The following is a 144,179-nucleotide window of genomic DNA, read 5'->3' as shown; positions in this document are numbered from 1 at the left end:
TCTTCAGGTGTGGCCATAAAAAGAAGAAGAAGAAAAAAAAAGAGATTGGGAAAAGTATTCTGGGTCAAAGAGAAACTTCTTTAGTAGTTTAGAGTATTCTAGAATGACTAGAGCATAAAGTGTGAGGTAGGAAGTGGCAAGAGATGAAGCTAAACAAGCAGAGGAAGGCAACAATCTACAAGGTATTTGCTGGCCATGCCCATGGCATGAGGAAGATCCCAGGCTAAGGATCCAACCCATGCCACAGCAGTGACAATGTCAAGTCCTTAACTGCTAGGCCACCAGGTTGCTCCTATGAGGTATTTTTGATCTATGAAAAATGTATTATTGAGACCCCAAAATGTTTTTTTTTTTATTTTTATGGCTGCACTCACAGCATATGGAATTTCCTGGGCCAGGAACTGAATCTGAGCTACAGCTGTGAACTGAGCTGCTGCAATTGGATTATTAACCCACTGCAGGTGGATTATTAGTCCACTAAGCCACAGCAAGAACTCCTTGAGATCTAAAAATTTTTAAGATAATAATGTAAAACATTTAAAACAATGACTTCTCTTTCCTGTTCTCTCTAGTTCAAAAAAGGTCCCACCGAAACGTCCTTTCCTCCCAGGACACATTCCTGCCCTCCTTCACCATTTTGTATCTATTCGAATAAACCTGTTAGTTTCTCCTGTATATTATACACATTTGAGTAATGTCTTCTCCTCTCTTTCCTTTCCTAGACCTTAAAACCATCGTTCAAATTAGGATTTTCACACAGTACCCAACATCACGGCTTTTCAATGGAGCGAACGTTTAGTACTTTGCACTTTTCTAAGCATCTTCATGGACAAGTTTTCTGGAATTAACCCTCTCAAATAACAACTTACTTTTCCCACTAGAGGGAGCGCCAGGAACTTTCACTTTACCTTTAAGGACTATTTTTTTCACATGTGGGTCAAGGACAAAAGGGAATCTTCATAGACATACAACAAGATCATGAACCACAGGACATAAGTTTTAAGAGACCAGGTGTACACTGTAAACCAGCTATAATGGAAAAAAATTAAAATCATTTTAGAAAAGAGAGAGACTAGGTGTAGCCTTTAGGGGTAGTATAAGTAGGTTTGATTTGGAGAAAAGATTCGACTTACTTAGAACTCTTTTCCACATGGGACCAGTCTTCAAAAGTCCTCATCCTATCATGCTAATGGTATGAAGAGACTTCACCAAGGATTACCTACCTTTGGAAGCCCAGAAGCAATGAAGGTGGGCTTAAAAAAAAAAAAAAAAAAAAAAAGCAGCTCCTGTTGTGGTGCAGCAGGTTAAGAAATCTGACTAGGACCCATGAGGATGCGGTTTGATCCCTGGTCTCGCTCCGTGGGTTAAGGATTCAGCGTTGCTGTAAGCTGTTGCTGCAGACTCAACTTGGAGTTGCTGTGGCTGTGGTGTAGGCTGGCGGCTGTAGCTTCAATTTGACCCCTAGCCTGAGAACCTCCATATGTCGCAGGTGTGGCCCTATGAAGACAAAAAAATAATTTAAAAAGACACAAAAGGCATACAGCAGGGTACACCCAGGCCACCTGCTAGTCTAGGTAAAAAGGTTTATGCTGTTAGTTTCACCAGCTTAAGAACCACATGGTGGACTTGGCACTGATGTCTGGCTAGTATTAAGGATGTTTTTGCCCTGAGAGCTCTCCGTTCATTTAGTTCTTGGGACCCCTGCAGGTCTGAATGTAATGACACCAGCATTTGGATACTGATCACATACCATCTAATAATAAAAAGTTGAAATGTGTAATGATCCTCTTTTTCTGAAATAATGAAAACAGGCACCAGAAGGATAAACTCTTTTGCTTAAGGTCACAGATCTAATTAGTTTTGAGCAAATATCAGCATCAGAGTTATTTATAATAGTTTAATAATTATATTATTTCAACAGGAACTCTAATTTTCAATGAACTTTTATGTAATAAAAATAAGTTACTAGAGACAAATTAGCATATTAAGCTAAAAGGAACATTATTTTAGTAAAGATTATGGAAGACATTTTTGTTATGTTGCCTTTTTGTTTTTTTCTAAGGCAATAACAAGACTCTGAGTTCATCACCCAATTTGAGGGGTTTTTTGGGTTTTGTTTTTAAGGGCCACAAGTGCAGCATATGGAAGTTCCCAGGTTAGGGGTCGAATCAGAGCTACAGCTACAGCCACACAAGATCTGAGCTGTGTCTGCGACCTGCACCACAGCTCATGGCAACACCGGATCCTTAACCTACTGAGCAAGGCCAGGGATCAAACCTATGTCTTCATGGATACTAGCTGGGTTCTTAACTCACTGAGCCACATGGGAACGCCTCACCACTCAATTTAAATGAAAGAATTTCCTTTGGAAGTTTGGCTGGCAAGTAAGTGCCCAAGAAATCAAGAGATCGGATCTTTGAAGAAGACTACTTTTATTATTATTATTATTATTATTAACAGCTATTTCCCCAATACACTTTACCTCTGTACAGCATGGTGACCCTGTTACACATACATGTTCACATTCTATTTTTGCACATTATCATGCTCCATCATAAGTGACTAGACATAGTCCCCAGTGCTATACAGCAGGATCTCACTGCTAATCCATTCCAAAGGCAATAGTTTGTATCTATTAACCCCAAGCTCCCCAACCACCCGACTCCCTCCCGCTGCCCCTTGGCAACCACAAGTCTATTCTCCAAGTCCACGATTTTCTTTTCTGTGGAAAGGTTCATTTGTGCCTTATATTAGATTCCAGATATAAGTGATAGCACATGGTATTTGTCTTTCTCTTTCTGACATACTTCACTATAAGAGTCTTGAAGAAGACTGCTTTTAATTGTCCTAATGCCACAAAGCGTCCGTCTCTGAAAAAGTCTAAGAAATTACTTTTAATGCAAATTATGTAATAGTTATATGAATTATTCTTACAAAATAGACCTACTTTTCATTTAGAACTAAGACTGAAAATGTATTTAATTTTATCCTAAATATGCCTGTTCAGACTTCGAACATAAACACACACACACAGACACGTGTCCATGTGGACATGCCCATATGTGCATGTTTCTACACAGAACATAAATCCTACTTTTTTCCTGATTTATTTTAGTCTTCTCTCCCTCTTTTCCTTCTTTCTCCTCTTCTCCTTTCAAAGTTGGATGCAACATCCAACTTTTGGGATAAGGCCAAAGTTTGGTGGAGGTAAAAAAGGTAATTACTGAGGGGTACAAGAGGGTTTGTCGGAAGCTGGACAAAAAAGACAAAAGATGCAAAGGGTTTTGTTATCTAATAGCACTGACATTCTTTACTACCCACCAGGACATAATGTTAAGTGACTATGAGTCTATGAAAATTTCCTCACTGCCAAACACGGTCTATCAGAAAGCCATCGGTAGCATACTCAAGGTCCCCCCACGTTGAATTCTAACACAAATGATAGTGGAAATTGGGGTTTTGTTCTATATTTGATGCCACTATTTTAAATGTGATCTGTAACTGATACCGACAGGTCTGGATTAATAACTCATAGAATCAGAGGATGTCTGCTCCTGAGAAGGATGGAGCCCAATGCTCCCACAGTAGCAACCAGAAAAACTAGTAGATAAATTAAAGAGCATACTTTAAGAAAAGCAGAGTGGTGGGATGCAATGGGAACTGGATAAACAGGAATTTCAGATCAGGGCAAGTCTTTCCAGGGGGAGGGGCTTTCTTAAAAGGGGGAAGAGAGTGGGATCTTGGCTGATTCTGGGCAAAGACAGGAAAATGAAGTCAGCAAGGGTTTGGGCAGTCAGGCAGACTGAATAGAAACAGGCAATAGCCCCAATGAGGCCAGGTGGCCCCCCCAAAGGACTCATGCTGAAGGCAGGCAACATAGGGAGGAGGCTGGGGAACCAGGGGCTTTGCAAGGCAGAGTGAAATTCCCCATCATCATATGATGCTTAGGAGGCAAAGTCTCTTTAGAAGGATGAGGTCTGTCTCAAATATACAAAGCAACTGGAAATCGCATGTATTACTAGGAAGAGGATAAATTAGCACTGCCACATGGGAAGCCTCTTTGAGCATATCTAGTAAATACATATACACTAGGACCCAGTATTTCTACTCCTGGGCATCCACCCAAAGGAGATGGCATGTACTTACCCAAGGATAAGTACCAGGGTATTTACAGAAGCTTTAGCTGCAGTAGCCAAAGGAAACCCTAGTAGAATTCATAAACAAATAGTGGTGTGCTTATACAACAGAATACACAGCAAATTAAAAATAACCAACTACCACTTTTTGCACCAACCCCAGCGAATCTCACAGACAATTTTTTTTTCTTTTTATGTGCACACCCACAGCATATGGAAGTTCCTGGGCTGGGGTCAAATTGGAGCTGCCAACCTATGCTACAGCTCACAGCAACGCCAGATCCTTAACCCACGGAGCAAGGCCAGGGATCAAACCTGTGTGCTCATGAATACTAGTTGGGTTCGTTACCCCTGAGGCACAATGGGAACTCCTCACAGACAAAATGTTGAGGGGAAAAAAAAAAAGGCTAAAAAGAAAGCACATGATTCCATCTATATGAAGCTGTAAACTTCAGTTGTACAGGTCAGAAGAGTGCTTAGCTCCATGGAGGTATTAACCAGCATGCAGGTATTAACCCAAGGAAATGTACTTGGGTTCTGAAAACACTGTCTACCACTCTGGTGGCAGTTACTTAGCTACATATACACAAAAAAATGCATCAAGCTGGACACATACATGAAACCTCAAAAACAAAAGCAAACCAAAACACCCTACCTAGAATCATTTACTTTTAGAACCAGTCCTTAATGATCATCCTAGCCATCTTTTCTTTTACAGATGAGGAAACCCAATCTCACAAAAATTAAAAAGCTTATTAATATTGAAGTAAGAGTTTTAGCTAAGGGACAACACTCCCCACCCCCACCCCCCCACCCCCCACTGAAAGGACAGCTGCCAGCCTTTTCACCATCCTTCTTGTAATTATGTAGCAACTATGTACCCTATGTCCAAGCCAGCACCCCTGCTAATGGTGCTCCAAGCATCACCTATCAGTTTCGCTTCCTTAACCTTGCTTGCTTGGTTTCTTAGGCAGGAACACTGCCTGCTCCTGGAAGGGAAAGGTCCAGGGCTGCTTGGGAAAAACAAGACCCAGTATTGTATAAAAGTTGCTGAGAACAAAGACCTCCTGCTCAGACTCTGGAGGTGACTCCTCTGAACCTGCACCAGTGCTGAATAAACCTTGCTTTGCTGCATCTCCAAGTGTGTTTGTCTCCTTCCACTGCCACGGTTCCTGCAGTTCCTGCAACAGTATCACATAGTAACTTTGTCCAGCAAGTCATTACTGGAAGTTTACTCTTTGCTGACACCATATTAAGATACAGGTTAATCAAGACAGGCACTACCTGCTTTCATGAAGCTTGCAGTTTCCGTGTAGAAACAGAAATTAAGCAAATGACCTAAAAATAAGTACCTAATCACAGACTGGTAAGTGTTGTGATGAACCAGCACAGGGGGTTTTTAGTGATCACACCTGGAGCAGGTGAGCCCTGCTCACCTGGCCTACAGAGAAATGTTCTATTGATTCCAACCACACTGCCTTTCGCCGGTAAACTTTGATTGTCTTAAAACTAGGATAAATTCTAAATCGACATAAATTTATTTCTCCAGACCTCAAAGGGCAACCTTTAATTATTAAGCATGAGCAAAACAATCCATAAATGTAAAGGGATGACTCTCAAGACTTGCCAAAAAGGACTCGATTTCAGCAGGAAAGGCACTCCTCAAATTATTGGACTTGAAATTGGCTTCTTGTTTGTTAAACCTCAGTTCTTCAGATTCACAAGCTGGATGGCCTGGCAACAGTCTCTCAACCACTTTTCCTGAACAGAGAGCCTCCCGCGCCTGTTTATTTGACATTTATGTGGATTCAATGGTTATAAATTAGCCAGCTTAGAAAACAGAGCCAAGATAAATCAATCGCAAGACAACCAAGCTCTCTGTAATAAAATTAAAATACACCACACGTCTGATTTCTAAAGCAACTCACGGTCTGTTACTTTGGGGATTTGTTTTGAAAGACGCCAGCTTCTGCCCCATATCTGTCTGGGGCAGATTAATCTCTCCGGAACGGCTGCTCTGAATTGCCTAACACAAAAGCACGAGTCATTAGGAAGCTCAAATTTTCTTTGAGAGGAAACGCTCATAATACCACTAGCTTAGGTTTGGGTCCCTGAGAAAAGCACACTCTGAGACGAGGGTTTGAGTGAAAGCACCGGGGAACTCACCGTACAAGCGGAGATGCTGACACCACAGAGACAGGGGAAGCGATGTTCACACCTGAGCTGCATCAGGCAACCGAGGCGGGGAACTGGCACAAAGTGCCTCTGGGTTGGCCTCCCTGAGGGGCGGGTCTGGGGTATTTATACACCAGCTCCCACCCATCAGCCTTTGAGGGCTACACCTGGGGACTTAGTGCCCTGGTGCTTCCAGTGACCCCCCTCACGTGGGCTGAGCACATGGGCAGAAAGGGACAGTTCTTGGCAGTAAGATGCCATTTGTGCATAGAAAAATGGCAAATGCTGAGGGCCTCTGAAAGCCCACCAACCTCACTGTCCACACACATAACTCAATTAGTAGAGCATTAGTGCAAAAGCATGTGAGAGGGTAGATCCTTAGACACCAGTGTCAGGCAGATAGAGAAAGCACTGGTTAAAAGTTTAAGTAGAAACTAGTTAAAAGGGCATCGAAGACACAAGAGCAACTTAAAAAATCGAAAAGCACTATGTGAATTCAGATGGCCAATAGGCACATGGAAAATACTCAATATCACTAATTATTAGAGAAAAGCAAATCAAAACTACAATGAAGTATCACCTCACTGCAGTCAGAATGGCCATCATCAAAATGTCTACAATAACATTCAGATGACTGCAGAACTTGGAAAAGCTGTTGCTGATATTGATGCATAACATACTGCTATTGGTCTTTTCATATAAATAAATCAATCTATATATATATACACACATATATATAATTTGAATTTTTGGAAACTTTAGCTGTGCTGTCAACTTTGGAAAAAGTATCTCAGTTGTACCGTGTTGGGTTGGAATTGTACAAAAATTAACAGCCATATTGGTCTAGAAACATTAAACAATCTTTTCCATTTGTACAGGGGTAATGCACTGTATTAAATATGTAAGGTCTTATCTACATGGGTTTGATTACAGAAACTAATAAAGTATTCTCTAAATAATGAAAAAAAAATGTCTACAATAACAAACGCTGGAGAGGGTGTGGAGAAAAGGGAACCCTCCTGCCCTGCTGGTGAGAATGTAAACTGGTGTAGCCACTATGGAGAAATGTATGGAGGTTTCTTTAAAAACTAAAAATAGCGAGTCCCAATTGTGGCGCAGCAGAAATGAATTTGATTAGCAACCATGAGGATGTAGGTTCAATCCCTGGCCTTGCTCAGTGGGTTAGGGATCCAGTGTTGTCATGAACTGTGATGTAGGTCGCAGGCCTAACTCAGATCCTGCGTTGCTGTGGCTGTAGTATGGGCTGGCAGCTGAAGCTCCAATTCAACCCCTAGCCTGGGAATTTCCATATGCTGTGGGGCACGACCCTAAAAGACAAAAAACAAACAAACAAACAAAAAACCCTAAAAATAGAACTACCATATAATCCAGCAATCCCACTCCTGGGCATATATCCAAACAAAACTATAATTCAAAAATATAAATGCACCCTGGTATTTATTTACAATAGCCTAGATGTGGAAGAAATCTGAGTGCCCTTCAACAGAGGAATGGATAAAGACGATGTGGTATACACACACACACACACACACACACACACACACACACAATGGAATATTACTCAGCCATAACAAAGAATGAAATAATGCATTTTCAGCAACATGGATGGACATAGAGATGATCATACCAAGTTAAGTAAGCTAGACAGAAAAAGACAAATCTCATATGACATGGCCTATATGTGGAATCTAAAAAAAAAAAAAAGATACAAATGAACTTTTTAACAAAACTGAAATAGACTCACAGACACAGAAAACAAACTTACTGTTATCAAAAGGAATAGGGGTGTGGGGAGGGATAAATTAGGAGGTTGGGGTTAACATGTATACACGACTATATATAAAATAGATAACCAACATGTACCTGCTCTCAAGCACAGAGAATTTTATTATTTTGTAATAACCTATAAGGGAAAAGAATCTGAAATTTATACATCAGAATCACTGTGATATATACTTCATAACCCAATATTGTAAATCAACTATATACTTCAATTAAAAGAAAAAATGGAAAAAAAAAGGAAAAGCAGTGAATAAAGCTGTTCTTTCCTTCTGTTATTACTTAGACCATAGACCATCTGTAACCGAAGTGTAATGGTCAACAGAATTATTTTTCCCTATGAGAAGATCACCCTCAACCTTCATAGCAACAAGAACCTTGTGGTCAGTTAGCAGAAGAATGGATGAATAATGGTCGTGCGTGGCATCCCGTGACTGTATGTATAACTTAATTCATGTTTAATTTAGTGAAAGAAAAAGAAACTAAATGGAGCCCAAAGGAATTTCTACACTTCAGATAAATCTTTATCATAAGATATTATTTTCTAATACATTCCTCGAGGATTAAGGAGAGGAATGACGAAAATCAATTAAGAACTTGGTATCCCTAGGTTTTTTAGCTAGACTTAAGATCAGATAGATTCTCTCTTTTCTCTAACAGATGAAGTCACTAGCACAATGGCATTTCCCTTGTCCCATCTCCTGATTTCTGAAAGCTATATTTTTATACAGCCCAGATATAACAATTCACTTTCTTGGAGTTCCCGTCATGGCTCAGTGGTTAACGAATCCAACTAGGAACCATGAGGTTGTGGGTTCGATCCCTAGCCTCGCTCAGTGGGTTAAGGATCTGGCGTTGCCGTGAGCTGTGGTGTAGGTTGCAGACGCGGCTTCAACCCTGAGTTGCTGTGGCTGTGGTGTAGGCTGGCGGCTACAGCTCCAATTTGACCCCTAGCCTGGGAACCTCCATATGCCACGGGAGCGGCCCTAGAAAAGACAAAAAAAAAAAAAAAAAAAAGACAAAAAAAAACCAATTCACTTTCTTTAGTCCAATTTTCGCAATGAGGTAATATTCACTCAATATTTAAATGAAAGCACTGCTACTCATTAGTCCTTTAACTGCAACTTCCCTGCACCCAGACTCTTTATTTTGATTCACCTTTTTAGTTGGCTGAAGGTCCTGGCCAAATAGTTTTTCCAAGAATTGCCCTTGAGCACAATTTTGTTTTAATGCTGGCCTTTGCTCTTGTGTGACAGCTTGGCTACAAATAATACCCTTCCTTCACACTTTCCTTCCTGCAGAGACACTCTGTAGTCTTGGTCCCTTATGTTAGGATTTTAATGTTGCTATAAAGTAATCACACGCCAGCATGAAGTTTTACATTTGTAAAGGATGGCCTCTCAGCCTAGAATTTTTCTTTTCTGGAAATATTGCTGTTGAGACCTTGTATTCATTTTTTTGTTTTTGTTTTTTGGCTCTTTCTGGCTGTGGCGATGCTGGATCCTCAACCCACTGTGCCAAGCCAGGGATGGAACCTGCACCAGGGGCTGCAGAGAAGCCATTGATCCCATCATGCCACATGGGGAACACCAAGGGGATTTTTTTTTTTTTTGTCTTTTCTAGGGCCGCTCCCGTGGCATATGGAGGTTCCCAAGCTAGGGGTCTAATCGGAGCTGTAGCCGCCTACACCAGAGCCACAGCAACGCAGGATCCAAGCCACGTCTTCGACCTACACCACAGCTCACGGCAACGCCGGATCCTTAATCCACTGAGCAAGGCCAGGGATCGAACCTGCAACCTCATGGTTCCTGGTTGGATTCCTTTCTGCTGAGCCATGATGGGAACTCCCCAAGGAGATTTTTTTTTTTTTTTTGCCACTTCTTGGGCTACTCCCACAGCATATGGAGGTTCCCAGGCGAGGGGTCTAATTGGAGCTGTAGCCACTGGCCTACACCAGAGCCACAGCAACTGGGGATCCAAGCCACATCTGCAACCTACACCACAGCTCACAGCAATGCCAGATCCTTAACCCACTGAGCAAAGCCAGGGAGCGAACCCGCAACCTCGTGGTTCCTAGTCGGATTCGTTAACCACTGAGCCACAACGGGAACTCCCCCAAGGAGATTTTTAAAATACGCTTTCCTTCCTGTCTCCCTGTCTGTCTTTCCACTTCTGTAAGACCAGGTTGTCACTTCTGTCTGAAAGGAGTCTCTCCCCCTTTTTCATCTGTTTCTTCCCATTGGTCACTTCCCCCAAGCTGCACCCTGAAGACAAACTGTAAATTCACCCCTCATTCATGCCTGTCCATGCCTGGATCAGGATCTGTGGCTTCTGCGTAGGAAAAGGAGGAACTTTCCACCCTCTGTGGTGATTTTCTCTTTGGGTCCCTCCGGAGTTTTCTATCTTTTGTTTGCTGCCACTTTTCAGGGGTGATGGCATGGAGCTTTTTCTCCTGATGATGGCTTTTCCCAGTCCTTTATTATTTGTTATTTCTTATTCTGTAAGGTGGTTTCATTGTTCCATCTTAACATAGAAATCCCTGCAACTTTTATTTTATGGCTGCACTCCTGGCATGTAGAAGTTCCCGGGCCAGAGACTGAATCTGAGCTGTAGTGCTGGATCTTTTAACCCACTGTGCAAGGCTGGGGATCAAATCTGCACCTCCGCAGAGACCAGAGCCCTGGATTCAGATTCTTAACCCACTGGGCCACAGCAGGAACTCCTGAAATTTACATTCTTAAGCCCCCTAGCTAATGCAAATGCCCACAGCGATCAGTGATGTGTATATTCTTATGTCCAATAGTACTCACTTTTCATACTTACCCTTTCTGAGACTGTGACTTTCTCTGCCAAAGGAAAATAAAATCTTCCTGGCTACACTTTAACTGTGACATTGTGACAATGAGATACGTGAGTTAATGTGTAGTAATATATTTCAGAAAACTCTCTCACACTCAAGAGAGCTGGTATTATTCTTATATTTTCCACATTGTCTTTACATAAACTGAATTGCTTAAACTGGAGGATTTCATTTTTTACACTTGTTTGGGTACTAGAGTTGCGAAACTAGTTACCAGATTTTTTCAGAGATTTCACCTTCTACTTAGAATAGTTGTTATTGGATTTTACTTAGAATAGTTGTTATTGGAGTTCCCTGGTGGCTGGCATTGTCACTGTTGCAGCTTAGATCACTGTGTGGGTTCTGTCCCTGGCCAGGGGAACTTCTATATGCCATGGACACAGTGCCCACACCCCCCCAGCCAAAAAAAGTTGTTACTATGGATAAATGTAAAATTCCCTCCTTTTTGTGATTTTTTAAAGAGAGATCTTAAAACCTTGAAAATAGCCTGAACGGCATAAACTCAACGGTTATTTTTAAGTGGTTGACTCATTTCTTTGTAACCTGCAATGACACCATAGAGGAAGACTAGCAGCTAAAGAGAAAAGAAACAAGGATGAGGCTCAGGAAGCAGTAATGTGTTTTGTGTTATTTTCAGTACTGTTCTTTGGGCAGGTGATTACAAACAAGCAAAGCAGCACAAAGGATCTTCTCTCCAGTTCCACCCCAGGGACCGGCAAAGCCCAAGACAGACAGCTGATCACGCAGAGCCGGAGGCCCCACGTGCATTTGACTATTAAGCCTGGAAGGTTAAGTGTGATACCACTAATTCCTAAAACCAAAAGCTCTGTGCTGATTTGTATTATAACCAAAGGGAAGCCCATCTTGGTCCTAGGCCAAATGAAGTCCTGCCAGCCCCTTTGAAACCTTACAACTTGGAGTTCCCATTGTGGCTCAGTGGGTTAAGCCTAGTATCCATGAGGATGCGGGTTTGATCCTTGACCTCACACAGTGGGTTAAGGATCTGAAGTTGCTATGAGTTGTGGCATAGGCCAGCGCCTACAGTTCCAATTCAACCCCTAGCCTGGAAACGTCCAAATGCCACAGATGTGGCCCTAAAAAAGAAAATAAATAAATAAATAAACCCTCACACCTTTATATTGAAACAGATTTAAGGAGGGGTTTAGCAGATGCATTTATTTTTACGGCTGAATTTTCTTAGGATTCTGCCAATGTGGTACCTACCTGTCAAGTGCGGGGATCAATTAACTTTCTTTACTCTTTCCAAGAACTGAGCAATATCTCTGGTCCTTGCTGTAGACTTTCCATCCCAGAAAGATCATGAAAGACGCTCGGCTTTCCAAATGGACTTACCTTTACTTCCTTAGAGCAAAAGGCCACTTCTTCGCACACACCCTTTTCTGTTCAAACCTCAGGAGCCTCCATCCCACAGCCTTCCTCAGACAGCGAGTGTGAAGCCCATTAAACCACATTTAAATGTTTAAAGGAGCACGTTTGGAGTCACGATATCTAGAGGTTTAGAAAACAGTCTTGGGACGCCTCGTGGTCCCATATAAAGTGAGTCAAGCCGCACGGCAAAGGAAACTGATTAAAATGACAATGTATTTCAAAGCTGGATATGTTTTATTTATAAACAACATTTAGATACAGAGGTTAATCAGATATTCTCAAAGATCCCCAAGGTATTAACACAGACACACCAGAGAGGAAAGAGAGTGTGTTTATGTGTTTCTGCCATATGACAACCAAGTCCAAGGCTGATTCTACTCAGATATCCTAGCAGACAGAGTGTCAGATTATTTGCAAACTACAAGCAGTGGGTTTATTTGTGTGTGTGTGTGTGTGTCTGTGTGCGTATACTCTTGAATAATTTCCCCTAATATTTTATTCCTATTAACTATGCAGTATAGTTCTACTCAGTTATATGACTTCAGGTCACCTTGAACTCATTCTTCAATTGTCATGAGAACTATTCAGAGAAAATTATGAATAAACCACATTTAAATGTATACCCCTCTGCTCCCTCCCATAGACATCCTCCCTGTGCATGGTGTGAGATGGTCTAAGAGAACTGATAAGAGACTGTGTTCATCCATTTCTCAATAATATCCCTTCTGGAAAGTGCAACATGTTGGAATTTTAGAAGCAGATCTTCATATCTGTCACCCTTTAGATGCTGATACTTTGCTTTTTTAAAAAAACTATCAAATGTAGACACTGACACCCCGAAGCCAAAAGATCTCTAACAAAGGCCAAATTCTCCCTCTGTTCCCAATAGCTCCAACTCAATAACTGCTGCAAAGCCCAGGAAATGGGACGCTAAGGACATAGAAAACTATGTGTTACCCCCATGGGGGTGAAGCAGAAGTCATTCTGCTGCGGAGATGGCTTTATTCACTCACACACACGCTTCCATAACTGCATTCACAACACGGTTACTCGACTGTTCCCACTGTCTTTTGCTGTTCCAGAAAGTTGAGAGGATGATTTTCCCATTTTAAGCATCATTCATTCCCAATACATATGATTTTCATAATCTCAAGAAAAATGTAATTCGTGGGTGGGACAAGGAAATTTCCTATTAGCAAGGTACTAGTGCAGATGCATAGCCTGAAGGCCCCACAGCATTTATAAGATCCAAGAGCTCCTCCCAAAGGCACCGTATACCATCATCAGGCACTACTGTATCTCCAGGATGCAACCTACAATTCTTGCTGCTCTTCAAGGGGTTGCTAACATTGACAACTCATGCATATAGATGTACCTGTCTTATTTTCATCTTGAGATGGAAAAAGTAATCCGTAATATTTCCAAAGGATTTCTGCACAGAGAGTAAATACCGAGTATCAAACAACTGAGAGATTTCAGACTGAATACAGGAAAAGCAAAATTCCTCCTTTTTAAAAAAGTAATATAAATACACACCTTGGTAAGATCCTGAGGGACTTGGTCTTAGGATTTGTTTTTGCTTAATTTGATCTTGGACCTGAACCCACTTTATTAAAACCTTCAATTCTGTATTTGAGGGGCACTCAAACAACATTCCTTCACCCTTCCAGCATGTCTTTATAAAATATTATAAAGATCTCAGTACTGCACTCAATGTTTCAGCAAAAAAGGACTGCTGGTTAAATTCACAGAAAAAATGCACAAAAGGCAAAATTAAATAAACAAGACAGAATCATTTAAAAAAAAAAAAAAGACTTTAAAAAGGAATTGTACTGCAAAACTACTTTTGCAATTAGTGTCGTGTTTGGCCCGACTATGTTTCCGAGGCACTGTGTTTAAACAGAATCGTCTAATGCACTTTTGTCATAACAGTGCATCCCAACCAGGGGCTCGTGCAAGTTCATCCTACTGCTAGGTGCCTATGACACTTTGGTTTGCTTTACTGGCAACATTTTGGCGACACATCCTATACTAAGAGGAAGGCTGGAGACCAAGCAGTGTGACAAGGGCCGAATCCACGGTGTTATTTCTTTTCATGCTTCTTGGTTAACTCCCCCACGCCCCGCTGGGGGCTGCCCTGGGCGTCGCTGGCTCTGGCTTCCTTCCGCCGACTCTCCTGGGAGACCTGCTGCACGGCGCGCAGGATGGCATTCTGCACGATCTGTTTGCTGGCGTTCTGCAGCTTCGCCTCTTCAGGCTCGTTTCCAGGTTTCTCACCTGGCCAAGAACACGGAAGGGAGGCGGAAAGAACAAAATCAGTTTCGGGAACTGTGCCAGGCAAGGGCAGATAAGAAAGGAGAGGCTAAATATGCATAAGGCCTCTAGAGCTGCCCATGTCAACTGCGGGGAGCCCCCGCAGCACATACAGCTATTATCCCCCATCTCCCTTTCCAAGGAAATCTTCATTCTTTGGCCCCAGTGATATGCCAAGGCATGTTCTCACATCCCAGAATCCTCTGCTGCCAGCGGTGGTCATGAGACACAATCCTGGCCAATGAGGACCTTGGGAAAGTCCTCGGAAAAGGAGGGACGCACGCCCCCTTTGGCAGCTTCCCTTTCTCGCGATGCTGAAAGGTGCCACTGCCATATTACAACCAAGCATGGAGATGAAAGCCAACATTTGGGCACGGTTGGGGAGAAGAAAAGAGCACATTTGGAAAGCAGCATCTAGCATCGGTACCAGCCTGGACCACATGCTTCCGGACTTCTTTATATATGACATAAATAAACTTGTGAATCTGCCATTGGTCAACTTTTACCTTACCTGCAGGCAAGCATATGCCTAACAGCTACAACTTCAGCGGGCCTGGAGAAGAACAGCATATCACCAAATTCCTATTAAGCTCAATGCTGCTCCTGTCATAGCACCCCAAGCAATGAAACCATTCATTCCTCAGAATCCATCCTCCCTGGTCTAGAACAGAGGGTGGCATGCTTTTTCTAAGGAGGACCAGATAAGAAGCATTTTAGATCTGTGGGCTGTACAATCTCTGTGACAACTACTCAACTCCACTGTCAGCAGGAAATGAGCTGTAGATAATGCATAAATAAATGCTAGGGCTTTGCTCTGATAACTTTCTACACACACACACACACACACACACACACACACAACACACACACAAAAGCTTCAGGCCAGATGTGGCTTAAGGGCCATTGTTTGCCAACCCCTGATCTAGAATTGTGGGGAATTTCTGGTCAGAAGGCCAACATTGATTTTTCTCCTTCTTCCTTAGTTAAAAACAGGGCAAAGCCTTGATTTTATGTGGGCAGCTGTGTAACTCAGTAAAGCTAGGTTCTGATCAGTGAAGTGGAGGTTCATTTAGTGAAAATTCTGGAAGAATTCTGGAAGAGGTCTTGAAGAGGGAATAGGCAGGTAATGGCCCTCTGCCCTCTCCCCAGTCTACTGCCTGCAACTCTGACCCAATGCTCTTCTCTACAGGGGCTCTCTCCAACCATGAGGGAAACTTTAGAATGGAAACCATTTCCAGGGATTTGGGAGGAAAAAGTTAGAAGGAGCTTAACCATCCAATGACCAAGAAGCCACCACATCAGACCTGAGCTTCCTACCTTCAGGCCTTTTTCATGTTAGAAAAAAATAATCTACTTTATTTGAGGCACTATTATTTTGAACTTTCTTTTATTATGCAGCAAACTTCTTACCAATGTATACATGGCAGAATGATCATGAATCTAACACCTGGCTAAAGTGCAAGTGTGAACATTTTAAATTCCAATTGTTTATATTTAGAGTGATAAACAGAACAGGCATCAGTCCTTATTCAAAATCATCCCTTCAGATATTTCCTCTATGCAAATATTCTCCCATAAAATTGTATTTAAAATGAGGGGTGGTTTTTCACTAGCATTAATTCATTAACAACATAATGTATATACCCATGAGAAAAACATCACACAAGAGAAAATGGCATCATTCTGGAAAATCAGATATATCTTTTCTTTTTTGACACGTAATTTGTCACTTATTCAGCATTTGTGTCACTAGCACTATCCCCTGAGGGATTTGCAATCTAAGAAGGAAGATAAATCTATTCAAAACTACAAGACAATCCTCGCCCCCATTCCCCCAGAAAAGCAGTATCAAATGATCCATCTCCACCAAACCAAGCAGAGGAGGAGTCCAATTGAGAACCTCGACGCATAACAGACTGAAAGTTTAAACTGGCAGAGAACGATACTTCGAAAATTCTCTGTAGAAAAAGAGTGAACAGTAATATCAAGGGATACTAGGGTACAGCAATTAAGAATATGTGTTTTCTGTATGGAGGTTCCTCAGAAAACTAAGCATAGAGTTACCATATGATCCAGCAATCCCACTCCTGGGCATATATCCAGACAAACATATAATTGAAAAAGATACACGTGCTGCTATGCTCATAGCAGTGCTATTCGCAATAGCCAAGACCTGGAAACAACCTAAATGTCCATCAATGGATGAACAGATACAAAAGATGTTGTACACACACACACACACACACACACGTACACCACTGGAACATTACTCAGCCATTAAAAAGAACAACATAATGCCACTCACAGCAACATGGATGGACCTAGAGATTATCATATTAAGTGAAGTCAATAAGACAGAGAAAGACAAATACCATATGATATCACTTATATGTGGAACCCAAAATATGACACAAATGAACCTATCTACAAAAGAGAAACAGACTCAAGGACAAGGACAACAGACTTGAAGTTTCCAAGGGGGAAGGGGTTGGGGGCGAGATGGGGTGGGAGGTTGGGGTTGGCAGACATAAGCTATTACACATGGAGGGAATAAACAACAAGGTCCTACTATATATGACAGAGAACTATACTCACTGTCCTTATGATAAACCATAATGGAAAAGAATATTTTTGTAAAAGAATGTGTATACATATATATTATATATGTATATAATATATATGTAGGTATAACTGAATCACTCTGCTATACAGGAGAAATTAATACAACATTGTAAATCAACTATGTTTTGATAAAAAATTTTCTTTAATTTAAAACAAAATAGAGAGTATGTGCTCTGAAGCACTTCAGAGCTAGATCCAAACTCTTTCTACCACTTACAACCATGTGATCTTGGGCAGGTCACTTCACCTCTCTAAGCCTGTCTGCACATCTTTAACATGAGCGAGTAGCACCTATTTGAGGAGGGGTGCTAGAAGATCCAGTAACATAGCACCTATTCAGCACTCAGTGTGGTTCCTGAGCACTTAGTGTCCACCACTCTGTATTGGTTGGTGTGTAGACTAGATGGTTGTAACAGAGAAACTGAAAAACAGAGCCACTCACACGGGAGAAGAGGTGTTGCTTGCTCTGTCCTGGAACAGCCTGGGGGTCCCCAGTGTGCAGGTGGTCTGCTCCCCCGGGTCCTCTCAACAGTCTACCTCCTGCCATCTCACTGCTGCCATTTCCTACTGCATTGTCCTCAACTGCATGAGTGGAGCTTATTAACCAATATCCTACCTGGGGCTGGAAGGGAGCCAAGGAAAAAGTGGAGGGCAGGCCATTGCCTTTTAAGGAACTGTCACAGATCCTGTAAACATCACCCTGCTCACTTTTTACTGGAGAAAACAGAGTCACATGATCACACCGGCCACACAGGAGACTATGAGATAGGGTTGCCAACCAGGAAACCATACACCTGGTGACAGCTCAGGGAGGTTCTACTGCTAAAAGGAAGAAGCAATTACTTCCATGCACGGGCACGGCTAAACTGAAAAGGCAGAATGTATACCTGCAGCAGGTCACACTTAATCTTCAGGGAGCCCCAGCTCCAACCACCAGACAGAACAAGTGTGGACCGTGTTCAAAAGGTGCCTGTGTTCTCCAGGAAAGAGTATCTTAGCCAAACCAGCTCTGCAGTGATGCTGAAAGAAATGTCCCTACTCTGAAGTTACTTTTCAGTCTTTGGTGGAGGAAGGGAGAACCTTAGGATAAGAGTAAGCTGATTCCTTAATAACAGAGAGAGAGAAAAAGAAAAGCCTACTCTAAATTTAGCTGCAACCTAAAATCCTAGCTAAATCACCTTCCTGTCATCCATCTGTTATGCAGATAAACGGATTAAAAAGTCAAAGGCAGTCTGGGCAATGCTGTGTGTGGAGGATCCTTTAGGCGACCTGCAAGGTCGGTTTAACCCTAACTGCCCTCTGTACCTGTTTGCTCTGGGTTGTGAATATCTGTCTACACTGAATGATGTGGGACAGAAAGAGCTGAAAGCTGGCTGGGGCAGAGAAAGAGAAGAGTGAAGATGAGGGTAAAAGCCACTCAGAGCTTCTAAAGAAGAAAACAAAGCACCAAAGTAGTCCTGAGAAAGGAGAATAAAGCAGTAAGCAACCACACTTCCTGATTTCAAGCTAGTTTAAAAAAAAATTTTTTTTTTGGCTGCACCCACAGCATGTGGAAACTCCCAGGCGTGGGGTCAAACCTGCACCAGAGCAGTGACATGGCCAGATCCTTAACTGCTAGTCCACCAGGGAACTCCTTTTTTTTCTAAGCTATTTTATGACACTGTAGTAATCAAAGTCACATGGTACCAGCATAAAAACAGACACACAGACCAACAGAACAGCATAGAGAGTCCAGAAATAAAGCCATGCATATTTGGTCAACTCATATTTAACAAGGGAGCCAAGAAAACTCAATGGAGAAAAGCCAGTCTCTTCAATAAACAGTGCTCGAAAAACTGGATATTCACATGTAAAAGAATAAAACTCGATCTCTATCTTACACTAGTCACAAAAATTAACTCAAAATGGATTAAAGACTTAAACATAAGACCTGAAACCATACAGCTCCTAAGAGGAAACATGGGGAAAAAGCTCCTTGACAAAGGACTTGGCAACAAGTTTTTGGATAAAAGCACAAGCAACAAAAGAAAAAAATTAAAAAGTAGGACTACATTAAACTAAAAAGCTTCTCCACAGCAAAAGGGTTGGAGGATCTGGCATTGGTGCAAGCTGCAGTATAGGTTGCAGATGTGGCTCAGATCCTGCATTGCTATGGCTAACGCACAGATCTGCAGTTGCAGCTCTAATTTGACCCCGAGCCTGGAAACTTCCATATGCTGCAGGTGCAGGTCTAAAATGAAAAAAAAAAAATGAAAAGGGTTAATATTTAAGATATATAAAGAACTTATACAACTCAGTAACAGAAAAACAAGTAATCCAATTGAAACATGGGCAAAGGACCTAAATAGACATTTTTCCAAAGAAGATATTCAAATGGTCAACAGCTACATGAAAAGATACTCAGCATCGCTAGTCCTTTGGGAAGCGCAAATCAAAACCAGAATGAGATGTCACCTCATGTCTGTTGAGAATCCTATCGGCAAAAAGATGAGAGAGAAATGCTGGCAAGGATATAGAGAAAAGGGGGCCCTGGTGCACTATTGGTGGGGTTATAAATTAGGTAAACCACTATGGAAAACACTATGGAGTTTCCTCCAAAAATACAAAATGGGACTACCACATCATCCAGCAATTCTGGACGCATGTCTGGAGAAAATGATAGGAGTATTTTGAAAAGATATCTGCACTGCTACACTCACTGCAGCATCATTTACAACAGCCAAGTCGTGGAAACAATCTAAGTGTCCATCAAGAGATGAATGGGTAAAGAAGTTGTGAGATATGTGTACATAGACAAAAGACAGATACACATGCACACCCAGTACTATACTATTGAATGATGGAATACCATACAGCTATTAAAAGGAAGGAAATCCAGCCATTTTGACAATATGGGTGGATCTTGGGGGGCATTATGCTGAGTGAAATAAGTCATACAGAGAAAGAGAAATACTGTATAATCTCACTTATACGTAGACTCTAAGACAAAAAACAAAACAAAAACAAAAAACCCAGGGATTTTCCGTGGGTTAAGGATCTGGCATTGTCACTGCTGTGGTGAGGGTTCAATCCCTTACCCGGGAACTTCCACATGCCATAAGTGCAGTCAAACAACAACAACAACAAAACCAAACACTTAGAAGAAGAGATCAGACTTGTGATTACCAGAGGTGGAGGATGGGAGTGAGGGAATTGGATGAAAGTGGCCAAAAGGTACAAACTTCCAGCTACAAAGTAAATAAGTACTGAGGATTTAATGCACAACATATGATGACAATAGTTAACACTGCTCTATGGTACATTTGAAAGTTGCTCAGAGAGTAGATTAGAAAATTCTCATCCCAAGGAAAAAAATTTTCTTTTTTTTCTTTAACTCCCCTCTTTTTTTTCTCATATCTTTGTAAGATGATGGATGTTAACTAAACTTACTGTGGTCATCATTTCACAATTTATGTAGGTCAAGTCATTATGCCATATACTTTAACTTTTTATGCAGATGTCTGTCAATTACATCTCAATAAAACTGAAAGGAAAAAGTTACATAAACCTCAGATACATGTTGTATGTTAGGCTCTTAAGCCTGCAAGGAGATATACTCTCTTCTGCTGCCTTAAGATTTTTTTTTGAGGGGGAGGGGTTATTACCATGAGGATACATGTGTCAAAGCCAAACATCATGGAAATATCTGGCTGAGTCTCCCATTACAATTCGGAAAATGTAATGATCCAATATAGCTCCAGTGATTGGATTATCTAGATTATTCTCTGCCAGTGGAGAGTTTCAACTCTCCATCAGCTACCAACTAACAAGGCTCCCTTTTCTTCCAGTGCGGCTCCCTGATTTCATGCTACAAGTTTACCCTCGTTTCTGCTTATCCCTGACGTGTGAGTTTACACACTGCCTTCTCTCTGAGAGCACTGCAGCTAAATATCTGCTTGCAAATGCCTGCTTCTGGCCACCTTCAGCTGAAATTCCTGAGTGAGAACCTAAAAGACTCAACTACCATCACCCCCTGAAATCACGACTTCTCTTCTCACCAGGCCAGGCATTGACTGAGCATCAGCCCGCAGCTCATTCTGGCCCAGTCGGGCTGGATCAGTAGGTGAGAACACAGCTTCTTAGGAGGAAGGGACCCCCTAGGCTCCCTGGGGGGGGGGGGCAGAGCACGGGATGAGGTTGGGGTTTTGGGGGGAGACAGGCGTTCGTCCAGTGAAACAACCAACAAGGGCTCCTCTGGTGTCACGTGAAATGCTGGGGTATTTGAGAACATCCCCATGAAGACCCCTATTATAAGTAAGAGTGAAAAAAACTTTAAAACCCAGCAGAAGGCAGAGTCCCATTAAACCTCAGAGTCTTGCCGTCTACTCACAGGCATTAAATTTACCTGAATTTAATGACTCACCTACACGTTGTAGGTGGCCAACTGCCTAGTCTTAAATGATGCAAATGTCCTCTAGCCTAATTAGCATGTACGAAAGCACTTTGGTATTTCACCAAAGATGATGAATCGATTTAATTAGCTTTAAACTCAAAATGCTCAAAATAAATACACTGCAGTCAAGAACGTGATCAGCATCTTTCTACCTCCAACAGCACCCCCTCCCCCGCACACCCAGGCATCCCTGTGGTCAAGTGTCCCTGAGAGATCCCGCCCACCGCTGGGGTCAGCCTCCGGCAGGCTGCCCCCACCACCTGGCCACCAGCTTTCCCGCTGGCCTCTCTCCCCTAGATCCTGCTGTTCCACCAGTCCCCGGGAGAGGTGTCTGAGGACCTCCTGTGGACTATGGTTAATAACTGGTCTTAATTCCTTATTTAAATCCATTAAAACCATGCTTCTAAGGACCACCGGAAGAGCCTCCTGATAAAAATGTACACTGTTGTTTTCCTCTAAGAACCGAAGTGTCCTTACCTTTACGACATTAACCCTATCATAGTCCAGACATTAACCCTGTCATAATCCAGTGTGGTGGATTTTTAAGAAACGTCAGTGTTCCCACTTTGAGGCAGAATCCGTTCAGTGATTTTTTTTCCTCGATGGCACAGAATATGGCAGAGGTTGTATCAGAAGCAGCATCTCTACCTGTCACCTGTCCCCACTGGGTCACTAAATATGCAGATTATGGACATCCGGACCAGAGCAGCGCAGGGCTCTGCCACCACTGCCAGCCCACGCTCTGCAGAGCTCGGTGCTGCGGATGGTGACCAGGGAGCGTATTTTTCATCTTCCCCTCCGACTGCTTGAGACTATTAAGGCGGTATTATTATTCATCAGTGACTCGTATTCCAAGCACAGAGAACAAGGACTTATTCTAGTTCCTTTATTCACGGAATGATAGGCTATTTTCCAGCTCTGTAACTAACGGAATTTTCCTCATGTCAGTTTTCACTCAGCTGTGCCGTCAGCCAAGCAAGCCAAGCTCTCCTGGCTGCCCAGCTTTGCCAGGCTGCACTGACGGGACCCTGGGGTGGGGGGGGAGAGGGAGTGCTTCCAAAGGGAAGGCTGGAGATAGGAGGCAATGAAGGTGTGTCGGGTGGAAGACACTTCCCATCACGTTTGGGCAACACCGACTATCACCACTGCTGCCCCAATCCAATCAGGGACCACCTGAAGAATCACCCCCATTCTGCCTGCAACAGCCAGGCCCGTCATTTCAGAATGTGGCAAACTACTCTTGCAAACTATTTAAGTCCTCCTTAAAATGCCCTACAGAAGAGGTGATAAATCAGAAAGGTATTGATTGAGCATCTGTATGCAGGATGCTGCGAAGAAGACCACAGGCCACGAGACCGAGGTGTTTCATTCATGCATCATTTCTTCATAAAAAAATCACAAAGCACTTCCTATAGGGCAACTACCAGGTGAGGTGTTAGAGATGAAAAGGCTGAGCCAAACAGTCCTGGATCCTGCCTACGTGAGTTTAGAATCTAGTGGAAGAGTCATGTGTTGATTAAATCCTCCAATGGGTTTCCAGTTTTCAGCTGTGACATGTGCCATGGAGAGGAAAGCAAATTTCCGATCCAGTCTAGGGACCAAGGAAGAGGACATGAAGGGTTCACAGGGCATGAACCAACAGAGCAAGGCAGTGGGGGCAGGAAGGGAAGAAACGAACAGGCAAAAAGATTAATCCCCAAGTGGAAAGTCCCCAGCATGTGTGGACCTGAGGGCCCCCCAGGGGAGGGGGAGATGGGAGATGCTGCAGAAAGTGGGCCAGCTCGGGTGGCACAGGTCCTGGGAGGCCTTGGGTCTTCTCCAGAGACTAACAGTGCAGGCATCGTCAAGTCTGCACCTGCAGGGAGGCTGGAGAAGCCTGAGGATAGTAATGGAATCGAAGTGGGAACGTGTGGAGCAGCTCTTGAAAGACTGGTGAGATCTGGAATGGCTGACAGGAGAAAAGGGAATTCTCTCTCTGCCTCAGCAGGTAGGAGGACAGGGGACTCACTGGCTCACCATGTCCTGGAAAGTCTTTACCTTGTAGAGTGACCTCGGTATTTTAGAACACAATTTAATTTAGATTACATGACTGGCCTTCCACGTGTTATTTTTAGGAAAGCCATAAGGAACTGTGCCAATAAAACTTGAAGAGCAGAGTTCCTGCTGTAGCTCAGTGGGTTAAGAATCTGACTAGGATCCATGAGGATGCAGGTTCCATCCCCAGCCTCGCTCAGTGGGTTAAGGATCCGGTGTTGTGGGGACCTGTGGTGTAGGCTGCAGATACGGCTCAGGTCTGGCGTTGCTGTGGATGTGGTGTAGGCCGGCAGCTGCAGCTTAGCTTCAACCTCTAGCCTGGGAATTTCCATATGCTGTGGGTGCAGCCCTAAGAAAGAAACAAAACAAAACAAAACTTGAAGAGGAAAAGATGATTTTTAAACTAGATATCAAATGTGAGTATTTTGGCCAAGAAGAACAAAGGTAATTTTGAAAAAAAGAACAACAAATGGGAAAGACTCAATTTACCAGCTGTCAATACCAGTCAGAAAGCTGCAGTAATGAAGGAAGTGTGATACTGAGATAGGGAACTGAAAAACTAGCCGACAGAATGAGGCCAGAAACAGCCCTACACATCTGTGGTCATCTGATTTACGAAAAACGTGACACTAAGGGAGGGAGGAAAGGACAGTATTTCCAAGCCATGGGTTTGGGCCTAGTAGTTACTCAAAAGGAAAAATAAAGAATCTTGACCTCACACTATACCTAAAATCAGTGCCAGGTGGATTTCATGTCTGTATTTGAAAAGTCAAACAATCTGGAGCACAGAGGATGTTTAGGGCAGTGGACACACGCTGTGTGACGCTTGAAGAACTTGTGGCAGGAAAAAAATGCTTGTGAAGATGCCATCCTGGAAAGGCTTTAAGAATTCCATTTTTTGAATACTTGGGTAGCAGATAACTCAATCAAGCCTGGGTTAGGAGTTCAGAGAGACCCAAAAGGCTGCTGTGACCCCCCCCACAACACGGTTTTCTACAAGATTCAGCCACAAGTGTCTCTCCTTTCACCCCAAGGCCTGAGGAAATCCAGCTCCTCTGATTCGGAGTTTCTTGTAGTCAGTTAGGCTGCAGCTCTAGAATTTCTGTGCAGGAGGGACCCAGGAATGACAGGAGGAAAAGGGAGACCAAGAGTCTGTCCCCAAACTAGGGTGTGCAGGACACTTCACACAAGCATGGTAAGATGGCCAGTCTCCACATCAGACCACGGGGCAGGAAGGGGACAGAGAGCGACCACCCTGGGCTGCCTTCTCATCTCTTCCAATCAGCTCATTTCTCCGGAGTGGCCATGCCACCTACTGCCGGTTCTCCCCTCCCAGAGCCACCAACAACCCCAGCCGGCCCAAACCGTGGGCTCCTGGATCCCCCCTGCCCAGAGATGTGCCAGGAAAGGAGAAAAATAGGGGGACGCACAGCCCAGGAGGCCACTCTGAAAATATATGAATCAGGTTATTAACGGGGCAGAAAAGGTAAGCATCATGCAAGCCCAGGTGTTAAAATAAAGCGAACTGAAAGCAGAACACACCTGGCGATGCTGGGCATCTGGGACTCTCACCGCCACTCTTGGGGCTCCGCCCCAGGTATTTCCGCCCACCACCCACCTCCGCTCCCCACAACGCCTCCAGCTGGGCCCTGCCCCGTTCGACAGCCTCTGCTGCCCCCTGGTGGCACCTTCTGAGGTTGCTGTGGACCGGGGATGGGATGTTCTTTGGCAGGGAGTTTGCGTGCCCTGGTTTTTGGATGGAGGGGGCGGAGGGAGAGAGGGAGGAGAGGAGAGAGAGCGAGAGAGAAGGAGCGAGCGAGTGTGTGTGTGTGTGTGTGTGTGTGTGTGTGTGTGTGTGCGCGCGCGCGCGCGCGTATGTTTAAGTGTGTGTGAATATGTGCATGTGCCAGTGTGAGTGTTGGTAGGGGAAATCTTTGATTCATGAGACAAGGATGTGATTTTATTCTTATCAAACACACTCTTAAGAGTAACTAGCGCAGCCATGGTACTTTCTGACCACAGAAACTCTCGCAAGGCCATTAATAGAGTTGTCCTCCCAGGAGCTCTGGAGCAGCTGGAATTACAGTCCAGAGGTTTCCTGTCCTCATTCTGATGAAAATTACTTGCCCTAATTACCAGATCTCTTAAATATTTAAGGAAAGATTCCAAGTTCCTAGGCAAAACTAGCCACATGCTCTTCCTTCCTACTCAAAATGGAAAGGGAGGGGGAAGGGCGGGTGGAAGGAAGGAAGCGAAGGCGGGAGAGAGGGAAGAAAGAAAGAACTGATATTAGCCCTCTGAGTGCTTTAAAAGAAATCCTTAAAAAACAAAAACAAAAATGACTCTCTTGGTGTCCTCCCTAAATCTGAAGAGCATAATCCTCACAACCACCATTTTTCTGCTAAAAAAGGAATCGAGCTCCCAGCTGTGACAAATCATCAGAAAGTGCAAGATTAGATTTTAACTAAATAATCTCTCAATAATAATTCTTCATCCCTGGAAGATGTGGTTCTTCAGCAGGGATCCAGGAGGGTAAAACAGAGGAAGGTTACCTGCTGACAGAAAGGAAAAGCTTTCTTACACTCCTTAAAGGAGCAGCTCCTAACATTTTGAAGCCGATTCCTTTGTCATGTCAAAATATTTCACATAACCCCTCCTGACACAGTGACAAAAAGAGGCTATGAATTCAGTAATGCTTGTAGATGTGACTATTATTCATTGCAACTGCCTCCATACATTTTTGAAAAGTTGCAAGAGTTCCAGAGTTCCCACTGTGACTCAGTGGTAACAAACCCAACTAGAATCCATGAGGATGAGGGTTCAATCCCCAGCCTCACTCAGTGGGTTAAGGATCTGGCATTGCTAGGACTGTGGTGTAGGCTGGCAGCTGCAGCTCCGATTGGACCCCTAGCCTGGGAACTTCCATATGCTGCAGGTGCAGCCCTAAAAAGCAAAAAAAGAAAAAAAAAAGAAAAAAAGAAAAGAAAGAAGGAAAGGTAAAGAAAAAATTGCAAGAGTTCTGCAAGCCTGTGCATTCCAACCACAGAAAGTATGTGAGCAAACACAGCACCCTTGTCCCCTGAAAGTGCTCCATGGCCCGGTCCCTTCTTGCTCCCACATGAGCCCAGGGATGTCAGAAGCAATGAAAAACAGGCAGAGGTTATTACAAAGGAATTCCTGATGGAGGAAGGTGAGCAGAAGCTAGGGCATGGTGTGGAACCAAGCCTCTCACCAGCCATCCTCCAGTCTGCCCGCTCTCCAACAGTCACCCAGGAAACATTTATTCAATATTTAAATGTGCCAGGTTTGCACAAGGTGGGCCAGTTTTTCACCTTAAGGAAGGATAGGATGGCTAAGGTTTCTTGAAGTTTTTAAGGACTATAAAATATTTTAAGACTTAAGATGAATAGGGATAAAGAATCAATTCTCTCAAAAATTTTTATGGCCACACCCATGGCATATGGAAGATCCTGGACAAGGGACTGAATCTTAGTCACAGCTGTGGCAACGCCGGATCCTTGAACCCACTGAGCTGGGCTGGGGATCAAACCCACACTTTACACAGCCACCCCAGCCAATGCAGTCGGATTCTTTACCCCCTGCGCCACAGCAGGAGCTCTGAAATTCTCTCAGTTTTTTAAGTGGAGAACTGGAGACTCAGATATTGTATGAAGTCGCTCTCTGGAGTCCCACTCTGTACATCCCAGAGCTGGGGTTAGAACTGTCTGCTCTGTGGTCTTTCTACGGCACCTTCCTGTGCCACCCAGTCTCCAGAGGGCAAAGGAGTTGGCAACTCCAGATAGAGCCCAAAGACGAACTCGTCTCCGCACAGAATGGAAACCACATACACACATGCCCCAGCTCACTTCCTCATGTTTTTTCCATATCAAATCACTGTCTTGTCTTTACACCTTCTGTCTGTCCTTCCACTTCTTCTGAGAGCAGCCAGAGGAACTGTTTAAATGGAAACCCTGCATGGCACCCCATGGCACAAACCTTCCCTGGTCTCCCATCACAGCTCGAGGGAGAGCTCCACCACTCACCATGGCCTGCAGGGCCCTGCTGACCTGGCGCCGGCTCTTGTCCCACTGCAAGCCCTCCCTTCTTCTCTCACTTGGCTTTGAATTCAGTTCATCACAAAGAAGACCCAGGGTTGAATGTAGGAATAGCCTGTGAGCTCTCACTGTGTCTAAGTCTGCTCGGGCTATTAAAATATAAATACCATAGACCGAGGGGCTTAAACATCAAACATTTACTTCTCACGGCTCTGGAAGCTGGCAGTCAGAGATCAAGGTGCTGGCACACTGGTGTCTGGGGAGGGCCTGAGTCTTGGTTCCCAGGTGTCTTTGCGCTGTGTCCTCACATGGTGGAGGTGTGAAGCCATCTCTCTGGGGCCCCTTTTGTAAGGGCACTAAACCCCACTGACGAGGGCTCCACCTTAAGGACCTAATCACCTTCCCAAAGCCCCACCTGCTCATCCTACCACTTTGGGGCGTCAGGATGTCAACCTATGAATTTGGGGGAAGACACAAATGCTGAGCATGGAGCTCTGTGGCGCCCTGAGTCAGCATATTTCCTCACCTACAGAGTGGACACAACAATAGCACCCCCCTCAAGAGCCTGTTACGAAGATTCAATACATGAATATTTGTAAAATGCTTGGAACCATGACTTAGGGCAAGGAGCACCAAAGGGACTTAAATAAATTAAAATGCAAAAATAAAAAGAGCTTGATTTGGGGTCTACCTGGATTTCAAGCAGTCCACCTTTGTCTAAAATACAAAATCTTTACATGGAGTCTTGGACCCCTTGCAGCAATGCTGCGTTCAGCTTTTTTACCTCAATCCTGAGATGAAAAGCCTTCCCCACACAAGGGCTCTTTGAAAGTCTCTCATCAGAGGGGATGAATGACCGAGCCGCCGTTGAAATGAACCTACTACCCATCTGCTGGTGGCAGTGTGGCCTGAGCGGATAGTCCGCCTTCCCCCCTGGACGATAGGCTGCGAGGGCCCGACCCTGGGATTAGCGCAGGGACATTCAGTTCTTAATCAACGGAGAACCCTGGCATTGGTTTCCCAGGGTCCATTTTCCAATCTGTTCTGTCTTTCCCTCTCTCTCTGCTCCCATTAACTTCCTGCTCCTGGCCGCCTTTGCCCCATTTTGCTGGGGCACTGCCATCAGGGTTCCAGCACAGGAGGAAATGGCAGAGGAGAAGCTCTTTGGGCACCAGCTTAGGCCTTCCATGCAGAAAGCGCCCTGGTGTAAGGACCTCCGAAAGGCTGCTCCAATTCCCAAGCTGCCTGTAACCAGACCAGTTATCACTTTTGAATTTCAGAGCAAACTGCTCTCATTGCCCTGTTTCCCAGTTTTCTCCATTATCTCCTCCTGTTGCAGCCCTACAAGGCTCTCTCGGGGCAGCTCTCAGTGCCTTGCTTTTGGTTGCAAATACTTTTCAGAGCAAGGGAGGGCATAAAGTCCCTTCAGGTGTTCACTGGTGATTTTGCTCCTACTGGCCAATCTTCTACCATGAAAACACTCTCCATGCCTTTATTGGCTCCCTGAACCCTGCAGACAAACGTCTGTGATGAATCAGGTTCCTCGGGCGGGGGAGGAGGGGAGAGGGAGGTGGTGTGGGCAGGGTGTGGGGGGGTTGCTCAGAGGCCACATCTTGGGCAGAGGAACCCCATCCGCCCACCAGCACCCTGTCCTAGAGGCCCTGAGTGCAAGTCCCACCTGCGGGCCTTTCTGAGCTCACAGGAATGAGCCTCGGCTTCCTCACTCGGCACATGCGAATAATTTTGTTTTTCAAAATAAACAACTTTTTATTGATGTATAGGTATAGGCGATTTAAGGTGTGTGAGTTTCAGATGCACAACACAGTGATTCACATATATTCTTTTTGAGATCTTCAGTTATAGATTATATTACATATAGTTTCCCTGTGCTATACAGTAGGTCTTTGTTGTTTATCTATTTTATGTATAGTAGTGTGTATCTGCTAATCCCAAATGCCTAATCTCCTCATTTATCCCTCCCCCACCTCTTTCCCCTTGGTAACCATAAATCTGTTTTGTAAATAAGCTCATTTGTACCATTTTCTTATATTCCACATGTAGGTGATATCACATGATCTTTGTCTTTGTCTGACTTACTTCATTTAGTACCATTGTTTCTAGGTCCATCCACATTGCTGCAAACGGCATTATTTCATTATTTTATGGCTGAGTAATATTCCACTGTGTATATATGTACCACATGTTCTTTATCCATTTCTCTGTCAATGGATGCTTTGATTGCTTCTGTGTCTTGGCTATGGTAAAGAGTGCTGCAGTGAACACTGGGGTGTCTGATCTTTTCCAACTAGAATTTCACCTTTTCCAGATACACGCCCAGAGGAGTGAGATGACAAGTCATTGTTACTTCACTGACAAATTGGAAAAAGAAATAATAGGCTGCCTTCTTCAACCATGAAGTTGAGTTTCCCTTGGGCAACATTCTAGTAGACGAAGCTTTGCTTTTATTATACCTTCTTCTGTAACCATGAAAATCTTGGCTCTCGTTATCATGTTGGGGTTAATTAGAAAAAGAGAACAGGTGGCTGGAAATAGAAAAGGAAGTGAAGAACAAGATCAGATGTTTTATGTCTTTTTATCTTTCCAGTGATATTTCAGAAGGAAAAAGAAGCTGAAGGAAAATAAAGGGATGTTAAACGCATTTGTTAGACCCATGTCACGGGGGCTCATTCTGTGCACCTCACCCTGGGTCTTAGCCTCAAAACCCAAGTCACGGCACAACTAAGGTCCTGAGCATTTTGTCTGAGAATCAGATTCAGAAAAAAGAAGCAAAGAAGGGAGGGAGAAATGGGGAAAAAGAGAAAACAGTATTGCTGAGGATGCAAAAAAGCTCCCCCAAATAAAATTAAATTACATGCATCTGATTGAAATTGTAGATAGTTCCTTAAAATATTTCTAGCACACAAACTATGGAAAGGAGAAATTAACCATACTAGACACAATTATAACCAGTTTAAGACACAAGAGTTTAAATTAACATACTCTTTGAAGTGCTGCCATTTTTGTTTTAATCTATGAAAATAATACATTTGCCTGGGTTTTGCACAGAGAGATTTATGACCTAAATTTCTTCCATCTTTTTTTTTTTCATGAAATCTCACATTCCTCAGCCACAAATTCTCCTACCATAATTTGTTAGCTTGATGAACCATCACTCCATATATGAACTAGACATTGACAGGATCTCAGGCACCACCTCTCCTTCCTACTGAAGGCAAAAAATCTCTTGAACTTTTTCACAATCCTTCTCTGGCTTTTCTTTAATATTTTGCTATATAATGTTGCCTGTAGCTATAATTTGATAATTCCGCAGCTATATGGCATCCCATTTAATGAATAGATCAAAATATTTAATCCATTCTAGTAATAATACTAGAATTGGGCTAGATTCCAACTCTTAGCCATGATGTATAAGGCTGCTGCAAACTTTCTTGACCTTGTCTACGGAGGCACATGTGCAAGAGTTGTCAAGATCTTGAAATGAGAGTAGGTTTCTGGTTTGTGGACAAGAGGCACGCTCGAACTCACTAAATATGGCCAACTGGTTATTGAAAGGTGCTGTGTGAATCTACACCTCCAACAGCAATGGGCATTCCCACTCTTCAAAATCCTAGCCAGTACCTAGCATGTGCCATATTTTTAAAATTTCCTATCTGGTACGTATCATGGATTTAATTTGCATTTCCCAGATAACTAATGAAACTGAGCATCTTCTCAGAGATTTATTATGATTTCCCCTTTTATGAAGCATCGGTTTGTTTCCCCATCCTTCTCTTGAGTGGTTTGCATATATTCTGGATACAACACCTTTCCCAGTTGTATGTCTTTTTCCTCTGTGGATTCTCTTCTTAACTCTGTGGTTCTCTTAATGAAGAGAAGTTGTGATTTTTGAGATAGTCAAATCTATCATATTTTTTTCATTTGTGGGAAGTGCTTTGTTGTGATCCTGAGCTCATGAAGTTATTCTCCTCTGCTGTCTTCTGAGAACCAAAAAACTTCTGTTACACTTAGGACTTTAATCCACTTGGAATTGACTTTAGTGCATGGCGTGAGATAACGATGTGATTTCATGTATTTCCCCATGGATAATGAATCGCCTCAGAATTAAGTCCTGAAAACCCCTCTTTTCCTACTGACATGTGATGGCACCTTTGTCATAAATCAAGTGTGCACAGACGTAGGGATCTGTTTTTCAATCACTTATTCTTTCCAACTAGACTATTTGACTTGTAGCAGTTTCTTCGCCTTAAATATTATTGCTTTATAACGTTTTTTTTAAAATGTGACAAAAATGAATGTGACAAAGTAGACCAGGGCACCCAGAGAAGACCACCCTTCCAGCTCTGAGACTGCCCTGGAACAAGACCCATTTATAGTCATGAACTCATATTGAGGACAGCTGTGTGCCAATGATGGAAGCAATACTGAGATGGAGCTCTCCAAGGTCTAGGGAGATCTGGGAGGGATCTGAACCACAGACTGCCCCAAAATGATGTTATAACCAGTAATAGAAGGGTTTGTGTATAGAAGGGCCAATATCGGAAATGCTGTGGCACAGTGAAAATGAATCCCATTAGTATCCATGAGGATGCAGGTTCGATCCCTGGCCTCATTCAGTGGGTCAGGGATCCAGTGTTGCCATGAGCTGTGGTGTAGGTCACAGACATGGCTTGGATCCCAAATTGCTGGGGCTGTGGCCAGCAGATGCAGCTCCAATTCCACCCCTAGCCTGGGAACTTCCAGATGCCTCGGGTGTGGCCCTTAAAAAAAAAAAAAGCAAAAAAATAAAGGGTAGTGGGGGTAACATAATTCTACAGACTCCAGTCAAAGTTAGTGACAATAACAAATTATGTAGTTTCATGGCCACATCGTCTCACCGGGCCTATTTACTAGCATCTTCTCTTAGAAAGAAATCCCAAAAATCAGGAACCCAGGGCTGGGGCAGGTGGATCTCACCTCTTGGTTCCCTACATAAGGATTCAGAACAATCGAGGCAATGCTGTACTCTGACTGCTCTCTCTGCCCTGGCCAGGAGAGTTGGGCTTCCCAGAGGAGAGAAATGACATGCAGAGTCATTCAAACATTCACTGAGCACCTACTGCATCTGAGCAATGTGCTAGCATTAGGGATCCTGAGATAATCCACATTTCCTGGTCCTCAATGGTCAAGAAAGACACAGGACATAATCTGGTTCTATTACCAAGCCTCTGAACCCCCAGCCTAGTTTGACCCAATCTTTCAAATCACAAGAGAAATGCCTTCCTAGGTGTATTACATAAATATGAGGATAACTGTTTATAATAAATATTCAAATGCTTTCAATAGTTGAATGTGATATGTGCATGTCACATCATGGTATACTGCAATTAAGACTGAAGGGCTTCTTTCAAATTCTGCTCTGAGTTCAGAATTCCCATTTTGCACAGATTTCTCTTTAGAAAGACCTAAAATCAGCACTATTAGGGTCAAAATGAGGAAGGGGGTTGCTTAGTCATGGCACAGCCAACAGAAAACAGAGAACAAAGAAGAAAATGATAAAGAGGATGCTCTTTTATAGAAAAGATCAGATCGCAGTGACCGACCACAGGCAGGTCACGGACCCTCAGGATGGTGGGTGGTCCTCGACATCCAGCATCATCAGAACCACACAGTTAGGTGAAGTTTACAGGGAAAACAGTGCAGGATGCAGCTCGGGAATTTACATCTTTAGTCACAACTGCAGGACATTCTGATGCAGTTTCAGATGTTATTTTAAGCTCACCTTCAGTCTATACTCATGGAGCATGAGCAAATTCAGTGCACGAGTGACCATTTTACTGTTTAATTCCTGGGGATAACCACGCAAATGATTCAAGCCCCCAAGCATGAGAAGTGCCTTTTCCATTTACTGAATTAGCTAACTGCCAAATCCATATGGCATTTTGGGAAACACAATCAGCTATTCATCTTCAACAAGGTTTGAACAATTCATTTCAAAATTCTAACTGTTGCTTCAGCTACTCCCTTTCTCTAGGTTTCCAACCAGGGTTATGGAGATTAGTATCATTTCCTGGGTTCTCCTCTTTAATTACAGTTGAATTTGTCAAAGCAATTGGGTTCTCAGACAGTGTAAGAAAGAGCTTTCTGTTGAGGGGAAATGGAACTGCTTCTTTAACAATCTTCGGATCACTGAGAAATGGAAATAAATCAAGGAGAAAATATTCAAATTCTACTTTGTTGTAAGGCCAAAAACATCTCTGACCAGAAACACTGTCAAGTTGGAAGCCCTTACCTATGGAAAACTTCCTTCTCATATACATGCCTTAAATTCTTTGTAGGTTAAGGTCAAGTTGTCTTCTGGGCAGCCTCTAAGCTATTCATTCCAGTACTTGATTGGAATTAATAGGTATGGATTAAAATGGATTTAAGAGATAAGAAAATTGAAAGACCCACTTCCAAATATCTGAAGCATTAGCAGATAGGGTTTCATTTGTTTGTTTGTTTTGTTTTTGGTTGTATTGGGCCGCACCTACAGCATATGGAAGTTCCCAGGCTAGGGGCTGAATGGGAGCTGTAGCTGCTGGCCTACACCACAGCCACAGTAATCCAGGATCCGAGTCACATCTGCAACCTACATCACAGCTCAAGGCAACACCAGATCCTTAACCCACTGACCAAGGCCAGGCATCGAACCCACATCCTCATGGCTACAGTCGGGTTCCTTATCACCAAGCCACAACAGAACTCCCAGGTAGAATATGTGCAAATTATTTTTTTAAATGCTGGCGGATAATGTTATCAACATGTGTGCTCAGAAGGCTGAGCAGTATGACCCATCTGGTATGTGAATCACATAATGTACCGGGCAGTTTATTTTAAAAATCCAATAGTACAATAATTATGCCTTTTTGGAAAACTGGGAAAGGGGAGGAGGTTGTAATTCTATGAAATGAACAGAAAAGATGATAATATTTGAATATATATCATGGGCAGATATTGCGCCTATATTGGGGATTTATTCTGTTTGCAAAGAACATAGCACAAGATGAAAAAAACAACAGTTGAAAAAAAACTCAACTCCTATTTGAACTTAAAATGCACACAGAGGAGTTCCCATTGTGGCTCAGAGGGTTAAGAATCCAACTAGTATCCATCCGTGAGGATGCAGGTTCGATCCCTGGCCTCCCTCAGTGGGTTAAGGATTTGGCATTCCTATGAGCTGCGGCATAGGTCACAGACCCAGCTCAGATCCGGAATTACTGTGGCTGTGGCATAGGTTTGCAGTTGCAGCTCCAATTCGACCCCTAGTCTGGGAACTTCAATGTGCCGGGGGTACAGCCCTAAAAATAAAAGTAAAATACACATGAAAATGATTTTATATAAAACCATGTTAACTCAGGGGGAGAGATAAATTAAGATGAAAAATATACTCTATTAGTGCCTATGCTTATTACAGAATTCATTTGTCTTAACAGGCTAGAGTTCTGTGAAGTAGAGAGGTAAGCAATTCACTGCTTGTGAAATGAGGTAGGGTTAACACAATTTAGAGCCACTGGTGGATTGCAGATATATGGCAATTTTGTATTTATTTTACTAAATGAATTTTTCATTCACTCAAAAGAAAATTAACTCTGGAAAAGCAAGTTAAAAAAATGAGTATCTAATTTCTACTTCATTATCTCTAACCCAATTTATGCAAAGAGCTAAAAAGGTCAAGGTCATACAATCTGGGATGAGCCAGGAGGTCCCAGTCCTTTCTAGTAATATGGACAGCATCTCCCAGTAATGTGAACTTTCTTCAGAGTCCCCAGTGGTCATGGGGGAAGATGTGGGTTAAAGGTGAGTAGCTTAACAAAGTTTCATCACAACATTTGAAAACACTCGTGGCATCTGACTTACAAGTAATACATAGTACATTGGTGTCATCTTTTATACAAAGGGTAGCTCATAAAATTGGTATCACCCACATACAACATAAAAATAAACTGGTGCAATAATGCAATCCCAGTGACAACAATAAGGAGAATTCCCATATCACTGGTCTTTATGAATGCAGGGAGTAAAAACCACTAACCTTTGGGGTTCCTGTTGTGGCGCAGTGGTTAACAAATCCAACTAGGAACCATGAGGTTGCGGGTTCGATCCCTGGCCTTGCTCAGTAGGTTAAGGATCTGGAGTTGCCGTGAGCTGTGGTGTAGGTCGCAGATTTGGCTTGGATCCTGCGTTGCTGTGGCCCTGGTGTAGGCGGCAGCTACAGCTCCGATTAGACCCCTAGCCTGGTAACCTCCATGTGCCGCAGGAGTGGCCCTAGAAAAGATGAAAAAACAAATAAATAAATAAAAATAAAAAATAAATAAATAAAACCCACTAACCTTTATTCCATTATGTCAAAAGATAACAAAATTTGTAAGTAACATTGTCCTCAATGATTTGAATGAATTTCCATCCTTCCAGCCCCATTAACTGAATAATTCTTAGCTCATCATCTCATTTCCTGTTGTATACAGCTGGTGTCTTTATTATGGGTACTCCAATCTGACAAATAGGCTGTAGAGCATGAAAACTCACTGAGGAAATATGGATCCGTGCAAGTGCCCATTAAAAAGAAAGATGAGCCCAGCAAAACATCCTGCTGAAATGTTTCAACCTGTGCATTCTGCTTATCGAAGGGAGATGTCATCCAAGACTAACTGATGCCTAATAAAAGCAGATAAAATGGTCTATCAGTTACTGGCTCCATCCCATGCTTGGCGCATAACTGGAGAGTAGTGAGGTCTGCAGGGCAGTTACTTCCCACACCCCAAGGGTGGTGGGAAATGATGAGGAAGGGGCAAGAGAAATAGCAGCCTGACAAAGCACCCACTTCCAGTGCTCTGTCTCCTTCCTGTAATTATAGCGTGAACGTACACCCCTTGGAGCAGTATAGCTCTTGGGACGCTCTTGGGTCACACCCAGTTTCCAGGTAAAGCAGAGATGAGTGCTTTCGAAGACAGGATGCTTAGGGTTCTATCTGAGCACTTGTTCTACCTTTATGCTTTGTCTTTAAATCTGGTACCAGGGACCTTCACCCACACATTCAATGTGGCTTCAGTGGAATCCTAAGAATATCTACACGCTGGTCTCTCAGAGTTCAAGAGAGGTGAATGAGCTTGGCTCCAGCCTCAGGAGCTGACTCCACATAGCCTTTGCCAGACAGCCTCTGCCAGGTGATTCTAAGGGAAGGCCACTTGCACTTCTTACATGGCAGAACCCACAATGTGCTTTGACTAAGTTCTGGTTGGTGTGCAGCCAGCTTCACCACTAAGCTACTCAGTAACTTGACAAGTCACTTGACCTGTCTGGGTTCAAGCTTCCTTTTCTAAGAATTCTCCACCACTCAGCATTCTACAATGTGCTAGGCAATTATTGTGATAAGCCACTGTTTTCATAGCTTTTACTATCTGATTTTCAGTCAATCAATTAAACTGTACACAGTATCCAAAAAGATTATAAGCATCTACTAGGGAGCAGGTTCCCTGCACTAAATAATTACCTCAGTTACCAAAGGTGTCACAAGCCCCGCTCCAATCCACGCCCCCTCAATTATTACCAATTATTGGTAGGAATTAAAATGCTCATGTCTTACAGAAATGCATTTGGTTTTTGCTGTTTTGCCACAACAAAATGCTAGAGGTTTTTTTTTTTTTTTCTGAATTAATACATTTGACTCTTCAGGCATTAGTGAGTTGCCAACTTTTTCCTTTTTGTTTTGCCCTATGAGACATAAAAAACATCTTCGCTATACTCTTTCTCCCCTTCTCCCCTCCCCCCACATCAGGCACATAGAACCACTGTCCAAGGCTGCTTCGAGGAACAAGGCACCATTCTGTGTCCCAAAGTAGAAAATCTGATTCTCACCACCATATTTACACATAGTTCATGGAATAAGAACCACATTCAGGTCACATTTCCATGGGAAACATGCAGAAAAGATGAAAGCTATTGATAAATATCACTTCCAGATAGAAAAGTCTGCTCAACATGGATAAAAAAGGTCAGAACCTGAATTTGTTCTTGGATCCTATTTCATCGATGCTCAAAATGACATTTGAAATTGGTTTCTTAGAAGTCGACAAAGCATGGAGTTCCCACCGTGGCTCAGTGGTTAACAAATCCAACTAAGAACCATGAGGTTGCAGGTTCGATCCCTGGCCTTGCTCAGTGGATTAAGGATCCAGCACTGCCATGAGCTGTGGTGTAGGTTGCAGACGTGGCTTGGATCCCACATTGCTGTGGCTCTGGCATAGGCCAGCGGCTGCAGCTCTGATTTGACCCCTGGCCTGGGAACCTCAATATGCTGCAGAAGTGGCCCTAGAAAAGGCAAAAAGACAAAAAAAAAAAAAAGGTTGGCAAAGCATGATTTAAGGTTACAAAAATATTACTCCCAGTAAGCATCTTGAGTAACTCTAAAGCAAAGCTCACTAAATCATGTCAGCATCTGTTTTCTTCTGAATCAGTCATAGGCACTACTTTTAAATATGTTTCGGCTCTTAAAATCACATCTTTCATAACAGTTTTCACCATCTGCAAAATGTGGCATGTGACTGGCCCAGGTGACAGTGACTAGCAATTTGCTACACTAATATACATAAATGTGCTAATTATTAAAGAATGATCCCCCTTGCCAATCATATTAAAAAAGAGAAAGGAATTAAATGACGCAGGAAGAACATTACACGTGACTTTCATTCCTGCATACTCAAATGTTTTTTTCATTATATAATTAACAAAGTAGTGTTATCCTAGCACCAAAGCAGACAGATGGATAAATGGAACAGGTTAGAAAGCCTGGTACCTGACATTTGGTAAAGAAGGCAGTATGAATGAGCAGAGAAGTGTACTGAGAAAATTAAAATTTTTTTAATTTTTAAATCTCAAACTCCAGATGGAGAAAAATGGTGAATGCTTTTTGAAATGAAGAACATACACTAGATTCATTAGAGTAAATGTGTACTGTTGGAGAGATAAATGTCACTAAGGATGGAGGAGAAAAGAGAAAAAAGAATAAAGTAAAAAATGGGGGCTCTGTATGGATCAGTGATGATGGTGTGCCATGACAAATGTGATCAGTTACATTCAACCTATTTGAGGTCAAAAAGAAAGAAGGAAGGAATAAAAAGGGATGATCAAAAATGTACAGTGAATATACATCTGACCTTGGGGAGAAAAGTCTTTCTAAGAATGAAACAAAGAAAGAAACCACAAAGGAGATTGACAAATTTTACTACACTATAATAAAATCTTCCATATGTCAAGAAAAACACAAATAATTTTCAAAAGCAATAAACTAGGAAAAACATTGGCTATACATATATGAAAAGAGGTTTATGTCTTAGTATGTGAAAGGGCCTTACAAATCAATGACAACCCCATATAAATAGGAGCTAATTATCATGAGCAATTTACAAAAGAAATAGTCATAGGAATCAGCTAAGCACAAGCATTAGCCTATGTAACTTCCAATCTATAAAAACAGAAGAGGGATATACCCATGACCATGAAAATAAGAGAAAATGGAACAGAGGGCACCCAATGAAGAGATCTTTATATATTTCTGGAAGAATAAAAACAAATGGGATTGAGGAGATAAAGGAAAAAGTCAGAAAAAGCCACATCCTGGAATGTACTATAAGAGGGCGGCCCAGTTGTGAAGCTGTGGCACAAGTTGCAGCTGCATTTAGGATTCCATTCCTGGCCCAAGAACTTCCCATATGCCATGGGTGTGGCCGAAAAAGAAAAAAAGACAGCCAAGAAAGTAAGACTCAGTCAGCTTAAGAGAGCAGAGAAACTCTGGGATCAAAATCCACAATACTGTGGAGCAGAGGTAAGAAGCAGGGTTCAACACAAGCAGGATGTGCAAAAAGAATAGCAATATGTATCCATCCTCCTTCTTCAGCCCTATCTTTATCCAGAATAAAAATAAGACAGGATGCATCTCTCCCCCAGGCAAAAATAAGCCAATAATAATAATACTAATAAAATGATGGCTATTGTCTCCCTCACGTCCACAAGATGGCTGCAACAGATCCAGGCATCACATCCTCATAAAGCAAGATCCAGAAGTGGAAGGTGGACTCCTTCCTTGTGACTATTTCTGAGAGGAAAGAACTTTTTCCTAGATGCTTTCCTCCCTTTCCACCTGCTCATATATATCTCACCTAGTAAGATTTTTTTATTTTCTATTTGGTCATATGGCTACCCCTAAACCAATCCCCCTGGCAATAGGAATGGAACCATCACTATAGCCTAGACCAGTCATCATTTACCTGAACCCCACAGCTGAAAGGCAGATATCAGGACAAAATCAGGACTCTTACACAGATGAAGGAGGAGTTGCTGTTGTCTAGGCAACCATCAGTGTCTGTCACATCAGTGTTATTAACTGTGTAGAAAGAGTCAGGAATTTGTAACAATGGTGATATATTTACAACAGAAGTGATGTTTTACAGGGCAGATTCTCATAAACCATTGCCAAATAGCAGTAACAATCACCATACAACAGTGTTTTAAGTTTTATGACACCGTCCTAGCTCTGCCTTAAATATTTTATTTTTCACAAATCCCCACTGAGAACTTTTCTCTGCAGTCTAGTTGGCATCAGAATACACATCACGTTGATTTTCCCATGTGGCCTTCTTTCATACTTCCCCCCACCTGAAGTGCTCTATACCGATCTTTGCAATGAATTACTGCTGTCATTGCTATGCTGTTTCCAGCTAACCTTTACCAAACACTTGTTATGTTCTTGGCACAGTGAACACATTTCATGAATTACCTCCTTTCTTACTCTAAATATCCATAGAAAGTAATGCTGTTCCCCTATATTCAGACAGAAAAGATAGGTCCACCATTTCTTCCCCTGCCTCCAACCCAATCTGAACGTGACTGTCCCAGCATCATGGCTGCTGCCAGAATTTGGTCACTTTTGCTTTCTCTTAAGCCCTATGCCCATAAAAGGGTTATAATGTGTGCTCATTTTTATCACTTATATCTTTATGTGAATGAACAGTCTGCAGGCAGGGTTGGGTGAAATAAAGGGAAGACGTCAACATGGAAATGTTTTATGCAGCAGAAGAGAAGGAAGCAATAAAGAAAAACCACCCACCGAATGATTTTGCCATTGCCCTAATGCAGCCTTTCCTCATAAACAAAACAGCCAAAGTAGCCAGCAACTGATTGAGCGTCTACCAAAAGATGGATGTCATTTCCCCTGTTTACAGGCGAGGAGAGCTCAGAAAGGCTAAGTAGTGTTTGAAGGTAATACAGCCAGTCTAAGCGGTAGATCACAGTTCAAACCAAGCTACCCAATTCAAAGACACGCCCATTCCTCCTCAGCACCACCCTGTCTCCACATTGCTATACCTTATATTCTTTAAAATGTTCCTTTATCAGCGTTCTCTTGTGGCACAGCAGGTTAAGGATCTCACGTTATCACTGTAGTGGTGTGGGTTCAATCCCTGGCCCAGGAACCAGGAACTTCCACATCCTGTGGGTTGTGGGGGGAAAAAATGCCCCTTTATCTTGAAATCTATCAGCAATTTTTTGTACCTTTGTCTTAGTGTGAACATTTCCTTATGCCCCCTGCCTCCAGATCTAGACTCCCTGGAGATGTGCCTTTTGGATGGAGCATAAACAAGTGCTCTTCTCTTCGCAGGAGACAATTCATAAAAAACAAACAAACAAACAAAAAAACAATGGAGGGGAGTGGTGATGACATAAGGGATTCAAAGGGGGCATATTACTCAGGGTTCTTCAGAGACACAGAACCAATAGCATAGAGGTACAGCTACAGAGGTAGCGCTACAGATTTTAAGGAATGTGCTCATCTGTGTTTGGAGCTGGCAAGACCAGACCTGCCAGCGAAGAGTTGATGCTGCAGCCACGTTTCTGGAGGAGGAATTTTTTCTTCCTCCAGCAACCTTGGTCCTTCATCTTAAGTCCTTCCATGGATTGGATGTGACCCACTCATGTTATAGAGGGTCATCTGCCTGTACTCAGTCTGCTAATGTAACTATTAATTATAAATAAAAAATACTTGCCCAGTAGTATCTAGACTGGTATTTACCAAAAATCTGGGGACCATCGCCTGGCCAAGCTGACATGTGAGATTAACTATCATAGGAAGGTTGGATGAAACTGTCAGCAGGGCCAGCAAACACACAGCATGTGGGCACAGCCAACTCCTCTGAGCCATGACAGACACTACTCATCAGCCAAGGCCATCTCCCCCACTGAGTTCTGCACAGCTCAGCTCCAGGAAGTCAGGCTGAATTGGAATACAGATGAATCCACTGGCCACACCAGCACCATGACCACAAATCACATGCAACACTCCCACCACCCACTGACTTAGCAGTTCCCAGCTCCCCTGAGGTCTCTAGAGGGTCTACCAGACAGATTTAGAAAATCCAGATAAACTAAAAGTAAGAAAATACTTTCTGGAGTTCCTGTTGTGGCTCAGTGGTTAACAAACCCAACTAGCATCCATGACGACTCAGGTTTGATCCCTGGTCTCACTCAGTGGGTTAAGGATCCGACGCTGTGGTGCTTTGTGGTATAGGTCGAAGACACAGCTTGGATCTGGCATTGCTGTGGCTCTGGCGTAGGCCAGCCGCTACAGCTCTGATTGAACCCCTATCCTGGGAACCTCCATATGCCTTGGGTGCAGCCCTAAAAAGACAAAAAAAAAGAAAGAAAAAAACCACTTTCTCTCAATTAACATATTTCAGAGCAAAAAGATAAAGCTTTATTATAAACTACACATGCAATTTTCTAGAAAAAAAATGAGTACTCTCATTAAAATATATCTTTATTAACTATCTACCATTCCAGCCAAAGGCCAGCAAGTATAGTTAACCTTCAACTGCAGCCTCTCAGTCCCATAATGGCCTAAAGTTTTAATAACTGCAACCACTGAAAATTTACACTGATAAAATGTTATAGTTGCCTTTGGGAGACAGCAGACAGAGGCAGCTGAGAGCTCCTGCAGAGCCCTTTTTTGCCCCAAGATTCCAGGAGGACCACACAATCGGCAGCAGCTTGGCCAAGGCCAATGGAGATGGGTGTTTTCTAGGAAGAGCCCTGGTCAAGCCATGCCAACATTATGATGATTACTGAGGTATCACTGGGAAGAGAAAGGTTACTTGGAGAGAACTGGCCCAAGGTAGCCAGATCAGGTGTCAGCCTGTGGGAGTGACCTTGGGCTGGGGCTTGCTGGACCCTGCAATGGGAGGTGAAGGTGTCTGCAGTGAACAAGGGCAGACAGAGGAGAAACGCTCCCAGCCCCCTCCTGCCACCTGAAGCCCAGGACTGTGCCTAGTACCTCCATCCACCCCCTTTATCAGGTACAATGTCCTGGTGCAACTGTATTTGTATATATGACTCACAAGGCTTCACACATTTGAGATATTCAAAAATATTCCGATTTTTAACAAGAATACCTTTGTGCATCATGCAGCAAAATATGTGGTATTAGCAATTTTGGCAGAATTTCATCTGATCCTATCAACCACTAAATAGAGACCAAAAAACCCAACTTTGCCACTGAACACAAATAGATTACGAGTTAGAGAATAAGGCCTGTTCCTTTTATAATCAAGTCTGTCTTTGATTCCAAGATATCTTTGATCTCTGGAAGCAGAGCATTTATTACTTGTCTTCATTAATTATTTAGAAGTCTGTCTCCATGATTGCCAGCTCTGTAAGTTTCCATCATCTGACCTTAAGTAATAAGCACTTACAACTTTGGTCTCATGACCCCAGTTCTTTCACTGGCTGGCAGAGCAAGTTAACCTCTGGCTTTCAATTTTTCTGTGCTGAAATTAGGGGTTGGGCTGGCAACAGCAGAATTCCCATTCTCTGCGAACCAGAGAACTGATGCAGTCCCTTAGCATATCCTACATGCTCCATTACAACAACAGCACATGTATTTAATATATGCTAAACATTTTTATTTATGGAATGACTCAAAAAACTATACAAGTCAAAGGATATGTTTTCCCAAACGACCACAACAGTATCTCTGGTCAGATCCCAAGTTCTTCAGAAACTTGCCATCTCTCATCAAGAGGCAGAGTCTATTTCCCTTCCCCTTGACCCTGTGTGAGCATTTATAACACAATGTGGTAGCAGAGATGGCTCAACTTCCAAGGATAGGCGTTACCACATCCACCTGGCTTTTTCTGCCTTGGGATGCTCAAGGTGGAACCCAGCCACCATGCTATAAGGAGACTCAGGCCACAGAGAGGTGTTCCAACCAACAGCACCCAGCTAGGATCTTAGCTGACAGCCAGCCTCAACCATCAGTTAGGGAAGTGAATATGGCTTCAGAGGATTCCAGCCCCAGAAATTCAGGTCACCCCAGCTGAGGCCAATGGAGCAGGGACAGGCTATCTCTGCCAAGGACCCTTCCCCATATGGCAGGGTCATGACCCAAATAGTGTCCTGTGGTTCGGCCACTGAGTTTTGTGGTAGTTTGTTATGCAGTAAGAGAGAAATAAAACAAGGTTGGTAGTATTTTATCCTCATTTTACACATGAAGAAACTAACAAAAAAAAGACTATGTAAACCGCCCAATATCATAAAACTTGTCAGCAGAAATTTGAACCCAGAAAGGTTGACTCCACAGCCTGGGCTCTCAGTATGCTATATGCTCAGTATGCTACTTAATAAATAATGATTGATAGAATGATTAGTCCTTGATTCATAGCCCTACTTATTCCTCTGCTATTCTGCCAACCAAATTATTCAATATTTTAATACGATTTTTATACAATTTTATGTGTTTTCCCCCAAGAAATCATGTTACCAGAGGCTAAGATGATTCAATGTTTTAAAGGGGGGGAAAAAAACCAATACTCTGCATCAGAAAAGAGTTTTTCTTGGTGTCTTTATACTTCCCAAGAATATAATTGAATTTTTACTGCTTGGAGAAGCAATTTCTAAGGTGCCCGACTCAATTCATTTATACCAAATCTATAAAGCCCCTTCTGAGGAACATATTAAAACTATAAAGATCAGGTCCTGCCAAAAAAGAAAAGAGTTATGATGGAAAAAAAGAGGGGTGGGATCTAGATTATATACTTTTCTGTTCTAAAGTTTATGACATAATCAGTATTTTGAAGCAAGATATTTATTTGCTGAAAAGTCTTGAGGAGTTCCCGTTGTGCCTCAGTGGGTTAAGAATCTGACTAGTATCCATGAGGATGCAGGTTCGATCCCCGGCCTCACTCAGTGGGTTAAGGATCCAGCATTGCCGTAAGCTATAGTGTAGGTTGCAGACATGGCTCAGATCCCACGTTGCTGTGGCACAGGCCAGCAGCTACAGCCCTGATTCGACCCCTAGCCTGAGAATTTCCATATGCCGCAGGTGCAGCCCTAAAAAGAAAAAAAAAGTCTTATTTAAGCATTGTCTGATTATAATGCATGAGATATGTTTCATTTCACAGCTTGTTAAAAATTATTTAATCATTAAAATCCTACAAGTGGATATTGTAATATGCAAAAGAAAGAGCTTAATTAAACCATCCTAATTACTACTAACCATGAAAACTCTCAGATCCTCTCCCAGGAGATACCCTGCTTTGACTGACCACACACTGCTGCATAATACATGTGAATTTCCTCAGAACTCAAGGAACACAACTGCTGGAAGCCTTATGTAGAATTAAACAAAAAATTTCAAATATCAAATCATGGGGCGCTGTGAGTATTCTGCTGTGTATGTTGTGTTATATTGCATAGCTTTCTCAGCTTCTATTTTTTTTGTTTTCCAAGTCACTGGTTCAAGATACTGACATTTTCCCCATGTCCAAAAAGAAGAACAGCCATCAGGGACATAAAAGCCCAACAAAAGCAGCTGGCAACTCAACTGTGAGCCAAAACAGAAATGAGGGGCTGGCTTTGGTTATATTCTAAGTGGAATAAACTCATGTTCTTTCTGTTGATGGACAAAACAGAGTCGAGATAAAGGGCAGTTGCTTTACTAAGCTCTGTGCCTAAGAATGACAAGCCCCCTGACGGCAAGGGTCAGGTTTGGGTGGCAGGATCCCAGGTCTGGCACAGAGCATTTGCCTAATAAATAATTAACTAACAAGGAACCAAGCTCTGGGAATTCAGAGGGAAGCTTCAAAGAATCCTCTTGAAGCTGGGAGCACGGAGTGATCATTAAGCCCTGGACCACACCACGGTGGTCAGTGGCAAGTGCAATGCAAGCACCTGTCCGGCCTGGCCCCTCTTTAGCATCACTCCTACCCCTGCCATCTGCTGTGTGTGGTTACAGACCCAGAAATGGGAATGCCAGCCAGAAAAGGGGGTAGGGTATTAATTCTGGGCTGTCTGGGGTCTGTGCTCGCCCAGCCCCAGCACATGGAGACAGCAATCCAAGAAAGAAACTCAGAGCACCTGGCCCAGAACCCACCACAACCCCCGACAAACTTGTAGGTCATTCCACACCTGCCCTCTGCCCCTACCCTACATTCCCTGGTTGCCTAATCTAGGCTTTCTCCCACAACTTTCAGACTTGCAGAGAAGTTCCAGCAGTGCTATGGACCACGGTGCTGGGCACAATCCAGCCTGGCCAGGACGACCCCGGGAACCAGCACACAAGAAGGGCCAAGCTCCTGAGGCCGCCCCTCAATGTCCTGCCCTGTGGGAGAGGCAGAGCTCAGGAGGATTCCCTTTCAAGGGGGCTCTGCCTACAGGGACCCTGAGGTCCACGGACCACATCCAGGAGCGGGCAAGGTCCACCTTGGAGAATCCATCTGTCCTCTTCAGCAGATTGACAATAAAGAGCAGTGAGCAAAACTGGCTACTCGGAGGAAGTCCTGAGGCACCCAACTACTGCAAGCAGTCCCTCCCCTCAGGGAACGGAAAGTGGTGGTCTCCGGTGCAGTGACCATAACATTGTGGAAGACAGAGCAGTGCCCACCACAGCAACAGACAAAGAGAACTGGCCTGTGTACAGGCCTCAGGTGCACTTCAGAGACGGACTGACATTGTTTCAGCACTGCTGTAGATGGGGAGTTGGTCTGGGGACTGTGTGACATCTAGCAGCATCCGTAGCCTCTAGACCAGATGCCAGGAGCCAGGGCCAGCTTCACCAAGCAGGGGACCATTGTAGTCACACAGAGCCCTATGTTCAGAAGGCTCCTGGGCTTGATTCAAAGCTCCACTGCTGATACCTTGAAACTCTTAATAATCCTATCTTTCAACTTGAGTCTTGTAAATGAAGTTGGGTGAGATGACAGAACGGCCTGTCCAGAGGAGGTATGGGCAGTGTGTCACCCCTGTGCCCCCCACATGCATGTACATACAGCTTCAGCAATGCCCTGTGAGCCCAGGATTCTGGTGGGTCATGACATGTATGAGTTCAGCGAGGCTCAAAGCCTCAACACGAGGATGAGGTCAATGTGTTACATTTACGACTAAAGGAGGAACTTGGGGAGGCCACACTCGATGTCAGGACCATAGCTCGCTCAGAACACAGGAAGAAGGCAATGCCAGCTAAGAAACACATGCAACTATGGGACCCTATCATGTTCTCTCTTGTTCTTATTGCTTATTGTTATCAGTCAACAACCTATGCTGTAAACAACAACATAGAGAAAAGGGAAAGACAGGGTGAGCCTTAGCTCCTTTCTTTTCAGTCCTTCCTGACTCATCAGTGAGCCTAAGATAGCGCTTGTGGGGAGAACAGTACATATCATGAAGTGAAATAAAAATGGTTCAGTAAGTTTTACACAGTGTTGCCACTGTTCTGGTCAGAAATACATATGCGAGGAATTCCCTGGTGGCCCAGTGGGTTAAGCATCCAGCTTTGTCACCACTGTGACTCAGGTCACTGCTGTGGCGCAGGTTCAGTCTCTGGCCCCAGAACTTCACATGCTGCAGGCACAGCCAAAAAAGGAAAAAAAGAAAAATATATGCATGTACAAGCTATCAGATTTAAATTGTGTCAATTCATTGATTTGGCATACAAGTTATCTTTGCATTTAAAACTAGTATTGCATAGTTTTAAGATGAATGGTATTAATTTAAAATTTAAAAAAAATAAGTAAGACCTAACAAAATTTGCAGGCTTTTGCACAGCAAAGGAAACCATTAAAAAAAAAAAAAAAGACAACCTACGGAATGGGAAAAAATAGTTGCAAACGATGCAAATGACAGGGCTTAATCTCTAAAATACACAAACAACTCATACAACCCCCCAAAAAGAATAAAAAAATGGGCAGAAGACCTAAACATACATTTCTCCAAAGAAGACATACAGACGGTTAGCAGGCACATGAAGAAAATGCTCAACATCATTAATTACTAGAGAAATGCAAATCAAAACTACAATAAGGTACCACCTCACAGTGGTCAGAATTGCTATCCTTAATACATCTACAAATAACAAATGCTGGAGAGGGTGTGGAGAAAAAGGAACCCTCCTACACTGTTGGTGGGAATGTAAATTGGTACAACCACTATGGAAAACAGTATGGAAGTACCTCAGAAAACTAAATATAGAACTACCATATGACCCAGCAATTCCACTCCTGGGTGTATATCCAGAGAAAAAGATAATTCTCACACACACACACACACACACACACACACACACACACGCACCCCTATGTTCATTACAGCACTATTCACAATAGCCAAGACATTGAAACAATCTAAATGTCCACTGACAGATGAATGGATTAAGATGTGGTACATATACACAATGGAATATTACTCAGCCCATAAAAAAGAATGAAATTTTGCCATTTGCAGCAACATGGATGCAACCAGAGATTCTCATACTAAGTGAAGTAAGTCAGAAAGATAAAGAAAAATACTATACGATATCACTTATATGAATCTAAAATATGGCACAAATGAACCTGTCTACAGAACAGAAACAAACTTACAAGTGAAGTAAGTCAGAAAGATAAAGAAAAATACTATACGATATCACTTATATGAATCTAAAATATGGCACAAATGAACCTGTCTACAGAACAGAAACAAACTCATAAACATGGAAAACAGACTTGTGGTTGCCAGCGGGGAGGAGGGCAGGGATGTGACAGACAGGGAGTTTGGGGTTAGTAGATGCGAACTATTACATTTAGAATAGGGAGTTCCCATCGTGGTGCAGCGAAAACAAATCTGACTAGGAACCATGAGGTTGCGGGTTTGATCTCTGGCCTTGTTTAGTGGGTTAGGGATCCAGCATTGCTGTGAGCTGTGGTGTAGGTCACAGACGCAGCTCGGATCTGGCGTTGCTATGGCTCTGGCATAGGCCAGAGGCTATAGCTCTGATTTGACCCCTAGCGTAGGAACCTCCATATGCCATGGGTGCAGCCCTAAAAAGAAAAAAAAAAATAGAATGGATCAGCAATGAGATCCTGCTGTATAGTACAGGTAACTATATCCAGTCTGTAGGGATAGAACATGATGGAAGATAACATAAGAAAGGGAACGTATATACATGTATGACTGGGTCGCTCTTCTGCATAGCAGAAATTGGCACAACAATATAAATCAACTATACTCTAATAAAAAATTTTTAAATAAATATTTAAAAAATAAAGTTTAATAATGGTAAAATGGTAAGCATTTAAAATTTTAATTGTTGTTGATTTAGGAAAATATGAAATAGCAAATTTAAAACACTATGACTGAGTTCCCATTGTGGCTCAGCAGGTTAAGAATGTGACTAGGGAGTTCCTGTCGTGGCTCAGTGGTTAACAAATCCGACTAGGAACCATGAGGTTGCAGGTTCGATCCCTGGTCTTGCTCAGTGGGTTAACAATCCAGCGTTGCCATGAGCTGGGGTGTAGGTCGCAGACGCGGCTCAGTTCCTGCGTTGCTCTGGCCCTGGCATAGGCTGGCAGTTACAGCTCCGATTCAACCCCTAGCCTGGGAACCTCCATATGCCGAGGGAGCAGCCCAAGAAATAGCAAAAAAGACAAAAAAAAAAAAAGAATGTGACTAGTATCCATGAGGATGTGGGTTAGATCCCTGGGCTCGCTCAGTGGGTTAAGTGTCCAATATTGCCACAAGCTGTGGTATAGGTCACAGATGTGGCTCGGATCTGGTGTGGCTGTGGTGTAGGCTGGCAGCTGCAGCTCTGATTTGACCCCTAGCCTGGAAACTTCCATATGCCACAGGTGCAGCTCTAAAAGAAAAATAAATATTTAAAAAAAAACAACACCATGACTAGTGGAGGGGAGAGAGAGAGAAGGAGGGAGAAAGAGCAAAGAAGAAAGGAAAAAGCTTTATATTTTAATACCACTCTTTTAGCCACTCCCACAACATTCAGACAATCTGGGCCTCTGCAGTGATAATACAGGATCCTTAACCCACTGTGCCACAAGGGAACTCCTATATTTTAGTATCTTTAATGACATTTTGTCCTGCTTTCTAAACAAGGCGCCCTACATTTCTATCTCGTACTGTGCCCTGCAAATGATGTAGCTGCCATGCCCAGTAGCACCCTTCTGCCATGACAAGGAAAACTATCTCCACGCCTTATCCAATGTCCACTGGAAGCAGGGGGACTAAACTGACCCTGGCTGAGAAGCCCTGCACCAGACAGTGTGTGCTTTGTAAACCTGGCAGTGCCAGTGTTTTCAACTCTGTCGACTCTGTAGGGTCCCAGCGCAAAAAAAGATGCTGAAATGTAATATCGTCATATGTAAATTTTTCTGCTTTTTAGGGTTTTAGGCCTGCACCTGCGATATGTAATTATTATAAACATAATTAATTCCTGAATAATTGGTGCCTCCCAAGTTTTTCCATTGCAGGCCATTGTAAGATAGAGAAGGGTGACAACATATCTCTTTCTCTCTCTCTCTCTCTTTTTTTTTTGGTAAAAAGAGAAAAGGGCAACTATGAAAGAGATAGGTAGACAGTAAAACTTGCAGACCACAGGTGGTTTCTCTAGCAAATCAATTTTAAGAACAAGTATTTAAAAGAATGACCTAAAAAGAGATTCCTTTAAAACACTCTGCACCCCCGCATGCCCTTGGAAAGTCTCCCCATACTCAGAACATATGTGGTTCCACCCAGAGGCCAATCCAACCCAGCTTTCAGGGTGTGTGTTGGTCCTAGGGAGGCAGCCACACACGCAACTCCCAAGGCCAGGGCCATATGGGGAAGGCACCTCAGCTCAGTGGCAGCAGTGGGCTCATAAAATATGTAAGGAGATCATGGGAACTTTTTCTTATGGGTTCAGGCAAGATGACCCTCTAGGGTTAAAAAATTTAAACACAAATTATAACTCAAATTTTTATGTGACGTATAATCTATTGAATTATTTTATGGTAACTTCTCCATAAACCATGATCCCAACTCTATTTGATAAAAGAGATAAGTATTACTGTCCTATAAATAGGCCAAACTGAGGTTCAGAAAGACTAAGTAACTTTCCCCAAACCATATAGCAGGTAGGTAGAAAATTCTGCTATTAAAGCCAAGTTTCTGACTCCAAGCCAAGAAACATTTTCCAATGCCATGCTGCTTGTATATATCATATATTAAGTTGGAACTTTTTTTTTAATTTTACAGACTAAAATGATCATTTTGAGCAGTAAATATACATAATCACCTTTTATACTGGTATAATGAAAAAAAAAAACAATTCAGGCAATTCAATCACAGGATTACCAAAACCAAGTGGGACACTTAGCATATTAAATATCATTAAATATTCATTTTCAGACTCATGCATTATATGTTATACTCTATAAATAATAAATATACTCTTCCCATTTTGTCATATGTAAATTGCTTCCAAGTTAAATTATGTAACAAAAATATGTCTGAAGCCTAAAGGAAAACTGATGTGATAATGTACTTATCTTGACTCTTTTCTTCTGTGTTTGAAATCTGCCTTCTGAAATGTGGAACCAAGACAATTGCCCCTCTATCTCCATTTGACCCAGACTATTGTAGGAACACCAAGAGCTACCTGAACGTCACTGGTGAGGACATAGAATTGACACTGCCAGGGGGCATCCCTGGGTGTGTGTCATGGGTTCTGCCTTAGTCCTTCTTCAACGTGACTCCATACCCATCTAAGAGTCACATCTTCAAGGGAGCCATCAGGCTGGGGAGTTATCCTCCCAAGGTCTCAGTGCAAGTCCCTGGTTGATGTCCCCCTAGATCTGCGTGCGCCCACATTAGAGGACTGGGCTAACTTGACTTTGACCCCTAGCCTTACCAAGGTGGAACTCAACTGCCTATGGATATACAGACCTTCCTGCTAACTGATGTGGGTAATCCTGCTCCTCTGGCTACCACAGTCACTGGGTGACTGACATCTCACCATGAACAAGTGTGACAAGACCACTTGCAGTATCCAAAGAGCGACAATCCTACAGTCTTGCCAATGACTAGAAGAGGTATCTTCCTTCCATCAGAGCAGGACCTGGCTGGAAAGACCCTATGTGGGCAGCAGAGTTAGAATCTTCTCTTGCTTTTTACATTAATCGGATGACTATGGGGTGAAATGAAAGATGACCATTGACTCCTTCCTTCATTCATTTATCCACCATGTACCAAGAACATGCATAAGCCTGGTTCTGAGAAAAGAAGACACAGGAGGAACAGGAGTGAAGATTCTGGCAAGCTGCTGGCCTGGTCCACTTGCTCTTTGAAAAGTTACATCAGTGGTTCTCAGCCCAAATGCACAATCGATCACCTGGAGAGCTTTTAATGAATAGATATGCTTGGAGCACATCACAAAAGATTTTTATTTTACCAGCCTGGGTTAGACCCAGAGCACTGATACAGATTTTAAAAGCTTCCAGTGTGTAGCCAGCACCAAGAACCCCTGAAATACAACACAGATAGTTACAGGGTGGGTTGGAACCCCATTGGGGCCAAGAAATAAAATATCTATGATCAGATCAAAATCCCAACGTTGGGAGTTCCCATCGTGGCACAGTGGTTAATGAATCAATCTGACTAGGAACCATGAAGTTGAGGGTTCGATCCCTGCCCTTGCTCAGTGGGTTAACGATCCGGCGTTGCTGTGAGCTGTGGTATAGGTCGCCGACACGGCTCGGATCCCACATTGCTGTGGCTCTGGTGTAGGCTGACAGGTACAGCTCCGATTAGACCTCTAGCCTGGGAACCTCCGTATGCAGCGGGAGTGGCCCAAGAAATGGCAAAAAGACAAAAAAAAAAAAAACCAACGCTTTCAGTATACTATATTCTGATTTCCTTTGGTTTTTCCCTTGATATTTAATAAAAGTCTACCTACCTCTGCTTGAAAAAACAGAAAAGAACACATCTACCTGTGCTGGGGGCAGTAGTTTAGGAGGACAGAGCACATCCTGGTTCTGTCCTAGTGGTGGCAGCAGTCACAAAAGGGAGATGACCTCAAGCAGAGTCAGGCCCAGGTCAAATGCATTTGCTGTTCTTTTAGATCTTTAATATGTTTCTCCCTTGAGGACATCTTTATTGTCATTTAAAATTTATAGAGAACATTTTTTTAAAAGGTACATTTATGAACCTAAAAGGTAAGATAACAGGGACTCTCTTCCTCCCCTTGTGGTCCCTGCCACCCCACCCCACACTCCAGCACTCATGCATGGCCCAGTGGCACTAAAGGATGGTCAACAGGAGAGGGTTTCTCTGGAATAAGGCTTTCTTTCCTATTCCCCAGGGAAGGCTTTCCAGGAGGAATCAGACCCAGAGAAAGGCAGTCACTTCCTCCCCAAGGGATTCGACCCTCTGCCCTTCAATTCTAGCCCTTTAGTGTACTTTTGTATATCAAAGTCCTAGTGTTTGTCCCCTAGCAGAGTACCTGGCTCAGAGAAGACAGGAGGGAATGTTTATTGAATAAATGAATGAATAAATAAGTGAAATTATCTAAAGCATTTACCCTTCACCCCACCCACCTATCCCTGCTCTTCCCTGACAACTGCAGCCCACTCCTGTCAAGGATCCTATGGCCTTGATCCCCAGGCCAGGCTGTCGTGCTCTGGTCTAAGGTGAGGAGGAGGGGTGGCCCACCTATTCTTTTTCCTGAGTTCCCTCTAATGGCCAAGAGTCCCACCCTACTACTAGCACTGCCCCAAAAGCACAGGAAAGAATGACAAAGATAAATGGAGACTTAAAGGTTGTCCTTCCTGACATAAGCTATTTTTAGAGCAAAACAACTATTGCTATGGACTTGTACAGCATGGCCTGGATTGATGGTGAAACAATCTCTTTTGAAGCATGAGTCAGATTGCAATTAAGGCTCTAGAGGACCTCATGCTAAATGCCCTGGCTAGGGGTGATCAAAAGCTCATCTACAGTACTGCCTTAAAGATATAATTTCATTTTTTATTTCTGCAAAAAACGTAAAATTAAAATGGAAAGGCAAAAAAATATATACAAGGATGTAAGAAATAATTCCATGAAGAGAAATATGAACACCTGTCAGACAACCCAGATGTGGATTCCACAGGAGCCTCCTGTCTAATTACCAAACAGCCCCATCATATGGGATTTATGAGAGGTGTCCAGAACAGAGACATTGCACTCATAATATGAATGTAGTTCTTGAGTTCCATAAGCTCTATTTCTCTTATTTGGAATAAAAAACAAAAAAAAAACATTTTTTTAAAGAAAATGGAAAAGGCATTTCATGTATGTCTCTTAATTTCTGGAGGTAGATGCTCTGTTTCTATTTGGAACATGAAACAGCAGTGTAACCACAAATTAAAGAAAGATGTTTTTACATGATGGAGGATCATGTAAGAAAACGAATATATATATATATATGACTTGGTCACTTTGCTGTACAGTAGAAATTGACAGATCACTGTAAACCAACTACAATTGAAAAAATAAAAATCACTAAAAAGTAAAAAATAAAAAAAAGAAAGGTGATTCTAGTTTGACATTTCTTTATAATGCTGTGCCTTGCTTTAAAAAAAAAGAGCATGTGGCATGCCTAGCACATAGTAGGTCTTCTATGTAGCTCTCCTGCATTCATCTCCTCTGCCCAATAAACATCTGTGCTGAGAACTAAGATGCTAAACCTCTAAGATGCTAAGGAGGGATATTTAGGAAATGAAGCATATTTCTTACACAAAGTCATGTAGCAAGTCAGGGGAACTGGAAGAAAAACTCCAACCCACCCTCTCCTAATCTCCAGCTAATAACTGTGGGATTGTTTTGACCAACAAAGTTTATGGCTTTCTTCCCAAGAAGATTTATGTAAGATCAAAGAGCATGTTCAAAGAACAGTATCTAAGAATGTGTGTGTGGCTATGACCTACAATCACAGAATAAGAACTAAGGTCTCCAGGGGGGAAAGGGCATACAGAACGTGAAACAATATTCCAAATTCCAGAATATTAATTTCTCCTAACTAGAAAGTTAAACATTAAAAATATCATGCATAATACCTTTACCGGAAAATCACCATTCAGCTTTTAAACTGAGAGAAGATCAGAATGAGTCAGATCAGCAAGATGACCATCTGCTTCCAAGAACGCAGCTGTGCGCCTTTAAACAGCAACTTTCCATGATTCATAACTTATTCATCCCAGGGTGCACTCCGACATCTGCTTTATCATCAATTCAGCTAGTTGGAGCATTTTGCTTTCAAGTTTCATAAACTCTACCTAGGTGACGTAGTGAACCAGTAAGTCAGACTTCTTCCACAGAAGGAATCAACTATATAGCTCCCCAAGACTGCTGGTCCAGTCTTCAAATCATATGCATACATATGTGTAAAAAATCACATGAATGTGTATGTGTATAAGACACACATTCTTTTTTTTTTTTTTAATCTTTTTAGGGCCACACCCACGGCATATGTAAGTTCCCAGGCTAGGGGTCGATTCGAGCCTACACCACAGCCACAGCAATGCAGGATCCAAGCCTACACCACAGCTCAGAGCAATGCTGGATACTTAACCCACTGAGGGAGGCTAGGGATTGAACCTGCATCCTTGTGGATACTAGTCGGGTTCATTACCACTGAGCCACAATGGGAACTCCAAAATGCACTCTTAGTCATTGCCTTTTAAAACAATAATGTCAGTAATAACTACCATTTAGTGCCCTGGGGGCCAGGTACTTCCTCTTTATCTTCATTACCACTCTGGAAAATAGATCTTCTGATCTTCATTTAACAAATGAGCAAATCAGCAAGATGGGATGGATGTGGCAGCGGTGAGCTGTTTGCCTCCAGCCCTATCTGTCCCCAAACACAAGCTTTTTCAACAACCAACTCTGTCTTGGAGTTCCCGTTGTGGCTCAGTGGTTAACAAATCTGACTAGGAACCATGAGGTTGCGGGTTCGATCCCTGGCCTTGCTCAGTGGGTCAAGGATCCGGCATTGTCATGAGCTGTGGTATAGGTTGCAGATGCAGCTCGGATCCTATGTTGCTGTGGCTCTGGTGTAGGCTGGCGGCTGCAGCTCTGATTAGACCCCTAGCCTGGGAACCTCCTGTGGGAGTGGCCCTAGAAAAGGCAAAAAGACAAAAAAAAAAAAATACCAACTAACTCTGCCTTATATTTGAATTGCCATGAAATAACTGAAATATTCTCATCAGTTGTATAGGGAAGGAGAGACTATATTTAACCCGATGCCCTTTATTCTTAACCCAAGAAATGTCCTGCATATGGAATTTAGTTAATATAAATACTTTAAAAGTTATACAGCACTGTGTAAATCTGTTAGAACTTTCTACTCTCCTGGTCAACTTTCGGTGGTTCTGGCTGCCCACTGTTTCACTCCCCATCACTGACAGCAGCCAGAAGATGATGAAGGATCTGGAAGGTGTGAAAGGACAGAGCTTGTGTCACACAGTGTGGTACAGAGAACACTTTTTGTCCTCTAACCTGGAAGAAGAGGTACTCAATACACAGAGATTCTCCTGAAAGGAAACTAGTTTTATCCTTTTTCCTTTATGTCCAATTCTAGTGTGCAGATTTTTTGTTGTTTGCTATTTATTTAAAGATTATGTTGTGTGGAGTTCTCATCGTGGCGCAGTGGTTAACGAATCCGACTAGGAACCATGAGGTTGCGGGTTTGATCCCTGGCCTTGCTCAGTGGGTTAAGGATCTGGGGTTGCCATGAGCTGTGGTGTAGGTCGAAGACATGGCTTGGATCCTGAGTTGCTGTGGCTCTGGCTTAGGCCGGTGGCTACAGCTCTGATTAGACCCCTAGCCTGGGAACATCCATATGCCACGGGAGTGGCCCTAGAAAAGGCAAAAAGAGACCAAAAATAAAATAAAAATAAAAAAATAAAGATTATATTGTGTATAGAAAATAAGTGCATCTAATGTCAAGTGTTGGTTCTGAAACATAAACTTGGTCAGGCATTCAGAACCTTCTATCATCTACAAAAATGAGAATAATGACAATTTTACTCTGTCTTTTTTTTTTAATGATACATAGAGGAAAACTGAATGGTATGAAAAGATAATGGTATTCTGTAAACAGTCATGTCCAAAAATAAAAACCATGTCAGGATAACCTTTTAGCTTAAAAAAGTAGGGGATATAATTTTAGAGACAAAGAATGAGAAGTTACATTAAAATATTAACAGTTGTTACTGCTGGATAATGTTGTCATTTTTCTTTTCTTTTTGATTATCCATGCATATTAAAATTTCTAAAACTGGAGTTCCCATCATGGCTCAGTGGTTAACGAACCCAACTAGCATCCATGAGGATGCGGGTTCGATCCCTGGCCCTGATCAGTGGGTTAAGGATCCAGCATTGCTGGGAGCTGTGGGGTAGGTCGCAGACAATGGCTCAGATCCATGTTGCTGTGGCTGCGGTGTAGGCCAGCAGCTATAACTCTGATTCAACCCCTAGCCTGGGAACCTCCATATGCCACAAGTGTAGCCCTAAAAAGACCAAAAAGAAAGAAAAAAAGAAAAGAAAGAAAGAAAGAAAGAAAGAAAGAAAGAAAGAAAGAAAGAAAGAAAGAAAGTTTCTAAAACTATAATGACAAAAATTTTAACTTGATGAAATATTGTTTAATTTTAAATGATAGCGAGGAATTAGAAGATGCGGTAATTATGTCAGAATGATATCTAGGAATCAGTAGCTAACTTAAACCACCTTTAAAACTCTACACATTTGATTAAGAAGCAAGAGCCAAAAAATATGCTATTTACAAGAAACCCACATTGAATATAATGACAAAGATATTAAAAGTTAAAGGATGGAAAATGATATACAGTCAATTCTTCTTATTTATAGTAGTTATATTCTATAAAGTCATTGCAAACAGTGAATTAGCAAATATGGAACCACTGCTCCCAAGGAAGCACAAGGCTTAGGTTCCTGCAAATCTCTGGTCATGTTTTTGCCAAATGACTAACACATAACTTTGTTGTACATGTGTTTCTATTTAAAGACACCTTATGAAATGTATGTTGTTGATTTATCAACATCAACCTCACAATCAACAGTATTATAACTGATGCCTGAATGGAGCTTATCTAATAATTTCCTCCTTCACAAGGCACATCACAACTTTACTGTAGTTAGAACATTAGATAACACCTTAGCACTACACTTGGGGGCCATATAAAACAGTGAAATCACCAACAAAAAGTGCAAAGGTGTAAAAAACTAATTAGACCACCAAAAGCACATCGGCTTACATTATGAGAGCTGAAACAAAAAGACAAAACATTGCCTTTTTCAATCTCAGATGCAAACACACATTCAGACAAGTCAACTTTTTTGACATTCTATACATGTCCTTGAATGTATAGAAAGTGCTGCAAGTATTGATTTTGATTGATCAATTTTACAAATAGATTTTAGTGAGTAGGAAAACTTACAAATACAGAATCCATGAATAATGAGAATCAACTGTACCATGCACTAATCAAAGGAGAGCCAATAGGACTATGTTATAGTCAGTCAAAATAGACTTCAGAGTAAGAAGAATTACCAGAGATAAAGAGGAACACTACTTAATGATTAAAGAGACAAATCACCAAGAAAATATAACAGTGTTTAATGCATATGCACCTAATAAGAGAGCAGTAAAATACATGAAGCAGAAAGTGATAAACCAAATAGAAAAATCTAGTTTTTGCTAGAGGCTTCAACACTCCTTTCCTTGTAATCAATAGACCAAGTAGGCTCAATATCAGCTAGAATGTAGAAGAATGAACCATCATTGACCAACTGTATCAAAATGACAATTTATAGAGCACTCCACCTGAAAAGAGGAAATACGCATTCTTTTCAAGTGCACATAAGATGTTCACCAAGATAGACCCCACTCTGTCTCAAAAACAAATCTTACCTAATTTCAATCAATTGAAACCATAGAAAGGTTATTTTTCTAATCATAATGGAATTAAACTGGAAGTTAATAGCAGGAAAAGAAAAAAGAAAGTAGGAGTTCCCGTTGTGGCGCAGTGGTTAACGAATCCGACTAGGAACCATGAGGTTGCGGGGTCAGTCCCTGCCCTTGCTCAGTGGGTTAACGATCCGGCGTTGCCGTGGGCTGTGGTGTAGGTTGCAGATGCGGCTTGGATCCCGCGTTGCTGTGGCTCTGGCGTAGGCCAGCGGCTACAGCTCCGATTAGACCCCTAGCCTGGGAACCTCCATATGCCGCGGAAGCGGCCCAAAGAAATAGCAAAAAGACCAAAAAAAAAAAAAAGTAATAACAAAAAGATATATAAGAAATCTTCAGGCAATTGGAAACTAAACAACACAGTTCTATATAACCCATGGGACAAAGAAGCGGTATCAAGGAAAATTAGTAAATATTTTGAACTGAATGAAAATACAGTGTTAAAATGTATAACACATTCTAAAGCAATGCTTGGATGGAAATTTATAAGATTTGATGCTTATATGAGGGAAAAAAAAAAAAAGACCTGAAATAAACAACGTAAGTTCATCTTAAATCTGGAAAAAGAAAAACAAAGTTAAAGCAAGTAGAAGAGTTCCCGTCATGGCGCAGCAGAAATGAATCCAACTAGGAATCATGAGGTTGTAGGTTCAATCCTTGGCCTCGCTCAGTGGGTTAAGGATCTGGTGTTGCCATGAGCTGTGGTATAGGTTGCAGGTATGGCTCAGATATTGCGTCGCTGTGGCTGTGGTACAGGCTCAGAGCTGTAGCTCCAATTTGATCCCTAGCCTGGGAACCTCCATATGCCATGGGTGCAGCTCTAAAAAGCAATAAATAAATAAATAATAAAGCAAGTAGAAAGGAAGAAATGATAAAGAGCAGAAATCAATAACATTGAAAACAATAAACAATAAGGAAAATCAATGAGACAAAAAGATGCTTCTTTGAAAAGATTTTTAAAAATTAACAAAAAAACCTGTAGCCAACTGTCAAAGAAAAATAAATACAAAACATAAACTTCCAGTATCAGGAACCAAAGGAAGCTATCCCTACAGACCCCACATAGATTAAGCAGATAGTAAAAGTACAAAAAAATTCATTCATATAAATTCAACAAATTAAGTGAAATGGACTAATTCCATAAAGAACTACCAAAACTGGTTCAGTGGGTTAAGAACCTGACATAGTATCCATGAGGATGTAGGTCTGATCCCTGGCCTCACTCATTGGGTTAAGGATCCAGTGTTGCCACAAGCTGCAACAGATGTGGCTTGATCTAGCATTGCTGTGGCTGTGGTGTAGGCCTGCAGCTATAGCTGCAGCTCTGAATCAAACCCTAGTCCAGGAACTTCCATATGCCACAGATGCAGCCATTAAAACAAAAAACAAACAAAAAACTCCCTACAAAGAAAACTCTGGGCCCAGATGGTTTCTTTGATGAATTCTACCCAACATTTAAAGAATAAATTATACTATTCTACACCCCTCCTCCAGATAACTGAAGAGGAGGGATCATTTCCCATCTCATATATGCAGACAGCATTATATTATATGAAAACCCAGACAAAAATAGTGCATGAGGAGTTCCCTACATGGCTCAGCGGTTAACAAACCCAACTAGGATCCATGAGGATGTGGGTTCCATCCCTGACCTTGCTCAGTGGGTTAAGGATCTGGCATTGCCGTGAGCTGTGGTGTAGGTCACAGACACAGCTCGGATTCTGTGTTGCTATGGTTAGGGTGGCAGCTGTAGTTCCGATTCGCCCCCTAGCCTGGGAAACTCCATATGCCATGGGTGTGGCCCTAAAAATAGCAAGAAAAAAAAAATAGTGCATTAAAAAGCAAACTATAACCAACATTCCTTATCAACACTGCAAAAACATCCTCAAAAAAAAATTAATGAATTGACTCACTTAGTATATGAAAAGAATAATATATCATGACCAAGTGAGTGTTATCTCAGGCATGTAAGACTGGTTCACTATTTGAAAATCAATCAACATAATCCACCATATCGATGGCCTAATAAAGAAAATCCACTTGGTCATATCATTACATTTAACAATATTCAACACCTATTGATGATAAAAACTCAAAGTAAACTAAGAATAGAAAGGAAATTCCTCAGCCTAAAAGAATATCTACAGAAAACCCTAGGGCTAACATCATACTGATGAAAGGCTGCAATGCTTTCTTCTAAGACTGGAAACAAGGCAAGAAAGTCCACTCTCACTACTCTGATTTAACGCTACATTACAACCCCTAGTCAGTGCAAAATGGCATAAAAATGGGAGGAAAAAAAAAGAAATAAAATATTCTCTATTTACAGACAACATAATTGCCCACATAACAAGTGCTAAGAAATTTACAAAATAGTTCCTGTGACTAATGAGAGAGGTAAGCAAGATCATAGGAAAAAAAGTCAACATGCAAAAGTCAATCATGTTTCTAAAATAGCAAACAATGTTTAGAAAATGAATTGTTTTTAAATGTCCTCCTCCAAAAGAAATATTTAGGTATAAGTCTATCAAAACATATGCAAGATATGAAAACTACAAAATACTGATGAAAGCAATCAAAGACCTAATTGGAGACTCTACATGCTTAGGATTTTAATTCTCCACAAACCAATCTATAAATTCCATGAAATTCCAATCAAAATCTCAGCAGATTTTATGTAGATACAGGTAAGCCAATTCTAAAATTTATATGAAAAGGCAAAGAAACTACAATAACCAAAACAATTTTTAAAGAGAAGAAAAAGTTGAAAGATTTCCATTACTTGACTTTACGACTTACTGTAAAGCTACAGAAATCAATATGTGTGGTGTCAGCGGAAGGATAAGATGAATGAAACAGGATAAAGAGTCCAAAAATAGGCCCACACCCATATAGACAATTAATTTTTAACAAGTTGCAAATGTAAGTCAATGGAGAAATAGTGTCTTTCAAAAAAAATGGTTATTAGAACAACTGGACATTCATATACAAAAGAAAATTAAACTTGAGCTATAATATACACCATATCCAACAATCAACTTATTATGGACTGAATGTCTGTTATCCCTCCAAAACTATTATGTTGAAGCCCTAACCTCCAATGTGATAGTATTAGGTGGTGGGGCCTTTAGGAGACGATCAAGTTTAGATGAAGTGATGAGGGTAGGCATCTAATTCCATGATTTGATCCAAATGTAAAATTATAAAACTTTTAGAAAAACGTCTTGACCTTGGGTTATGCAAAAAGTTCTAAGATATCATCAAAAATAAAATCAATAAATTAGACTGCAACACAATTTTAAAAATTTCCTTTACAAAAGGTAAGTGTTAAAAAAAAATCAAGAGTCAAGCCACAAACTAGAAGAAAATATTTGCAAATCACATATTGAACAACAGATTTATACCCAGAACATACAAAGAACCCTCAAAACTCTATTGTAAGAACACAAACCTCTCTATCCAAAATGGGCAAAAGATCTGAACAGACACTTCACCAAAAGAAGATATACATATGGCAAATAAGATCCTGAAAAAATGTGTCAAAACGACTTGCCATTAGGAAAATGCAAAGCAAAATCACAATGAATACTATTTTACATGCCATTAGAAAGACAAGAATGCAGATCAACTGCAACTAGAAAACTCTGCTGATGGTAATGCAAAATGGTGCAACCCTTCAGAAGAACACACATTTACTATAAGACCCAGTAATCTCAAGTCTAAAGATTTACCCTAGACAAATGAAAATCCATTTTCAGGAGTTCCCATTGTGGCTCATTGGAAACAAATCTAACTAGCGTCCATGAGGATACAGATTGGATCCCTGGCCTTGCTCAATGGGTTAAGGATCAGGCATTGCCATGAGCTGTGGTGTAGGTCGCAGACATGGCTCAAATTTGACACTGCTGTGGTTGTAGGACAGCAGCTACAGCTCTGATTGGACTCCTAGCATGGGAACCTCCATATGCCGCAGGTGTGGCCCTAAAAAAAAAAAAAACAAAAAAACTTAATGTTCATACATAACATGTACAGGATCATTTATCACAACTATATTCATAACTCCTAAAAACAGAAAATAACATAAATATTTAGGAAAAAGGATAAACAACAGTGGGTCCATCTATACAACAGAATACTACTCAACAATAAAAAGGAATGAATTTTTGATACACAAACAACATGGAAGAAACTCATTGAAATTACACTGAGTGAAAAAAGACAGTCTCAAAGGGTTATATGCTATATGATCCCATTTACATCACATTCTGGGAAAAGCACATTTATAAGGATAGAAAACAAATCAGTGGTCACCAGAGGTTAGGGATGGGAAGAAGGGTTTGATTAAAAAGGGAGTTTTTTTAGTACAATAGAACTGTACTGTGGTCATACACAACACTATGCATGTGTATAACTCACAGAATTGTACATCCAAAAAGTCAATTTAACTGTTTATAAATATTTTTAAGTAATAAATTTATCAAAGTTTTTTTAGAAAAACTTTATGCAGGAGTTCCTGTTGTGGCTCGGTAGAAACGAACTTGATTAGGATCCATGGGAGTGCCAGTTCAATCCCTGGCCTCACTCAGTGGGTTAAGGATCCAGTGTGGTCATGAGCTGTGGTATAGATGGCAGATGCAGCTCTGATCTGGCATTGCTGTGGCTGTGGTGAATGCCAGCAGCTGTAGCTCTGATTAGACCCTTAGCCTGGGAACTTCCACTTGCTGCAGGAGCGGCCCTAAAAAAAAAAAAAAATTCATAAACAAATAAGTAAATAATAAAAATTTTAAAAACCCTTTACGCCAAAGAGGAGAATTGCAGTTGGCAGACTATAAACCTTACAGTTAAGACAGTCGGCTATATAATTTATTTATTCATAGATCTCTCAGGAATTGGTAAGAGGTTTATAAAAATAAATAAAAGCTATAATTTCTTTGCAATAAATATTTTCTTGAATACTTTTGATAGCTCTCTCTAGAACTGCTTTTGCTAAACGTTTTTTCAAACTAATTGCAGAAGTCAAGGGACTGTCTAATTGCTTGTAATTTTTTATTCCCCCTTTGAAATCCTTGTTATACCCTGACTAATTCATGTACAAGAACAGAAAGACCTTTTTGTTGACAATACAGCTTACTTGAAGGCAATCCAAACAACGTCAAGTACATATCAGGTCCATCCACAGAGAGGTGCATTAATCCCTGAAGCATATTCTAATCACTGGGGGAGGGGGAACTAACTGCCCAGGGGTAAGGAAACATCTATCCTCACTTTCGACTTCATACTCTATCCATTAGTGGCTCTTCCTCAAGGGAGGAGGCGTTGCTAATACAATTGCTCAGTGTCTTGAATTATCTGGGTGAAACCACAGCATTGAAAAGACATGTGAATTTGTGAACATCTTCTTTCTCATTCTGGAATAGGCCAGGAAATACCCTGACATTCCCTTGGGTACTTTTTCACCTCCAACACTAAAGTCTAGCACTAGTGGTCTTTCTTCTTTCTTCCACATTGACTTTGTGCACAAATTGGTAAGAATACCTTGGTATCCCCCATAAACCCAACGGTATCATATGGGAAGTCCAGACATCTTTCAGAACTTTTTTCTTTTCTCAGATGAAAGCTTTTGCTAATAAAGTCACAGACTAAATAACCTGGGTCAATTTAATAGTATGCACAGAAGTGAAAGTATTTTTTCTTATTGTTTGTGTCATCCTCTTTCCTTTAGCACTGGTGGTTTGCTTCTAAATCTTCTTAGATTGCTATTCAAAGATTCTACCTTTGGTATGGCAATAAGAAAGCAGGAGGAATAGATTAGATATTTAGGAAAAGCAAAGACCTGACTTTGGCCTTCTGCCTCAGCTATGTGTCCATAGCTCAGTTTAAACTATGTTTGGGGATGTATGATACTTACAGAGAAATTAAATATATATATATATATATATATATATATATATATATATATATATATATGTATTTAATGTATATTTTTAAAATTTATGGCCACACCTAAGGCATATGGAAGTTCCTGGGCCAGAGACTGAATCCAAGTAAGAGCTTTGATCTATACCACAGCTGTGGCAACACCAGATCTTTAACCTACTGAATCAGGATCAAACTCTCGGCTCCACAGCAACTCAAGCCTCTGCAGTCAGACTCTTAACCCACTATGCCACAGTGGGAACTCCTAAATATATATTTTTAATTTCTCATTTTCCTGTTCTCAATTTTGTATAATTTCTTCAAAGGGAAGAAGAAATGAGAGATAGCCTTCATGTAACTGAATACTTCAATTATTAGTAGTCATGGTCCTTAGCTTAAAGGGGTTTAAAATTGGTATGCACAAAACTAAAACCCTCTTACCTTACAAAGTCTATGAATGGTATAAGAAGGAGGAAAAGCGTAGAACTGAATTACCTACCCTATATGAACTGAAAAACCACCAAAATATCCTGCCCAACTGAAGCCTTGTTCCTTACAACCTGTAGATTAATTGAAACCAGAGAATCCAAGAATATTTACTACTATATGATAACAGTGAATCAAAACCAGAGTTCTATAAAGTTATTTCTCCTTCATTCCATTGTATTTCTGGACTGAAACTTGCTTAACAAATCTCTGTCACTTTTCACCTTGTCTTTAAGGTAAGCAAAGAGGCAACAGAACCATTCAAAGTTAGGATAATTCATATAAGCAAAGCCAGAACTAAACCTCAGGGTTCTTGGCTCCCTTTGCTAAAGTTCAAAAAGCTACAATGGGTTTTAAAGGACCTAGTACCTAATTCAAAAAGATACATGCACTCCTAAGTTCACAGCAGCACTATTCACAGTAGCCAGGATATGGAAACAAACTAAATGTCCATCAACAGACGAATGGATAAAGATGTGGTACATATATACAATGGAATAATACTTAGCCATAAAAAAGAATTAGCAGCAACATGGATGGAACTAGAGATTCTCATACAAGTGAGGTTAAGTCAGAGACTGACAAACACTATGTGATATTACATATATCTAGAATCTAAAACATATCTTCAAAACATAAAGAAACTCACAGACATAGAGAATAAACTTGTGGTTGCCAAGGCGGAAGGGGTTGGGGAAGGGATGGAGTGGGAGGTTGGGATTAGCAGATGTAAGCTATTACACATGAGTGGATAATCAACAAGATTCTACTGTATAACACGGAGAACTATATTCAATGTTCTATGAGAAACCATAATTGAAAAGACTATTTTTAAAAAATGTGTACATATATATTTAATATACATAATTGAGTCACTTTGCTGTTCAGCAGAAATTAACACAACATTGTAAATCAACAATACTTCACTTAAAAAAATAAAGGGTGGCAAAACACTGTAAATCAAATATACTTCAATAAAAAAGTTAAAAATAAAGGACATAATACCCACTGACCCAATTTTATGAATAGTTCATTGTTAATTTGTTGTTATATTCATTGTGAACTATCTAATACTTTTTATTAATTTTGGAATAATCCTAGCCTCTGTTCCCTCCCTTTCTGAGTGTCTGGTTGGCTTGGAGAAAGGGATGGGTTAAGTATTTCCCTTGACTTTGTACAAAACATCTGGATGCCCAGATTATAGAGATTTAGAAGAGCAATAGTCCTAGAGATGAGGTTGTAAAGCGGAAAATCTGGCAGGGTTAAAAAACCAATGCCTTGTTCAAATTTCCTTTCAGAATAATATCACTACATGAATTAGAAGACGTATGATCAGTAGATGAGAAGGTAATTGACCGAATATTTTTAGCATCCTATTTTTATTGCCCCAGAATGCTTATGACTTTTCAAAAGAAACTCAAAACTGAAGAAATGACCCAAAAAGTATTTCCCCAAGGGTTTCTGTACATATGTTATTCAGGTCAATTTATGGCATCTCTAACAGTTATGAAGAGATGGAACTAATGCAAAACTTGGGGAAAATGGAAAAATAAAGTCCTATCCAATAAGTGGGCTGCTTAAGCCAAGAAAATCCACTCCAGAAATTCCCCACTGCTCATTACACAATCTTTCACTCACAATTATGCTTTTAGAAAATGCCTAGTTAACATTCCCCAACAACCTTAACTAGACAACAGTAGTCCATCCCCCACTGTGGAAGTATAAAAACACTCCCCTTTGGCTACATCTAATTCCTGCCTTTGGACCAAAAAGCAGCTACCCCTGAAACTGGTGAGGCATTTTGCTTTAAGATAGGCTCCGATTGGACCCCTAGCCTAGGAACCTCCATATGCCATGGGTGCAGCCCTAAAAAGACAAAGGGAAAAAGAAAAAAGATAGGCTCTGGGGTATAGGAAAAAACAAAGAGTATCTAAAGTCGGAAAACCCCAGCTAAGGTTGTGCTGGAAAGACTATGTGGAACCACTGCCTCTGGAAGGGCTGGTAAAATAGAGATGATAGTGCTTACCCCAGAGGGTCATATGAAGATCAAAGGAGACAACAGCCTGAATGTTTTATAAAGTGTTAGGTAGATGATAAATGCAACAAGGAGCAGTTGTTTCCCAACTTTCCAGATCCTGTGGTGACTGAATGTCCTTCACCGTACAGAACAATGTCTCCCCTGGAGTTACTTGGGACGGGCAGCAGAAGGGTTCCTGGGCTTTCCTCTAAGGCACTGCTCTGAGTCACTGCCTGTGGTGAGTGTCAGAAGGGACAGAACTCCTTCCAGGCCTCCTCCTCAGCTAGCATCCAGTTTTTTTTTTTGGGGGGGGGGGTGCCAGGGTCGGACTTCCTTTTCTCAAGTTTTGCTATTTGAATTTTTTGAAGGACAGACTCAAGTCTTACTTTTTAAAAATGCAGCTATCTGAGGTCCATGGCCCACAGCAAATACAAACCAACCTTTCAGGTCAAAGAACCATAGCATAACAAAGTCAGACTCCCAGGCCCTTCTATTCTTTTTATTACTCCTTCCTCCCCACCCCAACCCCATAGCGTCTTCAGTGATAGCACGGCCCATAATTTAAGACAGGGGGAAACAGACTTTGCACACACCCCTAAAGAGACCTTCCTACGTTAACAACGACCACGCTTTCCCCGCCACTCCCTAACCCGCCTGACCTCACCCAAACACACACCAATGTCCTTGGCGGGGGAGGGGGGTGGGCTCACTCAAATAAACACACGCACTCGCCAGTACGCCGGTCAGCCGCGGACAAATCTGACTCTTTGCCAACTTGTAGCCACAGAGAGCAGCGAAGGGACTAAGTCCTTCATCGCCAGCTCCAAAGAGACACTGCGACCGCCAGCGGCGCCGCAGTAGCAGCCTCTGTACTGCAGCCTCCAGCTGCTGGAGTTTCAGATCTAATTCCTTAAAGAGTATCGCTCTTCCGCCCTTTGTCCCACTTCCAGAGATTCACACACTTCTCTCCCCAGGAGGTCGGGAGGACCCAGGTCATACTGCCACTTCTGCTGAGGGGCAAGTGACACTGAATAAGGTTCCCATCAAAGTAGCCAGAAACCCACTACTCTTTTCCCCATCTCTCCACCCTCCTGCTCAAGTAAGCGACTGTGTTGCCTGCGAAGATCTCAGTTCTCAGGGCGCCTGAGTCTGATGGGATATGGAGGAGGCAGGCGGGAAGAGAAGCGAGGGGCAGGACGACAGCTGAGATTCTTAGAGGAAGGATGGGGCGGGACTGGGGAGAGGGACTCTCTCCCTCCTGTCCACTCCCTACTACAGGCAGCAACTCCAAAAGGCGCAGGTGGGCCACAAGGTAAAGGCCTTTTCTCCCTCCTCTTCCCCGCTCCCCTCTTGGACACCTGGTGAAAAAGCAAGGTGCAGGTGTACCTGGAGCGAACACCATGATTTCCTCCAGCCGTTGCCCCCCAAGATAAGGAGAGACAGACAGATGGACAGACTGAGAGTGGACGGAAAGCCAGGACTTGGGGCCCGGTGCAGGTGGGAGCGTAGGGAGCGCGCTGGCCGCGGGTCGGGACGATCAGCACCTCGGACAGCTCCCCGCCGCGCGATCCCGGGGCCGCAGCTCCCGCCGCCGATGCGGCGCGCTCAGCCTCCACAATGCACTGCTCTGTCCGCGGCCACGGCGGCGGCAGCAGGAGGAGGAGAGCGGATGCCGGCTCAGACCATCCCTCATTCCCGCGCCAGCTCAGCGTAACTGCTGCGTGGGGAGCAGCACCCTTCTACCTCTTCCACCGAGAAGGACGGACGTACGGACGGACGGAAGAGAGAAAAGGTAATTGCCCGGCTTCCCGGCAGGGGGACAGCTAATTGCTTCTAATTACCTGCTGTCTCTCGCCCCCGTGGATACTGGACTGACATTTAGGATGTTTGCCTTCAAAGAGCTTTACTCTGAGTTCTCCGAGTTAGGCTAGCTTTGAACAGAAGGGTGGGGCCTCCAAGTTAACCAGTCCTTGGAGTCCAGGACTCCTCTCTCACCCAGAGTCCTAATCTTCTGCTAGCGTCAGAAAGAAAGCTGGAGGGAAGGGCAAGCTGACTGTGGAACGTGAGGAGGGCGCCCCTGTCAGGCACCGCTCCCGGGCGGCTCTGAAAGCTCTGACGCTTGGGGGCCCTCAAGGTCATCACGTTAGAGACAGAAGGGCTGACCAGCGCAGAGGAAAGAGACCTCGGTAAGGCTGGTCTCCACCGACAAACACAGATCCTAGGGAAGGGGGGCCCGGAGCGTTCCCTTCAAAAGTGAGAACCGCCCACAGACTGATCAAGAAACACCAATGCTTCCCCTTCCATCACCCAACTGAAAACTCTACCCCCACTCCTACTCCGAAGTGCCCCCACACTCACCTCATGCTTCTAATACACTCTTCATTTTAAAGCATCATCTAGCTCCCCCCAGAAATGCTTGTGCAGTGTGGACAGCCCACACTAGATATTACCCAGCTTGAGACAAATCCATCCAGGTTACAACCCCAGAGCAAGAATGACATAGGATTCTCCAGCCTCAAAGCAAATGTCAGTGGCTTCAGGTTTTAGTCTCTATTTTTGCAGCTGAATAGAGTTTTCCAAGAATGAAAGGTGATCCAGGTGATCCCCAGTGTTTTATGGGGTTTCTTCATCTCTCCCTGGAAAATGTAGTTGTTCTGAAAATGCAGTATTTCTTAATAATTTGGTTGGTCGCCATTCATGCTACACTCTTGGCAAATAGTAAGCATTCTAATAACCTTATTGGCAGAAGTTTTGTTCAAAGCCATCTGATAGATTGAAAAATGCAAACAGACTTACAGCTCTTGAACTGTGGTTTGCATGGAGGCATATGGGTACCCTAAGCATAAAACAATCAGTACTACTCCTAGCACCTGGCTCCACAGGGGCTTGAACAGATGGGCCCTGCCTCAGCAGCAACAAGATGCAAGTCAGCGGATGGACAGTAGGAAGTGTGTGCATGCCAGGATGCAGTCTTCTCACTTCCCTAAGTTATACCAAAAGCCAGGGACCAATGATGCTTCACTCTGTCTTCTTTGCTTATCACCAGCAAAAGTGTGAAACACTATTTGAAATAATCCTTAAATGACTGAAAAGACCTCTTTCTTTTATCACACTCAAAAGGGCTCTTTTACAAACTTTATTTTTAATGGGTTTACCTCTTATCCTAATACATAAACAATGACTCATTATTAAGTTCAAGAAAAAGCAACAGTGTAGGAAAAGTAAAAAAGGTTTGAGAATTACCACCATTTACTAGCGTGTGACCTTATATAAGTTACTTAACAGTATTATCTGCAAGAGGAGGATTAAGGTATCTCTGCAAGGTTTGTTATGAGGCTCAAATGTGATAATGGATTAATGGATTAAATAGGAGAGCAGAGCCCCAATTAAACACATTCCAGTAAATTACTGACACCCTGCTAGTAGAGGACATGCTGGAGGAATGCAAACTAAGTGTGTTAGGTCAGTACTTCTCAGACAAGAATGTGCACATGAATTCCAGGGAGATTTTGTTCAAATGCAGATCCCGATTCAGTAGACTGGGGTGGGGCCTGAGATTCTGCATTCCTAACGAGCTCCCTAGCAATGGCCACGCTTGTAGGTGCTGATGGTCTGGCCATAGACTTTATTTTGAGCAGTAAGGTGGAAATTACCTCTCTCCGCTTCAACGGCAGAGCACACCTTTCCAGATGTTAAATAAGGAAGATGGATTCCCACCCACTTCCAAGCTAGACAGGGGTCATGATGGTAAGAGAAAGAAAGGACACTTGTAAAAGGTCCCAGAGCTCCTCTGATAGTCCGCTGTGGCACCAGGAGGTAGTGTGACTCAGTAAAAACCAATGCAACAGGTGAAGGAAAGAAGGACAATCTCTCATCTCAGCCCCATCCTCAGCTCTTCTCTGCCTTTCCTTCTCCCACCGCATCACTTCATTCTCTCTACCCAACACACCACCGCTACCTAGCCAGAGGACAATAGACTCCCAATCCAATTTTACTTGTTTACATTTTAGTAAGAACAATTAATTTTATTCCCAATAAAACCAAGGCACTTTAATAAGTTTTTTAATTTAGTTATTTCATCAGTAAATTTTATATTCGACAATATTAATCTCCCATTTTTACTACTACTGGAATGATTATTTTGATAGTTTAATTTCAATACCCTGAAAATGGTAAATGATCCGTGTGTGTGTGTGTGTGTGTATGTGTGTGTGTCTTTTTGTCTTTTCTAGGGCCGCGCCCAAGGCATATGGAGGTTCCCAGGCTAGGGGTCGAATCGGAGCTGTAGCTGCCAGCCTACACCACAGCCACAGCAACGCTGGATCCTTAACCCACTGAGTGAGGCCAGGGATTGAACCTGCAACATCATGGTTCCTAGTCGGATTCATTAACCACTGAGCCATGACGGGAACTCCCAAAAATTTGTAGCCTCTGTGTGTGTGTGTGTGTGTGTGTGTGTGTGTGTGTGTGAAAACAGAAAAACTGAATGATTTAGAGGAGGACACTGAAAAAGTAATCTTTGTGCAATCCAATTGGTAAAGCCTTTAAAAGAGTGCTCTTTTGAGAGAAGGAGGGAGTTCCTGTTGTGGAACTCCCTCCAGGAACCATGAGATGGCGGGTTTGATCCCTGGCCTCACTCAGTGGGTTGAGGACCCAGCATTGCCATAAGCTGTGGTGTAGGTTGAAGACATGGCTCAGATCCATGTTGCTGTGGTTGTGGTTGGTGTAGGCTGGCAGCTGAGGCTCCGATTCGACCCCTAGCCTAGGAACTTCCATATGCCGCAGGTGCAGCCCTAAAAAGCAAAAAAGCAAAATCTAAAAAAAGAGAGAGAGAGAAGGAAATGACATCAATTGGAAAAAAAAAATTAAGATAGAAGATGGAATAAAGAGGAAGGGAGAATAAAAATAATGACTTACTACCTTAAGGAAAGAAATGGGAAATGTTACAGATTTTGCAGGCTTAAAGAGTACAGAACAATTTCTCTGCAGGTTTGCATTTTTATGAAGCAGTTTATGAATCCTGTGAGATTCTTTAAAAGGGGCTATCAAATAGCCATATTTTCTGAAAGGAACATTAGCAAAGCTTCCTTATTGGAAAAAGTACATTAGAATAGTTAAAATTCATGTTATGTTTATGCACAATAAATATTTTCCTGAAAAAAATCTAACTTTGAAGATCTTCTTTTCCTACCAAAGAGCTTTGTATCCATGTTCATTTTTGTACAAATAGTTCCCCCAAATTGCCAAATAAAACTGTTGATTCTTCCCAATGACAGAAGAGAAAAAGAATCAGTTGAAGACCACATTCAAATTAAAACCAGCATTAGTTAGTTTTAAGGAGAAGCATAAAGCATCAACTCAATATTCAATTCATCCTCAAAGTTGTCAATAGATACTATAAAACTTTACTCCACTTCTGAATGCATAGTACTGTCTGTTTAAATATAGGTTCCTTGGAGTTCCCGTTGTGGCTCACTGGTAACAAATCCAACTAGTAACCATGAGGATGAAGGTTCAATCCCTGGCCTCGCTCAGTGGGTTAAGGATCTGGCATTGCCGTGAGCTGTGGTATAGGTCACAGATGTGGCTCAGATCTAGCACTGTTGCAGCTGTAATGTAGGCCAGCAATTGCAGCTCCAATTCGACCCCTAGTCTGGGAACTTCTTATGCCATGGGTGTGGCCCTAAAAAGCAATAAATAAGTATAGGTTCCACACTAAGTCAAGTTCAGAAGGGAATAGTCAATGAGAACAAAAGACTAGAAATAGAAGATGTGAAGAAAAAAAAAGATGAGAAAGAAATATGGGAAGGGAAAGAAAATAAGCAAGAAATTAAAAAAGCTTTCTGGGAAGAGCACATATAAAAGGAGAAAGATACAAAAGACAGGAAAAAATGGCATATTGAGAGACTCAAAACAGATTTTTTTAACAAAAGGAAAAAAGGAATGACAAGCCTTTTTTTTTTTTTTTTTTGAAGTATGAAAAAGAAGAGAGCCTCAATACAGCCTAAACTGAGAAACTGGGTGCTCTTCTCATATCCTGCTCACTTGGGCTCTACGTTTGGGAATAAATTCAACCATTACCTTTGGAAATACTTATTAATTGTTTAAACAATTGTTCAAAGCTCTTCATTTCTATTCAAAGGCTCATTTCAAAATCAGGAGAGTAACCATATACTACACAGGGATTTCGCTATCAGAGAAGAGTTATTCTTTAGACCTTAGTAGCTACTAAGAGCATAACGATACTGACTCACTGGTTAATTTTTAACCTATTTTAAGAATCAGTTTGTAACATAAGAGATAGTCTTTGCAACCACAGAGCAGGCAAAGGTTTCTTAGATAAAACGCAGAAAGCACAAACCATAAAATAATTGGTAAATGGGACTTCAAAATTAAAATTTTCTGCTGTCTGAAAAACACTGCTACGAAAATAAAAATGCCAACTACAGATCAGGAGAAAATACTCACAATGTGTATACCTGACATATATATTCGTGACTCTTGCAACTCAATAAGAAAACAACCCAACTAAAACTTGCCAATGTTTAAACAAACACTTCAGAAGAGGAATATATTACTAACTGCCTATAAGCACATGAGGACTTCTCAACATCATTAGTTATCACAGAAATATAAATTTAAACAGTGAAATATCATTACATACTCAGCAGAAAGAGGAAAATTAAAAGGAACTGACAATGCCAAGTGCTGATGAAATATGGTAAGGTACGGAGCAACTAGAACTCTAATGGGAATATAAAATGTTACAACCACCCTGGAAAATAATTTGATAGTTTCTCATAACACTAAACTTACACCTTACCCTAAGACCCACGCAGTCTACTCCTGGGTGGTTACCCAAGAAAAATGAAAAACTTGTGCATGAACGTTGACCGCAGCTTCACTCATCGTAGCCAGAAACTAAAACAACCTCCAAGTCTATCGACAACGTATGGCTACACAAATTGCGGCAAATAGAGGCAACAATATTGATAAAGTCCAACAATGTACTGAGCAAAAGAAACCAGACACCATAGAGTACCTACAATATGATTCCATTTATATGAAATTCTAGAAAAAGCTAAAGAAACTATAGTTGATAGCAGATCAGTGATCATCTGGGGCTCGGGGATATGGAGAGGTGACTGAAAACCAACTCAAAAGAACTTTTGGGGAACTTTTGGGGAAATGTCTACATCTTTACTGTTAGTGGTATATAAGTGTACACATGTGTCAAACCTCACTGAACTTGAAGTTCCCTTGTAGCTCAGCAGGTTAAGGATCTGGTGTTGTCACTGCTATAGCTCAGGTCGCTGCTGTGGCTCAGGTTCAATCCCTGCATGCTTAGGGGGGTGGCCAAAAAAAAAAAAAAAACTCATTAAACTATACACTTATAATGAGTGCATTTTACTTTAGGTAAATTACACTACCATAGGAGAGTAACATTATACTACACAGAGATTTTGCTATCAGAGAAGAATTATTCTTTAGACCTTAATAGCTAAAAATGAGTTCGCAGGGAGTACCCTTATGGCTCAATGGGTTAAGGATCCAGCATTGTCATTACTGTGGCTCTGGTTACAGCTGTGGCACAGGATCAATCCCTGGCCCAGGAATTTCTGCATGCTGCCAACATAGCCAAAAAAAATTAAAAAAATTAAAATGAGTCTGTATTAATTTCTGTATTTCAAATAAACAGAAATATAGGTGAGAAGTTCCCATGGTGGTACAGCAGAAATGAATCTGACTAGGAACCATGAGGTTTTGGGTGCCATCCCTGGCCTCACTCAGTAGGTTAAGGATCCAGTGCTGCCGTGAGCTGTGGTGTAGGTCACAGACATGGCTCTGATCTGGCGTTGCTGTGGCATAGGCTGGCAACTATAGCTCTGATTCAACCCCTAGCCTGAGTGCCTCCATATGCCATGGATGCAACCCTAAAATGAAAAAGAAAAAAAAGACATATGGGTGAGACTATTGTAAAAATGGAATTTTTTTTTTGCCACGCTCATAGCATGTGAAGGTTCCCAGGCCAGGGATTGAACCAGAGCTGCAGCAGAGACAATGCCAGATCCTTAACCCACTGAGCCACAAGGAAGCTCCAAAATGGAGTATTTTAAGAGCCAGAATTAACTATAAAGTATGCTAACTCAATTTTTCCTCATTCTTTAATGTTCTAAATCTAAATAATTTCACGTTTCTCTATTCAACACTTTTGAATTACTGTATTTAGCCCCTTTGAATGACTAAAGAGTGAACAAATTAATATAAAATATTACTTTATTTTAACAATAAGCATTACTGGAGTTCCCCGTCGTGGCTCAGTGGTAAACAAATCTGACTAGTATCCATGAGGATGCAGGATCAATCCCTGGCCTTGTTAGCTGGGTTAAGGATCCGGGGTTGCCATGAGCTGTGGTGTAGGTCACAGACATGGCTCGGATCTGGTGTTGCTGTGGCTGTGGTGTAGGCCGGCAGCTACAGCTCTGATTCAACCCCTGGGAACTTCCATATGCTGCGGGTGTGGCCATAAAAAGACAGAAAATAAAAAATAAAAAGTAAAAATAAATAAAAATTTTAAAAATAAGAATAAGCAATGCTTTTTTCTTTATTCACTCAACAAACATTTATTGATCAGGGGATTGGTCCTAAGAAGAGTATTAGATACTAAAGATTCCAAGGTATAAGACCCAGGAACACTCTTGAGCAGCTTAGAGTCCAGTAGAAAAAGGAGCAGGGGAAAGGGAAAGGGAAAGGGAAAGGACACTGAGACCCAGCTGAGGTCTGCAAACACTCCTCTACAATGGGGCCCAGTGCCCCAGTCACATGACGTCAGGTACAGGTGTGTTAAAATATCTACAGTAGGCCCAAGAGGAAGTCACTCATGCTAAGCCTCAATCAGCAAGCTAAAACTTAGCCAGTGTCCATGTTGGGCTCTTCCAGGAAACGAAGGCCTAGGTGCACCAACCAGTGCCTTCCTGGTCAGCACAAGTTACCAGGCCAGCTCCAAGATGTCCCTTTGTTCCCTGTAAGAAAAGTAACTCTGCTTTGACCAATCAGCAAACTTCTTCATTCCACGGTCTATAAAAATTTCTCGCCTCGTACAGCTCTTCGGAGCTCCTTTCTCTCAGCATCCATGAATCTGGATGCTGCCCAGCATGTGAAATGCTGAATAAAACCAGTTGGACCTTTTCAAACTTTATGACTACTGGAATTTTCCTTTAACAGTTTAGATTGCACTTAACCAATGGGATCCAAGTGGGAAGGATATTAAGCCACAGGGCACTTTTTAAGGAGGAGGAAAATAAGTTATGGACTAGACATGAGGTTGAAAGTCTAGCTCAAGAACAAAGAAGCTGGCAGGGCTGGAGGCAAGATCTCTGAGTTTAAGGTGGAATCCTGGAGGACAACAAGATCTTGAGCAACCCTGTAGGAGACTGCTGAACAATCCCCAGGGAAGAAGTGAAAGGACCCCAAGATTGGAGCAAGGGGCTGTGGAGGTCATCCTGGATGGTGGGTGGACAAAGAGGAGAAGATAATGAACCACACAGTTTGGCTTTAGTGTAGGTGGGGGAGGGGCATGGACCACTAGAACGGAAACCACACACCTCAGATTGGGACTCAAAACCAGCCAAAGCCCAGATTGGGCCTTGAATCCAGTTTGTTAAGTCAAATCACACACCTGGTCCCAGGACCCACTTAAGTTCAGGTTTTTTTTTTTTTCTTTTTGCTATTTCTTGGGACGCTCCCACGGCATATGGAGGTTCCCAGGCTAGGGGTCGAATTGGAGCTGTAGCCGCCAGCCTATGCCAGAGCCACAGCAACGTGGGATCCGAGCCGCATCTGCGACCTACACCACAGCTCACAGCAACGCTACACCACAGCTCACAGCAACGCCGGATCGTCAACCCACTGAGCAAGGGCAGGGACCGAACCCGCAACCTCATGGTTCCTAGTCGGATTCGTTAACCACTGCACCACGACGGGAACTCCAAGTTCAGGTTCTTTATGTCTCAGCACAGAAGGAATTCAGCAAGAGGCAAAATGAAAAGTAAGAAGTAGATTTGCTGAGAGATAGACAAAGGGTGGGCCATCTCAGAAGCCAAGAGCTGAGAGCCCCTGAAATACGGGCTGGGCAATTTCATAGGCTAATGAGTGGGAGGATTATTCCAACTATTTCTGGGAAGGGGTGGGGTTTTCCAGGAATTGGGCCACTGCCCACTTTTTGGCCTCTAATGATTGGCCTTGGCTCCTGTGGGCCTGTCATTCAGCTAACGTGTTACAGTGAGCTATGGTGGAACTCAAGGTCCACTGGAAGTCAGATCATCCACCATCTTGGACCTGCCTGGTTCTGACCAGTTTTTGTCTTATCCTCAAGGACTATGTCATTCTTTTAGGGGTTGTGCCCTGACCCCTTTCCTCCTGTCTCAGAACCACTGAGAAGTTGCCAGACAAATCTGACAGAATAGTTAAAAGGTCTTTGAGTGAGCTAATAATGCTTAAGTGGCAATGGTAACATTTGGAAACTGAAATTAATTTTTGTTTGTTTGTTTTTTTAGGACAACACAGCATATGGAAGTTTCCACACTAGGGGTCAAATCGGAGCTGCAGCTGCCAGCCTATACCTCAACTCACAGCAGTGCCAGATCCTTAACCCACTCAGCAAGGCCAGAAATCAAACCCACATCCTCATGGATACTAGATGGGTTGGTTACCCACTAAGCTACAACAAGCACTCCCAGAAATCAATACTTTTCATAGTCAGTAATTGATTTTACACCACATTATGTAACAATGATAGACATTAGGCTGGACCTTATTGCTTTAGAGACTGACCTATGTTTAGAAAATAAAAGATCAAATTCTTGGTATTTGAATTTCAAAATATGTGCTTGAAATGCAAAGCAAAGGCTAAAGTCTTGAAAGCTGAGGCTTTCAACTGCCAGAGCAGAAGGGGAAAGTTTTTAAGTCCTAGCCTCAAGGCTAAGTTTGTAAGATAAACAGAGTTGGGGGAGAAAAGCAGGAAAAAAAGCATAGTCAGTTTTGTATTTCTTTTGTTTGAAAACTCACTCAAAGCCCAAAGGAAATAGTTTGCAACTTTTTTATTTTGTTTGAAAAGTCCTTTGGGGCTTGGAGGAAAGACTTTTTTTTTTTTTTCTCACGGGGATAAGAAACTATAGATTTAGCAGGGGCTCCAAAAAAGGAGGCTGTATCCCAATCCTGGTCAGTCCAAGAAGAAGTGGGGCCTCCAAGGGGAACTAATGAGGAGCCCAGATGAATCTGGAGAAACCCCGACACCTTCATCTGACTTCCAAGGGTGGAGCTCAGGAAGGTCTCTAGGGAGTTCCTGTAAGAACCCCACCAGTATCCATGAGGATGTGAGTTCAATTCCTGGCCTCGCTCAGTGGATTAAGGATCCAGCATTGCCACAAGCTATGGAATAGGTCAAAGATGCAGCTCAGATCAGGCGTGGCTGTGGCTGTGCAGAAAGCCCGCAGCTGCAGCTCTGATTTGACCCTAGCCTAGGAATTTCCATATGTTGAAGGTGTGGCCCTAAAAAAAAAAAAAGTAAAAAGAAAAAGGCCTCTAGCCTCTTGAAAATTTCCAGGCTACAGGGGTAAAATATGGATAGTGAAGTGAATTGTCTGGGCAGATGAGCTTAAGGGCCACCTCTTAGGCCCTTCCCGACCCTAAAGAACTCTGTATGCATGGGAAGGATTGGGCATGTGGCCATGATGGGTCTCGAAGTCAGAGGAAGGAAGGCTCCAGAGGGACCAGAGGCCATGAGGGGACACTAGGACCTCAGATGATGGATCAGGATCAAGCCCCACAAGCAAAGCACAGACAGAGTTACATCACAGTAACCACCAGGGCACAGCTGGTATCTGCAACCTGGACACTTCACCTCCCTTGAGTTTAGACACAGCCTCAGGGGAAAGGTCCAAAGTGGAAATCCTATATTAGCTATTTCCAATCCAGAACTTGGGAAGTTTGGACCATGACGCGGTAGGTTAAGAATCTGACTGCAGTGGCTTGGGTTGCTACAGAGGTTTGATCCCCAGCCCGACCCAGTGGATTAAAGGATCTGGCATTGCTGCAGTGTCAGTGTGGTCACAACTGTGGCTCAGATTCAATCCCTGGCCCAGGAACTTCCATATGTTGCAGGTGCAGTCATAAAATTTTTTAAAACACAAAATTCAGAATTTTACTCAGAGGTTTCTGAAATGACTGAGCCGGCCTGAGGCAGAAGATAGATGGGTCCCAGGCTGAACAACTGAAATCTGTCCCCTGTGGACAAAATAAAGATAATGGCAGGAGCAAGAAAGAGCTGTGTCCTGTTTGGGTAAGGAGACCACACATTTCCCATTCTTGAGGTTGAGAAGACCTCCCAAAATACACGTGTGCAGAAAGGTTCCTCAGGGGTCAGAGAAGGGCGGGGCACTAGACCACAGCATATCCTCTCAACTTCCCAGAGACTCTTGCACTAGAATCCACCTTGGCTGAAAGATGCTGTGTGCACACAGGGGAGGGCCCTCAGTCAGGCCACATGTGGGCTCAAGGCCAGATGAAGCAAGATGATTGGCCAGAGGAAGCCCGGGAGGACTGTTCCCATACAAGTGATTTAAATCACCTCCAAAGCACGTGTGGCTCTCTTTGTCTCTCTGTCTCTGTCCCTCTCCCTGCCACCCCTCCCGCACTGGATCCTGCCTCTGCTTTTTCCGCCATGTATCTCCTCATCTTCTCGCTTAATAAATACTTTATTTGCCTCGCTACTCTAAGTCTCTTTGCCAGATTTTTTTCTCCAAAGGATTGGGGAGCAACATCAAGCCTGCTGGTCCTGGTGGACTAGTGGTTAGGGTTCAGACTCTCCACCCAAGAACTTGCCTCAAAGTAACTAGGTTAAGCGTTCTGCTATCAGACAAAATGATAAAAAGATTAGCTCTCGGTTATTAAAAAAATCTTTTTCCTCCCACCTTGAGGGTGTGGCCTAAGACTCTCCACGAAGCTCACTTTTTTTTTTTTGAGTGCCTGTTTAGTATACTCACATAGCAATTCTGGCTGCTGGAAATGCCATTCCTTCCACCCCACACAGCTGTCTCTTTCATCCAAGTCTAAGTATAAATATTACTCTCCAGAGAGGTTTTTCCTGTCTAACTAATCTTAGTATGTCTAACCCCCAACCACTACACACTGTGACACACAGACACACCAATTCTCCATCCGGATTCTAGATTCATTTCCGTTATTTCACTTTCCTCAATTTGGTACTTCATGGTTATTTGATTACCTGCTTAGTGCCCGGTTATCACCATCAGGGCAGAAGCTGTGCCTAAATGTTGTGAATAATCACAATATTCTCAGTGCCTAGCACAGGCTCAGCTCTACGGCAGCTGTTTGAGAAACACATGTTGACATGACTATGCCAAGCTCTATGCTAATTTCTCTGCCCTAATTTATCGTATGTAATCCTGAGACAGATGCTGTTATTGCTCTCATTCTAAAGGCAGGGGAAATGAGGCATAGAGAGATTAAATAGTTTTGCAAACATCACACAGGCAGTAAATGGTAGAGCCAGAATTTAAACTCAAGTAAGAAGGATTTTTTAAAAATAGTAAGTATGGCTGATGCAGAGCATAGCATGTTTTCTCTTTTCACAAACACAGAAGGCAATGTCCTGGGCGTCACGCCCCCATGATATTCTCTGTCACACACATGAGATTCAGAAGGATGTGCAGAAGGGTTCTTTAATTCAGGTTCAAATTGCCCATTGCCAGCCATCCACCTTGAAGACTGTAGAAGGAATGGCTTCTCCATCCCATGACCTTTGTGCCACCTGCTCTTGAAAGCTAGCATCCTCAATTTATGTGGTCACTATTCTCCTGGACCACAGCATTCTCTTCCCTCAAACAGGACCTGGCACTTGTCCTCAGCTTCACCTGGATTATTAGTCACTTAGTTTCATCCAACATTTCCCCTAGATGATACTCAAGGAGCTTAGCTTAGTGAGTGCGGAATGGGATGAAGGAAAGATGCCTTCATCAGGGAAACCTCAAGACCAAGCATCTTTGCTAAGAGGGCTTTTTACACAACCAATATGACCATAAGACCAATATGCAAAAGAAGCCCCTGTCTCTAGTTTGTATGAGCTTCTCTTATATCCCTCAGAGGCTATTGTTCTGGGCCCATTCTAGGCATCATGGGAATTCACTTTTTTTTTCTTTTTTGGCAGTGCCTGCAGCATGTGGAAGTTCCCAGGATAGGGATCAAACCCACCCACAGCAGTAACCCAAGTGCTGCAGTGACAACACCGGATCCTTAACCCACTTCGCCACAACAGAACTCCTCTTTTTCACCTTTTTTTTTTTTTTAACAGCCATACCTGTGGCATAAGGAAGTTCCCAGGCTAGGGGTCAAATCAGAGGTGTAACTGCTGGCCTACAGTCACAGCCACATTGGCTCCAAGCCGCATCTGTGACCTACGCTGCAGCTTGTGGCAACACTGGATCCTATAAACCCACTGAGCCAGGCCAGGGATTGAACCCACATCCTCAGAGAGACAACATTATGCCATAGCCGCAACAGGAACTCCCTCTTTTCTTTCTTCTTTTTTTTTTTGGTCTTTTTGTCTTCTTTAGGGCTGCACCTGCGGCATATGGAGGTTCCCAGGCGTCAAATTGGAGCTATAGCTGTCAGCCTACGTCACAACCACACCAATGTGGGATCTGAGCCGCACCTGGGACCTACACCACAGCTCTTGGCAACACTGGATCCTTAACCCACTGAACAAGGCCAGGGATCAAACCCATGTCCTCATGGATGCTAATCAAGTTTGTTAACCACTGAGTCATGATGGGAACTCCTCTTTTTCACTTTTAAAATAATATTATTTGTTCCGAAGATCAGGTTTTAATCTGAGCATTTAAATGTCAAACCAAAGAAGAAATTAATATTACCTTCTAAAGCATTTTATAAAATAAATTTTATATTTCATTCACTTTCTGCATAAAATTGTGTGCTTAAGAAAAACATCATCTCTGCTTCTCCTATCCTTAAGATAATACCTTTATTTCATCTTTGGATGAACATGTGTTGATCATTTTTATCACATGATAAGGATTATATACTGTTATATACTGAAAATATAACTTCAGTTCATATAACAAACTAGGAAATGGTCATGTTGGATAGATGAAACAAAAGTTAGAAGACAGATGTCCTTTTGAATATCTAACTGTGAGAATAATCTAGGCATGTTCCTGAGCCCCTATTTTTGAAATGCTAAGATAGAAAAATTAATATCCAGCACATAGGGTTTGGAAGAAAATTAGATGTTACAACAACCAGGGGCAGCAACTAGAGAAGCAATAAGAGCCATAACAGAGGTGGTAGTTTTTCTTATTAAATATCAACTCTGATGACCTGCATAAAAAAAGCCTATTATTTCCTGTACTCACCTACGTTAACTGACCACAGGGCCACAGCAGGAACTCCTGTTTTTCTTTCTGAACTCTGAGCCACTTTTTCCACTTTTGTGCTTCTGATTTCCCACCTCCTCCTCTGACACTTCCTCTCAGTCTCACTTTCAGACTCTTCCCGTCTACAAGCCTTTCAAAGTTAGAGAACCAAAGGCTCTTCCTAGATTCTCTTCTGTTTTCACTTTACAGACTTTCTCTAGGCAATTCCATCCAGTCTTGTGGTTTCGATTACTGTAAAATTTTTTAGAAGAACTGCACAATTTATCACTGACACCAGAGCCTTTTTTTTAATGTAAAGGTTGGGTACTATTAGCAATTGTGCCCAGACTATTCAGGGCCAACTTAAATAGATGGTTACCATATCTATAGGACAATGAGTCCCAAATATATTTCCCCAGAAATACCTCTTCTCTGGGAGCTCCCTTTGTGGCTCAGCAGTTGATGAACCTGACTAGGATCCATGAGGATGCAGGTTTGATCCCTGGCCACACCTGCTTCCACCATGACCATATTCAGGGCCAGGTTAGATCATCAGGGCTCCTGCATACTCAGTGGGTTAAGGATCCGGCACTGCCATGAGCTGTGGTGTAGGATGCAGACACGGCTTGGATCCGGCGTGGCTGTGGCTGTGATGGAGGCCGGCAGCTGTAGCTCTGATTCGACCCCTAGCCTGGGAACTTTCATATGTCAGGAGTACAGCCCTTAAAAAAAAAAAGAAGAAGAAGAAAGAAAGAAAGAGAGAGAGAGAGAGAGAGAGAGAGAGAGAGAGGGAGAGAAGATAAAGAAGAAAGAAGAAAGAAAGAAAGAAGAGAACGAAAGAAAGCAGACAGAAAGAAAGACAGAAAGCAGAATAGAAAGAAAGACCTACACTAACTACGAAAAGAAAGAAAGACGCACCTAATAAAGCCAGACCCAGAAGAGAAAGACCGACCTCTTCTCTGAGCTCCAGACTCATAAACTAACTATATGCACTCGGGTTCACTAATTCATGCTTTCAACAAATACTGAGAATCTACTACAGGTTGAGTACTATTCTAGGAACTGATGCTACAACAGTGAACAAAAAAACAAATAATGTTCCTGTCCTCAACACACTTACATTCCCGTTGGGGAAAGAGGAACAAAAGCACAAATATATGAAAACAGAGTTTTCTCACTATGATGAATCCTATGGAGAAAAACTAAGTGGAAGAAGGAAATAGGAAGGGTAGGGAAGAAACAGGAAATTTTAAATAGTGTGATCAGGTAAGGCTTCACTGAGAGGGTGACATTTGAGAAAAGGCCTGAAAAGGGTAAAGAAGCAATGAAAGGGGACATCTCAGCAGAGGGAAGAAAAAGTGCAAAATCCTGTAAGTGGCCACATGCACGGCACCTTCCAGAAACAGAGTAAGGCCACGGAGGTGAGGCTGGAGAACAAGGGAGCAAGCAGGGAGAAAAATCAGAGTGCTAACAGGAGGCCTATATGATATTGGGCCTCGGAGGCAACTCTAAGGATTTGGCTCTTAGTCTGAAGAAACGGGAAGACACTAGAGGGTTCTGAGTAGAAGAATAACACAGTCTGACTTATGTTATAAAAGTGCTCCTCTAGGAGTTCCCGTCGTGGCGCAGTGGTTAACGAATCTGACTAGGAACCATGAGGTTGCGGGTTCGGTCCCTGCCCTTGCTCAGTGGGTTAACGATCCGGCATTGCCGTGAGCTGTGGTATAGGTCGCAGACGAGGCTCGGATCCCACGTTGCTGTGGCTCTGGCATAGGCCGGCGGCTATAGCTCCGATTAGACCCCTAGCCTGGGAACCTCCATATGCCATGGAGTGGCCCAAGAAATGGCAAAAAGACAAAAAAAAAAAAAAAAGTGCTCCTCTAGAGTTCCCTGGTGGTTCAGTGGGTTAAGGACCCAGCGATATCACTGCAGTGGCTCAGGTCAGTGTTGTGGTGAAGGTTTGATCCCTGGCCCAGGAACTTCCACATACAATGGGCAAGGGTCCCCCCTGCCCCCCAAAAAAGTGCCACTTTGAGCATGGGGCAGGAAGTAGACCAAATGGGGAATGAAGGCAGAAGCAGGGAGGCCACTGCAGTAATCCAGCTAGATAAGTATGATGGCTCTGACCAAATCACTGTTAAACTGGTGAAAAGTGATCAGATTCTGTATATATTTTGAAGAGCCAAGAGAATTTGCTGATGTTTTGGATACAGGGTTTGAGAAGAAAAAGAGGAGTCAAAGATAACTCCCAGGTTTCTGACCAGAGCAGCTGGAAAGATGACTCTTCCATTTTCTTTTTTTCTTTTACTTATTTATTTATTCATTTATTTATTTTGGCTGTTCCCACAGCAGGCAGAAGTTCCCAGGACAGAAGTAACCAGAGCCACAGCAGTGACAGCGCTGGAACCTTAAACCACTGAGCCACAAGGAAACTCCTCCATTTTCTTAGATGGAGAAAACTTCAGAAAGAGCAGGTTGAAAAAGGAGGAGCAGAAACTCACTTGGGAACATACCAAATTTGAGACCAGCATTAGACATCCAAGAGGCGCTCTTAAGTAACCAGCTGCATATATAAGTCTAGAGAGCTCAGGGAGAGGTCTAGGCTGGAGAGGAATACTGGGACATCTTCTATTCTCCACATGGTACTTAAATCCATGAGCCTGGAAAAGATCACTACAGAAGTGGAGTCAGAGAAGAGGTCTAGGAGGTGAGAACTGGACACTCAACACTGAGCACACAGGGAGGTGAGGAAGAACTAGCCAAGGAGACTGGGAGGAGCATCCAGAGGATGAGAGTCGAGTTGAGAGAGTGCGTAATGCTTGGAAACCAAGAGAAGAAAGAGTTTCAAGGCAGAAAGAGCAATCTGCTATCAAACCGATCTTTGATGTTGACAGCAAATGCTCCAAACGGGTCAAATAAGACAAGGATGGAAAATGACAAAGAGGTCACAGTGACCTTGATGCATTCAGGGTAAGTAAAGTACCAAGTCTGAAAGTCTGCCCAAAGTGGAGAGAAAACTGGAGGAGATAAAACAGAGGCAGTGAACACAAACAACTCACTTGAGGAGATTCACTGTGAAGAGAAGGAAAGAAAATAGACACCAGCCAGAGATAAAAGTGAGGTCAGAAGGTTTTGGAGGAGGAGAAGAGTGATGGTGGCAGAAAGACAGGAGGGCATTTCTGAGCTCTGCTCTTGCTGCCAGGCAGTCCGTCCTAGGAGGAGATGGGATCACAAGGGAAGAGGTTAGCCTTTGCTAGCACTTAGTTCCTTTGTCATAAGGGGAGAAAAGGCACAACAAAGACACCTGTCAGTGGTGGGCAGATGTGGTAGGAGTTCGTGGATGTTCTCTCCTGCTTGCTTCTGGCTCTCAGGGCAGCAGCAGGAGAGCTTATGCTCGATATTAACGATTATATAAATTGAGCTCATTCAGCATGGTTTTGCGTTTTTCCCCAGCAAGTAGAGGACTGATTTTTAATAGGATTGTATTTTTTTCCAAGAAGACAGAAAGAAACAAGAGGAGGTCAAGGGAGTCCAGCATGTATGTGAGGGGCTGATTATCACAATGCTATGGAAGGAGGAGAAATTGATTAATGTGGTCAACGAGATGAGAAAAGAGTGAGAAGCCATGAAACCACGAGAGATCAACTGTTTATAGGTACTGGTAGGCGATGCAATACTAGAGCAAAGCTATTAAAGAGAGAGAGCGGCAAGCGTAAGAACTAGCAGTAGGATGGGGACTGGAATTGAGATTGAGGAGGCTGACAGTTATCAGCAGCAGTAGGCTCAACATGTCCCAGATATAACTATGACCCTCTTCCAATGTTTCTTATCTCAGGACATAAAAGTTCCAAGCTTTTCCTTCACTAGACAAGGCAACACTACATCCTGTCCATCTGACCCTTTACAGAACTCCCAGAGCCATCTGCTTCCCTTTCACTCACTCCTCTGCTAATCCAAGCTACCACTGGCCCACGCCTGAACAACTACAATAGCCTTGACTGGTCTCCCCACATGTGCTCTAACCAAAGACGGCCAGAGTAATCTTTTTGAAACAAGGAATCATGTGCCCTGTTAACACTTCAACACTGTCTCTTGTTCTTAGGATGAAGATCAAGACTTATAAGAGAGCCCGCTGGATGCCTCCACTGTCCTGTCCCTGCCTCTCCTTCCAGCCCTATCTTGAACTATTCTCCCTTTCATTCTGCGCTCTGGACATGCCAGAATTTGTTTAGTCTTCAGGTACACCACACTTCCCCTGACAACAGAGGCTTTGCCCATTACCTTCTGAAAAATCTGCCTCCTCCCTGGTTAATGCCTTCCTGTCTTTCAGATGTCAACTCAAGTGCTCTTTCTTCAAGGACCACTTCTCTGACCCCACAGTACTAATTTCTCACAGTTTTTCATGATTGGTATTTTTTATAATAAACTAAAACAGTTGGTCCTAGAACTTGTCTTTTAAAGGACCACTAAACCCTTGTTAAACTGGTAGTCATATAAGCCACACTCCTGTCTCTGCTATTAAAGCCTTGAAAGCAAAGAATTCCCTAATGCTTTGCTTCCCACACTGAAAGCTCTGAAAATTCGAGAAAACTATCCCTCCTACCAAAAGTGCCAAAATTCATTTAAATATTACATAAATCTTTAAAACCAACAAGTGTCCTCTGATAAATTCTGACATTTACAATCTCTTTAGTAAATACATTGCCATACCTAGTCATCAACTTTCTAATGTTTGATTGCTTCCAAAATGCTTTCAGACATTATTCATTCGATTCTGCTAACACATCTGTAAAGGCTGGCAAATATAGCTGGGCTCCAGACACGACAGCAGGTGATCAAAAGGGACTGTTACCTTAGGATGGGGCCCCAGTCGAAATAAAGCCCACTCATTCCAGGAGGTAGGAGAGCTGTCTCTTAAGGGTATCTGCAAGAAAAATATACCCATTTTAAATTCTATTTCGACCCCACAGGTTATCCATTCACCAAGCCAAGTTTATGAGTCTCACCAGTCTTTCTAATGTGACATCAGGGGATCTCTCATTTCCTAACTCACAGCCTGAGTCACTGTAAGTGATCCCCCAAGGAGAGCCAACATGTGATAAAGGTACATCCTGGACAACAACAACAACCATTTATTCGACAGTCAGACCGTTCTTGGTCATAATTGCTTTGAGCAATTTGAAATATATTCTGGTTAACACCTCACAGATAGGTGCATGATTATGCATTGACTTGCCTAAAAGAAGTAACAATTTTGAAATATTCCTGATTTAATTTCTTTTCTAAAGGAATTGTGAGTCAAATAAAAAACAACATCCAGATGAGTTCTCTCACACCCACTTTTGTTTTGGCCACTTCTTCTAGTATCTTCCAGTTTTATTTTAAAATAATCAAATTCCTATATAGCTGATTTCATGTGTCAACCTGGCAAGACTGTGGTGACTAGTTGTTTGGTCATATACTGGTTTTTATGTTGCTATGAAGGTATTTTTTTGGATGTGACGGATACTGAGAATCAGTTGATTTTAGAGTGAGCAGATTACCTGCCATGATGGGGGTGGGCCTCATCCAATCAGTTGACAGCCTTAAGAGACAAGATTGAAGTTTCCCAAAGAAAGAATTCTGCCTCCAGACCACAACATTGAAATTCCACCTGGTTTTCAACCTTCAGGCTCAGAACAGCAATATCATCTCTTACCTGAATCTCCAGCCTGCCAGCTCACCCTACGGATTTTGGACTTGCTAGTCCCACCGTGGCAAAAGTCACCCCCCCTTTATACATTTAATAAATTTAACATTGTCTACTACACCCTTATCCAAAACAAATGTGTACTATCATTCGCTGTATATTCTCTAAATCCTTTCAAAAACATCTTGAGAATATACGGAAGTACACACACACAAAAAAAATCATGATCCTGGTTCTTGTCAGAAGAATTTTTTTTTTGGTAGGATACACTTGAAAAATAATTTCCTATAGAATATATACATGAATATACCCTTGATTAAAGAAGATTTAGAAATGAATAAAAGAAGGTATGAGTCAGGGTTCTTCAGAGAAACAGAACTACCCTTATGACCTCATTAACCCTAACTGCCTCCCTATATGCCTTTTTTTTTTTTTTTTTTCAAATACAGTTACTCTGAGGCTTAGAGCTTCAATATACGAATTTTTAGGGGATCCGATTCAGTCCATAACACACTTTAAGAAACCAGAAAAAGAGCAAATTAAACCCAGAGCTAGCAAAAGGAAAGAAATAAATATTAGAAGAAAAGTGAAATAGATGACAGAAAAACAATAGAGAGAATCCGTGAAACCAAATGTCTGTTCTTAGAGGAAAAAAAAAAAAAGTCAACAAAATGACAAAATTTTAGCTAGACTGGGAAAGAAAAAAGAAGATACAAATAAGTAAAATCAGAAATGAAGATAGGGACATTACAATCACCTTTACATAAATAAAAATAAAAAATAAAAGAATTCTAGAAATCATTGTTCACCAATAAATTAAATGAAATGGAAAAATTTCCTAGGAACACACAAATTACACACAGTGACTAGAAAAACTGAACAGACCTATAATAAGTGATTAAATCAGTGACTTAAAAAAAAAAAGAAAAACCATAAGAAATCCCAAAACAGATAAGCTCAGGACTAGATAACCTATCATATGTCTGACAACATGTTTTTTTCAAATATATTTTGTGATACATGATATGTGAAAAAGAATATATGCGGCTATTATTGGTTATTGGGAAATATAGCCTGAGTGTTTTGAGCTGATTTTCCAGTATTGTATTTGGGGTCATAAACTTTATATTTCCTACACTGAAGACAAAGAGTTCATTTTGGATCTAAAACTTTAAATGACATTTTGATACTATCTGTAGCTCCAGAGAAAGTCCCTAAATTATAGTGACTTAGAAGATGGCTTTCTTTTTTTAGATGAATTAAATATGGTGACATGTTATCTTTTTCCTCAGAATAATAATAATAATTTCTAGCTCAAAAAGAACAGAAAAACACTGGACTTCTTCAGATTAAGCCTGAGATTTGAAACACAGTATTGGTTAAGCTAGGTATGCCTCCTCTATGGTTTCCAAAATTCCCTTCAGATAAATACTGTTTTAAAATGGGAAGCATTTCTTTCATTTTTTCCTAATTTTTTCTTTCATTTTAATGCATTCTATTGTTTTCCTTAATTATAAAATCAATCATCACTTTAAAAATCCAAAGACATGTAAAATGAAAATGTTACCACCCATAGATAAGCATTTTTTGTTAAAAAAAGTATAACTTTTTTTTGTTAAAAGTGTATCTTTTTTCTTTCTTGAGATACATAACTTTACATAATTGGTAACAAATACTTTTGTATTTGAAAGTTTTACCACAATTGCAAATTGTAGTTTTATTAGGAAATGTGTTAATACAAAGTAGTCTACAACAGAAAAAAAATACATCAATTAAAAGCCAGAATTGGAGTCCCCACTGTGGCACCGTGGGTTAAGGATCACAGTGGCTCAGGTCACTGTGGAGGCAAGAGTTCCATCCCCTGCCCTGCCCAATGGGTTAAATGATCTTGCTGCCACTGCTGCAGCTGATATTCGATCCCTGGCCCAGGAACTTCCATACGCTGCAGGTGTGGCCATAAAAAAAAAGAAAAAAGCCAAAATCAAAATCTACTATCTCCATGTAAATGACAGATAGAAGCTAATAGCATAAAGTATTAGTTCTCACCTCTAAAAAATCAAGAATTATATTCTTAAACATAAGCGTAACTACTCAGCAAGATATGTTTTTGAGGAGTTCCCATCACAGCTCAGCGGTAACAAACCCTACTAGTATCCATGAGTATGTGAGCTCCAACCCTGGCCTCACTCGGTGGGTTAAGGATCTAGCATTGCCATGAGCTGTGGTGTAGGTAGGTAGGTCGCAAGATGCAGCTCAGATCTTGCATGGCTGTGGTGTAGGCAGGTAGCTGTAGCTCCAATTGGACCCCTGGCCTGGGAACTTCCATGCCACACGTGCAGCCCTAAAAAGAACAAGAAAAAGAAAAGATATTTTTGAGTTTCTTAGCCCTTGAACAACACAGTCATATCCCCCTCCTGAAGTTTCCTACCCAGAGTTTCACCTTGGGTGGTTCTGGCATGGAAGGTCCTCGGGGTCAATATTTGAGCACCTCAAATTTGGAAACAGCGGGACAAAGCTGAATCCCAGGGCTTGCAAGTGGTTCTGTAGGTAAACTTTGTCCACTCAGGAGGGCAACAAGCAGCTGGTGATCACTTAAATCGCTAGTTGCAGTCACACACGCACAAAGGTTGAAGTCTTCTTTAGCAAGCTTATCACACTGATGGAAAAAACATGAGACTGGTTAGGTAGGAAGGCGGTCAGAGCACAGCCCTATTAGAGAGAGAAGTAGGGCTCACAGCCAGCACCTGTAATCAGTGGCTGAACTGGACCAGATGTGATGTGATCCTCTCATTAAGGAAACCATAGGATGGCGTTAATCTCCTATCTACAGACCCTGCCCGGCACCTGAAGTTTAAACTCATCTTCAAACACCTGACACTCTGGAAGCCTTCACCAACATTCCACTGACTTTGTAGCCAGAGAAGCGGGTATAATCCCCGAGCTGTCCTGTGTCTTCAGGAAAACAAAAACCAACCAACCAAAAAACTCGCATGGACTTCACAGAGTCGGGAGGCGTAGACAAGATATGATGCTTAGATGAGCATCTCCGCGTTAAAGATGCTCCTCGTCGAGCAGGAAACCCCAGGGAATGGTTTCCGCAAGCACGGAAGGCTTTACTAGAATTGCCTCCTCGCGGCGTAATGTGCCAGGAATATGGAACACCCTCAATAAACTTTAGGACTGCGCAGCACCTTGGAAAGAGTACGAGAACCCGCAGCCTCCCAGGAAAGCGCAGCTCTCTTGCCGGGAACTTCCCCTTTAAGCGCCTGCGCGCCGGGCCACGGAAGGCGCCCACCGGAAGTCGCTGCGCGCCGCCACGAAGTCAGATTCCTCCGCTGAGCGCGGTGCTTTATCCTGCGGCGCCGCCCCGTCTCCTAGCCCCAGATCTCCTCCACTCCCTGCCGCTCGCCGGTTTCAGGCTTCCTGACTCCCGCTTCTCCGGCGAAGAGTCTCGACCGACCCTGCCCGTCAGTGCTCGGGCCTAGGCCCGGCCAGGCCCGCGGAATGCCGACATGCTGCCGCCGGACCCGCCCCTGAGCTAAACGCACTTCCGGCGTGGCGGGCGGGCGGCGATGGACGCGCTGGCCTTCCTGATGCAGGACCTCCTGCCGCAGAACCATGGGAGAACACTGAGCTCATGGACCAGGTGCGGCGGCTGCTATGCGAGAAAGCCAACCTGCTGGCCCAGGTGCGTCCGCCTGCCTGCCCGGTAGCTCTTCCTGAGATTTTAAAAAGCGACTCCACGCGGCTTCCCGAGTTTTAGATCCAAGCGGCCTCTTATATGAGGTTTTTCGAGGACAGATTATTAAGTGACACCCTCAAGGTGGCGTTTTTAATCAGTCGCCTCAGTGGGCCGGCGGAGGAGTGGGTTGTCCCCTATATTGAGACAGAGCCCTATCCTGGCGAATTACGAGGGCTTCGTGGGCGCGCTGAAGCTGGCCTTTGGCAGGGAGGGGCTGGAAACAGGGCTACGAGCCCCTGTCCCCCCCACGTACTGAGTTGTGCTTGGCATTGACTCACCTAGAGTTGCCCAGCCTCCAGCTGTTGGGCCCACAACCGGCGCGAGGAAGTTCCCTTGCCTTCGCACTTGGCCCAGCAACCCAGCCATTGTCAGAGGACCTGTTAGAAATTGAATGGACCACTCCGAATCACGTTCCTGCCACCTGCCACTTCGGAAGACTGCCTAACCGCCTTGGACCGTCTGGGCCAGCCAGGGAAGGGCCTGAGCTTGTCACATCCCCCCCAGGGTCACCGATTTGGATAGCTCAGGCCCAAATAGCTTCCAGGGTTCACGTGCCTAGCAGCCAAAACGACACTTCTGCCCCAGCAGCCTGTTTTCCACATGCTTCCTTTCTGTTCTGAAACCAAAGCAAACTCACAGATTGTGCCTTCTGGGCAGAGATATCCAGGCCCTGAACAGTACATGGGAAAAGTATTTACTTTGAAAATGTAAATAAGTATTTTACAGCACCAAATGCTGGAGACTGTACTTGGTGTTATACAAGGCACAGATGAATGAGACCAAATGTATTTCCCCCGGACCAAAATAGTGAGAAAAAAGTAATAAATGCATGTTCTGATATCTGGTAAACTAATACTTTCATGTGTACAGATTGGCGTATTTGAGTCTTATTTTATGACCTTTTTTTACTTTCCATTCCTTAGTTTGAAAACGTATGCATGGGTTCAATCCCTGATCTCGCTCAGTGGGTTAAGGATTTGGCGTTGCCGAGAGACGTGGTGTAGGTTGCAGACGCAGCTGGGATCTGGTGTTGCTGTGGCTGTGGTATAGGCCTGCAGCTGTAGCTCCTATTAGACCCCTAAGTCTGGGAACCTCCATATGCCACGGGTGTGGCCCTTAAAAAAAAAAAAGACAAAAAACCCAAAAACAAAAAACACATGCAGCTTACCAAGGAGGCCTTGTAAAACCCAACTTGAGCAGTTTTTATGTTTGCTGCTGAATCTGGCGAATATGGTATGTTTTTAAAGATACATGTAAGAAAAAAGGGGGAGTGGCACATTCCTTGAGCTATATCTACTTACCTTTATTCCCCTGTGTTCAGTGACTTCACTGCCTCCTTTTTTGTAAATTACATTTTTGATCTCAGTTTTTCTCCTGTAATTAAAGGCATTTCTTGATCATTTATAATTTGAGAATTCATGTCTGGGTTTTGTCATTCTGGTGGTCAATATAGTCTCAATAAAATAACTTCCTGGTTAGACAGCTTCATATTAAGAAAAACTCAATCACTGTCCCCTTTGGTGGACAGTATACATACCTGAGAACCATAGTGAAAACCCTTAAATTATATTTTTGCACAGTTTGATTAAAGTCAGGTTATAGCAATTATTTTGTCATTACACATTAGCATTATAGGAGTTTGTAAGGAGACCCGGCAACTCAAAATGACCTCGTATTTAACTGCTCTTTTGCAGTACAGATGTACTGACAAGATAAATTGAGTCTTGGGCCTATTGACTGTTAATTTCAAATCAGTGTTTTTCCCATAGTGGAAAAACCTGCAGGCTATAGCACCAAAAAAATTTCAGTAAACCTCACAAGAGCACGTGTTTGATAGGATGCAAAATATTTCTAATGAAAGATCAGCATTGACATTTAAAAAGTCAAATAGTGTGAAAAAAAAGTAACTCAGAAGTCAAAATATCTCATTCTTAATTTCTTTTTTTTGTTTGTTTTTTTTGTCTTTTTGCTATTTCTTTGGGCCGCTACCACGGCATATGGAGGTTCCCAGGCTAGGGGTCGAATCGGAGCTGTAGCCACCGGCCCACACCAGAGCCACAGCAACTCGGGATCCGAGCCGCGTCTGCAACCTACACCACAGCTCATGGCAACGCCGGATCGTTAACCCACTGAGCAAGGCCAGGGATCGAACCGGAAACCTCATGGTTCCTTAGTCGGATTCGCTAACCACTGTTCCACGACGGGAACTCCCTCATTCTTAATTTCTTTTTCTTTTTTGCTCTTTAGTGCTGAACCTGCAGCATATGGAGGTTCCCAGGCTAGAAGCTGGATCAGAGCTGCAGATGCCAGCCTACACCACAGCAACAGGGCATCCAAGCCGCATCTGCTACCTATACCACAGCTCACAGCAATGCTGGATCCTTAACCCACTGAGTGAGGCCAGGGATCCATCCCGTATCCTTATGGATAGTAGTCAGATTCACTTTGCATCACAATGGGAATGATTCTCATACTTAATTAATTTTCTATGTATAGCTATATATAGCCATCTTCTTTTATAAAGTACATTTTATATCTCCACAAAAATAAAAAAACATGAAAGAATACAAGGCTTGCTTCCAGATACACAGACAGGAGGGTGAGAAAGTCACTAATCGGTGACCTCCTCATCAGATTTTTCCACTCACCTCTAAAATAAGGTCATATCAGAATGATTAGCTCATTGTTTTCTTTAGGCCCCTGCTGAATGGTCTCTGGGGAATGGTTCCTCAGCTGGTCCTTTATCAGGCTCACCTGCAAGGCCAACAGTCCACTGGGGCCTTCCAGACCTGAATTTCCTCCTCTGTCAGATTGGATCTCTCTTCTGTGTGGGCCTTCCATTTCAATTCTTAGTTTGTAATCCTCGATACAGTTCTTCAGCCATTCTTCATCATGAGATAGCCTTCAGTCACTTCCTACTGCTCAAATCCCTTGAAAAGTTCAGAAATAGGGATCAGGGAATTTGTGTCAGTAGTAAGTTTTTTCTTTCTGACCTAGATTTCAGCTTTAGCAAGCTCCTGTTTCTGCACCTTCTCCATTACCTGGGGTACAGTCCCTAAAAATCTAATCATAATTTTCCCCTTCTCCGAGCAGTTTGTATTTGCTTTCCAATTTCATTTTTCCCATTTGCATGGCTTTGACTGCCACATCCTGGGTAAACTGGACAGAAACAGATCTGTGGCCCAGGAACTCAAGGGGGAAAGGCCATCACAGGAACACCCAGAGCTCCTAAGAAAGCAAATGCCCCCAGCCTCACTTCAGGCCTTCATCAGGGAAGCTTGGCATCATGAATGCTCCTTGTCTCAGTGGCAGACAGAGTTTATCAGGGTCAAATTTGAGGTCTAAAGGACTTTTTTCAAAGCAGACGCTTTGGACAAGGACGTTCCACACTACTCCAAACAGCATGTCAGCCCTTGTGCCGGAGCTTTGAGCTGAGGCTGTGAAGCTCTCTTGGAGGTCCAGGCAGGCTCTGGCCCGTGTAGAGGGAGGGGATCAGGCCTCACTGCTCTGACAGCTGGTGGGGACTCTCCTATCTGCTGCCGAGTCTCCTCAGAGGCTTTTTATCCTTGAGTGATTCCAGTTTACCTTCTAAATTGAGGAGCTCTGAGAAAGGACAGATTTTGTCCCCCAGTAGAAAGCCAGGTGACTCTCAGACAGAGTTCATGTGAAAAAAATTGCAGAGTTTTCTAGTTTCTCTTGAGTTTGGCTTGTATGGCTTTACCTGATTTGGGTATTGTGTAGTTTTCCAGAAAATCAGGCAACTCTTTGTGTATTAAATTAGAGAATGCATTCTAGAGCCAGAAGAGCATAAGCTTTCATTATGTTTTTTCTTTGATTTCCACTCTGCAAGTTATTAGGATTTGGCTGTCTTGCTTAAACTGAGGTTCATCTAATATCTTTATTTCTATTTCTTCATTTCTTGCCAATTAATTGAAGGTAATGTGCTAGCAGAGCAGTAAGTACCTATGTAATGCAACATACAGATAACTATTAATTCAAGTTCAAAGAAATCCTTCATCTTCCCTAGCTCTTTTTCAAGTGGCCTGCTGTCAACAATTCTCCATGAGGATTCTCAAGTTTTAGAGACCATCAGCCTCACCTGACGGGCTTATGTAAAAGCACAGATGGCCCAGCCCTAACTCCAGAGATTCTGAGGGAGTGGGTCTGGTTGGGATCTGAGAATTTGCATTTCTAACTAAACTTTCTAGGTGATGCTGATGCTCTTGGTATCAGGGTAAAACAAATTAGAGATAAGAAAAATATTTAATTCTCCTGTTACAAAGAAAAGAGAGCATTTACTTTAGAAAACTTGCCTTTGGAGGTGCTTTCTCTGCCTTTTGACATGCATGTCAATCTTTTTAAGGCTAAATAAGCCTCTCCCCATTTTACAATTCAGGAATTTCTCTTTGAAAGGGGACCTGGAGCCACGTGTTGAACTGAAATCCTCAAGAGAGCAAACCACCCCCCCCCCCGCCCCCCGCTGCCCCCAGTTTCCTGGAGTACAGGAGCCTAACTTCAGCCAGTACCTGTCCCCAAATTACAGACCTGCCTCTATAATAAAGACACGAGAAATTTATTTTTCCTTTGAAGGAAATCGTCCACCGACTTGAGACTTGGTTACCTTATCCTGAGAATGTGGATGTAGTGGGTATCATCTGCCTGGCTCCATAAATGGATGCCATTTCTTTCTGTCTTTGCTATCTCTTTCATGACTTTCCTGTGATCCACATCACATTCTGGTTTAATGCTTATTCAAAATAGAACTATTTTCTTTCTCTTCTATCTTTATTTAGAGGTTTTCTAGGTTGACAAGAAATTTTGGCTTTTTTGTTTGTTTGTTTGTTTTTGTCTCTTTAGGGCTGCGCCTGCAGCATATGGAAGTTCCCAAGCTAGGGGTCATGTAGGAGCTGCAGCTGCCGGCCTACACCACAGCACAGCCCTAGCAATGCGGGATCTGAGCTTCGTCTGCAGCCTACACCACAGCTCACAGCAACGCTGGATCCTTAACCCACTGAGCAAGCCAGGGATCCTCGTGGATACTAGTCAGGTTCATTTCCGATGAGCCACAACAGGAACTCCAATATTTTGTTTTCAATTATATTTTTCTCAACATTGGTCAGGGCTACACTTTGAGAACCACTGGGCAACATGAACCCACCTGTAAAACTGTAAATGTCTCTTTAGAACTGTATCTTGTTTGTTTCAACCTGTTAAAGTCATTTTGGATTCTGAATTTTGGGATTTTGACTCTATTATCCTCCTTACTTTACATTATCTACAAAATTGATAAACTCCCCTGCCCCCAAAACCATCAGTAACTTCAGAAAAGAGGCAGCAAGCATCCCTGTAACATGCAGTGCTTACGTGGTTCATCACCAGACAACTATCTGTCATTAATGTGCTAGGTGCTATGGACACAACTATGAACAAGACAGTCCTGACTGCCCTGAAATAAATGTTTATTCTCTAAGTGACCCAGGCTATGGTATTTAGTTTATGGTATACAGCTGCCCAGGCTAAGGCTGAGTCAGAGATCGCTTTCTAAGACAGTTGCCAAAGCTGATGTTAGAAGGATGAGGAGGAAGGAGGGGAAGGAGAAGGAAAATGTTGGTCTAGGCAAAGGACTGGTATTTGCACAGCCCAGAGGTATGAGAATATGATACATTTGGGGAACTCTAAGTACTTAAATTTGGGGGTGGTGATTAGAGATATTGTTGGAGAGGGGCCCGATTGCTCTGCTTAGGAACAGCTTCACATACCTGCAAGTCCATCCAATTATTCCACCATCCGGAACATGTTTCTCCATTTTATCTATGTGTACACCTTGTGACTTGGTCAAACACCTTAAAGCTGAGGTATACCAGGCTTCTATCTGATCTCTAATGCCAGTAATTCTACTGAAACAAACTTAATTACCTCCATAGGCCTGTTTACCATTAAACTGCCTCTTGATATTTGCTACTTTCTCATCAAAATGCTCATAAATCATCTATATAATAATCCACGAAGGAGTTCCCTTGGTGGCACAGTGGTTAATGAGTCTGACTAGGAACCATGAGGTTGCGGGTTTGATCCCTGGCCTTGCTCAGTGGGTTAAGGATCTGGCATTGCTGTGAGCTGTGGTGTAGGTTACGGATGAGGCTTGGATCCCGCGTTGCTGTGGCTCTGGTGTAGGCTGGCAGCTACAGCTCCAGATGGACCCCTAGCCTGGGAACCTCCATATGCCATGGGAGCAGTCCTAGAAAAGGCAAAAAGACAAACAAATAATAATAATAATCCATTAAAAGAAAATATATAAATACGTATTAAGCATGCTGGTTTGAGGGTTTAAGGAATATCTTTTTGACTTGATACACCTCCATAGGTTCTCTGTGGTTTGCTTTGTTTTATTCTTGCTGTTTCATTTGTAAGTGCTCTAGAATGAATTCCTCCTATACTTCCAGTATCTCCACTGTGTCAGGTGTGATACATTTAGGGAACTGCGGGTAGTTCAGCAGAGTTGAACAGTCTACTGCAGGGCCTAGCACTGACCCTGGGTTGGGCTCTCTCATGAATCTGACTAGGGTCAGCTGCTCTGCTGGTCTAGGATGACCTTGGCTGAGACAAATGGACTGCTCAGTTCCTCTACTGTCTCATCCTCCAGCAGGCTGGTCTGCAATTGTTCCTCTGTTAAGGCAGAGAATCAAAAGAGCAAGAGTTGCATGCAACCACTTTTCCAAGCCTCCGTTTGTGTCATGCTTACCAATGCCCATTGGCCAAAGCATATCTGATGTCCAAACCTAAGACCAAAGGGTGGGACAGAATCAGGGTGTATGCTAGAGTCTGTGCTCATCAGCTCACAAGCATCTATTGTTAAGTTCTCAGCAATTTGATGAGCCCGTTATTAATCTCATTCATTTATCATTTATTTTGCTTTTTAGGGGCATACTTGTGGCATATTGGAAGTTCCCAGGCTAGGGGTCGCATCAGAGCTACAGCTGCTGGCCTATGCCACAGCCATGGCAATGCAGGATCCAAGCCACATCTGTGACCTACACCACATCTTTTGGCAACACAAGATCCTCAACCCACTGATTGAGGCTAGGGATCAAATCTGCATCCTCATGGATGGTTTATAACCCGAGAAGCCAGAAGAGGACTCCCACAGCCCTTATTTAAAATTAAATCCTTATAACTATATTAAAGCAAAGATAATAAATACTCAAAACTCATGACTTTCTAAGGACCTTACTACAATCTTACTACTGTCCATGCTCTTAAGGTTACTTACATCTATTGTGTCTGGTGGAAATGGATCATGTTTCTGTTGCATCAGTTTATTCGCTTGAAATCAACTATTGTAAGAGTGTTAATGCCATGGAAATTGACAAATACTACAAATCAGGGGCTGAGCTATTGTTTGGTTGATTGCCTAGCTTAAGATAAAACAATACTGCAGGTTAAATTTTAATGTGTGTGTGTCTACATCCATTACATTGTGAATGTCAAAAACAAAGAAATATCCTTCTCCTTCTTTGGAAACTATTAGCCAATTCTGTCAAGATGTCACCTCACTGACAACAGTCGAAGTCACAACTTATTTTCATTGTTGCACTTTCCTCTTACTCCTTAACAGTGAAAATGTCAAGCAACATTCAGGTTAGAACTACACTGCTCGTCAATTACAACCACAGTTTGGCTACATCCAATAACACAGATTTATAATCCACTTGGAGACTATGTGGGCCTGCATACACCTCTGGACTTTAGACAGCTGAGGGCTGAACTGCATTAATCTAAATGAGAAAAGAAAGGGTTTAAGGTGGAGGCCACAGAGGTGGAGAGACGGGGAGAGATTTGAGGCATGTTCTGGAGTCAGAAATGGCAGGGCTTACAGATAAATGGATGTGGGAGTGTGTCTTTCTCTCCCCAGTCAGGAATACTGAAGATTCCATTTCCATTTTCCTACATCCCCTTTTTTTGTTCCTCTCCAAGGGAGGAGGAGGGAATAAAGTGATTGGTCAGAGCTTACTAGTCTTTGGACATCCTCTTCCTTGTGGATGGATCTAGAGACACACACCCTGTGCTCTGGCAGAGTTGGGCCTCATTTACCATGACAACAGACTCCTGACTACCCTCTTGACTCTTTTCCAGCCCACTGTCCACACTGGTCATGGTTACTTTTTGTGTTTAACTTCCCCAAATAGTTCATTTGATTTACCTGAATAGATTGGAAGTCTATTTCCAGGCTGCCTCAATGAGGATGCTGGTAAGAAGCATTTCCAGTCAACTTTGTTCTTCACCTTGATGCAGAAATGATGCCATTTTTGTGATATAATATTGTCCACACTTCACATTTCCCTCACTGGACTCTGTCGTTTGATATCACCCCTTTGTCAGGTGACCATAAATACCTGCATCAAAAAAATAAAGCCACACAGAATCTCCAGTTGTTTTTTAAAATGAGAAAAGAATAGGTTGATAGTTTCCATTTTTGAAAGGCTTATTAAAAGTGAAACCCCCAAAATTCATTACAAGTTATAAAAAATGAATTGTCTGACCTTGACGTTCCAGCAAGCTCAAAAAGAGCAGGATAATTAAAGAAAACAAGCAAAAAGTCCAAGGAAATATATGAAGCTTGACTAATGAGCATGCTCAAAATAAATAATGTATGAGTTGATGATCTTATAATTCATGAATGCTGAGAAAAACTTAACGAGAAATGATTTCTCAAAGGTCATCAAAAGCAAGTAAGAATACAACCCACTTGTTTCTTATAAGTCATTAATGATCTAAAAAGAAATAAAGCCATAAAAGGGGGGGAACAGGGGCTGTACTTGGCTTAATAATGTGTCCCCCAAATTTATGTTCACCAGAGAACTCAGAATGTGACCTCATATAGAAATAGGATCTTTGCAGATTTAATTAGTTAAGTTACATTGAGATCATGTTGGGTTGGATGGATCCTAAATACTGTAAGACTGGTGTCATTATAAGAGGAGAGGGTGCAGAGAGCCACTGAAACAGGCAGGAAAGAAGGCACTGTGACAACAGAGGCAGAGATGGAGCAATACAGATAAAAGCCAAGGAACACCAAGCTTACAGGCCACCTCCAGAAGCTGGGAGAGGCAGGGAAGCCTCAGAGGAACACAGCCCTGATGAAACCTTGAGTGAGGCCCCCAGAACTTCTAGAGACTGTATTTCTGTTTTTTTAAGCCACCTAGTTTGTGGTACTTTGTTATGGCAACCCTAGTAAACTAATACAGAGAAAAAGAAAGGAAGAGTGAGGGGAGGAGAGAGGAGAGGAGGAGAGGAGCAGAGGGGAGAAAGGAAGAAAGGATGAAGGGAAGGAGGGAGGGAAGGAGAGAAGGAAGGAGGGAAGGGATTAGTATGAACTTCAGAAAGTAAATAATGCCTTAAGGAAAAGAACATGGAAAGATCACAGTGACTACAACCATGATGCCTAACTCAAATATTGAGTCGTTGTTTATATTTGCCAAAATCTGTGAGCCACGTGTCTCAAAGTATAATTGACTGACAACATTATATTTAAGGTGTATAACACAGTAATTTCATATTTTTAAAAATATACTCCATACAGTTATTATAAAATATTGACTATTTTCCCCACACAGTACATTGCATCCTTGTAACTTACTTATTTTGTACCTAGTAGTTTGTGCCTCTTAGTCCCCTTCCCCTATTTTTGCCTCTCCCCCAACCCCTCCCCTCTGGTAACCACTAGTTTGTTCCCCCATCTGTGAATTTATTTCTGCTTCATTATATTTGTCTGTCTCTTTTATTTTTTATTTTTAGAATTTTTAAACTTTTATTTATTTATTTATTGCTTTTTAGGGTTTCAGGTGCAGCATATGGAAGTTCCCAGGCTAGGCGTTGAATTGGAGGTGCAGCTGCTAGCCTACACCACAGCCACAGCAACGCTGGGTCCAAGCCAAGTTGGCCACATACACCACAGCTCACACTAATGCTGGATCCTTAACTCACTGAGAGGAGCCAGGGCTTGAATCCACAACCTCATGGCTACTAGTCAGGTTTGTTACCACTGAGCCACAATGGGAGCTCCTGTCTTACTTTTTTATATTTAACATATAACTGAAAACATAGAGTATTTGTCTCTCTCTCAGATTTATTTCACTAAGCATAATATTCTCCACGGTATTTATTGCAAATATCTTCTCCCATCCAGTAGGCTCTCTTTTTGTTTTTTTGATGGTTTCCTTTGCTGTGTAAAATCTTCTCAGTTTGATTAGGTCCATTGGTTTATTTTTATTTGTTTATTTATTTATTGGTCTTTTTGTCTTTTTTAGGGCTGCACCCACGGCATATGGAGGTTCCCAGGCTAGGAGTCTAATCAGAGCTATAGCCACCAGCCTATGCCACAGCCACAGCAACACAGGATCCCAGCTGCATCTGCGACCTACAGCACAGCTCAGGGCAAAACCCGAAGTTTAACCCTTTGAGTGAGGCCAGGGATCGAACCTGCAACTTCATGGTTCCTAGTCAGATTTGTTTCCACTGTGCCATGACAGGAACTTCCATTTGTTTATTTTTGCTTTTACTTCTTTTGCCTTAAGAGCTCGATCCAAATATATATATGTATATATAGCTAAGGCTTATGTCAGAGAGTGTTCTGCCTAAGCTCTCTTCTCGGAGTTTTATGGTTTTAGGTCTTACATTCGGGTCTTTAATCTATTTTGAGAGCTGGGGTTTCTCCCAGGCTTGGTGGCAGTTGCTACCCTGTAGGGGGCAGGGCCAGGCGCCAAGTGTCTGGAGCCACAAATTTGCACTAACTCCACTTCTCCCCAGCATGATGAACTGCATATTTTTTAAGTCATAAGTATCCCTATGTCGGAATATCAATTCTGTTCAACAAATATTCGATATCCATTAGAAGCCTAAGAGTGCTTAGAACTGGGTCTAATAAAGAGGATAATTTTATAAATTATAGCCCTCAAGTAACTTCACTTGTTAAGGAAACAAAGAGTAAATAACCATGGAACCGAGTGCAAGAGAAGAAGATATATCATCAGTACAATGCTCTATTAGGTTGCAGGTAAAGTCCGAAAGGGAAGATGCCAGTTGAATGACTACAACTGCCCTTGCTTGCCACCTGGACAGAGTTTCCAGTGGCAGAGCAGAGCCTGGCTGTCCCCCTGAGTTCAGAACTGTCAGAGGCTGAGGCAGATGGAATTCACAGGGCAGAGGAGCGAGGCTGCACAAAGCAGCCTGCGTTCATCTGCAGAGGGACCCCTAGGTCTTTAGCTGAGTGTTAATCCACATGGTTAAGAGATGGGGAGCAGGGGAAACCGCCAGAAAGGAGCAAGCAGAACAGCTCTGAGATCTCACAGAGCGAGGGGCACAGTGAATAATCCCACCAGCCAGGGTGGCATTGGGAGAATCCACAGAGGGAACTGCCTCCTAGAAGGGCCACTTCAGCCTTGGATAAAACTGTCTCCCTTGACATTCCTCCACCAACGTTATTAAACCTTCCAGACTCCCTGCCCTTCTCACAAAGAGATTATACTCGTAGCCCAAAACCAAATCTCAAAACTAACGAAATTTCAATGAGTTAAAACTGAATTATGATCATTTATAATCGGTTTCCCTGGCCTCCACACTTATACTACCTGTATGACTGAGTATTTAATCTTTTGGATGATCAGTTTCTTATTATTAGGAACACCAATTAAAACTTTATATCAAGCCTTAAAAATATCACACTGTTCTCTCTCTCTCTCTTTTTTTTTTTTTTAAGCACACCGGTGGCATGTAGAAACTCAGACCAAGGACCAAATCTGTGCCACAGCAATGACCTGAACTGCTGCAGTGACAATGCCAGATTCTTAACCCACTGGGCCACAAGGGAATTCCTGTTCTCAAGTAAATTAACTCCATCCCAGACCAAAGCCTAAAACAGTTTAAGAAACATAAAAGTCTAGCATCCAACAAAGCAAAACTCACAATGTCTTGAATTAAAAAAAAAAACCAAAAAACAAAAAAACACCAGGCATACAAAGAAGCAGAAAAATATGACTTACAACAAACAGAAACTTAAAAAAAAAAAAAAAAAAAAACAGACCTAAAATAGACCTTGAAATGACACAGATGACAGAATTAGTACACACAGGGGTTTATCTGGAACATGTATGTATTCCAGAAGGTAGCAGAAAGCATGAGCATATAAGCAAACAAAATAAAAATACTAAAAAAAAAAAAAATTAGGCTTCTGGAGATGAAAATGACAATATCTGGAGTTTCTGTCATGGCTCAGTGGAAATGAATCTGACTAGCATCCATGAGGATGCAGGTTCAATCCCCGGTCTTGTTCAGTAGGTTAAGGATCCGGCATTGCCATGAGATACGATGTAGGTTGCAGATGCAGCTCAGATCTAGGTTGCTCTGCCTGTGGCATAGGCCAGCAGCTACAGCTACGATTAGACCCCTAGCCTGGGAATTTCCATATGCCATAGGTGCTGCCCTAAAAAGACAAAAAAAGAAAGAAAAGAAAAGAAAATTACAATTTCTGAGATGAACACTGCCTGTCTCTCTGAGTAGCTCCTCAAGACCATGCACCATTGTGCAGTTTATCTGACTACCCAGCCTAGTTCCCAAATTATCTCTCAGCCTAGGTCCTGCCCTGCCCTGCCCTGAAACAACCAGGTTGGTTAGATACATGGGTACTTGCCAGATTCCTCCCTCACGATGGTGAGGAGGGGTTAATGTTGCAGATGTTGTTAGAACTCCATTCATATGCATAATTCTCTTAAAGAGAACAAATTACTTCACTCTAGAAAATCTATTACATGAATACCTGGACAGGTAAAAAATCTAAATTTGAGAGCTATATTCTTCATTTTTAATAAACTACCAATATTTTTGGGAGTTCCCGTCGTGGTGCAGCAGAAACAAATCTGACTAGGAACCATGAGGTTGTGGGTTCAATCCCTGGCCTCGCTTAGTGGGTTAAGATCTGGCATTGCCGTGAGCTGTGGTGTAGATGGCAGAGGCAGCTTGGATCTGACATTGCTGTGGCTCTGGCATAGGCCGGCAGCAACAGCTCCAATTAGACCCCTAACCTGGGAACCTCTGTGTGCTGAGAGTGTGGCCCTCAAAAGACAAAAAAGACCAAAAATAAATAAATAATAATTAAAAAATAAAATACCAATATTTTGAAATTATAAATTAGCCTTAGTCTCTCAGGAGATGTATAGCTTTCTTACTTAAAAGGACTAAACACAGACACACACACACACAGACACGCACACACACCTTCCTTTAAACAGACTTATGTGGGCCTAGAAGAGACAGTACAATTGCAAACAACATGGTTTATGTAATAACAAAGGCAAATATTAAAAGTGAGAATAGCTGAGAACTGAACAATTTGTCATCATTATAATGGTTTTAGTCCATAGAGAGGCAAATTAAGAATGAAGTATTCTTAAAGATTCACATCATAGTTTTTTTTTGGTCATTTTTGTTTGGTTTGGTTTTTTATTTTTGAGGGGGGGCAGCATCCATGGCAAGTAGAAGTTTCCAAATCAGGGATCGAACCTGTGCCACAGCAGCAACCCAGGCCACTATAGCGACAATGTCCAATCTTTAACCTGCTGAGCCACCAGGGAAGTCCTCAAATCACAATTTTTAATGCTGAAATTTATTGGGCAAAAACTAAGCAGCCATCTGTACTTTTTTTCACGGCCCTTAACTGCTTGCCTTGTTAAATCATACCTGTGGCTGAATGAATGATTACACCATGTCTCTTTCCTCCCCTTCCAGACTGAACTTCCTGAGACTGGGTACCATGTTTTATTCAACTTTGTATCTACTTTCCCTTCTAGTATTCAGAGCTTAGAGCTTCTCCTGTGTGTTGCATGACTGACTGAGAGTTTATTAGAGAAAGAGAGTGGGGCTGGAGGGTTGGAGAGGATCAGTAACTGTAAACATGTTTGTGTCTTTTTTTTTTCTTTAATGGTCCCACCCATGGTATATGGAAGTTCTTGGGCCAGGGAATGAATCTGAGCTGCAATGCTGAATCGTTTAACCCATGGTGCAGGGCCAGGGATCAAACTTGTACCTTCACAGCAACTGGAACCGCTGCAGTCTGATTCTTTTGGGGGGGGGGGCGGGGGGGGGCAGAGGCGTACCCATGGCATATGGAAGTTCCCAGGCTAGGGGTTGAATTGGAGCTGTAGCCACTGGCCTACACCACAGCCACAGCAATGCCAGATCCAAGCCACATTTGTGACCTACACTACAGCTCTGAGTGAGGCCAGGGATCGGGACCTGGGTCCTCGTGGATGCTAGTCAGATTCATATCTGCTGAGCCACGATGGGAAGTATGATTGATTTACAATGTTGTGGTATATGAATGCAATGGAATATACTACTCAGCCATAAAGAGAGCAAAATACTAAGTGAAGTAAATCAAAAAAGAAAGACAAATACCATATATCACATCACTCATGCGTGGAATCTAAAATATGGCAAAAATTAACTTATCTACAAAACGTATACAGATTCACAGACATGGAAACAGACTTGTGTTTGCCAAGGGTGAGGGAAGTGGCAGAGGACAGACTGGGAGTTTGGAGTTAGTAGATGCAAACTATTATATTTAGAATGGATGAACAATAACTGGGTTACTTTGCTATATAGCAGAAATTGACAGAACATTGTAAATCCACTATAATAAAATTTTTAGGAGTTCCCGTCGTGGTGCATCGGAAATGAATCTGACTAGGAACCACGAAGTTGCAGGTTAGATCCCTGGCCTCACTCAGTGGGTTAAGCTTTTGATGTTGCTGTGAGCTGTGGAGTAGGTTGCAGACGTGGCTTGGATCTGGCATTGCTGTGGCTCTGACATAGGCCGGCAGCTATAGCTCCGATTAGACCCCTAGCCCGGGACCCTCCATATGCCGTGGGTGCAGCCCCAAAAAGACAAAAGAAAAAAAATTTAAGTGTTCAAAAAAAGAAACAGTAGTATTATGGGTATGTATTATTTATGATTATGACAATCTAATCACTGGGTCCACAAGAAAAGTCTTGACCCCGTATCAAAACACAAATGAATAGGAGTTCCCATTGTGGCTCAGTGGGTTAAGAATTCAAATAGTATCCATGAGGTTCAATCTCTGGCCTCACCCAGTGGGTTAAGGATCTGGCATTGCTGCCAGCTGCAGCATAGGTTACAGATATGGCTCATATCTAGTGTTGCTGTGGCTGTGGCATAGGCTGGCAGCTGCAGCTCTGATTCGACCCCTAGCCCGGGAACTTCCATATGCTACAGGCATAGCCCTAAAAAGAAAAAAAAACAAAAAACAAAACCCTCACAAGTGAATAAATGTACATTGAAATGGTTTATATGTAATTGTTTTAGGTACTGGTTACTTTACCAGAGCGTTTGATTAAGTGACCAATCTTTTATGTGCTCAATACCATTTGCAGCTTTTATATACTAAATCTACCTTCACTTTTTAAATTTTATTTTCCTTTTTAGGGTGCACCCACAACATATGGAAGTTCCCAGGCTAGCAGTCAAATCTGAGCTACAGCCACTGGCCTATGCCAACACAGGACACAAGCCGCTTCTATGAGCTACACCACAGCAAAGAGCAATGCTGGATCCTTAACCCACTGAGCAAGGCCAAAGATCAAACCCACATCCTCTTGGATCCTAGTTGTGTTCATTAACTGCTGAGCCACAAAGGGTACTCCTATCTTTTTCTTATTATTTCATTACAATACTAGTAGCAGTATTTTCTGGTACCCATGCAATGTTAAACACAAACAAAATATGGGGACCTGCAAGTGACTGGCAGCTATTTCTTGTTTATCATGTTGCCTTCCAAAAAATATTGGGTATTACTTATTTATTATTATAAAAATAAAGCGAACACTTAAAATTTCTTGTAGAAAATATATAAATCCCAGTGAATTCACAAGTATGAGAAAGTCTTTTAGAAGACAAAAGTAGTTTCCAGGAAACTACTGAAAAGATTATTCCACCATGTTTTTTTAAATTATTATTATTAAAGAATAGTTGATTAGTCTACCATGTTTAAGTGACTTTCCAAAGTTTTAGAGTAACTCTAAAGCCATACAGATAGGATTTCCCGTAGTGGCTCAGTGGTTAACGAATTCGACTAGGAACCATGAGGTTGTGGGTTAGATCCCTCCTTGCTTGCTCAGTGCGTTAAGGATCTGGTGTTGCCGTGAGCTGCTGTGAGCTGTGGTGTAGGTTGTAGACACAGCTCAGATCCCACATCGCTGCTCTGGTGTAGGCCGGTGGCTACAGCTCCGATTCGACCCCTAGCCTGAGAACTTCTATATGCCAAGGGATTGGCCAAAGAAATGGCAAAAAAGACAAAAAAAAAAAGTAAATAAATAAAGCCATACAAATAAAGCCAGCAATGGACTGAAAAGGGAAGATTGTTATCGTCAAAGAAAAGGACCAAATTCTGATTGGTTTCTTCAGTTTTATCTTGAAAAGCTGAAGTTATTTCTAAATCTCCTACACCTGTAAATGTGAGTGTTAAAAGAAATTGAATGAGACTAGTAGACGTATAAGTGATATCACCTTTCTGCGATGCGATTTGGCACTTGGCAACAGTGTCTTGGGAGTGCTGGGACAAGGGTTCGATTGCCTGCCCTACACAGTGGGTTTAGGATTCTGCATTGCTGCAGCTGCAGCTTAAGTCGAGACTGCAGCTAGGATCTGCTCCCTGGCCCGGGAACTTCACATGCTGCAGGGTTGCCAAAAATTAAAAAAAAAAAAAAAAAAAAGAATTTTTTAAAATAACTTTTAGGGTCTCATGTCAGCAAACTCAGTAATTTAGTTGTGTGCTGATTTCTTCCCAAATTTTACAAACTAAAGATTTCCAACCAAAGTACAAAATCTGAATGTTCTCATGTTACTCTAGTTCAAAGGAAAGAAGTTAGACCTTTGGATTGACTGACTCCATAGGCTCCCACCAACACACAGCCTTAGCACACTTCTGCCAAATTGTAATCAAGATCTGCTTATAACACCCTTCAGAAATTTCATATTGAAATAGTTACTGGGACTTCTGGCTACCCATGACAGATGAACACATGTATTTTCTTTTCTTTTTTTTCCTTTTGATTTTATGGCCACATCATAGCATATGGAAGTTCCTGTTCCAGGGACTGATTCCGAGCCACAGCTGGAACCTATGCCACAGGTGCTGCAATGCCAGATCCTTTAACTCACTGTCCAGGACAGGGGTCAAAACTTCACCTCCACAGCATCCCAAACCCATGCAGTCAGATTCTTTTTTTTTTGTTTGTTTTTTGTTTGTTTTACTTTTTAGGACTGCACTAGTGGCATAGGGAGGTTCCCAGGCTAGGGGTCTAATTGGAGCTACAGCTGCCAGCCTACACCACAACCACAGCAACGCCAGATCCGAGACACATCTGCAAACTACAGGGCAGCTGGGGGCAAGGCCAGCTCCTTTAACCCACTGAGCGAGGCCAGGGATCAAACCTACAACCTCATGGTTTCTCGTTGGATTCATTTCTATTGTGCCACAACGGGAACTCCCGCATTCAGTTTCCCACTGCACCACAGCAGGAACTCCAGAACACAAATGTTTTCTTTCTTTACCACCCAAAATGGTACCATGTGACAGTAAAGGGGTTTTTCAAAAATATGCTCTTGAGAGGGTAAAATAAGGACCCTTGGATTCTGGGACACTAGGCCCAGCAGAAAGTGGGGATTCAGAGAACAAGGAGACTAAAGGGAGTTCATACATATTGATAGTCTTCAGTCTTCTTCTCCTTTAGAGTCCCAGAACTTCCTCCCAAATAGGAGACTTCAAAGTATTCTTTGCCATGTCTGACCGTCTCAAATAGGATCTGACAATGTGGACATCAGGTGGTGCTTAATAACCATCCCAATCAGATCACCAGAGAGTGAAGCCTCTCCCATGGGCTGAGGAATCCCCATCAGCCTTGATAATCCATTTTTAGAATTGAGATGACAAAGAAATATTGCTAGTCATCTGAAGAATATCTTTAAAGAAGAGAGAGACTAAGGCAAGGAAACAAACAAATAGAAAAAAGCCAACTTAGAGGAAACAGATGATTGATGCAGGAAGAACATTAAAAAAAAACACTACAATTAGTATCCTCAGAAAAGTTAAGATTTTGCAACCATAAAACAAGAATAGTATGCTATGAAAAGAGAGCAGATGAGAGGCAGTCAAAAAACAACGCAAAGTTTATGGAAATTAAAACTGTGGTAGATCCCTGGCCCTACTCAATGGGTTAAAGATCCAATATTGCCACGAGCTGCAGTGTAAACTCAGACCTGGCATTACTCTGGCTGTAGTGTAGGCTGACAGCTACAGCTCCCAATTGACCCCTAGCCTGGGAATTTCTATGCTGCGGGAACAGCTCTAGAAAAGAAAACGAAAAAAGAAAAGAAAATATCAGAGAAAACTGTACCTATATTACTGGCAAGTTCCTGAAAACTGTTTCAAGTGTGTGTGTTCTTGTGCATAGCAAATTGCAATGTAAAATATATTTCTTATTGGAACCTCATCAAAAAAAAGTCTTGAGAATCACTGCTTTAGAATAAAGTGATTTCCAAAGCAAAAAAAAAAAAAAAACTGTGGTAGACGATAGCCAAAGCTGAAACAATTTGAGTAATAAAAAGATGACAGCATTAGCTTTTATCCCATAGAATAAATAAAAAATAGTTTAATAAATAATTAGGAGAGAAGGGACATCTTTTCCTTATAAAAGAAATTCAATGAACACATCTAGGAAGAGTGAGAAAAACCAATATTAGAACGTCATAATAATAATGATAGTAGGCAATTTCCACCAAAGTTGAATGCTAAAATTAGTGGCCAAAAGTTTGAGAGGAAGTAGGATGTTTACATATTCTCAGTGTACTACCAGCAAGATTATTAATAAAAAAGGGGAAAGTAGTTACTTTATAGTTGAGAAACTTAAGAAAGTTAAACATCACCAGTAATAAGACACAGCAACAAGAGGAACCCCCTGATATGATTCACAGAGAAAATCACGTCACTTCTGTAGTATTCTTGCCCCAAGTGCACAACCTCAATGTAATCATAAGAAATCAGCAAACTTGGATTTCCCATTGTGGCGCAGTGGAAAAAAATCTAACTAGTAACCATGAGGTTACTAGCTGTGGTGTAGGTCAAAGATGTGGCTTTGATCCTATGTTGCTGTGGCTGTGGTATAGACTGGCAGCTGCAGCTCCGATTCAACCCCTAGCTTGGGAACCTCCATATGCCGTGGGTACAGCCCTAAAAAAAAAAAAAAAAAAAAAAAAAAAAAAAAAAAAAAGGCAAAAGAAATTAGCAAACTCAAATTGAGACATGTTCTACAAAAATAACACACCAGTACTATGGAAAAGCATCAAGATCATGAAAGACATGAAAAGAATGAAAAACCATCACAGATCAGAAGAAATTGAGGTGATATAACAAATAATTGCAATGTGACATCCCGGAGTGGATCCATTAACAGAAATTGATATAAACCAACTATAATGGAAAAAATACAAATCATTAATTTACTTAAAAAAAAAGAAAGAAATTGGGTCTAAGTGAGGGAAAAAACCCACAAACTAGTGAAATCCAAAACTAAGCCCATAGTTAACAAAATTGTTCCATGTTAATTTCTTAGTAATTTCTTTTGGTAATTCTATTATGGTTATGCAAGGTGTTAACATTAGGGGAAGTTCACTGGGTAGAGGGAATCCCTCTGTACTCATTTTGCAACATTCCCTCAAATCTAAAATTATTTCAAACAAAAAGATTTCTTTTAAACTTTAATATAAATATTTTAAATATAAAGTTAAGGAAATCTCTCATAAATTAGATAGATTAGGGCAAAGAGATGGAAAATAAGGAATAACAAGAAGTTTAGAGGAGTTATTTGGGAAAAATGGACAAAGAGAAAAAACAAAGATGAGGAATCATACATGAATAATTTAAGAAAACTTTCCAGACCTGAAGGACATAGTTCGCAGACTGAAAGGACCCACTAGTTTCAGGTACAAAGATCCACACCAGGAATATCATCCCATTTCAGAAGATGGGGCTGAAGAGAAGATTTGCCAAGCTTTAAAGAGAGGAAAATATATGCAACACACATGTGACATGATGGGAAGCAGGCACCACTCCGCATGCAGGAGGGCTGCCAGAAATTAGGAATCTGGGAGTTTACAGAGGCCTGAAAACACCCCTTCCTTCCTGAGCAAATCTGAGAAACTTTGCTCCCTGGTCTTTAACAATCCTTTGGAATGTAAATGATGGCTGAGCTCTGTGGTTGATCCCCCTTTGAAATGTAAACACATTGGGAGATAAAGCTCTGAGTCCCTGGAGGTCTCTGTATTCAATTACTCTTCAGCTTCCCCAACTAGTTTTTCAACCCAAGTGCCACGAAAAGTTTGCTCATAAAATTTTGAAGAAACATGGAATTATTCACTTCCTGACAGATTGTTTTCCAACCTAGAATTCAATCCACAGCCCAAACATCAATACGGGTCAAGGTAAAATGATCTTACAAAGTTCACTGCTATTCGCTCTTCAGATTGAGCATGTGCTCCTCCCTCAAAGCAAGAGAATAAATCAAGAAAAGAATGTAGCTTGGGATCCAGGAAGACTTTTTAGAGTGATATTTGTTTCCTTTAGATCTCCAAGGTCTGAGGATGTCTTTAAAATATGAGAACGGAAGCCCAGTTGCATTGAATCAGGTGTGATTTGAATGATTCTACTTGGAGTTGTGACAGTGTGGGTGGAATCATCCACATTCTCTTCATTTTGAGCAGAGACACAAACGAGTGATGGTCACCAGCTTCCAAACACTCCTCTCTTCTACTGCCTCTCATACTGAGGAGCCTGGACCTGGTAGTTACCTCCAGTGCCCAGCGGGAGATAGAAGGCAGGCAATCCAAGAAATTACATTGAAAATGCCTGGAGGATCATCTAAAAGAACACAAGTAACAAATGTTGGTGAGGATGTGGAAAAAAGGGTACTGTTGTACACTGTTGATGGGAATGTAAATTGGTTCAGCCACTGTGGAAAACAGTATGGAGTTTAAAAATCAAGGAACAAGATGAGGGTGCCCACTCTCCTCATTTCTATTCAACATAGTGCTAGAAGTCCTAACAAGAGCAATTAGGCAAGAAAAAGAAATAACAGGCATCAAAAATGGAAAGGAGGAAATAAAAGTGTCTATTTGCAGATGACATGATTTTATGTAGAAAGTACTAAAGATTCCACCATAAAAGTTTAGATCTAATTAATAAATTTCATAGGAGTTCCCGTTGTGGTGCAGCAGAAAGGAATCTGGCTAGTATCCATGAGGATTCGGGTTCAATCCCTGACCTCACTCAGTGGATTGGGGATCTGGTGCTGCCCATGAGCTGTGGTGTAGCTCACAGACATGGCTAGGATCCCACATTGCCATGGCTATAGTGTAGGCCAGCAGCTGCACCTCCAATTCGACCCTCAGCCTGGGAACTTCCATATGCCTCAATGCCCCCCCGAAAAACACAAAAAATAAAAAAATTAATTTAATAAAGCTGCAGCATACAAAATTAACATACAAAAGTCAGTATCATTCCTATACACTAACAATGAAGTATCTGAAATGAAAAAGAAAATTTTAAATTGACCCCATTTACAACAGCATCAAAAACAATAAAATACCAAGGAATAAATTTAGCCAAGGAGGTAAAAGACTTCTACTCTGAAAATATAAGATATTGAATAAAGAAAGCAAAGAAGACACAAATAAATAAGGAATCCCATGTTTGTGGATTGGAATAATTAATCTTGTTAAAGTGTCAATACTAGCTAAAGCCATCTTTAGATTCAATACAATATATATTAAGATTCAAATAGAATTTTCTTAACAGAAATAGAAAAAAATACTAAAATTTACATGGAACCACATAAGACATGAATAGCCCAAGAAATCCTGAGACTAGGAGGCATCATACTTCCTGATTTCAAGTTACTATACTATAAAGCTATAGTCATTAAAACAGTATGGTGCTGGCATAAAAACAAATGAACAAATGGAGTAGAATTAAGAGCCCCAAAATAAACCCAAGCATGTACAGTTAACAAATATTTGACAAGGAAGCCAAGGTTACTCAATGGAGATAGATAATATGGTGCTGGGAAAAATGGTATTCACATGTAAAAGAATAAAACTGGACCCTTATCTGATAACACTCACAAAAATTAACCCAAAATAGGGAGTTCCCGTCGTGGCGCAGTGGTTAACGAATCCGACTAGGAACCATGAGGTTGTGGGTTCGGTCCCTGCCCTTGCTCAGTGGGTTAACGATCCGGCGTTGCCGTGAGCTGTGGTTTAGGTTGCAGACTCGGCTCGGATCCTGCGTTGCTGTGGCTCTGGCGTAGGCCGGTGGCTACAGCTCCGATTCAACCCCTAGCCTGGGAACCTCCATATGCCGCGGGAGCGGCCCAAGAAATAGCAACAACAACAACAACAACAACAAAATTAACCCAAAATAGATTAAAGACATGAATGTAAGACCTGAAACCATGAAACTCGCAGAAGAAAATATAGGGAAAAACTACCTTAACATGCGCCTTGGTAATAATTTTTAACAAATCACATCCAAAGCACAAGCAACAAAATTAAAATAAATAAATGGGACTATATCAAATTAAAAAGCTTCTGCACAGCAATAGAAACCATCAACAACGTGGAAAAAAAAAACCCTACAGAATGGGAGAAAATATTTGCAACACATGTATCTGATAAGGGGTTAATATCCAAAATATATAAAGAATTCATACAATCAACCCCCCCCAGATGATCCAATTTAAAAATGGGCAAAGGACCTGAATAGACATTTTTTCCCAAAGAAGATATATGAATGGCTGACAGGCACATAAAAATGTACTCAGCATCACTGCTCATTAGCGAAATGCAAATTAAAACCACAATGAGATATCACATCACGTCTATTAAAATGCCTGATTTCACTATATATGGAATCTAAAAGAAAACAAAACAAATAAATAAACATAGCAAAATAGAAGCAGAGTCATAGATACAGAGAACAAACTTCTGGAATCCCCTTGTGGTGGAGCTGGTTAAGGATCCTGCACTGTCACTGCAGCAGCCCCAGTCACTGCTGTAGCAAGAGTTCCATCCCTGGCCTGGGAACCTCCACATGCTGTGGGCACAGCAGAAAAAAAAAAAAAAAAAAAAAAAGATAAAAGATTAAAAGAGGTACAAACTTCCATTTATAAAATAAATGAGTCACAGATATGAAATGTACAGTGTGAAGAGTAGTTGATAATTATTTAATATTTTTGTATGGTGAGAGATGGTAACTAGACTTACGATGATCATTTTGAAATATATGGAAATATCGAATCACTATGTTGTGCACCAGGAACTAATACAGTGTTGGAGGTCAATTATACTTCAGAAACAAACTCATAGAAAAAAGAGATCAGATTTGCGATTATCAGAGATGAAGGATGGGGGAGGGAAAATTGGATGAAGGTGGTTAAAATGTACAAACTTCTAGTTATAAGTTAAATATGTACTAGGGATGTAATGTACAACATGATAGATATAATTAACACCGCTGTATGTTATATGTGAACGACCTTAGGAGAGTAAATTTTTTTGTTCTTTTTACAGCCGCACCTGTAGCATATGGAAGTTCCCAGGCCGAGGGCTGAATTGGAGGTGCAGCTGAAGTCTACACCATAGCCACAGCAACAGCAGATACAAGCTGCACCTGCAACCTATGCCACAGCTTTCGGCAACGCTGGATCCTCAACCCACTAAGGGAGGCCAGGGATGGAAGCCACATCCTCATGGACACTATATCAGGTTTTTAACCTGCTGAGCCACAATGGGAACTCCATAGTAAATCTTGAGAGTTCTCATCACAAGGAAAAACTTTATTTTCTATTTCTTTTAAATATTCTATGTATATGAGATGATGGATATTCACAAAACTTATTGTGGTAATGATTTCATGATGTATGTAAGCCAAATCATTGTACTGTACACATAGTATTTACAGAGCTATAATATGTCAATTATACTCAACGAAACTGAAAAGAAAAAAATGCTCAATATCACCAGTTGTTAGGGGAATGAAAATTAAAACCACAATGATATGACCTCGTGCTTATTTAAATGGCCATTATCAAAAAGGCAAGTGATAACACATGCTGCCATGGATACAGAGAACAGAGGATCTGTGTGCACTATTGGTGAGATTATAAATTGGTACAGGTACTATGGAAAACGTGGAGTTTCCTCCAAAAAGATCAAAAATAAAAATACCATATGATCCAGCAATTCCATCTCTTGGTATACATATCCAAAGGAAATAAAATCACTATCTTAAAGAGATAGCTGCACTCTCATGCTCATTGTAATAGGATTCACCATCACCAAGACCATCAATGTATGAATGGATAAAGTTGTGGCATATATACATATACATATATATTATTCAACTATTAAAAAGTGAAGAAATTATACCATCTGTGACAGCATAGATTTTTGAGGACATTATGTTAAGCGATATGAGAAAGACAAATTCTGTAAGATCTCATTTATGTATAGAATCTTATTTAAAAAAAAAAAAACAACCATCAAACTCATAGAAAAAGAGATTGGGGAGTTCCCATCGTGGCGCAGTGGTTAACGAATCCGACTAGGAACCATGAGGTTGTGGGTTCGATCCCTGTCCTTGCTCAGTGGGTTAATGATCCGGCGTTGCCGTGAGCTGTGGTGTAGGTTGCAGACGCGGCTTGGATCCTGTGTTGCTGTGGCTGTGGTGTAGGCCGGCGGCTACAGCTCCGATTCAACCCCTAGCCTGGGAACCTCCATATGCCGTGGGAGCGGCCCAAAGAAATAACCAAAAAAAAAAAAAAAAGAAAGAAAAAGAGATTGGCCTTGTGGTTACCAGAGATGGGAGATTGGGGGATTAAAGGAACATGGTCACGAGGTATAAACTTTCAGTTATAAGATAAATGAGCACCAGGGACCGAAAGTACAGCATAACTGTACTCAATGCTGCTGTGTGATGAACAGGAAAATTATTAAGAGAGAAGCTCCTAAGAGTTCTCATCACCAGAATTTTTTTCTTTTCTTTTTATTGTATCTGTAAGAGATGATGGATGTTAACTAAACCTATCATAGTAATTATTTCACAATACATATAAACCAAACTATCATGCTGTACACCTTAAACTTATGTTGCTCAATAAAACCGGGGGGAAAAAATAAGAAAACTCTTAAGATCTCATAATTCACAGAAATGAGTTTGGGAGAATAATGATTAATCACACAGCACCTAAAATTAATCCATCCCTACCATTTTTCATTTCTCCTTTCTCAATGCCACATTTTATTACAGACTATTAAATATAATCTTATCTATACTTATCAGACCATCTGATCCAGTAGCCTCCCAATCTGGCTAATACTTCCTGTTTCATACTAGCTGCAAGATTGCAGAGGAGTAGCTGAAGTTTTCTAAGATAAAAAAGAGCACAGGACTCATACACACACCCTTCCTTAATTAAAGGTAAACAGCCTAAGAGTGAAGTGTAATTAAGTTCCCTGTTACCCTTCTAATCATCTCTATGGGTCATCCTGTGCAAGGTCAGTAACATTTTAAATCAATTATATCTGATTTTAAAAACCACTTTACAGCTAAATTTCCTAGCTGTTACTTATGCAAAAAAAAAAAAAAAGAATTTATATTTGAAATAGCAAACAAGAATGGGATAAACTGGGCAGGGAAATAAATCACTGTTTCCATTTTGGCTCAAGACATTAAAGGATTATGCAACCAGTCCAAGGTGGTGACAGCTTGAAAGCCATTGAGGGAGAACTTGAATTCAAGTTTTCTAGCACCTTCCAGAGAGAAGGAAGATCTCCTGACATAGATAACCATTTTTATAAAGATAGTTAACTTTAGCACCGGAAGTAGAAGGCCTCTGGTCTAGTGGGATTTCCCAGGCTCAATGAATAAGAGAACATGTAAAGAAAGCTACGGGTAGTTTTGTTATATTTCGATCATCCATGACATTCTATTTGCAGTTTTCCAACATTATTTAGATCGGAAGCAAGGCAAAACAATGTTAGTAAGCATTCGGCTCTTTGCATGGGAGACAGCTTACAAAAATAAAAACATGGGGATTAATTTATTACACAAACTTTGGGGCATCTGTTCACATAAATGCCCCTCTATCTCCTCATAGCTGCTCCCTCCCTAACAATGGACTGAAGGCGATGAGGCTGTGTGCAGGGCTGCAGTCATCCTTTCCCTGTTGGAGGGCATATGACACAGAGGCTAAGAGCACAGTCCCTGGAGGCAGATGGCCCTGTTCTCTTGTCCTGGCTCTGATGTGTGAACCTAAGAATTATCACAAAGCATACAAAGGGATTGTATGTATAGTGCCTGATAGCTGATAAACATTCAACACATGCTCGGTTTTATTATTAAATTCCTGATCCTCTTGATTATCCAGTGACTGAAGTTCAAAACAACAAGTGAAAGCTAACAAAACAAAAGCACCAGCCAGGGGCTGTTAGAATCACTTATTGGAATCATCTACAGAAGGCTTCTGTCCTCTGATTGAAAACGGAAAATAACCACATCCCAAGTAAGTTTGATAGCTTTGGATGATTTCACAGAACTCCATCAAAATGACAGACTGCCCCATTACCATGGTGAAAACCAACAGAAGAAATTTCTTTCCAGGTCCCCATTAGCTTACTTGCTGTCCTACCTGAATCTGTGGGCTCTACGGGATCACGTGCTGAATTTCAGTTGGCTACCCTGTACCGAGGCCTTTCCTTTAGACCTTCCAAGTTATTAATATCCTTGTTCAATGCTTGGGAAAATCAGGTTATCATTCATTTACTCTTTTAGTTTTCTTTACATCAGTGCCTTTTCCTGATGACAGGATCTATTATTATTATTATTTTGTCTTTTTAGGGCCGCATCTGTGGCATATGGAAGTTCCTAGGCTAGAGGTTGAATCAGAGCTACATCTGCAACCTACACCACAGCCCATGGCAACAGCAGATCTTTAACCTACTGAGCGAGGCCAGGAATCAAACCTGCGTCCCCATGGATACTAGTTGGATTCCTTGCCACTGAGCCACAACAGGATCCATTATTTTAAAGAAATAAACCATAGTCTCATTTCATACTCCTGTTTCCAAGACCAGTGCCAATGAGAGAAACTCAAAGTCATTCTATGAAAATGGAAATATTGAGCAGATATATTTTCTCAGTATACATTCAAAAAAGTCATTGGAAAATATTTCTTTTGGTACTACTAGATTTCATGACTATGTATTAAAAATGCTGAATGACTTTCTAAAGTCTATTTTGTGAACTACATTGAAATACCGGTCACAGTAGAATTTTTAAAGCATTTTTCAACTTTATGATCTTTTGTATATCTTTGTCAATTTTGGTAAAACTTGGAAAAGTCCATCATTTAACTCCATCCTGGACCATAAACTCCACGAGGCGGGAATGTTGTCAGTCCTGTTCGCTGCTGTGCCACCAACAACTAGTCCAATTCCACACACACACACACACACTCAGGAAGACTTTGTTGACTGACACACTTGAATCTTACTCTATAGAAAGTACTTTTTATAGTAAGACGGAAGGAAATACCGCCCCCCCCAAAAAAAGAGCAAAGTGATTCAGTAAACTGGTATTCTGGAACTAAAGGAAAATCAGAATTCTTGAGCAGCAGTGTAAGCCCCCTTGAGGAGAAGTGACAGATCATTCTGAAATTCATACAAACCAGACAGGGAAAGGTCAGGTGTAAAAGGCAAATGTAAACATATCCCCCCCCCCAAATGCATGATTTCAGAGATGAAACTCAAGCCAGCTCTCAAAATTGCAATTCTGACTCTGCCATCACAGATATTCCCAAAGCATAGCAGGAAGCCATCCAGAGGCTAGGGTTTGCACCTGACTGCCCTCCAACGACTGCCTTAAAGGATGGAAGGTGACAAAAAAAGACAAAGCCAAAGACAACTCTAAGAGGAACACAAGGGTTCATGAAAACACAGTTGGGAACTGGTTGAAGACTACAGAAATTCCAGGATAAACACAGCTTCGGTAGTTATAGCCAGTTAAGAAGACTAAATGAGGTCTAGGTTAAAGCTTGGGGCCAATGATTGACAGATATCAAAGTCAAAGGAAATTCAATTTTGCTTCTGCTTCTCGATTGAGAACACCTTTTAAGAAGAAGGGAACATTTACAGTGCACCTCAAAAGTAGTAGGTATGTGGAGTTCCTGCTGTGGCACAGTGGGTTAAGAACCTGTGCTGTCAAGGTGCAATTTCAATCCCTGGCCCCGAGCAGTGGATTAAAGGATCTGGCATTGCTGCAGCTGCAGTGTAGTTGACAAGCCGTAGCTTGGATTCAATCCCTGGCCTGGAAACTTCCATATGCAGCAGGTGCAGCCATTAAAAAAAAAAAAAAAAAGTGGTAGGTGCGTACTGATTATCAGTTATCTTCACAGCAGACCAGAAGAAGAAATCCCCACCATTATTTTAGAAAAGATGAAACTAAGGCTCAAGGTAGCTAAGAATTTGCCTACATTTTCTTCTTCTTTTTTTTTTAAAGGGCCACACTTGCAGCATATGGAAGTTCCCAGGCTAGGGGTCTAATGGGAGCTGCAGCTACTGGTCTATGCCACAGCCACAGTGATGCAGGATCCAAGCCTCAGCTGTGACCACAGCTCATGGCAATGCCAGATTCTTAATCCACTGAGCAAGGCCAAGGATGGACCCTGCATCCTCTTAGATATTAGTTGGGTTTGTAACCTGCTGAGCCAAAACGGAATCGCCAGAACTTGCCTAAATTTATCACTGATAAGTAAAACCAGGATCCAACTCAAATTTGGCTTCAAAATGTTTTCCACTAAATCATGTTCCCTCCCTGCTATACCAAAGAGATTTATGTGAATACAGGTAATTGGGAGAATCTCTGGAAGAGATCATGAAATCATACAACAGCTGAAATCTGTCACAATCCGGATAAATTACACCCAGTGCCCTCGAGATAAGATCAGTATGGTGCCCTTTAAGGAATCATGGGCATCATCTTCCTTTTTTTAAAGAATGCTTAAGACAAGACCCTGAAAAGGCTACTCTACTGGCCTGGGGCCAAATCTCTTCACCTTTGTATCTCAGGATTCAGCCCAGGGCTTCAGGCACAATGGTTAACACATGTTGAATTAAGGCTACACCATCTTTGGAGTTCCCCTTGTGGCGCAGTGGAAATGAATCCGACTAGGAACCATAAGGTTTTGGGTTCGATCCCTGGCCTTGCTTAATGGGTTAAGGATCTGGTATTGCTGTGAGTTGTGGTGTAGGTGGAAGATGCGGCTCAGATCCTGCATTGCTGTGGCTGTGGTGTACGCTGACAGCTGTAGCTCCAATTCAACTCCTAGCCTGGGAACCTCCATGTGACATGGGTGCGCGCCCCCCCGCGCCCTCCCCCCCCCCCCGCCAAAAGTGTATATTTACATATATCAAGTTTGGTCAAGTAGGATTAAATGTATTTTGAATAGTTCCAAGCAGGAGAAAGTGCCCACTTACGAAAATGGAGACAGAACTCAAGGCAGAAGGAGCAGTCAGCAGTCTCAGGATGGGAGTGGAGCATGGTTCATCCAGGATAGGAATAGAGAGTCCCCATCACTCAAGTGCTCACACATTCTGGTTAAGTATTAGAAGGAAGCAGAGGAGTTTTCCCTTCGTGACTCAGCGGTTAACAAACCTGACTAGGATCCATGAGGATGTGGGTTTGATCCCTGGCCTTGCTCGGTTATGGATCCAGAGTTGCTCTGAGCTGTAGCGTAGGTTGCAGACACGGCTTGGATCCCACATTGCTGTGACTGGTCGGCAGCTGGGGCTCCGATTTGACTCCCAGCCTGCGAACTTCGATATTCTGCAGGTGCTGCCCTAAAAAGCCAAAAAAAAAAAAAAACAGCAGAGAGGAAAGGAAATGTAGGTGCTCATGTCTCACTAGGACGGTTTTCCACGGTTACCTTGCCTCCAGCCAGGTGTTTTGTCTCCCATCCATCCGGTGGGGAAGGGCAGAGAGACAAGTGAGAGTTGGTCTCCCCCTTCTCTTTCCAGGAATCCTCAGCTCTTTAACCCTTAACTCAGAACTCAAGACTGGAAGCCTTACTGTCCTAGTTCTATTACACCTTTACAGCTGCCCTGGCAACTAATCACTGCTAACAGCGTTACCAGGAGAATGAATTTCAGGTTCCCAATGACTAAGTTACAGATAACCTTCCATGACATAAGGCATCAAACTGGACACTACATCAACTTGCTTCACTCTCTCATCACCGTCTTTTCTCTTTTTCCTCACTTGATGGTGACCTCTGTAATTTCTAAACTTGTGATCAAGTTAATTAGCAGGCAGGCTGCCTAAATTTTAGACTTCCCAAAATTCCCTTCCTCAATCCTTGCCAATGTGATGCAAGTTAGCACAAAACCTAAAATAAAGTTTGCAGACATTCTCTCTGGATAAACAGGAAAAAAGCCGGTGGTTTTTATATAAAAAGGTAGTAATGTTGGCATTAGAATGTCCTTCCCTCTCACAATGCAGATTCAGTGTAAGCACATTCCAGAATGATCCCGCTGTCATGGGAGGGTGGGAGGTCCCCTTGAACGGCTGGTCACAAAGGCTTCGTCATCCAGGGGACACGAAGGCCAGCCGGGTGGGAAGACAGGCAGGCTTAATGATGAGGAGACCAGAAAGCTGCCACATCATGACCTCGCTATTGCCAAGAACACAATGAAAACATGCACCCCTAACACGGAGGAACCCAGTACTGGTGGCAGAAATTACAACACAAATACATTTCTCATGCAAAACAGGACAGATGATAGACTTTCACATGATGCCAGTAAAGTGCTGAAAATTAAGCTCTCTCTCTTGTGGTAACCACCAGGATGGTGATTAGATTTCAATGAGGACTAATGCACACGGTGAACCTGCAACTCTGTAAAACCATGACCGGAATAGTACAGAAAGCGCACTTTGGTAGAAACTTGGGTGTGTGAAAAAGGCTGCTAGGAAAAAAAATGAAAACAAGAATGATAGAAGTATATTTTCTTTTATATACAAAAAACGAAGGCCCCCAGAATGATTTGTTGAAGTAGCTATCAACAAGATGTTCAATTACGTTTCCTTTGCTTTGGTTAAAACAGCCTTGGAACAGCCACTGGTTCCCCTTCTACTAATAGTATATAAACACACAGTGACAGGACTACTTTTAGGACAAAATAATCAACTTTTAAGAAAAGAAATTAAATTAATTTTAAACTAAATTAAACATTTACCAATAAATAAGTGTCTTAAAAAGGTAACATCTTTATCCTACAATCCTGGGCAAAACATATACACCAATTTAAAAAATAACATTTCCCTCACAGTAATAATTACAGGTGTTAATGCAACGAGCTAGGAAATGACATGACTTTAATGTATGGTTAAAAAAAAAAATCCTAGCAACTGAAAATAAATTTATAAAATGGACATCTTTCTAAAATGGTACATTCCAAATAACTGACTATTATTTTATTACAGAACATAAAATGCAAACTATTGTTGGTATTTCAATATATTCCTTAAAAAAATGTTCAAAAAGAAATTTCTTACACCAGAATTGGAACAGCACTTATAATTCTGTTTACGGCTATGAAAAGGCAGTCAACTTCTACTTAAAACTGTAACCAGTGAGGAAATATACTTCAAGAACATGAACATTTGGTCTGACAATCTTTAATATTGGTTAAAAACAGACTGATGTTTGTTGCTGATGGAAGTTACTTTAATCCAATGTGCAAAAAAAAAGTGCAGCTGTCTACTTGTACTTGAGATACACAAGACCAACGCTTCTGTACTATTTACACACTTAAAAGATTTTAAACGTGTTAATTTAAGGAAGGACATTGCATCTCCTTTATGGATAAATCACGTGCTACGGAGAGCCCCAAAGCTGGATTGCATTCTTTTAGGCTACACAAATGTATCCAAAGAGGCATACCCGTTCTTGTCCTAATTTTGATCCTAAATAAAAACCCAATTTCAAAATCACTTAGGAATCATTCTGATCTAGGAAATCCTGGAATTGTTGCAAATGTGCAAACCTGGTCTCTGAGAGCCAGATTCTGACACTCCCCTTTCTAACCCTCTCACCACTGGTCCATCCCACCAACCCCAGCGGCTGCAGACTGGCAATGCCCAAAATAAGAGGAATGAAAAAAACTCAGCCCTCAGACCACCCACATGCCTGTGGGTATGCTCAGCCTTGGGGACGTGTGACGACATGTCTGGAGTAGGTATGGGCAATCAAAAGGGATGAAGAAACACTTCTGCAAACAACCATTATTTGTCCACAAAACCCATGAAAAACAGTGATAGAAAAGTAACAAACCAAATATAGAAATCTGAGACCATTCTGCATTTCCAGCACTTGTTTTCATGAATAGGCAGGGTTCCTGGTCAACCACCCACCAGTATTTTCTGCGTCTACACCAAGTACTTTGCCCAAAGTTCTTAGAAAATGCCAATGTGACCCTAAGTCACACAGAATGGTGATGATCAGGAAATCAATTTACTTGATTATCACTCTGTGCAGTGCACGCACTGGTGCAACAAGCGTAAAGGGGAATTTAAGAAAAAGGGATAGAAGTCTCTCACTTCTGAACGGGACACGGGAGTCCGCAAATGACAATCAGAAATAAAAAAGAGGACGGGGGGGCGGGGGTTGGTGCTTACTGGCAACATTAATACTGGACACCAGACCGGACAGTGAAACTGTGTGGTCAGAACCAAGGAGCGGAATTTCCTTGCAAAGTTTTAAAAACACACAACCAGGCACAGCCTTAAGTCCTGCGAGTGCGATGCTCGGCAAGTTCGCACCGACCGCAGCGGCTGGCGTTCCTGCGCCCGGAGGCAGGAGGCGGGATGTGGCGGGGCGGGCCTAGCATCCCTGCCGCCTCAGCTGCAGGCAATGGTCTCCAGCTGCTGCTCGGCCTCCGCGGCCATGGCCGCTGCCTGCAGCTGCTCCGTCTCGCTCTGGATGGCGCTGGGGGTGACCTGCTTCCGCTCGCTGTGCATATTGTTCTCGTGCCGTTTCAGATCGGACGCCTTGGCGAAGGCCTTGGTGCAGGAGCCGCACACGAAGGGCTTCTCGCCCCGGTGCCTGCGCTCATGGTCCTTGAGGTGCGACTTGTGTTTGAAGGCCTTGTCGCACATGTGGCAGGCGAAGGGCCTCTCGTTGCTGTGGACCCGCTCGTGCTTCTTCAAGTCCGGGGCGCGGATGAACGACTTGCCGCACACCTCACAGCTGTAGGGCTTGTAGCCCGTGTGGATCTTCAGGTGCTCCTTCAGGTGGGCCTGCGTGGTGAAGCCCTTGGTGCACATCTCGCAGACGAAGGGCCGGTCGGCCGTGTGCAGCTTCTCGTGCTTCCTCAACCGGCCCTCGTCGGAGAAGGTCTTCCCGCAGGCCTGGCAGGCGATCTGCTCCCGGTGGTGGCCATAGAGCAAGTACTCGAACTTCATGTCACTGGCGGCTGTGGTCCAGCCGGGGGTCTGTTCGTCCTTCACCTCGCTCATTCCATCATTAAAGGTTAAGGCTTGCGGGGTCTGGGACCCCAGATCCTTGGACTCGGGGGTCTCCATGGATTCTACTTCCTGGCCGTAGCAATTGACTTTCCGCACCTCCTCGCTCCCCAGTTCTTTCAGGATCGCCTCCTGGACCCGGAGCGTCGTCGTGGGTGACTTGCCGTCCTCCTGACTTGGGGGGGTGCCTTCTACCGTGTCGTCGGAAGGGCTGTCATCCTGGTCTCCGATCTCCTCCACGTCGTCGTCCTGAGCGTCAGCAGTATCTCCAATGGGGCGATTGATCTTGAGGCAGTACTTGCTCTTGGACTGGCCGTTGTTCTCATCCGGACTAGACACATCCCGCTTCTGAGAGCAGAGTTTATCCAAAAAGCGGATACCAAGAATCTGACCTGACGACATCATTAAGTTAACATCTTCTTTTTTTACAGAAATCTTTGCTGTGTACATGTAATTCAGGACCTCTTCAAATATATCAGAACGAAGAAAATCTATCTCTATTACTGAAGAGCTATCGACCTCAAGCTTCTTGAAAAGCTTTTTAAAGTAGGTGCTGCACGCGGCAAGGACACACCTGTGTGCTCTGAACTTCACATCCTCAACCACGATCGCGATGTCGCAAAATTCTCCTTCCAGGCGCTGTTCATTTAGCGTTTTCAGAAACAGAGTTTTATGATCATCGTCATTATATTTAATGGTTTCAGACATACTGATGAAAAACTCCTACAAAAAATGTTTAAAAAGAAACTTTGGTAATTAGGAACAATACTTTTCCTTACAGAAAACACAGGGAGACTTTCATTTTCTGATCAATTTCAGGTCCCTAATAATTTCAGAAAGTCACTGTCGGGAGTGGTTCAAGAATGTGAGTAGAAAAGGCGGATCCCGACTCAGTGATTTCCATATTGTTCCTTCTCTTATCTTCAGTGTCCTGAGCATCTGCCTACATCTGTTATTCTAACAGCAGCTTCTACTGAGCATGCCTGGCCTTGTACTACGTGGTTTCCTTTTCAGATCTCCACAAACGCAATGACCTTGAGACACACAGGTATCACTACCCCTCAATTGTACAGATGAGCTGAGGAACCTGCTCGGCAATCTAGTTATCGAGTGGCGTGTCGAGGTTCAAATCGAGGCAGTCTAACTCCGGAACCCATGCTTCCTGACAACTATTAGAAGCAAGGACAAATAACTCAGCTTCAAGGTTTATGAAACAGGTTTCCGGTAAGAATCCACCAGTCCTATGGATTGGTGTGGCTGCTGTGTCTACTCTACTCTCATGTAGAGGAGGGTTCAGTAAAATAACTAGCAGCTCTCAGCATGCTACTTCCTTGCCGGAAGACAAACCACTGCTGCAGAACTAGAGAGGGATATCAGTGCCAGAATATTCCGTTCAGTGTTGTCTTCTAGTTTTTCCACACTGGTTTTGGGCCACTTCCGAACGAGGGTTCAGGTTTACTATGACCCTCGGGAATCAGATGACATTGGGGAAGTCAACGACGGGCAGCTTCATTCCCTCTGGATGTCAATCTATTTGCCATCCAAATCAAAGTGTCATCAACACGGATGCACCTGACAAATGCTACAAGTATGTGACAAGTAAAAGAACTTTCAAAGTGGCACGAAACGCATCTGTTAAATAAGTGATCTTTTTAAAAAATAATGTGTTGTATGTTTTCTTTTCAAAAACATTGGTTTTCTTTATTCAACTAAGTATAAATATGAGGAAATAAATATCTCCGCTAAGGAAACAGAAGTGCTAAGACATAATTGAGAGAGGGAGCACTTTTCAAGATAATACCAAACTATATTTTCAAGGCTTAATATCCAAAGTTATAGTTACCATGAACAACTCAGGCTATTATCTTAATGCTTTAAACACCAAATTCTTCAGATCAGAATAACTCTGATCAGGGGCACGCCGGTCCTACAAGAGAAAAGGACACACAAGAGTAAGGTTGGCTCTTCCTCCATCCCAAATTCTAAACAAGAATGTTTTCAAGAATTGATTTAAAAAAATAAACTTTCCTTTCTTGTCCTGCCACTGGCACCTGTACACATTTTCAGGTTGGGAACAGAGAAGAGGGTGGCTGGCAGCATCGGGTCCAGCTCTGAACAGATATGAAGAACAGGTAAGAGCTGTAGCACTTGCAGCCTGGAGGTGGGGGAGTGGTGCACACCCGGAATGGGAAGGATGGCTTGGAGAACCACTGAGGAATTGCCCCTCACAAAGTCCACATCCCTATTTGTAAGGATGCTGATTGCTACACAGAGTAAAAGTCAGTAAGTGCCCCCTACCCCCATCATTTCCTGCTGGATACCTTCCACATTTTTCTCTAGGCTCCTATAGAGTCTGTGTTTGTGTGTATTTTTTTTTTTTAATAAACAAAGTTGAACACCTAACAGTTAACACTGGAGGAGGAACAGTGGCTGCTTTCTTCTTTCCACACTTCTGTATGACGTATAACACATCACTTAAGGTACACTGGTCTTTAAGCCCACATTTGAGAAATCCAGGTGTTTCTGCCTCTATCCCTAAAGTGGAGCTCAAACAATTCTAGCTTTATGCGAAGAACTTTCACCAGAGGGGAAGCATCCTGGAGACCAACATCCTGAAAAACATGAAGTCTCCTTTACTGAACGGTGATCACATAAACTTTAGTGTGGCAGGACCAAAGTCCTGAAATTCCTGAAATCCCTCCAGAGTTACCTGCACAGAAAAGCAAGAACACCAATTAGCTGCCTCAAGTAGCAGGCTGTTTTCTTATCTGCCAGGTGTGAGGACTGGGCTAAATTATTTCTAAGGATGCTTCCAGCTCTGCCTGTTTCCTGGATGCACCCCAGCCGTAGACACCCCCAAGGGAAGTCAGCCAGGTGAAACCTTCCTACCAGGTCACTTCCTACAGATGCGGCCAGCAGCTCTCCCTAGGGCTTGTGGGATAAAAGTGCATGGACCAGGCACTGGAGTGGCGGTACAGTACCCATGGCAACATTTGAGCGTGCTGGGGCTTTTTTGGGGGGGGGGGCGGGGGAGTGTGTTATTTGGCTTCCTCTCTTTCAAGATCTCTGAGGATCATTTTTTTTCTGTTGACATGTTCCCATTGCAAATTTCAGGTGAGTCAAACTGAAAGATACCCATTGCCTATACGTGGAGAGAAAGATGTAAGCCCCAACCACACCTCCAGGACGACGCTGCCTCTTTATTGCGATTCTACAAACAGCCGGCGCTGGGCTCCTGCAAAGCCGAACTTACATAAGTGGCGGCGGCCGCCTCCCCGACCCCGGGGCCGCTGCGACAATGGCGGCGGCACCACTTCCCGGTTGAAAGCTCGCAACTTCAGGATGGGGAGGAAGCAGGGAACGGAGCTAAAGAGCCAAGGCGCCTCCAGAGCCTCTCCAAGCCTCGCTCCCCTCTCTTTCGGCTCGGGAGGTGGGGGACAGGATAAAGCCATTTGCATTCCTTCCCGAACAAAAGCTCCCGGCCGGGGAGCGGGGAGGTGAAAGGGCCGCTTTCCCTTTCAGATTCAGGCTTTCAGCGCAGGCTACGGCTGCGGCTCCGAGAGCGACAGGGAGGACCCACGGCGGCCCCCGCGGCAGGGAGCAGGAGCGGGAGCGGGCATGCGGCCGGGATCCGCAGCCCCGCGCCGCGCCCCGCTCCGCCCGCGAGCCCGGAGCTCGCGCCCCGCGCACTCCCCGGCTGGCTCGCGCCGGGCCCTCCCCCGCCCTCCCGCGGCCGGGGGCGGGGGCGGCGCGCGGCCGGCTTCCCGAGCTCTGCGGGCGCTCCCGGGAGTGCGAGCGCGGGGGTCCCGGCCCCCTCCTCCAAGGGAGGCTGGGGGCGGCGCGGCGGGCCCCGCGGCGCGGAGGGGCGGCGCCCGGCGGGCCGCGCTCGGCGCCGGGCTCCGGGCCGTCCCCACCCCCACCGCGGTGCACTGCGGCGCAGCGAGCGGGGGCGGCCATGAACTCCGCCGCCGAGGCTCGGTGAGCGCGCGCGCGGGGCTGCCGCCGCCGCCTCCCGGCCGCTGCCCAAACCCGCTCGCCGGCCTGCGCGGTCTCCGGAGCGCCCCGGCCCCACGCCCGACCCCGCTCGCGCCGCGCCGCCGGGGCCAACCGCACATCCTGGAGCTGACTAGTGCTCCAGAGCTCAGCGAGAACGCGCTTCTTCCGGGCAGCCCCGCCGCGCCAGCAACCGGCTGCCCCCGCGCCCCCGCGCCCGCCTCGCGGCCGGCCCGGGCCCCTTCCGCACCCCCGGCCCGCGCTTACCTGCAGCCTGGCACAGCCACAGACACTCGCCGTGGGCTCCCCGCGCTCACTGCACGCAGGCCGGGGACGGGATGGACGCGGGGCGCGGGGGCACGGTGGGTGGCAGTGTGTTTTGGATTTTTTTTTTTTTTGGAGTTTGGGGAGGGGGCGGGGTGGGGGGAATCGTGCACGTCCCTGATGGTAGCAGCCCTCCTCCTGCACGAGCACAGAATGTCTAGCCGGCCGTGAACACCCCCACCGGCACCCCCCCCTTCCCGTGCATGCGCGGTGCGGGCCAGGGGGAAGGCGCGCGGCCGGCTTGCGCAGGCACGGAACCCGACCGGGCCTCTAAATGGGCGAGCAGGGAAAGGGTTAATCCGGGACCTTGCGACGCTTTCGTTGAAGTCTACGGGGCCGCCCCCGAAGGGTTCTGGCCTGCGCACGCGCGCGCACGCGCGCGGCTTGGGGCGCGCGGAGCCCGCGCGCGGGAGAAGAGGTGGGCGGGGCCTGGGCGGGGCTCCGGGAGCCGAGGAGCAAATGCACGAGCGCTGCTCGCGGGCACCCGCCCCGCTTGCAGCTCCCGCCTCCCACTCGGACTCCCGAGCTCCCGCCCGCGCCAGGCGCCGGCACGGCACCGGGGACGCGGGAGACCGGCGCTCCCGTGCGTGTGCATGTGCGTGGGCAGTGCCACCGTCGGGCGCGCGCAGACCCGGCGCCGCGGCTGCGGGGCTCGCCTGGGACGCCCCGGGCACCCTCCCTTCCGCGCGCACGGGCGACAGAGAGACGCGTGCTCTCGGGCGCTGGGTCTTAGCCGGTATCGCTGCCTCATTTTGCGTATCGAGGAGTGGTAGGCGCTCGGTAAACGTTTGCAGAACAAATGCAAAAAGCGGCGTCTTCCATTTGGAGTGTAAGAGGCGACCCAAGTCCCACAGGAGAAAAGGATTACCCCTAAAGCTTTGGATCCAGCCAAGGCGCGCCCACACTCCTGCTTGTTCCCGGGCGCTCGCAGGGAAAATTCACAGAGGCTGGAGGCTGTAGCCCATCCCGGCAGCTGGGGAGCCTGGACTCGGTTTCATTTGTAGCTCTAGTAACTTAGCGGTGTTCCTACATCCCTGTTCAGCTAAAGCAATGATTACACTGCTCGTGAAGCCTCTTCGCGTCCCCTCTGACGAGGTGAAGAACTTTGCCTGGCGTGGGACCTGGGAACTCCCTCCTACTCCTGCCTTTTCTGCCCACCTGCATACAGCAAGCTAGAGAGCACCGCAGCTCTACAGAGTCGCTCAAGCTACTTTATCACACTTGCTCTTAACAGCGTTTCGCAAATACACTGGTCACTTACATCTAAAAATTATAGCAGGCAGAACGGTCCCCGTGGGCTTATGTGATAATTACATGAGATAATGAGATAATGCTTGTAACAGGTATATACTATGCCTTTAAGAAATTATGATTGTGTTAAATTCCAAAGGAATTCTATATGGTCTGAGGTGATTTTGTAGTACTAATTGAGGTTGGTTTCAACATTTTGAAAGGTGCTTTTTATACACATCCTTTTTGAGATTCACAAAAGCATAGGGGTTAGTAGGTCTACTGAACACAGCAGGATAGAATAAACCAGTTCTAGAGTCATACTCAATTCAAATATTGAGTACATCGTATAACTTCCTTAGACTTGACTTGTTATTCTCTGATAAGAACAGTGAGTTGTGAAGATTAAATGGAATGATGCTCAGGTAAATGTTAAGTGACCTGCCAAGTCTCCGTGGATAGGGCATTTAAGTAGCAGAGGCAGAAGTGGAACCACCAAGTTCAAGCTCATGCTTGCTACCTAGGTGGCTGCATTCCCTCTGCCACCACATTGGGTCTGTTTGTTCTTACAGAGCTTTTAAGATTACATTTCAATCCTGTCTGTGTTTTGTGTTTTGGGGAGGGATAACAATAGTACTATATCATAAGATTATGCTATCAAGCAATAAAGTTGTCATTTCATTTAGCCGTGTGTGGACATAGCCAGCTTTTAGTTACAGTCCATGGTCTGCTTCCATTCCTTCCTTCTCCTATACCACTTTCTTTTCTCTTTTAGAGCTGCACCTGCAGCATATGGAAATGTCTGGGCTAGGGGTTAAATCAGAGTTGCAGCTGCCAGCCTGCACAACAGCCACAGCAATGCGGGGTCCAAGCCTTGTCTGTGACCTATGCTGCAGCATGAGGCAATGACGGATCCTTAACCCACTGAGCGAAGCCAGGGATGGAACCCGCATCCTCATGGACACTATATCTGGTTCTTAACCTGCTGAGCCACAATAGGAACTCCTCCCATACCGCTTAAATGCATAGGTTTATACACTCATCCTGCATATATTTATTATCTGTCTACTCTGTAAAGACTATCATTTTGCATATGGCTGGGTAAAGTCTTCCCAGCATTTGACTTATTTGATCCAATTAAAACAGTTCAGAAGAGTCCTCAAGCACTTGAATGCATTTCTCAAATCACAGATCCCTGATATCTTGGTTTTGCATCAATTCAACCTCGTTTTCATTTGTTTTACATGCAAGTCACCTGGGCTCTGCCTGACTGTCCCTCCCTTTACAGGGATGAGTGTAAAGGAAAGGGGGCAACTCCATGGCATGGAGGAGGGAGGGGTGGGAAGCTACAGCAGAAGGGCCTGACCCAGACCTGGCACACTGGCCTACCCCCGGCGCTGCCCGGCATCCATTAGGCCCTCAATAGACATTGGCTGACAGATAAGTGACAACCTAGAACTCAGTTCCACAGGGAGTTATAAGGACACACTGTGGGGTCGATGGGGACGGGGGTCAGAACCTTTCTGAAACGCACAGACCTGAGGCCCCTGAAGGAAGTCTGCCTCTCCTGCCATGAATGCTGTCACTCTATGTGGGACTTTTATCCCACAACTCTGATGGGAACACCTGATTCTTCACCTGGGATGCCCACAGCCTCCTCCCGAGTGGTATCTGCTTCCAAGGATTGTAAGGCCTGGAATATGCGGCTTGTGGCAGGAGGCTGGGGTACCAGGGCCTGGAGTGGCCCCTAAGGGACATTAGTAAGGTTAGGTCACTTGGGTGGAGTTCGTTTCTCCATCACACTGATCTTGGGCCCTCTGACAAGGGGAACATAGGCAGAAAAGGGGCTCTTGGAGAAGCAACCTGTTTTCTGCTCTCCTACTGGGGCTTGTGAGGAGACTGGGCCCAGCTTGCCACTGCCTCTTCTGCCTGGGCCCTCAAATGACAAGCAGGCCGTAGAGAACGAAGCTGACCTGAAACCCAAGCCCAGTCAAGGGACAGCTCATCCACAAACCCGTGAGTAAGAAACGTTTGCTTTGGGAGATTGTGTTCTATGCTTTGCTATTGCATAACCTAGAACACCTGCACAAGAACAATGTCCCACCAAATGCCAGAAGCACCCTCCCTTTGCTGTTCTGAAAACACTGGATGCAGTAAATGATTAAGAAATAGATCTGATCCCTCATGATATGGAGGTGTGGATACACACAAACAGAAGGGCAGAAATAATTGTGCAATTACACGTTGTGATCATGCTACTACCAATAAAGTTACAAAGCCTAGAATGCTATGCAAAAGAGGGACAAGAGCAACATCTTCTGACTGAGACCTCAGTGAAAGCGTCTCCAAAGACCACACTGGAGACCAGAAGGATGAGGGAAGACGGGCATCTTTGGGGGGGAGTGGGTAGCATTTCAGGCAGAGGGGGAAGAGCATGAATGAAAGGGTGGAAGGGCTTGGTAGCTTGTGGGAGGCTCTGTGGGAGGATAGAGTGACCAGAGCCTGGTGGGCATGAGATCGGTCGGTGGAACAGCAGGGCTCAGCACATGTGGGGCTTTGTGGACCATAGTGAGGACTATGGATTTTATGCTAGGCACAGCGAGAGCCATCAGGGGTCTTTTCTTTTAAACCCACATTTACTTATGTAAATATATGTCTCAGAACTAGCGTAAATGCAGCCCTTGGAATCTGAAATACCTCCAATGGCGAGACTGCTCATGTAAAACTCTTCCCAGTGTTCAGGTTATGGGGAACATTTTCGACACCATCATCAACTGAAATACTACCTTTCACTATCTAGAAATAAAAGTTAACACTTTACTCATGAAGTGTACTTTGGAATAGAAATATATTTATCAAACACTATCCTAAGAAGTATGGTTCTGGTCAAAGTTCCATTTGGGCAACTTGGTGATGACTTAACTACAGCAGTGAAATGAAAGGAGGGAAACTGCTAAATTAGCAAAGAAGCAAGGCATTGCTCTGAGAAGAACTTGTTAAACAGCAACAATAAAAATACTACACACTGTCTGGAAATCAAAAAAGGAAAATTACTGATAGGATTCACATGTACAGAATATATATTTAGAAAACATTATCCTAAGAATTATGATCCTGTGAAGTTTTCATTGGAGTCACTGTATAATCACTTAAGTAATAACAATAAAACCAAAAGAGAAAAGGCTCAAACTTATTTTAGAAGAAAAGTTCTAAAATATTATTACTATGTTTCTGAGTAATTTTAGTGATCTTGTAAATTTAAAAATATTGTTGCGGAGTTCCCGTCGTGGCGCAGTGGTTAACGAATCCGACTAGGAACCATGAGCTAGTGGGTTTGATCCCTGGCCTTGCTCAATGGATTAAGGATCCAGCGTTTCTGTGAGCTGTGGTGTAGGTTGCAGACATGGCTCGGATCCCGCGTTGCTGTGGCTCTGGCGTAGGCCGGTGGCTCCAGCTCCGATTAGACCCCTAGCCTGGGAACCTCCATATGCCGCAGAAGTGGCCCAAAGAAATAGCAAAAAGACCAAAAAAAAAAAAAAAGGAAAGAAAAAGAAAAACATTAAAAAAAAATATTGTTGTGATGTTCCTAGATTATTTTAGGGGTCTTGCTAAGAACAAAAATACTATAATTATACCACTTACAAATATAAAATGGAAGCTGTTCATTTATACAATTCACATTTAAATAATCAGTTATAAAACATTATTCTGGAGTTCCCGTTGTGGCTCAGTGGTTAACAAACCCAACTAGTATCCATGAGGATGGGGGTTTGATCCCTGGTCTTGCTTGGTGGGTTAAGGATCTGGCATTGCCACAAGCTGTGGTGTAGGTCCCAGACACGGCTTGGATCCTGTGTTGCTATGGCTGTGGTGTAGGCCGGTGGCTACAGCTCCAATTTGATGACCCCTATCCTGGGAATGTCCATTTGCCGAGGGTGCGGCCCTAAAAAGAAAGACAACACACACACACAAAACATTACTCTAAGAACTGTAATTATATTAAGCTTCCATTCGAGCCATTGTAAAATCTCTTAATTAGTAGTAGTAAAACTGAGACCAAAAAACTGAAGTTCCTTTAATAGAAATGGGGGAGTTCTTTATCTTCAGAGTTAAGCTTATTGGAAGGCGGGGTGATCTGCTTACAAGGTAATTCACTTCTCTTTTCTGTTTTTGTTTTCTTTTTTTTTTTTTTTTTTGTCTTTTTAGGGCCGCACCCGTGGCATATGGAGGTTCCCAGGCTAGGGGTGGATTCAGAACTCCAGCTGCTGGCCTACACCACAGCCGCAGCAATGCAGGATCCCAGCTGCATCTGCGACCTACACCACAGCTCACAGCAACGCCAGATCCTTAACCCACTGAGCAGGGCCAGGGATCAAACCCGAAACCTCATGCTTCCTAGTCAGATTTGTTTCTGCTGCACCACGTCAGGAACTCCTCTCTTCTGTTTTGGGTTTTTTTTTTTTTTGTAAAGATTTTATTTTATTTTATTTTTGTCTTTTTGCCATTTTTTTTTGGGCCGCTCCCACGGCATATGGAGGTTCCCAGGCTAGGGGTCGAATCGGAGCTGTAGCCACCAGCCTACACCAGAGCCACAGCCAACACAGGATCCGAGCCGCGTCTGCAACCTACACCACAGCTCATGGCAACGCTGGATCCTTAACCCACTGAGCAAGGCCAGCGATCGAACCCACAACCTCATGGTTCCTAGTCGGATTCATTAACCACTGAGCCACGATGGGAACTCCTGGTTTTTTTTTTTTGATACAAGATTGAATCAGGCCTTTGCTATGGATGTTTCCTGTTGCCCATTTTAGTTGCGATGGGCCAGGGGAGTCCCTTGGTGGAGTGAATTTCTGGAGAGGTTTGTTCTCACTTTCCAGAAGAAGGGACAAACAGTATCCTCAGGAACAGCCCCCTGAGGCTTCTCTGTTACATCTGCCCTCTGAAGAGAAAAGCTGAGTTAGCAGCCCTCTTTCAGGTGGGAGGGTTGAATCAAAAGAAAGTTCTAGACATCTTCCAGGGCAAAGAGGACCAGGTCAAGCTTTGTCCCGCACTGGGGAAGAAGGGCTGAATACGGATGACGTCATTACTGACCCATGTTATTTAATAATCCAAGTGTGATCAATTTTATTTTTTTCTAAATATATGGGAATTTTCTGATTTATTATTTTTTAGTAACTTGTAAAAAGAATGCCTATGTTCATTTTACCTCTATCTAGATTTACCAATAATTAACATTTTCCCCCATGTGTTTAATCATTTGCCCTCTGCCTCCCTCTCTCTCTTGCTTTCCCCTCTTCTCTTTCTCTCTCGGTCTCTGTCTACACACACACACACACACACACACACACAGACACACACACAGATGCTTTTTTCTTAACCATTTTTTAAGAGTAAATTACAGATATTATGCTCTTTTTCCCTATATAACTCAGCGTGTGTTTCTAAAAATAAGGACAGTCTCTTCCGTAACCACAGTACAATGATAAAAATCAAGTATTTTCATGTTGATACATTATTATCTAATCCACAGGCTATATTAGAAATTTCAACAATTGTTCCAATAAAGTCCATTATAGACCATAGTTTTGTTTTGTTTTGTTTTTTTTATCCTGTTTCAGGATCTGATTCAGGGTTACCCATTGCATTTTTGCACTTAGCTATCATGGAGCTGTGCTTTTGTCACTTATTTCCTAAACTTTTTTATATGCTGCAATGTGTACTGGTCCTTTTTCCAATTCTGGGATTTATGTTACGCTAAAGCATCTCTATGAAAATGCTTTGCATCTTTTAAATTTTAGTATACCTAGGGACAAAACTCCTTTTCTTCCTTGCTGTAGCCTTCCCCATTATCAGAAAATATTATTTTCTTATGGGCCAGCATTTGTAGAAACTCAAAAATGTCGGTTGCCATTCTCTCTTCTTCTACCTTGTGTCAGTTGCAAAGCTTAGCAGCTTGATTTACAACAGAGTAGAGCCTTGATCTACATTTGAGAGTTTTCTTCATTTTTGGAGGACAAACTTTAAGATTGTCCTTCGGCAAAGAATATTTCATCTGCTGGAGTGAAATACACATTCTTATATTGATATTAAAAATATTTTCTTCTCCTTGAGCTAGCATGTTACTGAAGCTTAAATGGGTCTCCTCTGGGCTTTTTTAAAAATGTGAACACTTTTGATGTGTGGTACAGCTCTTCATCCTCTTACAGACTGATGCTTGTCAGTTAACATTTCTTCACTGTGACAGTGTCTGGACACATGACACTTGAGGCTGTCTGAACTACTGCACTCCAAAAGAATGACACTTTCCTAAGTGGCAACTGAAATTCAAATGAAATCTCCCATTATTCATACTAGAAAGAAATATCTACCAAATCTATTTACATCAAATTCCTTTTTCTGTGACCCAAACTGTTTATATTCATTTTCCTGCTAATTTTTGAAACTGCCCTTCTATCATGTTGACATTAAGAGCCTAAAATACATAAACTATGTGTTATATTATTTCTGACATTTAGCAAACTGTCTAGTGTATGGATCACATATAGAATCAAGTCATCAATTTGATTTAGAATTTAACATTTTATCAAAATTATCATCATGATGCCAAATATTGCTAAAGCTCTTTCAAAAAAAAAAAAAACTGTGAAGTATTTATCCTTAGTTCTTTTGAGCTAAAGTTATGATTTACTTTTTGGTACAAACGGAAAGCACATTGGTAAATTGTCTTCTCAATCATAAAGGCTTCACATTCAACATAGTAAGTAACTCAGTGAAAAACTGAAATAAAAATTTCTCCAACTAGAAAAGGGGACCCTCCTACACTTTTGGTGGGAATGTAAATTGGTACAGCCACTGTGGAGAACATGGAGGTTCCTCAGAGAACTAAATATGGAACTACTACGTGATCCAGCACTCCCACTCCTGGGCATATATCTGGACAAAACTACAACTCAAAAAGATACATGCATCCATGTGTTTATAGCAGCACTATTCATGACAGCCAAGATATGGAAAAAACCTAGATGTCCATCAACAGATGAATAGACAAAGAAGATGTGGTGTGTATATATATGTGTGTGTGTGTGTAATATATACATATATATTTTTAGAGTATATACATATAATATATACTATATATATGTATAATGGAATATTACTCATCCACAAAAAAACAAAATAATGCCATTTGCAGCTACATGGGTGGACCTAGAGATTCTCATACTAAGTGAAGTAAATCAGAAAGAGAAAGAAAAATACCACATGATATCACTTTTACGTGGAATCTAAAATATGACACAAACATATCTATGAAACAGAAACAGACTCAGACATGGAGAACAGACTTATGGTTGCCAAAGGGGTGGGGCCAGGGGAGGATCAGATTGGGAATTTGGGATTAGCAGATGCAAACTCTTCTATATAGAATGGATAAAAAACGAGGTTCTACTCTTTAGTACAGGGAACTATACTCAATCTCCTGTGATAAACCATAATGGAAATGAATATGAAAAAGAAAGTAACACAGAATTGTAAATCAACTATACTTCAATTGAAAAAAATTTCTCCAACTGGCCTCTGTCCTCAGAGATTTGTGCAAAGGAGGTATCACCCCCCAACACCCACCCCCCCACAGGACTAGGTCTTTGCTATTCCTTGAGCATATCAGGCATGTCTCCTCCTCAGTACCTCGTGAACTTTTGCAACATTCAGGCTTATTATTTTTTTTCTTTTTTTGTATTTTTGGCCACACCCATGGCATGTGGAAGTTTCCAGGCCAGGGATAGAACCAATGCCACAGCCATGACTGGAGCCACAGCAGTAACAACCCCAGATCCTCAATCCACTGAGGCACCAGGGAAATCTCAGGCTGAATTTTTAAAATGTATTTTAGATTCTTATTGTCTAAATAAAAGTATAACACTTGGTCAAATGGCCATGGAAACAGTCCCAGCCCAGCAATATAATATTCTTCAGTTTCTTATCTACCTCTAAATTTAGTCTTCATTTACAAGGTTAGGAGACGAATCTTCCGCTTAATACGCAGAGGAAAAGTAGTAGAGTAATTAATACCTAACTGCCTAGCCTCTGTGTACTGAATTTGGATCTACTGCTACTGCTTACTAGCCAGTGTTCCTGCACAGGTCACTTTGTGATTAAAGATTCAGTTTCCTGATCTATACAATCAGAATAAAAACTGTACCTGCCTCACGATATTACTGGGTTAATTCACTAGTTATGAGTATCCATTTTGTACCAGTTGTGGGCCCTGTGGAAGCAGCAGTGAAAAAAAAAAACAAACATGCAAATAGTCCTGCCTGGGAGGCAGATAAGAAACACTTAAATAATTGAAATGTATATTATGTCACCTACTGCTAAATTCTATGGAGAAAAAATACAACCGAAGGGAAAAGGGAGGCTCGAAATATGGGTGAGCAAGCCATGTGAAACAAAGCCATCAGGAAAGCCTCCCTGAGAAGGTACCATTTAGGCAAAGCCTCCAAGGAGGTGAGGGGGCCAAGTGGCCAAAGACCACGAAGAGCCTTCTGGGGAGAAGAGAGCAATAGGTACAAAGGTCCTGAGATGGAAGCCAGCCTGTCCTGGTGCAGAAACAGCAAAGACAGAGGTCAAGGGGAGGAGCACCCAGAAGACTCGTGTCTCCACCCCCCATTCTACGTAAGCCTAGGAGGAACAGGTGACCTGTGACAGAATTTTGGTTTTCTACTGAGATGCTTTGTTTCTGTTTGTTGAGCTCAAAATGCCCAATACACTCTAATTGAACAATGACTTTCTATTTTTATGGACCAATTCTAGGATGGCTTGAGAGACCCCGGGACTAAAATCTTGTAAGGGGGAGTGACAGTGGTGGGGAGTGGGTGGGGGAAGAATCTTGATGCCAGCAAGAAAGGGCAGGTGGTTGGATGATTCAATGCCCAGACAGTCACAGTTATGGGTTTTTACAGAGAAGAGACGAAGAAGTTTATAAAGGGAAGGAGGTTACCTGCTCTATCCAGGCAGAAGTTCAAGTCATGCTCCAGATCTAGCATCCTGTAGACCTCAAAGAGCAGTCCTTGTCAATCTTGGCTGCCTATGGTTGCCACCTGGCGGTGGTAGTGGGGGAGACTTTATTGGCCCTGGAGTCCCACCCTCAGAGGTTCTAATTAATTGTTTAGGGGTGTGGCCTAGGTTATCAGGACTTACAATAGCTCCCCAGGTGTAAGGAACAGCCACCCTTGAAAACCACTTCCTTACAGCAAAAAGGGAAGGGAGCCAATCAGAAACACTCAGAGTGTTGAGAGATTTACATAAGAGATATGGCCACACCCATGGTATATGGAAGTTCTCAGGCCAGGGATTGAATACAAGTTGCACCTGTGACCTTCATTGCAGCTGTGGCAACACCAGATACTTTAACCCACTGAGCTGGGCCTGGGATCGAACCCGTGACTTTGCAGCGACCCTAGCCACTCCAGTTGGATTCTTAATCCACTGTGCTACAGCAGGAACTCCCATAAGATGGTAATTTTAAGACGTTAACCAGTTCCTGGCACATAGTCAGCTGTTGGCGTCCTTCTTCAGACTCAAATGCTTAAATTCTGGTATGACTAAGAAGGGGACATTTGTTCTGCAGGATGGGTTGACATTAAATGGATAAGGACATCTCAGTGGAATTCTTTACTCTATCAAGATGGTATCTTTACAGCACTCATCCTGCTTTCATGATCAGCCCATAGTTCTGTCCAGAAATTCACCATTCCTTAGATTCCATGCTTTACAAATGGAACTGCAGACAAGGTCAAATGGAATAAGCAGAAGGTTCATTTTCTCCTCACTTTTACTTGGGGACTTAAGCAGATTTGTCCGCATAACTAGCTACCACTTGATTCTAAATTCTGGTTTTCCTTTGGGATGAATAGGCTGAGCATGGATTTCAGCCAGTTAATTTATTAGCTGCTACTATATTCAAATTGCAGAATAATAAAAGTAACAGATGACTATAAATATTACATGGCTATCTTTATGCTTAGGGAATAAGCTAATATATTTTTCCCATCCTTCTCTTATCTGATATTAATAAAAGTCACGGTCTCAATCTCCAGGTAAAAAAGGAACAATTAAATGAGTCCTAAGAAATTAATAAAAACATATGGTTTTTTTCAGAGGTAATATTTAAACCATTTATGTAACTGGGAAAAGAAATGACCAGACAAATTATGTCACTGGCTTCTCGTTCTATGTCTTCAGTTTTGAAGGAAAACTGTTTTTCTCTCTCTAAACAGATCTTCTTAAAAAAGTCTATACTAGGAGTTCCCGTCGTGGCGCAGTGGTTAACGAATCCGACTAGGAACCATGAGGTTGCGGGTTTGGTCCCTGCCCTTGCTCAGTGGGTTAACGATCTGGCGTTGCCGTGAGCTGTGGTGTGGGTTGCGGACGCGGCTCGGATCCCGTGTTGCTGTGGCTCTGGCGTAGGCCGGTGGCTACAGCTCCGATTCAACCCCTAGCCTGGGAGCCTCCATGTGCCGCAGGAGCGGCCCAAAGAAGTAGCAACAACAACAACAACAACATCAACAACAAAAAGACAAAAAGACAAAAAAAAAAGTCTATACTATATTTAATTTGAAAAAAGTTATTTGTAAAGTTCCATTCTATTCTTTACAAAATAGTATTTAGAACAACTGAATACTCATGGGGGAATGCATGAGTAAAAAAATATTCTTTAACAGAGAAGAGTAGATAAGAAAGCTCATATTTTCCACCCAAGAGAGATACACATTTTAAATTTTTTACCCAAGGTAGTTATAGATTTAGATAGTGTATATTTGTTTGACCCATGAAGAGTCCTCTTACTATATGACAGTACTAGAGCAGTGTTCTACAAAAAAACCACTTTTCCTATTTTTTTCAGGGCCACACCTGCAACATATGGAAGTCCCCAGACTAGGGGACAAATTGGAGCTGCAGCTGCAGACCTCCACCACAGCCACAGCAATGCTGGATCCGAGGTGCATCTTCGACCTACACAGAAGACTGGCAATGCTGGATCCTAACCCAGTGAACAAGGCCAGGGATAGAACTCACATCCTCTCAGGCTCTATGTTGGAATCTTAACTTGCTCAGCCACAACAGGAACTCACAAGTTTTTAAAAAATATCTTATTTGGGAAGAATTTTAGATTTATGGAGACATTATAAAAACTGTACATTGTGCTCCTATACACCCTCCACCCATTCTTCCCATTGTGAATGGCTTGCATTTTTGTGTACATACAAAAAAAAAGAAAAACTGACATTGGTGCACTCCTATTCCCTAAATTCTAGACTTTAAAAAATTTCATCATTGTTCTTAAAAATTTCCTTTGCTCCTCTAGGATTCAATTTGGTCACACACTGCATTTAATGTTGTGTCTCTCGGCTACTTCTGGCCTGTGACAGTTTCTCAGGCTGTCCTTCTTTTCCATGACTTTGGCAATTTTGGGGTGTGCTAGATAACTGTAGAATGCTTCCCCTATCTGGGTTTGTCTGATGTTTTTCCCATGATTCCACTGTGGGTATGGGATTTTGGAAAGAATACCACAGCATTTAAGTGACCTTCTCATCACATCATCTAACTATTTTTTTATTTAATTTAATTTTATTTTTTTATTACTCAAATAAATTTATCACATCTGTAGTTGTATAATGATCACAAAAATCTAATTTCACAGGATTTCCATCCCACAGCCCAGGCACATCCCTCCACCTCCCAAAATGTCTCCTCCAGAGACCATAAGTTTTTCCATGTCTGTGAGTCATCATCTGTTCTGCAAAGAAGTTCCGTCTGTCCTTTTTTCAGATTCCACATGTCAGTGAAAGCACTGGATGTTGGTGTCTCATTGTATGGCTGACTTCACTTAGCATGATAATTTCTAGGCCCATCCATGTTGCTAAAAATGCTGGTATTTCGTTCTTTTTAATGGCTGAGTAATATTCCATTGTGTATATGTACCACATCTTCTGGATCCACTCCTCCGTCGATGGACATTTAGGTTGTTTCCATGTCTTGGCTATTGTAAATAGTGTTGCAATGGACATCGGAGTAAGTGTGTCTTTGTGAATCGTGCTTTTCTCTGGATAGATGCCTAGGAGTGGGATTGCTAGATCAAATGGTAGTTCTAGTTTTAGTTTTCTGAGGGATCTATATGCTGCTTTCCACAGTGGTTGCACAAATTTACAATCCCACCAACAGTGTACTAGGGTTCCTTTTTCTCCACACTCTCTCCAGCACTTACTGTTTGTAGACTTTTTGATGATGGCCATTCTGGCTGGTGTAAGGTGGTACCTCAGAGTGGTTTTGATTTGCATTTCTCTAATGATGAGTGATATTGAACATCTTTTCATGTGTTTTTTGGCCATCTGTATGTCTTCTTTGGAGAACTGTCTGTTTAGATCTTCTGCCCATTTTTTGATGGGGTTGTTTGTT

At 42.6% G+C, this 144,179-nt stretch overlaps 2 protein-coding genes and 1 long non-coding RNA gene across 4 annotated transcripts; 1 reads left to right on the top strand and 2 right to left on the bottom strand.

The window, feature by feature from the left end:
- Positions 1-30,058: 30,058 nt before the first annotated feature.
- On the bottom strand, positions 30,059-91,695 carry LOC125134454 (uncharacterized). The gene is made up of 4 exons (XR_007136637.1): positions 91,472-91,695; positions 91,168-91,383; positions 87,891-87,962; positions 30,059-30,359 (listed from the first exon to the last, which is right to left on the bottom strand). It is a non-coding gene; the product is annotated as an uncharacterized LOC125134454 (long non-coding RNA).
- Positions 91,696-91,852: 157 nt separating this feature from the next.
- Positions 91,853-93,322, top strand: LOC125134453 (uncharacterized). Its single transcript, XM_047793785.1, has one exon. The coding sequence runs from the start codon at positions 91,868-91,870 to the stop codon at positions 92,210-92,212; it is 345 nt and encodes a 114-aa protein (XP_047649741.1). The 5' UTR covers positions 91,853-91,867; the 3' UTR covers positions 92,213-93,322.
- Positions 93,323-123,641: 30,319 nt separating this feature from the next.
- Positions 123,642-130,573, bottom strand: ZBTB14 (zinc finger and BTB domain containing 14). 2 transcript variants are annotated; one of them, XM_047793781.1, is made up of 3 exons: positions 130,434-130,573; positions 128,017-128,100; positions 123,642-126,896 (listed from the first exon to the last, which is right to left on the bottom strand). In XM_047793781.1, the coding sequence occupies exons 2-3, from the start codon at positions 128,017-128,019 to the stop codon at positions 125,550-125,552; spliced, it is 1,350 nt and encodes a 449-aa protein (XP_047649737.1). In that variant the 5' UTR covers positions 128,020-128,100; positions 130,434-130,573; the 3' UTR covers positions 123,642-125,549. The 2 variants fall into 2 exon arrangements, with proteins under 2 accessions (XP_047649737.1, XP_047649738.1); XM_047793782.1 differs by lacking the exon at positions 130,434-130,573 and adding an exon at positions 129,427-129,505.
- Positions 130,574-144,179: the final 13,606 nt, after the last annotated feature.

The sequence above is a fragment of the Phacochoerus africanus genome, chromosome 8, assembly GCF_016906955.1.
Source record: "Phacochoerus africanus isolate WHEZ1 chromosome 8, ROS_Pafr_v1, whole genome shotgun sequence".
Lineage (NCBI taxonomy): Eukaryota > Metazoa > Chordata > Mammalia > Artiodactyla > Suidae > Phacochoerus > Phacochoerus africanus.
Note: the sequence above shows the minus strand (reverse complement) of the source record. Positions and strands in the feature narration are given on the sequence as shown.

What these genes read in the sequence shown, in the direction of transcription:
- LOC125134453 (XM_047793785.1), top strand. Translation starts at nt 91,868, where the DNA reads ATGTGCCAGGAATATGGAACACCCTCAATAAACTTTAGGACTGCGCAG.